The following is a 142,492-nucleotide window of genomic DNA, read 5'->3' as shown; positions in this document are numbered from 1 at the left end:
ACATTTCATTTCCCACACATTTCCCCTTGTGTTCATCTCTCTTTCCCCTCCAGCAGCAAAGTGATGCACAGTGAGTGATCTGAGTCTCCCCTCAGACGTACATTAGCAGGAGTATAATGCTCCCTCTGACCATCTCAGTTGACCGTGGTTCTGGTACATCAGCTGAGCTCAGATTCTAGACAGCCCTTCAGATAACTGATTGTCATTGAATCGCATATTGACGTTTGCTATGTATTAAACATGAGCTTCAAGTTTTCCATGTAGGCCAGCCAGACGTCCAATATTTATTTATTAGATTACCTAAAGTGGCCATGAGAAAATAATGAAATTCATATGTTACCAATGCGTTTTCCGACCCAGTTTCTGCCATAAATCCTGTCATTATGATGGACACGAGTGCTCTTGTGACTGTCGTATGAGACAATGCCCAATGGGCCAAGTTCATAGCCCATTGCAGTATGAGATGATTTACAACCTAATATACAGCCCAGTTCATGGCCTGTCATCCTGAACTTTCTTTATAGCATGCCACGTTCCACAGGGGAAACCTGTGTTCATATTGTGTGCACATCTGAACATTTCTTTTATGAATGTCTGTGGTGGAGGGGGAGCCCTTTCTTTATCGCTCCTGTTCACTCATTGGAGACTCCTTACCTCCTCTATTAATAGCAATAGGTTTCCTTTCTGGTTGAAGGGAATGCCTGCTTCTTGCTGTAAATACTCAAACAGCCAGTGGATTGTGGATATTCCACGGTGGATTTTGTTGGATTTGTAGTAAATCTTGAACACAAATGAAACAAAAGGTTATTTTTAAATCAGTATATTAGATGCGGGGATGATGTGACCGAAATAGAAGGTGGATAATAGGAGGGGTGGACTGGGAGCTGGGTTGGGTATTTTGAGTAGATGAGAAGGTGGACATACCAGTAAAGAATGTCACTGGGGAGCTCCGGCCTGTCAATGAGTTTAATGAGCTGAATTGATTTATGGGTTTGGCCCACATTCTGTCGGCTGCTGTCCATCATATACCTTTACTTACAGCAAAACACAGCACTGCAACAGTCTTCAATATTGTCTTGAAATATATTTATAGTAAAAGAAATAGCTGTTTATAGCTGTTTTTTAAAAAAAAATCATATTATTTGATTTATGGAAATGGAGTGAGGAACAGACAGTCTTTACAGCTACAGTATATGTATATATGTATGGGTATGTTTATGCATAGAGAAGTTTGCAATTCACTAAATTCTTTATTCCATCTGATCGTTGCAGTTTACTTGCAGTTGTTGTACACACACGTTCATACAGCAAATATTACAAAACATAAGAGAAAGGAGGCATTCCCCATATACATAACAGAAACCTATAGCTGTTAATCTTTTCTGCAATTTGGTTTCTTGCCCTTATGTATGAGTAGGATCTTGAGAGGCAAGAACAGGTGATTTACATACAGTTGTTTACTTAGCGCTGCAGTGAGCTTTAGAGGGAAAAAACAGTGTCAAAGATCGTGTCTTTTCAGCACGTGTGATAATGTGTGACGGAAACAAACAGCACCTTTCTCAGCTAAAGGGTATTAATAAAAAAAAGAGCAATGATTATATATCTAAAAATAATAATAAACCTTTAGCAAGTCAGCCTGGACTGACATCTGCGTTCTTTAAGGGCCTGCAGAGATGAAACTGAACCCCGTGCATGTACGTTGCTTCACAGTAAAGACAGACATGAGGGTTTCTTTACTCTCTAAGTCTAAACAGTTTATAGAATCATCTGAACGGAGGTAAACCTGCAGTCCCCTCCATCAATCAGCTGCACAAGGATCTCTAGTGGAAGGGTGAGCAGATGGAGGACCTCCTTAAAAGTTTCCACTTCACTGTCGGTCTTTATGGAACTTTCTGCTCTGACAGGTCAGCCTTGCAGGAGCCATATATTTGATTTGTATTTTCCAATTCTTTTTCCTTCTGAGCTAGAGGTGTGTTTGTGTTGAAGGCCAGAGGACGTTTAAGATCATTCTGGTTATCACAGACTTACGGCTGATGTAGAGCAGCTACAGTTGTTGACCATGGTCATACAACCTTTACATTTGTTCCATTCAATTCAATTCAATTTTATTTTATTTTATTATCAAGGCACTTTACAAAGTAAGGTCAAGACCTTAGAAATTATAGTTTATCGTCTGTGTGGAAAACATATTGGGAGTGACGGACACTAAAGAAAATAAATGCAGTATTTTATAAATCAGCTAAATTAACCAGGTTCTGGTGTTTCAGCTCAGCAGACACCAGACAGCCACACAGATGACTGATCAGTATTGATTCACATTTTGCTGTTTGACTGTAGCAAAGTTTGGATTTCACTTTATTATAAGAGCAAGGTCTGTAATTATATCTCACTTTTCTCTTCTTGTTGACCACCCCACTCTATCTCCTGATCGACAGCAGCAAACAGAGCTCAATCAGCAACCAGTGGCCTTCCAGTATTGGTGAATCCTAATTCATGAATCCACTTGCTGTTAGCCTCTCTGCCACCTAGTGTCCACCAAGAGACATGATTATATCTGCAGATGCTGAACTGGAATAAGTTGCTCACCCTCCTCGTGTGATACTGTGCAGCAGGATCTGAACCTTGATTCTGTGTTGGTCAAGAAACAAAATGAACCAAATTCATCTGCAGTAAAAGCCGAACTGTGACTGCTGCATTATACAGTTCATAATTAGTACAATGTGATATTCAAACTTTGAAAAGCTCATCTTACAATATTTCTTATTTTGCTTTTTGTAGAAAGACAATGGTTTTGGTTATTATGCTTTATTACAGTAAAAAAAGAGCCCAGAGAGCAAACATAGGACGTGTCACTACCCAAAAAAAAAAAAGTTCCCATAATGCATTCCTAAGCAGCCGGACAGGCCATTTTCTCTGATCGTAAAACGTGCTGATGAATACTAAGGATTCTTCTACTGCTCACTGAATGAGATCATGTGGGGAGGCAGGGTTGTGTGTGCGTCAGTGTGCATGAGGCTGAGTACGATAATGGTCACCTCTGTGAGGACGCAAGCAAATGATATCCACTTCCTCTCCTCCTCTCCATACCTCCACCCACTCATTTCTCACAGACATGAAATTGGGGTCTTAAAATATCTCATCCGTATAAATAATTCATGAACTCAAAAAGAAACCCACATTCTACAATCCCTTCTAGTTTCCAGTTCTATTTCCCATCTCCCCCCTGCTGGTATTATCTGTCGCTCTGCAGGTGGGTTTTTACTCCTCGGTTTTGCAGCTTCATGTTGGCTTTGTTGAATGAATGATTTTCTACCTGACTCTTGCTTGAAAATGGTAAAAAGACAGATTTGCAGATGTGCTCACACAGACACACTAGACAAACACACACACACTCTCCCCCGCAGATTTGCTCTTTGCTTTTATTCCTCTTACCTCTTAGCGTATTGATCAAGAATGCATCAGAAGTGGATTAATGGGTGGTGATTGGAGAGCATTAGCAGTCAATGGTTACTTAGCTTAAGGGTGCATTTACTTTCCCTCCCTTTGCCTGGTATCCTGTGTTCAATCCCAACCAAGGGAGAATATAACTTTTTAAAAAAAATTATTATGTTATGGCATCTTTTAATTTTATCACTAAATCTGTGATACATATAAAGTATGTAATATTGAATTACCCATTCAATCTCAACCTTTTGGATTCCCCCGTAGAGTAGAGTTCACGTAAAGTTCACGTAGAGCACCAAAGGAAAAGAAATGCAAAACGAATTTAACAGACTTACAAAAGAAAATCTTCCGGATATTCTCTTTGTTCTCGTCTCCCTCGTCATCTCTGCAGCTTTGTCTTTGAAGTTGCAAAGCCGCCGTTCTCTCTTTGGCATGTATTTTGTGACTCTAATGGGAAAGCAGAGTAGACACAGAGTGTGTTGGCAGTACAACAGCTTTTGGGAGGAATAGGAAAAACAGAGAAAATGAGAGAAGAGCGGGAGATCAGGCCTGTGTAGTGGAGGATTCCTGGAAGGAGACAGTGCAACTCATGAATATGGATGGAGGTGGAAACACAATCAGAAAACACAGAGAGAAATATGCAGACTTGTGTGGCTCCGTAAAGTGGGAAATAGCAGTGCGATTCATGGGGAGGAACAGATGTCGAGGTGAATGACTTAAAAAGTTGAGAGTATTATGTTAAAGTAGAACAGCAGTCACCTTCACCAAGGCCCAACAGTGGCCTCATGAAACCACATTTAAATCAGCCAGAGCTTGATTCTTATTTGCCAAATTGCTCACATTCATCTGCTTCAGTCCCCCAAGTCAACTGATTATTTTCATAAATATGGATGTATTATTATTATTATAACCTACTGGAACTAAGGCCTGGAGAGTGAATTTTAAAAGTGCAGTGCCACCATTAGCCTACAGAGGGAGACCTATCCATATTCTACAGTGATCTCCATGTGGCTTCTTAATGATCCAGGTTCAGGAGCATCTCAACCCCCCAGAGGGTGGATGCAGGTCCAGGGGTCAGGGGGTCAGGGGGTCAGGGTCCAGGGGAAAACTTGATGCCATTTAAAACAGCGATGATGGGAGATGAATATATAAGCAAGGCAGCGTATCGATCTTGTTCAACCACAGAGAGTTTGACCTGCACTTACTTAATAATACACAACAGATGATAAAGTGGTGCAGGTAAAACTGTCAGAAGAGGAAGGGTTGATGGCCCGCACGAGTAGAAAGTATTAATCTTAAAACCACACTTCCATTCCCACTGTGCCCACTGTGAGACTTTCTGGTTACTTAAATCGCCCCTGGCCCTGAAGTAATGTGATGGGGGGGCACAATCCACAATTCTGCACGGTTCAGCATTAAAGAAAAGTGATCATCATCCATAGGGTCTTTTAAGCAGGAACGCTATCGGTTTAACAAATCAAATTCTGTTCACAGGTCTCGGGATGCTGTCGTCATGACTGTAGCGTTTTAAGAGTTTCTGGATTTTGAGTCCACCAAACACTTTTGGAGTTTCAGGGGTACACAGCGTTGCAGCCTCCGATATGCTCCTCTGGAGCCGCGTTCGCATCTGGATCACAGCGGACATTTAGGCTAAAAACTTGGTGTAAATGACCTCGTTCTGACTCAAATTTGAATACCGGGTCTTACGGGCACTTGGGTGACACCATGAGAGCAGTATGGAGGCCTTTTATGTTTATTTCTGTTGTTTTTGGACGTTTTAAGAATCGGTCACCATTTACTCCAATTTTATTGGATTAGGCTGCAACGCTGTTTACCCTTGAAACACCAAAAGTGTTTGGTGGACTCAAACACTTCACCCACCCCTCCATCGACATAGTGGTGAGTATATAATGAGTGCATTTTCATTTTTGGGTGAACTATCCCTTTAAAATCCATATTGTTGTAAGATGGAAATTGTGAATGTGTCCTTTGAGCATTGTGATTAGAAACGAAAGGTTATAATGAAAGATAGCATCTCTCTCTCTCTCTCTCTCTCCCCTCTCCTCCCCTCCCCTCCCCTCCCTGGAGATAAACAGATATCCACAGGCTGCAGCTTTTGGTTGGAGGACGAAGAAGAAAAATAAATAAACAAACAGGGCTTTTGCCAGCGGGGAATTGGCCAAATTAAAACGTAAGCATGCAGTTGTTATATCATTGTCACATCTGGCCGGGCCACCTCCACCGCGCCTGCTGTCGGTGCGGTCAACCCGGGGGCGACAGGAAGTACGTGGGGGTCAGTGGATCCGGTGCGCACTAACCATGCCTCCGGCACGGCCCGGAGTGCACAAACTTTCGCCAGCTAAGCCCGGGCATGTGCGGGGATCGTGACGGGACTGAAGGTAAGTTCCTTTCTCCACTTCTCCTCCGTGCGTCCGTCACTGGCTCCTCATGTGCCATCCGTCACCACCACGCGCGTTTTCTTTCATTCAACCAGCTGTTGCACGGTCGCGCTACTTAAGTGTGTGGCTGGAGCAACAGAGAAATCACACCCGCCTTCTTTCACTGGAGAATAAAAGATGAAAACTTCAACTTTATAAAAACAGACCAGAGGAAATAAGGGATACTTTTTCCTTTAAAACAATTAAGGCTACTTCTTCCATCAATCTGGACAAAGCTCTTATATTTCCCCTCCCTGATTTAAGGAGGTGCTGAAAACAAATCAAACCCTCCTCAGTGAATGATTAATGGTTTAAAAAGTTCCTCAACTATAATTCAATTAAGAAAATGTATAAAGAAATGATGAATGAAACAGTATGAAGTTATTGAGTGTCATTTATGTTAGGATGTTGGCTATTGATTAATGGATAGTTGATTTGTTATATGTGATTTTTGAAAAGAAAGGAAGTCAAAAAAGTAATGAGCATATATATTTATGTTACACTCAAAAACAAATTATGCCTCTAACGTTGACTTTATGTAAGTCAATTACATGTTAAATTTCCATGTAACTTTATAACATTAGTTCAATGTAAAGTGCCACATGTTTTCTATCAGGTTGAGTTAGTGTGTTTAAATCAAATAACTTGAGAACTTCTACACAAAACATATGGAAATGTAATAAATGTAACAAATTGACATAAAGTCAACTATTAAGGCATAATTATTTTGTTATTAAGAGGATGAATAGTATTAGATTTTTTTCTTCCTGCTCCTTTTTTGTTGGTGGGATGTCTATAAGTGTGTAAGTGTAATGGTTTTATTTGTAAAATTGATTTGGATAACACTGAAATGGACGATATAAACTAAATTCACAGTAGGCTGCAGGACTGGCATATAGCTTCCTCCCCTCTGATACTGAATTAGTATCCAGCACCGTGGCTTGATTTCTTTCACAGAAACGGGCCTGCGTAAAAAGTAAAATACAGCTGTTACAGAAACAAGTAAGAAATAGTTGAATTGTCGGCTCTGTGATGGAAACCGAAAAGTGAAAAGCTCCTCTAATACCTACCTGAGATGACATGGCTCTGTAGAAATTGCAACTGCTCTCTGTTTAATGTGTGCTTGTCGAAATTAATGGAATTTACAGTAAATATCCCATTATGTTAAATAACATTGTATTTACTGTTTGCATTTACCTCGTTGTCATGTGGTGTTTCCTTTGTCTCCTCGAATAGTTTTAGTCTTCTTTAATACACATGGTGGAGCATAAACAATATATGAATCCTTTGACGACCATTTCTTCCAAAAGATCACCAATCAATAGCCATAATCTGGCCTGTTGTGTTAATTGTGTTATTGTGTATGCACATATAAGTAGACTTGTTGCTATGAGTCTGTCCCTGTCAGTAAGCTGATACTGTGAGGGAGAAAATTCGTCTTGAGGGTTCAAAAGTGTACAGCGTGTGTCATTTATAAGCAGATGTGGAGCTTCACTGTGCACCGTGTATTTTGGCATGTGTGTGTGTGTGTGTGTGTGTGTGTGTGTGTGTGTGTGTGTGTGTGTGTGTGTGTGTGTGTGTGTGTGTGTGTGTGTGTGTGTGTGTGTGTGTGTGTGTGTGTGTGTGTGTGTGTGTGTGTGTGTGCACGTACATCACTTGTTAGTATGCTACCTGGGATTAGTGACATGTGGAGAGTTAGACCAGATGGCCATATTTTCTCTGTCTGGAACTGGCACCAAAAAAGCTTCTAAAAAAACATAACGTCATATTTTTGTAAATGAGACCGGCTTAATCCTCACTGGGAGAGAGGAATGCCGGGGTGTGTATGTGTGAGAGTGACCTAGGGAAGCACTGGAAGGGATAACACTGCGTGAGTTGTCTGTACTTCATTGCTTTTGAGGTAAAATGAAATGCTCGTTTAATTTCATTCAACCTGCTGCAAAACACCTAGTGACTGTCAAATCCCCTCGGACGGACCTATGGCCTGATGTACTTTGGAATTTCATTGTGCGTTTATAATACAAAAAAGCCTGTGTGTGTTTCATTGATAACTTTGCTCTGATAGTTGCTGGCCACAGCTGCATGTGTGGCGTGTAACACTTTCATCCAGACAGACTCGCACTGGCACATCAATCTTTTTGTCAGTGCCAGTAATTGAGGGCGTCTTGACAAAGCAACAAGATCTGGCATGTCTTCCCTTTTTTATTGACCAGACACATTAACCAGCAGCGTTCAGTCTTTGTCCTTATTTAGAAGTGATGCACTTTAAATGACCTGTTCCTCCAGATTTAATACCTGCATTTAGATTTTTTTTTAAACCAGAACATCTGTCTGATTCCATCAAACTGCGTTTTTATTTATCCCTCTGCCTGAGCACATAACACAGGTCGCACCTTCAGTCTTATCAATTTCATCGCCTCCAGTTAAGTCTCTGTGCTGTTTTTAGCTGCTCCACTGGAAGTTTTTAATTCATCAGGAGGATTTTTGGCTGTACTCCGCTCATGCTGTTGTTGCCGTTGTTGTGTGCGTGCGTGCATGCGTGCGTGCATACGTGAGTGTGTGCGTTTGTGTGTGTTGTCAAAAAGCCAGGGGAGGATTTTGGTCCCAGCTGCTGTGCACTGGGACTTGGCCTGGAGCCTGCAGACACCCATGTCAGCATCAACAGCAATGAGAGTGCACGTAGACAACAAATCTGCTCCAGACAGACATATGGAGGAGGCAGGGGTGACTTGAGCAAACTTATATTAAGATGTTTTATTTTACATTTTTGGGCAGGATATTGAGTATCAGCCATGTTTAATTCAGTTTCACCACATTTAAATTGACTAGACGTGGATTTTAATTTTGATCTGCACCAACATTTTATGGTTTATTCTATGGTTTAAGTCTCTTGGAAATCTGTCAAGTAGTTTTTTTTGCGATCCTGCTAAATAACAGACAAACTAACAAACCAAGACGAAAACATAACCTCTTCTGTGGAGACAGTAAGAAGTAAGGTTACAAAGACGGTTGTAGTCGTCATCCAAAAATCTACTTTTATCCACTTGAGTCCGTGGTCCCTGGTCTATACTGTTGCACTATTTTAATGTGTTTAATGTGTGTGTGTTTGTGTGTTGCATCTACACTCGCTCTACTCTGTAATTGACCTGTTCATCAAACAGCCTCCAACACAGCATCATCAAAAGTTATTCAGCAAATTAGTGAAGCAATAGAGCACATGCTCATTTCAGGATGTAGCATCCCACGCGCACACAAACACACACACAAACACACACACACACACACACACATGCAATAAAACATAAAGTATAATGTCACCTTCTATAACTGCCACACTCTGGAGTACATCAGGGTCCATTTTGCATCTATTTTTAGCTCCATTACTGAGAAGCATTGTTGGCTCTGGTTGTGAGGGCTGCATTACCAAATGGACATTTGTAATTCATATTTCAGTAAGTGATGTAAAAGCTCAAGAGAGAGGGCTAAGGTTACGATATTCGGATAATAGATGTTTGATAATTAAAAATATATTCTAAATTACCATCTGCAATACTGGGTTTTTAACTAACAATTATTTTTAGTAAAAATTAAGTTGGTAATTATTTGCACAATTAATATTCATCAGATATGTTTGTTTGAAATGAAGCCACAATATCAACACTGATCACCGCATAATGATCGATACTTTTCTTAAATGAGTAAGATCTTTCTTCATAGCTGCATGCACTCCACTCTCTCTCTCTCTCTCTCTCTCTCTCTCTCTCTCTCTCTCTCTCTCTCTCTCTCTCTCTCTCTCTCTCTCTCTCTCTCTCTCTCTCTCGCTGACACACAGACAGCCTGACACACTCACTCAGACACACAAACATTGTCATCGGACACGTGTAAACTCAGACTGGGTGGAGATGGCTCAGTTTGGCATGGTTAAGTTGGCAGTGCGCAGCGTGAATGATAGAGACGCAGAGAGGAGCAGTAAATTACTGACAGAGCCGGTAAAATATTAAAAAAAATAACTTCATGTTCAATGTTTGAAAAGATCCAAAATGATTACTGTAAGCAGACTTAGTGGAGCTGTGCATGGCTCCCTGAGTGTGGCTTTGTGGCGCTGTGGCAGCCACTCTCGCCTGTGCAGTTGAGCTGTCTTGATTTCCTGGGTCTGTGTCCCGGCTCTGTGCACTCTCCCTCGGGCAATGGAACTGCCTGATGGCTCAGTACCACTTTTGGAGCTCTTGTGCATGAGTTATCATGGAGTGGAGCTTTAGTATCAAGGTCCTGCCCATATCTGTGCTCAACCAAAAGTCAGTCTTAGCTGTCAATCATGATGTTTCATCTTGTTTTTATAGCATCAAATAACTAATTCAAACTAAACTTACCCTTACACAAATGAACACTTTAATTTTTCTGATAAGAACTAACCTGGTTTTGATGAGAAGTGATGAATGTGAATTTTACAGCATATTAACCTATTCTGTTAGACTACCAAATTAAATTCACAAACCTTCCCAAATATGGGCCCTTTAAAATGTCACAATACTACATCCAATCTAAAAGAAAAAATGAAACTTGGCAAAAATTCTGTAAGGAAGCGACCTACTTTCAATCCCAAGCACAGTTTCCCACTATGTCGAAGCTCCACCTACTCATTCTTGTCTCATCCAATCACAACCTGACAATTAGCCAATCACTTGTTAGCTGTCAACCTTCAAGTGTTGTCTGTTTTTTCGGTTGTCATCCATCTGTCATTTCAGCACCATGAGGTTTTGTGTCTCACCTCTTCACCTCGACTGTAGATGCCTGAACTTCTACCCTCTGATCAGAAGTTTCCTCTCATGAAGTCATCAGCTCCATTCCTCATCATCCTCACCAGTGTCTATCCTCAGAGGAAGTTTTCTACATATTGAAACCATCATAGAACTTTATGACCTTTTAGTTCAAGCTCATACGTGACAAAGGAAAGAGTCAAATATGCACATTGACAAACTGGACCCAGAGAATTATTAGTATTTAAATCGAAAAAGAATCATTGAATTAATCTTTTTTTAACCAAAATATCCATTAATCAACTACTCATCACAACTAATGTAAGTGCAAGTGGTTTTAAACACTGAACCTTAACTTTAGCTTTAATATAGTTTTGTTTCTATAGATGGATTCTGAAGTTAACAAAGAATATTTGCTCGTAAATCTGCACATTTGTGTGTGTGTGCGCTCCTTTTTTGCGTTTGTGTGGCTATCTGTGATGGCTCACTATCATATCTGTGTTGATCTGACGGAAGAGATTCCTCGGCTTATGGCACTGAGCTGCCCAGCCTGCATTAATCTGCTTAATAGGGTCAAAACTCCGGTCCAGAAATATCAGCTCTACCAAACCATGCCCTCACACAGCCACAGACCACCCCCACACAGCCACAACCACCGTATCCACCAGCATGATCACAGGATCATAACAAATGCTGCAGCGCACAAGGTCAAACATACTGTATTTACTTGCCTTAATGTGAGAGTATCTCCGGTGATAGTACTATATAGTCCCTCCCCCCCCCCCCCACCACCACACACACACAGTGAGCGCACTTAACAGATACACCAACTGTTCTCAGCTGCAAACATCTGGCACACTGCAGATTTATTCTTGTGATAATGAATATTAGTCAGTAAAGTGTGTTGGAATTTGGATTTCAGTGTGTGCTGAGGGGAGTGAACCATCATTTAAAGACAGAGATAATTTTAGGTTAGTTTGTCATTTATTGCACAGGAGGCACGGGCTTTGAAACAACTGCAGCGGTAGAAGTTTCAAGTATATCTACTTACACAATATGGTATATAGTTTAACACTATTTGTGTGGAGCCACATACTGAAGTACTTAGAGGTTAAATAACTTGTCTATTAAGAGTCAAGTTTCTGTTTCAAGCTGTGACAAAAGCGGACCTGACGACCACTTAGATTAAAATGTGAAATATGCACCAGGATCAGCTGCAAGCAAAAGATCACTTGAAACTTTAATGAAGCCTCAACCCTGAGTGGAATTACTCAGGGATCTCTCTCACACACACAAACACACACACACATGAAGAAAAAAAAAGTAGAAAAACACCCCATAAAATTGTACCGGCTAACGTCAGACAGACATAATGGCCGTAATACGCTAAGCTTGATCTCCTTAAAAACCTTTCATGGCTTTAAAAGATCTGAAGTCAGCAGTCTTGATCCGCACCAAAAGCAAAATGGAGAGAATGTGTTGTCTCTTAATGAGGAGCGGGCAGAAATGTGAGATCATCCAGCTCAGTTGGAGAGAGTGAGTGTGTTGCTGTCCGTATCTTTTTCAGTGATGTGTGTTAAATTTTCATAAACGTGTCTTCACATTAAACCCGTTACTGGAAAGTAATGTAAGTTGGTGCTGCACTTGTCTCCAGTAGTTCACGTTTGCATCGGTTAATGCAGCAAATCCTCCGCTGAATTAATCAAAACAGAAAATGGTTAATTGTTACTCAGTGTAATACAATGTTGTGATGTCTGATGATGGTATTTCTTGCCGACCAGCTAGCAAAGCCTTAGCTCGCGGTTAAGCTAGATCTGCCTGAACATCTGCTCATGTTTACGCACATGTGGTAAAGTCACAAGGGCAAGCTCACTAAACTGCACAGTTGCTCAGCACTGCGTGTAAGAGCATGTTTCTGATGGAGATTCCCATGTTGGCCCACATATACAGTTCCCCCCCCCCCCCCACCCCACTGTATGTGTGCAGGGCTTTCCTGTGTTTGCTTGCATCAGAGCTTTATATGTAGAACAACTTTTCATTGTTTTGTTTTTTCACCATGTCTCCCCGTGTATTAATAGAGTGGTAAGAATAGTCATGTGTTGGCGTGGGCCCCATATGACACCTCCTTTTTTCGCTGTCCTACCGCGAGTCAAGGTCACGGTACCTCCTCGGAAGCATTTTGTCCTCACTGCTGCAATACACAGCTGCTGCTGTCTGGCAAAGGCTTGTATAATCCTGTACATGTTTATCTTAGATTTATTTATTCTTTTTTTTTATCTTGTCATTACTTTGAGCTTAAAGGGATAGTTCACCCGAAAATGAATATTCACTAATTGTCTACTCACCACTATGTCGATGGAGGTTTTTGAGTCCACAAAACACTTTAGGAGTTTCAGGGGTAAACAGCGTTGCAGCCAAATCCAATACAATTGAAGTAACTGGTGACCACTTCTTCAAACGTAGAGAAACAACAGAATAAAAACATAAAATGCCTCCATACTGCTCTTGTAGTGTCATGGAAGTGTCTGTAAGCCCCAACATTCAAATTCGACTGGAAACGGCGTCATTTACACAAGTTCTCGCGAGACAAGATCAGCGAGAATTTGGCTGCAGTAACTATAGGAGAAGGATAGCAGCGGACATTTAGGCTAAAATTATGGTATAAATGACACAGTTGAATGTTAAACTGCATATTGCTTTTATTCTCAGTACAATCAGAGTTTCTGTTTTGTTGTTTAATTCAGCCATTTTTTCCACTACACCTCCAATCCAGATTCAAGTAAAAGGTATTTTTGCCAACAGATTTTCAATGGATTCTAGAAAACGTTTTTATATCATCCCTACATTTACTCTTTCGTTGTCAGTTTAGCTTAGTTTGGTTATTCTTTTACAACTAGTACTCAGTAGGGCATAAACAATTTTTTTTTAATAGATAAATATCAGTTCCCTAAATATGCCTAATTTCTTTCTCATCCAGATCTATGAATTATTACGCAGTGTTATTGGATATGCCCTTAATGTTCTATCCTTTCACCAAGTTTCGTGGAAATCTGTGGAGTATTTTTTGCATAATCTTGCTGAGAAACAAAGAAACAGATGGGGGGGCGGGACATTATCTGCTTGCTAGAGGTAAACATGCAGCACATTTGTTGTGATTAATTGACATAAATAAAAAAAATCTGGATCAAATGTCTAAACGTTTTAGAGAAAAGAAAAATCCTGTTTCAAGAGGATAAATAAATATATAAATATCAAATACCAAAATAAATATTGATGTGATATTGAATTAGCCATAGTTTATCAGTGTTGACATGACTCTCCCCAGTCGTTGTTCACACATACTCATGGAGTGGAGTGGCAGCTTCCCTGCATGCCTGTGTGCACAAATACATTTTACACCGTGAAGACAGGGAGGTATGTCAAGAAGGCAGCTCGCTGACTCTGTCACTCTCTCATCGTTCTTTCCCTCTCAGCCATGTCAGACACGTAAATCGATTTGCTAAGCATCAATTATTAATTGTGATACTGTTAATAAATCAGATATGGTGTGTGTGTGTGTGTGTTTAAGCATGTAGAAATCGGAGGATCTTATCGCACCGTTCCACTCCATTGGGCCTTGAGCACATCACCCAGATCATGATGTGAGACAGTTTATAGGACACCTGGGCCACAGCACTCACACACAGACACATCCACAAAATGAACAGTGTTTAGCATCAGGTTCTTTTACACTGTCTGTCTTTTTTCCCCTTTGTTCCTCTGTGTGCATGCCTGTTTCAATTCATTCGTGAGTGTGCATGTGTTCACATGTGGCCTTTGCCACAGCTCTAGTTTCTACTTCAGCGTAAGGTTACCCAATGCTGTCTGTGATAGATTAGTCATTCTGATCCTGATTGTGGCCTTAGCAGAGAGCAGCCGCAGTGGCAGAACCTGTGGAGGAGCCTTTTCTCCCCCTTCTGTTTGACCTTTTTACAGAATATTGTACACACGTGGCTCGTAGGCTTCTTCATAAGTCAGGTAAGGTGTGTGCTGCTGTTTGTAGCTCTGTCTGTTACCATGTCTGGGCTGTTTGTACTGTTATTTCTATTAGTGTTTCTTTATGCAACAGAAAGAGTCTAAAGAGCAGGTTTGCAGCTGATGAAAGTAAATTCCTAAACCAGAGACTCTCAATAGATCTTGGTAGAGACCGATCGATATGTATCGGTCGGCAGATAATACTGCCCAATATCACTGACATAGCGGTATCAGCGTTTTGCGAAATGAAAACTTTTACAGAATATTCAATGCAGAAAAGTTAAAAAAGATTCAGATTTTAAGTATTCGTTGTGTTTATGTTTTCTTTTTATTTACTCCCTAATATCAGTATCGGCATCCCCCCCCCCCCCCCCCCCCCCCCAAAGTTCTCGGCCACGACTGTAATTAAACGTAAACAGCTGAATCAGTGCAAACCTCTTGATTCGTTTTAGAAACAATTTGTCTTTTCAGAGCGTCGGAGCACTCGCATTGCTTTCAATTACCTTTAGAGACAGACATTTAAGAGTGTTCAGGTCTGTCTGTTGCAATAAGCAAAATTAAACAATGATGGCCTGTTGAATTATTGAAAACAAATTAGGAATCGGACCAGCAGAGAAATATCATTGGCTAATTTCTATATTCTGATCTAAGGATAGATGTTTTGTATTTCTATTTTAAGATATGACAAAGTTCTGGTTGTTTAAAAGGTCAGATCATGTCATTCCAGTCATGTGGTTGAAGATCGGAGGAGAGAGGGGTTGGATTGATCATTTTAGCTGAGTGGTGATCTGTCATTAAAGCTGTAGGTGTTTTTCCTATTAGATACATTTGTCAGTTTTGAATCAACCTTCTTCCTGTACGGACAATCTCAGCTCTTGTTTCTCTTACCCCCTCATCGTCATCTGGTTCTTCTCTCCGTGATAAACCCTCTGTCCAGACTTGCTCTCTCATCATCCTGTCTCTCCATCCACCCACCTATCAACTCCCATTCTCTCTGACTGTCACTTTCCTTCCTCATCTCATCCCACCCACATCCGTCTTCCCAACAATTTTCACGTCATCCTCTTTATTCACTCAGCTGGACTCTCCTTCCCCCCAGCAGGATTGGTATCACTGGTGTTTTAGGTGGTGACTCATCTCTGGAGTCTTTAATTAAACATCTGCAGGCGTCAGCACTCGATCGCACACGTGTACAGTGCAAGCACAATGCACACACAGATCCACACTCAGACAAATGCATGCACACCTCACAAGTCAGCCTACAAATGATTTATTTCTTTATGTTAATGAGAGATACATTTATCAAAGACGTAAAAACAAACAGCAGAATAGAAACAGTCAAACTAATGTATTCTGAAGGTGAGAGGAAATTAAGGGGCACTGTCCAGCTTATATATGAGCCCTGGTGTCTGGAGGAAGTGAAGCCTATGCTATCGCAGCACAGCCATTTAATTATGCACTAATGTATGCACGGCCCCGGTTGTCCTGTCCTACCCTCTCCTCCTACAGCCTGATTTCAGGTTACTCTAACAAATAAGCCCTCCATTAGCTACATTTACGTCCAAATGTTTGGTCACTGTTTTGTTTAATCTTTTTTTCTTTTTCACAGTTACATGACTCATCACAGTGCCTCCACAATAACAGACTGTGGGAAAGAAGTTTCAAAGACTTCACTACTACGTCTGTCTTTCCAAACTGGTCAAATCTCCTCCTCATGCCAGTGTTACTGCTTAATCTCTTCTTTCTTTCTACCATTCTCTAGCAGCCTCAACCTCTTCTTCCTCTTTCTCCCCTCATTTCCGTATCTCCAACTCTCACTCGTCTTTCTGGTGCTGGCTGTTTCCAGAGAGATGGGTGTCTAGGAAACGAGGAGTCATGATAGTATATGTACTTCCAGACATAATATTCTTGTCAGCTGATGACAATTTTCACAAAGCAAACCCTTCACCATTGACAGGAAGACACTAACTTTCTTTCTCTCTGTGTCTCTCACTCCGCAGGTGTTAGAGGGAGGAAAGGATAGAGAAGACAGAGAATTCGTCCTGTTTAGTGTAGGTTGTGCTGACGACAGGATTCTCTGGTTCTCCGCTGCTGAATCCTGTGACTGAGCCGCCAATCTGTCCATTTGTGTGAGTGTGTGTGATTGTCTTACCCTGGGGTATCAAGGCTTGGCACTGGCTGAACTGCAGCCATGGAGGTGGCCCTGGTAGACTTTGAGAGCCTGGATGAACTTGACGGCAGCCTTGAGGATGAGGTGGACACCTATGCTGATGAGACCACAGCTCTCACGGTGGACCTACCCCCAGAGGACCACAGCTCACGCGGCAACTACCTTCTGCGAGCTTCTCAACTTTCCTCTACACCCTCCCACCACAGTACTGTGCCCTCCTGCATTTGGGAATCCACCTCATCTTCACCCATTCAACAAGCACATACACTGGTGGTGCCCCAGTCCCCTACGATACCATCCCCAAGCAGGCAGGGGCGCAGTAGCTGCGACAGCATAATCTCCAACTGGAAATTGCTGCTAAGTAGTGAGGGCACTAAGGAGAGTGAGACGATCTTCAATCGGCTTGCTAAGGAGTGCTGCGAAGATTTATTCGCCGATAAACCTGGGCTCGATGATGGAGAACAGAAAGTCATCATCAACATTGCTGGTCTCCGTTTTGAGACGCAGCTCAAAACATTGGACCAGTTTCCTGAAACTCTGCTTGGAGACCCTTTGAAGAGAATGGAGTACTTTGATCCAATGAGGAACGAGTATTTCTTTGATCGGAACAGACCCAGTTTTGACGGGATCTTGTATTACTACCAATCAGGGGGTAAGATCAGACGACCAGCTAATGTTCCCCTTGATGTGTTTGCAGATGAAATTGTGTTTTATGAGCTTGGAAATGAGGCCTTGGAGCAGTTCAGAGAAGATGAAGGATTTATAAAGGATGTTGACATACCTCTACCTTCTAATGACATGTACAAGCAATTCTGGTTACTGTTTGAGTACCCAGAGAGCTCCAATGCTGCCCGGGGTGTAGCACTTGTGTCTGTTTTTGTTATTGTCATATCCATCATTATTTTCTGCATGGAAACTCTTCCGGAATTTAGAGATGACTCTGACCCAGTTGTACCCACAGTTCTACAACCTTTCAACCAATCCAGAGGTAGCACGGCTCCACCTGGTGCCAATCCCACAACTTTCTCTGATCCCTTCTTCGTCATTGAGACCGCCTGCATCACCTGGTTTTTCTTTGAGCTCTGTCTGAGGTTTTTGGTCTGTCCCAGCAAAAAGGAATTTTTCCACAACCTCATGAACATCATTGACATTATATCCATAATCCCCTATTTTGTTACTGTGATTACAGAAATGGTCACAACGCCAGAGGAAAACTCAGGGCAGAACATGTCTTTGGCCATTCTTCGTATCATCCGCCTTGTCAGGGTGTTTCGTATATTTAAACTCTCACGTCACTCCAAGGGACTGCAAATCCTGGGACAGACTCTAAAAGCCAGTATGCGTGAGCTCGGCTTGCTCATCTTTTTCCTCTTCATTGGAGTCATCCTTTTCTCCAGTGCTATCTACTTTGCTGAGGTAGATGAGCCTAACACACAGTTTGTCAGCATACCTGATGGATTCTGGTGGGCTGTGGTTACCATGACCACTGTGGGCTATGGGGACATGTGTCCCATCACCATGGGGGGCAAGATGGTGGGCACCCTGTGTGCCATCGCAGGTGTGCTGACCATCGCTTTGCCTGTTCCTGTTATTGTCTCTAACTTCAACTACTTCTACCATAGAGAGACAGAGGCAGAGGACAAGTTGCCGTTGACAGATGCTAATGAGCAAGACATGAAGGCTGAGACAAATAACAAGCAGGGTAGCAACACCTCACTCAATATACCCAATGGCATTTGGGAGATGAACAAATAACTGAAGGACTCTGTTAAAAAGAAGAAGAAACTTCCACAAAGCAGTGTAAGAATTTTTAAGATATAGAGAATATACAGAGATTTAACCTTCATGATTTGTGTTGAAGAACGACTAAGTGAGGTATGTTGTTTGTAAACTTTAAAAATATGTTTTATAATGAAATACAGGGCATACCCTGATTGCCTCTTCAGTGTCTATTATGAGAATGACACATTGGAAATAACAGACAAGTCATGTTCAAGATGTCAACATATTACAAGCTTACTTTGTGTTAGGACAATTTGTTTGTTAAGCATAAAAGACCCTTATTGTCATATTTCAGCAGTATATATGTTTAAAGTTGTTTTTATAATTTTTGTCTTATTTGTAGTATCTTGGCCATTAATCCTAATGCTTATAACATTTTGCGCACCAGCTTGACTGCTGAGATTTTGGACACACAGACTTGAAACACAACTTTAAAAAGAGTGAAGAGTTGAAGTTTCTTCAAGGGCCATGAAAGTACAAGAGTTATACAGGTTTTAACCAGACACATTTAATGAAAATAATAGAGAGGAGTTAAATGCCACCAGCCTGCGTGTTATATGGAGCAACTTCTTGGCTCAATTTATGGGAATGACCTTTCCGCTGCTGCAATAGCTGACAAATAATGTTTATGACAGTAACATTACTGGCTTACTTCACTGATAGGTCAAGAGGTCGTGCAATAGGTCAAGTGAATCATGAGGCAAACTACTAGAACAAAAACTTAAAAATGTGCCGTATAGAGTTTCCACAATGTTACTATGACCATACTGAGAGTCAGTTTTTGATGCTTGAGACATGTATAGATGATCTATTGCACCCAAAAGATGATGCAGCTTTCTTCAGATGTGCAAAATCATCAAGTGATAGGAATGATGGCCAATCCTTCTCAAATAGGACCAAGGTTGTTTATGAAAACATTGCAAAACACAAATATCTAAAATTAAATGTTTCTGTAATGTGTATCTTGTATATAGTTTCTAGGATATAGGTCTGCTGTATTTATTTATTTATTTATTTTTAAATGTCTCACGATTTCATTGTATTTATTCATTCTCTCTGATACATATCGGGGGTAACAATACTCCACTAATTATAGTCGTCTGACTTCACACTATGTATTTAATGGAGTGCCTTAAAATACGTATTTAGGAAACTGTTGAACTCGCCATACATAATCTTACTGTAACACCCATCATCATGCATATATACTTATATACGTATTTTTTATTTCAGCTTGGTTGAAAATGTACAAGTTGTTCTCCATTCTGGCATTTGATTGTGAGAGTTATTATCCAAAATGCTGTCCAACAAAGAAATGCATTCTGACCTGAAATACAGTCTATTGTAGCCAAAGTACAGCAAAGATTGAATCTGTTTGTGAAGCGGATACCTTTTGGATCTCATGTATAAACATCATCAGTGGACATCATATTGACAGAATAAAAGTTTCAGTTACAACGTGATCAGAAAAAAACAGAAAGTAGAGAGAAGCCAAAGATAACCATGAATACAGGGTATAAAGGGAACTGTTATAGGGCTGTTGCAGGACTAATGGTAAATTATGCTGTGTTAATGCAATGTCAAAATGGTATTTTTTTATATCTTGTATTTACTGATTATAAAAGAAATGTTTGAAAGTAAGTTGCATGTTATTCTAGCTCCAGAAGGATATTATCTCAAAATAGCTTGGTCTTGTATAATGTCTGGATTTCTGGTTGAGCATAAAATCCAATTAAATTTACCACCAACCTAGAAAAAATGCTTTCATTGGTAACACACACGAGTTCTTTCAGATTAAAGTTAGCTATTGTGTAAGTTGTTAACCTTAATTTGAAGTTAAAAAACTTCAGTTGTGTGTTACCAAATAAAGTCATATTTTAAGTTGGTTCAACAATTTCTTTTTTCAGTGTTATATGCGTCTTCAAGGAGATGATACTTCAGCTTTAAGGATATAAAGATGATTACAGTGGTTATACAGTATGCCCATTTTAATGATATGAATGTCAGTCCCATGTCTGTAAAGTCCCAGTTAAGTAACTACTCAGAGGTAGACTGGCCTGAAGTTATTACCTTGTGTTGTCAGGACTACAACGTGGGTGAGGGTTTATCACAACAACATGACCATTACACTGTATTTGTATTTGTACATATCAGTATATGACTTACTGTTATGTTGATACAATATATTCTGGAATTTTAATAATGTCTCCTCATGTTTTATGTGGTCTGATGTTTTTCAAAAGGGTGTGTGTGTGTGAGCACGCTCTTGTACAGCTATCTTTGTGAGGACCACTACAACCTACGGAGTGAGGACATTTTGGGAAAGTGAGGACCTTTTGGCAGGTCCTCACTTTGTGACCCCCTTTAATGGACTGTTTGGGGGTTAAGACTCGGTTTTAGGGTTAGGGTTCGAATTAGGTTTAGGTTAGGTTAAGGGTTAGGGTTAGGCATTTAGTATGGATGGTTGGGGTAAGGGGCTAGGGACTGCATTATGCCAATGAGTGTCCTCACTAAGGCAGCTGTACAAACGTGTGTGTGTGGGTGCGCGCGTGCGCCAGGTGACAGAAGAAGAAAGTAAGAGGGGTCGGTGTTCTTGTAATTTCTCTTTATCTCAGTCGGTGTTAACCCAGAAAATGCCCCATGTTTTATACGATTTTGTCATTACTCTCAGGAGTCTGTCTCTGCTTTCACCGTTATGTTAGTGCCACACGCATACACACACTCACACACACACACACACACACACGGAAAGGTAGAGGTCACATTAAAGCAAGTGAATCAACAGTATCACTGGAGATCTTCCAGACAACAACAGGATGCCAGTCTGTGGATGACTAGGAGTAGTCTGAGCTATTAATGGTGGCCAGCTTCACCCGATACCCTTCTCTCAGGACTCACCTCAGAACCTTGTCTCGGGCTGAGGAGGCTCCTAAAACCTAAGGCTATAGATTCACTTCATAGACTTGAAGCAATAAATTGTGGAATAACTCAACGAACAGTATAACTGCTTCACAGTCACCAACAAGCTTTTTTTCTTGCTTCAAGTGTGATGCAGTGTGAAAAGCAATAGACCCCCCGACGAGGTAACGTGAATCTAATTTCTTCATACAAAATAACAATGAATAAACTGTGTCATGCATGTTCCTATGAAGTAGCTGGTGGGACAAAGTGGAAGATATGTTGTTGACAAAATGGATAAGTAATCAGCAGTCGTAAGATCGTGTCTAATATCAACATCTTTATCTGTGACTAATATTCAGAAGATACAATAAGGTGATGAGATTAATTGCTTTTGTATTACATGTTCATATTGTTGATTTTCAAGTTCTTGATTTTCAATGCCTGTAAATTTTGGGCAAACCTACAACATAGTTAATTATTGTTTCCATAAGAAAACTTGAGGAACATTTTTAAAAGCATCATATCCGGGATAGATGCATCTCTTTAGGTGGTATTATAGTGGCGGAATGAACTGAGAGACGTTAAAAAATATATTTTGATTTCAGGCTTGTTTTCCATCTTATATTGAAAAAAATACTATAAATTCAAATTGTTGATATCAGTATTGTCTTATTTTGTGCACAACAGTGTAGCAGTAGGTTTTACTCAGAGGGTTTATAAAATAAAACTGTTACAACAATGATTTGCAAGAAATGTCTAATTATCAAAGACCTACTCACAGTCAACTTTAGAGCTGATTTTATTCCGTATCTCATCACAACTGTTGTGTCATTATGCAGAGTTGGGAACATTAACACAAAAATTTTTCTGGCTCTCCGAATTCTCTCGATCCCAATATTGTTTTCCAACTGCTGCAGTAAAACAGGTTGCATTTCCTCTAACCTGATAGCAGGAACCCTAAACTATGAATGGATGTATGTCTCAGATTATGACCATGGGACATGTGGGACATCCAAGGACAAAGAGTGAAAACAGTGCCAGTGATGAAAAGAGAGAAAGGAGGGATGAATAACACTCGGGAGGAGATGGGATTTTTGAGTTCACACGTTACCTGTTGTCTGGTAATGGACTGTCAGACACACGGATAGGTTGCAAGCGGGTGTGGAAATAGCCTCCAAGTGAAATTGATATCTGCCACCCACATAAATCTGTATGTTCACACGACACATGCTCTCACACACAAAACACAACTGAGCCTGTAATTTGTGTAACTGAAGCTGCAGGTCAAAAAAAGACGTGCCATACATTTATAAGGTGTCATCTAAGATGTCAAATTGGAATAACAGAGATTCGAGAGGAGATACCTCTTGCATGCCTGCATGTTCCGGACATTTTCCTGTTGTTGTGTCTAAACTGAAAAATCTCTAGCTGAGTTCTCCATAAGTGAAACACAAAATCTAGAAAAGGAAACGATTCTAAGAATTTTCTGTTTCAATTGAGATTCAAACTCAAATTTGAAAAGGACAGAGCCAACATCCTAAATTTTAAATCCAGATATCATCCATCATATCAGCGAGGACTAAAGCAGCTTTTGATATTAATCCCAGTGTCTGTTTTTTCTGCGTGTGTGTCTGTGTGTGTGTTCGAGCGTCCCACATTCTCATGGCACTGTGAGGTTTTAACTACAGCCTGTCAATCTGACTGGCTCCTTAACAAGGTTGGGTCACAAGAGGTCACTAAAATTGTATTCCATTACAGTCACCAGATACCTCATCAAAATTGTAATTGGTAATGTAATCCAAGGGATTTCCCAAACTCTGAAATAGAGACTACCAGATTACTTTCGGTATTTCTTATGTAATCTTTGAATAAATAATGTTTAATAATTTCATTTATCAGTCAGCACAAGCAGAGACCTTTGATATTGTTGCTTCTTTCTGGTCTTAGTTGTCCAGTTAAAAGTATCTTGTTCCCCATTTAAAATTAATTTAAATTTTAGAAAGTAGAATCCATGTCCACCACCGACATGTGCTTGATCCATTCCCACAACAGAACAGCCTGCCCCTGCAGGCAGAACCAACGTGGGTGAATTTGTTTGTTCAAAGGACTCAAACTGCACAGTGGAAGATACTTGTCAAGTGCTTAAAGATGCATGAGAGTGCTCCATCATTAACGAGATGCTTTGATGGAAAGTTCCACACCGGAGTGGAATATATGGGCAGCGAGTGAGAAGACAGACAGAGGAGGCCACAGTAGGCTTAGTACAGAGAGAAAGAGAGAGAGAGTTTTTGTGACACTCAGGACACAGAGGAAAGCACTGGCACACAGTTTATTTCTGTTCAGTCTGGAGCCTAAATCTGTTTACAGTCACATTTTGGGAATTTCTTTCATTGTGGGACAAAGAGAAACATGTAACACTGAATTTGAAGGTGAAGACGTGCTTGAAGTTTAGGGAAAGGGTAAGGTTTGGGTTGGGAAAGTAATAATTATTGTTAAGGTGAGAGTATTGTTACAGGAAATGAATGTATGTCAATGTAACGTCCTGAAGTCCAATCTGATCATTTCTTATCAACATGAAAAGCATAAATACCAAGGATGCACATTTTATAACTTCATCACACAAACAGCAACTTGTCTGTGTTACCATGACAACAACTCGACCTTTCGTACAGTGTTATAATTGTGATAACTTTCACAGCTTTGGTCAACGTGACTTAGAAACTGTTACAATTAAGGACAAGAGACCCTTGTCAAAGTTTCTAAAGACCAGGCCTCATGACTGATCGTCAGGATACATCTGAGTGGCGGAAATTGAAGCAAACACCATCATTACAACCACTGATGTGTCCTTTAACAAGGCCCTTCAAGCAGCATTATGTGTCTATTTTTACATTAAAATAACATGTATGACTTATAATAAGGAAAAGGAAAAAGTTGTGGAAACATTTTCTGAAACAAAAACTTTGGACAACATTTCCTTTTCATTCATTCATTCATTTGTATTTATTATAAACATGTAAATAACAAAATAAATTGTACAAAAGTATTATTTACAACCAGTGATGAGGGAAAAAAATCAAACACCTAATGATTTAATCTACATATTCAAAAAGGAGTGAGAAGAAGTACAAACTCATTTAATCTCACCCCCTCTCCATAAGTCATTAATTTATAATTATCTTACACTTAACCAACTTCCTATGCATCTATAAATATGTTACCTGTGCTCTATATTGTATGTAATGTACAAAAATGATATGTTATAATAAATACAACATAAATATACATTTTGAAATGATATTTGGGTTTGGGTGGGGTTCAGTCATGTTGGCTGTACTATCTACTTGATTATTTTTTTTTACGATGCACGTGCCTCTAATTGGAAGAAACATCCGGCTCTGGTTGGGTTCGGAGGCCAAAAATAGAATCCCTGTTTCTCTCTCTGAATTGCACTCTTTCATTACCACTCTGTGCCTCTAACACTTGCTCTTGCACCACGTGTCTTAGGCATGAGCTGGAACAAGACATGTGTAATTCTTTACGGCTCTATGTCACACAGAGGCAGAGCTGAAGACACAAGCTCCTGCAGTGTCGACATTTTAGTGCACGGTTGTTGTGGGTTCACATGATTTCAGTCAATCTAAAGAAATGAATGCCGACTTGCAACGAGTGGACAGCTCAAGTTCTAGTTTGTGCTGAGATGATGATGTTGTTTTCTGTACATGAACTTGATTGCTAAAGCTCAACAGCATCCTGTTATTATCACTTGTGGCTGCAGAGGCCGCTGTTGCCAGTGTTTAGTCTTGTTTTAACTTTGAAATACTCCACACTGGAGCATCTGAGGCCAGCAAATAGCGGGGACTGTGTTTGTATTTTCTAGGAACGTTTTGAACTGTTAACGTGGAACAGGGGGAGCTAAGAATGACACAGGGCTGGTGGTTTGCATAATTAGAGCCAAACTCAGAACAAAACTGTGATTCACTGCCGCCAGTCATGGGATTCAATAGAGTGGTCACCTCCAATTGGTTTCATTTACATTTCAAACATAATTGTGTAACAGGCTGTTGATGATGAATCCTTCGAGTTTTCTCCGTGTTGTTGTCGTCTCTGCCTCAGAAATGACAAACATGAAAAAAGAAATTCTCCCTGATTTACAAAAACAGTTTTACAAAGTTGTGATTTTCTATACTTTTCAGTGAAATAACCACTACAGCAATGAATTATTGTAATGTTTGCATATAGACTTTTATGCTGGACTCACACTTACGTGTTGTGCCAGCATGATCACATACACAACATAGCCAGCTTTCGTCCTAAGGTGCTATGCTAGCTATCAATACAACGATAAAGAGAAGTGCACAGGAAATAAAATCCACGACAAAATAGAAGACGCAGGAAGAAAAGATTAGAAACAGAGACCTCTTAATCTTTTGCTGTTTACTCGCCACTTAGGTCACCAGGTCCGTCTGAGTTCGTCTGAGACAGCTCAAACACACACACACACACACACGGTGAGAGAGAGGCTCACTCATTAAAACGTGTTAAGTTGTTCTCCGTAGTGAAACCTGACAACATCTGTTTAAGTCTGTTGATTGAGTGGACAGAATTAATCATCCTCTCCCGATCCCTCAGATTACACATCTTCAAGACAGACAAACAACCACGAGCTGATAGTTGGTCACATAAGGCTTTGGTCTTGTTGAGACGAAGAATTTTCTCAAACTTACTTTGACATTGTCTTGTCTTACATCCAATGCAAAACTGCACAAGGTGCCAAAACGCTTGATGCAAGTGTCTTTGCTGTTTTCAGACAAATACGGTTGTCTTTCCCATCCTGTGCCAATGTTACTCAAATAGCAAATGCACCCTTGATTAAATAAGAGACCAAGCACAACCATTTTGAAATATGCGTGTGGCGCAGTAACCTTTGTCTGCTGTTGAACTTACAAAAGTGGATTCGGAGAATAGATTCACGGCTAAATTTGTGGTAAAGACGTACTCTCAAGACACACCAACAACTCCTGATTGACCCTGTGGCTTAGTGTCATGGTCATTAGCATCAGAGATTTCATAATCAGGATGAAGAATTTCCTCCTCGTCTTCCCCATGTTCTCATCTCTGTGATCATTTCATAACTGCAGCCTGGAATCACTACATTTTGACCCATTTGTGTAAAGTTGATGTTTTTTTAAATCTACTTAAATTAATGATAAATGCATAGCTTGTGCAACAGATGGTTAGTTTATGAAAGTGCACTAAAATCATTTCAGTGATTCTGTCCAAACCATTCACACACACATGCACACATTTGCTCAAGGGAACTGTGAGTGAATTTAATTTTATAACCATTCATTATATGATTGTGACTCTATTAGTTTAAATCGATATGTCACATATGTTGTTGTTGAGAAAGGAAATACAAAGAAAGTTAATAAAAAGGTCTAGAAGTGGGTTGAAACCTCCTTCGTGTCAATTTCAGTTCTGAGAATATAAAAAAATATACACCTGCACGTGTCTGGAGGATGTTTGAGATGGGAGCATATGAGTTAACTTTCGTACATGAACTGCTGTAGAGTATTTGCAGCCCTTTGTTGCGTGTCATACAGTGTTGGGATGAAATACATTTACTCTATTACTGTACTCAACTACATTTTCATGTGTCTGTACATGATTTATTTCTGGGTACTTTTCACTTTACTCTCAGCAAATATCTGTACTTTCTACTCCACTACATTTTTAAAAGGTGTCACATGTTCATTATTTTGATTGTAGTTATTATTGATTGTTTTTATTTATGTTATTATGTTATTATTATTGGCTCCCTGATCAATAAGAGTGGGTGTGTAACATTAGACTCCACCTCCTTCTACGAGAGCAAATCAGGCCTACAGCTGCAAAATTTCCTTCCCCATATGGTTTCAGGTCTTGCTGCTACATCGCATATTGTTGTTTTTGAAAAATTTCAGTTTTTTCGTGTCTTACTCATGTTATGTCAAGCATCACATACAAAATCAATGAGAGAGAGCAGTTTGGATTGTGTTTTGTGTGATTGTGTTTGGAACAGAAGAAAAGAGCGGGACAGAGTCAGATGGAGGCAGTTTCTGCATGTCATTAAGCGGTAAAGGTCAAAATTCCTCTTCATCATCTCAAATGTCATCCTCTCTTCCTCTTGGGTTTTCATCTCCATCGATCAGTAGCAGTGATGTAACACTGTAATCAACATAAAACCAGCCACACTCCCTCCGTCTCTCCTCTCACAAAAAGCAGTCCACACTATTTTTCTGAAAATTGAACATTTTACGACAAACACCCTGCAAATGTCAACGTGCTCATGTGCCATCAAATCACGTAAATACGCTCTGTTCACCCGCTTGTTAGGCGGATTAGTGAAAAGGTCATGTGCTTTTAGAGGTATCATCCTCACCAAAATGATATGATAAAAAATGGATACAAAATTCAGAGTAGAGACACTCAAACTGCCTTGTGATATTTTCTTAACCAACACAATCTGACACATCCTATCCTGAATGTATAAATCCCTACATGGCTCAGTTTTTTGTGTGTTTCCGCTCTGTCTTAACAAAGCCAGCTGGTTGCCAGCTGACTGGCTGGATCAGTGGCTGGTGTGGGACAGCAGCAGATGCGTGTCTTATCCGTGTGATGCATCCACACCCGTTACATAAGAGGATCTCTCCGCAGGTAACAGACCAGCTGTATGAAAAGGACATGGATATCAAATGGTCTGTCCCTGATCTGTGCCAACACATGTTACCATTCAGTAGTGTTTCTACTCTCAGTGATAAATACTGTCTATTATATTCTAAAGTGTGCCTGCAGTAATATTGTGGTCATCTATTATCTTTGCACAACTGATGCAACACAAAAGCAGAATGATATTTATCTTAATGCTTGATAAATGGACTTCACTTTAACTCTGGTTTAACTCTCTTAACTGTGCAATATATCATTATTATATCCATTCAAGGTACATATTCTAACACTGCACATATATTTCTTGTTTTTACACTGTATTTATTAGTTTTTATTCCATTCATATTTTCTATATATTTATATTTCCTTACATTTAAGTATTATTATCATTACACTTGGATATTGCATGTTACTTATTATTACTTACTGATTCTTATTTTTGACTGGCTGCTTGCAAATTTCCCCATTGTGGGACTAATAAAGGATTATCTTATCTTATTTTATCTTATCTTATCTTAGAGTGTGGAAAGTCAAATCAATGAGATCACATTTTGAGTTTAAATCGGAGCTGTTTTCGTGTTTGTCTGATGTGTGTTCTACAGAGGGAGACTTTTTGATGTCATGTCACATGTTTAATTCTCAGCTGCACTGTGCTCCACGCTGCTCAAAGCTCCATCTTGTGGGGATATTATGTAACAGTATGAGGGTCCTATAGGGGTTGGCTGCAGCCAATCAGGGCTGATATTGGCTGAGAGGCATGGTACACTCCTGACAGGGGGCCAGTCTATCACAGCGCTGATATATAGAGACAAACCACTATTCAAGGCCACATTCACACCTCCAGGCAATTTAAGGTCTTCGAACTGTGGGAGGAAGCCAGAGGACACACAGAAAGTGCTCACAGGCACAGGGCGAACATACACAAAGGCCCTGAATGAAGAGGGGTTTGAGCCCAGAACCTTGTTGCTGTGATTACCACTGTAGAAAGTATACACAAGCATGAACATCCAAACTTGATAAACACTAGGACAGAAGCGACGAAGACCAGAAGACTAAATATACTCTTGTGTCTTAGTGGCTTGTGCGAAAAACGTTAGCGGGGCCTAAGTTGGGTCTCAACTTGTGTGGGGACATTCATTGTTTTCTAGTGATAACCACTACACCACTGATTTACGCCTCAGTCCAGACAGTTATTGGCATATTTTACTGTTTCCACTCTGAAATCAGTTCATCCATTGCATATGGTGGACAAGATAAATCTGCTTTAAATTAATGACTGTAAGGAAATTATTAGGGTGAGAATTTAATTTCACAGAGGCAAGGCCGTCCTCATGTTTGATATTTTCCTTTAACCCTAACCTCAAGTCATAGGAAAAACTGGAATACGCACCTTGAAAATACTGCATTTCTAAATGGTAAAAATAAATAAGAATTAGAGTAAACCTGTATATTTATTGACCTAAAAGAGTTGATGTAACTAAACATCTGCATCCTGAAAGAAATGTGATACCTGACTGATTCCAAATGACAGATCAAAGCCAGCAATCATAAATAAATAAATGGCGTAATGACGTGGCTTCAAGTTTGCACCTCGAAGAAATCCGCTGCACTCTGTCAGGATCCCACTTTCAGTTTATAAGATCTGGGAACCCTTCATTGAGCATATTTTCAAAGAGAGGTGTCAGACTGAGAATTAAATGTATTGCTTGTATTTTATTACACTGTTAACTGTTTACCACTGAATGCTATTGCATTGTGCCTGATCCACCGGGACTCATTTTGGGCCTTCCTCCACTTCACCTGGTTTTTACCTCATGGACTGTGTTTCTGGCCCTCAACCCACTTCTGGGCTTTTTGGACAATACGGACTGACATCCAAGATCGTCCTTTATATTTCTTGTGACGTGGCAGCTTGTTTATTTTGTTCTTTATTGTGTTTTAATACGTCCTTTTAATTAGTGTATTGTGGTGTAAAATTTTGCAAATAAAATAAAAATAGGACATTGTACAAGTTATACAAGCGTGATTTATTCATTTGAAGTCACAAACAGGATTCCAAAAGTGATTTTTATGTTAATTACAGGAGCCAAGGGAAGTCGATGATTTGTGTGTCACAGCACACGGTTACAAATTCATTTGTCAGGATTCATAGAATTTCCTGCAGCCATTTAGGAAATAAGCTCATGCCAGAAGCTTAACAGTGGATCTGTGTGAGTGGAAAGTGAATGCTTACCACTCAAGGGGACATGGAGTGAAAGGGTGCAGTGTTCAAATAGCACGTCACAGGACTGGCTGTCATCTCTTAAGTGCAAATTAAATTAGAAACAGTAAATACGAGCCCTGCAGCGAAACCTGACTCAAAAAGTATTTTTTTTGTATGTTCCACTAAAGCAAACATAACAAATAAAACTTTTTTTAGGCCAATCATCACAACAGTGACCAAGCAATGTGAACTCAACAGGTAGAATAAAGTCTGGTTAGCAAGTCACTTTCAGACTAAACACTGGTTTACTGGTACTGAGTCTTGTGTCTTGAGTCTTGAGTCTTGGGTTTACTGGTACTAATTTGAAGGGTTTGGTTAGCTTCATGTGCTGTAATAATATCACCACATATCCAGTACAGTGTTGAGTGTAAAAGAAAAGATTACATGTGCAGCATGGCATTAGTGGAGGCCGGCTTCCCACTGATACAATAAAAAAGTATGAAACATCAGAAGCATTTTCACCAACTTAGATGAAACAAAGTAAAAAACAAAACTCAGCCTTGGATTCTTTTTCGATGTAGAACATGTGATCGATTGTACAAAGAATAAAGTTTTTATTTAGATTTTGTTTTCTTGTAATCCCGTGACGGAGTGATGAGTTGCCTGGGTGAACATCCACACTTGATATTATCTGATGGGGCGGAAGAGTTATTGCAGGTCGATGAGTGCGTCTGTCGTGCAGCCTCAAACACGGCCTTGATTTTCAGCCACCTCAACAACCAGATGACGGGCATAACCCTAAAACAAAGAAACAAATCAAGTCCAGTCGGGTTGAGGAACAGCAGAAATTTATTAAAATTGGTGGCAAAATAAGTAAACATGTATACATCGAAAACAAGTGAACAGGTTTCCAGGATAGTACTTCAATTGTTTTACCTGTCCTTGGTGTTCTTCTTGAGGCTATAAACAACTGTGTTGAAAAAGAAGAAGAAAAAATGTCTCAGGCTATGCCAGGCCCAGAAAAACAACTCTGGAGTGAAGCTGGGCAGCATCTGTAATCTAGGAGAAGACAGAAAAGACATACTCAAAACACTCAGTCAAAATCCATGAATTATTCCATGGGAAAATGGTGATAATGTCAAAGAAAGTGAAAACTGGATCCACAACCACAATTTAATTTGTTCTTCCCTGACCCATACCACCTCCTTCCACTAAGTTTTGTGGAAATCTATTCAGTTGTTTTTGACTCATCTTGCTTACGAACAAAAAAAACATACAAACCAACAAACAAATGGAAAGGTTTAAAAAAAAAAAAAAGCTAATTGCTAAAATTGTTTTTCTGCACAAGGTACAAACCAGAGCATTGATCAAATTCAACAGACTTCCCAGTGCAAAGTGTGACACGGGTCGATCAGCAGTAAATATTGTATAGATGTCTCACTGAAAACCCCTGGTGAATATAACTATGTTTCAACCTGGTTTATTTACCTGATTTTAATGTGTTATTGAACCCTTCACATATAATCAAATGAAGTTTAAGTAAGCACTATTACCTTAAAAAATATGTGCATTGAACTTAAAATATATATTTTGATTTAGATAAATGCATTTTGTTCAACCACTTGACATAATAAAATGTAGTAAATTCAACACAAATATGTGTATTACGTATATCTTGACGCAAAGCTCAGCTGCTATAGCTATAGCCCTAAATTTTCGACAAACATGTATGAGAGTGGTTTTCCCGATCCCCAAAATACTGTTCCGTTAAACGAAAGATGAAAAGTGTATAATGTTTCACCCCCTTGTCTCCCTATAAAATGTTTCAGAGCAGACAACCTCAGCCGTGAGTCCTGTCGGTGTTGTGTACAGTATATTTCAGTGTATTTATTACCTCTGCTTACTGTGGACTTTGGCAGTGCCCGTCTGTATATGTCTGTTGTCTGTAAAAGATGTCAGTGTGGCTTTATCCTGCTCCTCCTTCATCTCCTCCTCTTCCTCTGTGGTGGTTTCCAGATGCATCCACACTTTACTTTGGTTGCTGCTAAGTGGCCCCTGGGATATGTTTTTCCTCATTAAATATGGGGCAAGACCTGCACACGGGGAGAAAAAAACATGTCATTGAGAGAAATTAGGTTAAGGTTGAGTGCATGTAACAAAAAGTTTGTGTCTTGGGTCTACAATTTTTCATAGTATTTTGACCAACCATTGCGCTTAAGAAAATCAATGGTGTCTTTGTAGCCACTGTAGTAGGCTTGATCCAGCGTCTGCAGAGACAGAGACGTACAAATATAGTTAAATGTCTTTTTCTCAGTGTTATTGTTGCATAAGTGGCCTTGATCCACAATGATAAATCAGCACCGTCCACTGAGAGTGTTACATCCAGTGATAGACACCATGGGACTGACCTCTAAAGCCATGGGGTAAAGAGCGTTGATGACCCTGAAGCTGTTGGCCATGTTGCCCTTCAGCGTGGATCCGCTCACCACCATGTCCCAAATGCACGGCGTGTCCGAGGGGCAGATGTCGGTCTCTCCGGAGAACGGGGACACTGTCAACGTGTTGCTGCAGGACAGTACAGGCTGCATCCCACTGAAACCTCCATCTACATAATACTGCAAGACATGATCACATATATTACGATGTAAACCGAAAAAACTGGGCTGCAAGTGAGTCGGCGGGAAAAGCATAAAATATACTCACTTCTCCTTTGAAGGATGGGGGCAGAATTCCACAGTACCAAGGCACAAAGCAGCTACAAAGCAGGGCCTAAAGACAACATGCAAGAATTACACATGTCCATGTGTTCGTTTATACTCAGGGACCTGTAGTGCAAACTCACCTGTACTACATCCTCTTTGGACTGAAACTCAGTCATCACTATGTGCTTGCCATCACTCAGACGGGTCATAGCCACAGCGAGACGACCGCTGGCAAATTGATGTGCATCAGGGGGAAGGTACTTGTTCAAAATACTCTCCAACCAGTGGAGCACATTGATTGAGGGGTTGAATGGCCCGAGTGTAAAAGCCTTCATCTGTTTGGCAAAGTGTATTATCTCATCCCGAATGGTGACTGTAAAACACAGAGAGCTGTGAGTCTAAAGAAATGATAATCATCATGAAACAGTTTTGAAGAAATTATCAAGTCACTTACTTGGGCTCATCTCACAGACCACAGCAGCTGCCACCAGAGATCCAGCAGACGCACCGAGAACGTACGGAGCTGTGCGCAGAATCCAGGGAACATAGTTCAGGAAACACTGGGCCACCCCTAACTGGTAGGTGGCCATGAATCCAGACCCGGAGAAGGAGACGGACTGAGGAACTTCACCGTTATTGCAATTGACAACTCCTGAAGCCATTTTCTGAAGCTTTTCGACGATCCGTTTCAATTGTAGATGGTGAAAAACATTTGTGCTGTGGCACAACTTCTGCTTTAAAGAGCAGCCAGTTCCAGCAGGCTGAGATGAGTTATTCAGTGGGAAATGGCTGAGCGTTAATAAGCACATCTCAATTAGACATACCATATTGGTCATACCCACGTGGTACCAGTAATGTGCCGGTACTCAGTGGTACTTCTGATCTTTGTCCTCATGAGTACCGTTACTTCTTATTGCGTACCGCCACCTCCTGGGGAGTCTTGGTACACACATGTACACATGAGTACGCACCGTGTTGTGCCAGGGTACGTATCCTCGACAGACTTTCTGCCCTTCGATCTCACCCAAATAAATATAGAAACATGTGGATTATGTGTTTTACACATTAGATCAACAAACCTTTCTATAATCCTGAGGATGTTTTCTAACCACACCAGAGGAAAGAATGGAGATATCAAACTCAGAGGAGACATGGCACAGCTTTTAATTTTCTTTGTGCCAAAAAAGAAATTCTGCCTGAATTTGATAATCTGGGACAAGTCACTTGGTAATCTGGGACACTTGTATTAGGTTCAGGCCAACAGATATCGAATTTTCAGAAGGTTTTATGACACGCATTCAAAATACATTTGAAGTGGTATACATTACCAAAATATTCATATAAATATATCCAAGAAACATACGATGATCATGTTGTGAACTGCTGAATTATAGGGTACTGGCACCTTTTTGGTCCAATTCAGGCACTGAGTCGTACGGCATGCAGTACTGTCAATTACTGTTTTCTCTTTCTAGTCATAAAACATGATTTTGGTTTGCTTATCTCACACTGACTTCCATGTGAAGCCAATATAAACAAAACTCTCCAGACATTTGGAAATCCTGAATGAATGAACAAAAGTTCAAATCAACAACAAAAACAGACTTAAACCAGCAGCTCACTTCAGTACATTTGGTACAGACTTGCAGAGAAACATTATCTAGGATTACATAGTTTTCAAAAGGACAACTAAAGCATTTTAGTCAAAAATTATGAGCGTTGAGAATTCAACGTAATTTGCAACAGTTATTAATACATTTATTATTATTTTTTTACATTTATTTGTCTAATACTTTATCAAGGATACAAACATGAAAGTAGTCATTGGTTTTATACAATCAAATAATTATCTTGGGGGTGTACTCTCATCATCTCAGCTGCTGTTTCCTGTGCTACCACAGCACCCCCTGCAGGTAGAGAGGCCAGCTTTGACTTGGGGAGTAAGCAAGAAGTAGGCTACTGTGATTGAGTGTGTTTAGCTCACAGGTTTCCTATATTACATGAGGCTGTGTTTGCTCTTAAGTGATACAGCTAAGCAAAATGTAAATGGACCACATTGTTTTGATCTGTCTCATTTGTCTTTGTGCTTCACTGTGCTCTAAGACCCAATCCAAGACCTTTCAACACCATTAAAGTGCCAAAAGTATCATGTACCACAGTACATGATACTTTTGTGCCACAGTACATGATACTTTTGTGCATCACAACAACAAATGAATGACATATTTTACATGTAATTTCATCATTTGAAAAATGCTACATAAAATAGTTAGAAAGAATGTTCAATTATCCACATTCCATTTTAATGCAATACAACACACTACACAAAAAAATACATCTTCAAGTTACAGTCACAAACTATAGTAAAATAACATTTTCATGTTAAACCTGGCTTTTGATCTACAACACTTTTTTTGTGTGAACATGAATAATCTATTCTTCTTCGTCCAATCTGAGAAAAAGAAAAGTGGAACACCATCGCCATCTATTTAAACCACTTACCTACAAGACTTGCAGGATTTAGTGCATGAGAATCTGTGTATTAACTGTAATGCTATTATTTTGAGTGCACCTGAGAAATTTAAATTCTGGGGATTATTGCTCTGATTTCTCTCACAGTTTTCCTTATCCCTTAGTGTTCATTCTGATCACAGAAAAAAAAAACTGAAAAATAAAAAGCAATCTCACAGTGCAACAATTTCTGACAATACAACTAACAGTGCATTTTGTTAAAACTTTAAAGGGGACATAGCATGCAAATTCCACTTTGTTAGTGCTTCTACACGTTAATGTGGGTATCTGGCATGTCTACCAACCCAAAAACTCTGGGAAAAAAACACTCGCGCGTTTTGTTATGGTTCCTCTAAGTCAGAAACGTCATGCTTGAGCGACTCGATTGAGCTTCCTGGGTTTTGTGTCGTAACAAGGAACTGGAAGTCTCCCTACATGGTCTTGGCCCACCCCCCACCTCACCCCCCACCCCCCCATCACGCCGTGTTTACACCGGATGCTGCGAGGCTGCGAGGCAGCGCAGCGCCGTTCCCAAGCGGGCAGCCGCTTGGCTGTTCACACGGGACGAGCATTTCTCCGCGCTGGTCAGCCCGCGATTCACTCACATGTGGCATTTGTCTGGATCGTTGGGACTGGGAGGCTGCAGCAGTTGCTCGGGCGCGACCGCTCGCTCTCCCATGCGTGAGCTGGAATTTGTGTCAGCGCCACACAGCCAGCAGTGTGGAAGACTTCCGCAGTGTTCAGCACTACTGTAGGCCGGGTTTACACCGGACGCGGAAGCGAGGCTGCGAGGCAGCGCAGCGCCGTTCTCAAGCGCGCAGCCGCCTGGCTGTTCACACGGGACGTGCATTTCTCCGCGCTGGTCAGCCCCATAGACTGTATATATAAGGTCAGCCCGCGATTCTGCTTCCTCCGCTTGTTGTTGTACCCGTTGAATGTCGGGGTTCGGGGATAAATGATGGTCTTCATAGCCCCCCCCCCCCCCCCCCCCCCCCACCCCTCTCTTTCTCTCTCTGTCTGTCTGCTTGTGTGCTTGTAGTGGATGGGCAGAGGGGGACATTTAATTATGTGATTGGGAAAATTAAAACTCCAGGACAATAGAAGGGGAATACAAAGTATGGGATGCATATTTTATAATTTATATCATATAAAATATGTAATTTATATCGTTTAAAATCATGGGGGGAGAGGGGGAGGGGGGAGCTGGCTCATTCGCATTTAAAGGAACAGGCACTCAAAACAGGTCACTCTGTGGAGGGCTGTTTTATACAGGGTAAAAAGGGTGCTGTTTTAAATGATCCTTGTGGTATTTTGACCAAAGTATGTTCCAGACATTTCATTAAGACCCCAAGGAACCATATCAACTTGTGGTAAAATGGGCATGCTATGTCCCCTTTAACACCTGGGTTATTTTTTTCTGAAGCTGAAACCAGAAGAAATACACACCACAGTTTTATCTATCTTACAGGAGCATCAGTTAGAGGAGGCTGTGGAGACATACGATCAGGGGAAATCTCGAAATGGTCTTCACGGGTCTCGTGCGTGGGACTGCTGTATGGAAGGTTCCCGTACAGAGGTGAACTGGGTTCCGGGGACTCTGCGGGGTCGGCCTGCTTTTTCCTGATGTCGTGTGGGAGTTTCAGAAACCTGAGGGGAGCCAGACAGGAAGCAATAACTACTAATTGTCAAAGCTTTCATTGGGGGAAATATCGACAGTGAATGAGAAAGAGAAAAGGACAGAGACCTGAAGAGGAGTTTTTGACCTCGCTCCTTTTTGATGATGTTCAGCTTGTAGTAGTGCCGCAAAGCTCGGGACATTTTCTCGTAGGTCATGTTGTCTCGGTTCTGTAAAATACAGATCGCACGTCATAAAACGGGCTGCGTAACGCCTCTTACAACGATGTCCCCTGTCAGATGAACCACACAGACCGAAGTGCTCACCTTGTGGTTTCCCCAGAGACACGCCAGTCCGTTTGGGTCGACCACCCTGAACACCAGGCTGTCCCTGTCTTCCCATCGAATGTATTGTTGGTAACGGTCGTCACACAGTAGCTGATACACATAGTCCCATAGCAGTCTGCACTCTGACAGTGAATAAATAATGAAAACAAAAGCAAGACTATGAGCAATTATTGACATTTAAATCTCTATTAGGTATCTTATATGCAGTGGATTAGGGCTGGGCAATAAAAGGATTTCAATAATTATTGCAATATACTTTTGATCAATGGTAATACAACAAAGGGTCAGTATATATTGATATAATGCTTTTGCATTGTACAAGCACAGTGAGGAGATATATAACATATAATTAATCTACCTCAGATTTGTAAGATGCTCAAGTCTTCATCATTATGTGGCCATAAAGAAGAGTTTAAAACCTTCACTCAGGAGCAAAAGTCAGTCTTTAAGCTTAAACTTTTATCCTGACAATTATCAATATCTACTGATATGAATTTTTTTTATCTTGATATCATTTTTGGTCATATCGTCTTACCCCACAGGGGATACATTTTTTTAAATACAACCCAAAATCAAAGACTTGGTCATACCCAAGCATGCATGCTCTAATTATGTCAATCTTACAAAGATCATTTAAAAACTAGTGTATAAATTTACTTATTTCAACTAAACACCCAGTCTTGTGTATTTGTTCTTAAAGCCAATTTAATTCATTGTTTGAAGTTTTGTAGTTTGTGCTGTTTGCTCTGCCAAAGGCTGCGAAATGGCCAATAAAATCATATCAAGATCGAAATATTCACGATGAATGTCATGCTATTATTTCAATTATATTTTTCAGATTTTTGCTCCTGATTGAGGTTGTGGTTTCAACCTCTTCTTCATGAGCAGATAATGAAAAATCGGAAGAAGCTCAATTATGTGTGAAACCTCCTCACTGTGCTTGTACATTGCATAAACATTATATATCGATATATATATATTGAACTTTTTTTTACATTTCACGTGATAAAAACTATATAGCAGAAATCATTGATATTGTTTTATTACCCAGCTCTAGCTCTGCCTCACAAACAAAATGAAAACAGATGAACAAGGTGACAAAAGAGTAAATATGAGACCTCGTCTTGAATTGCCAAGAAAGAGCCTCGTTTTCACACGTGTTGCTCTGAGGCTTACTGATGTCTCACGTCTAAAAGCTGTGTCAGACTTATATGAGTTTTTCTACCCCCTAGTGGTCTCTCTAGACAAAATACTTCAGTTTTGTATATCTTCCAAGAGAACACTGTAGTAGAACTATTAATAAATGAACGTAGCAGTACCTGGGATGCGGCCGTTGACTTTGTGCACTGGGCTCCTCTCTCGACTGGACAGGTTGAGAGGCTCCTGGCTGATGCTCTTTGTTGGAGGAGGACACTGAGCTTTGCTGTGGGGAGATGTGGGGACAGCTGTTGATCCATGTAAGAGAGAGGGGGAGGGGGGGATTCATAGGAAAACAAAAAGAGAGAGACAGCAGATCAGACATTACAGTAAATCATTTCAACTGTGCTATAACAGTTTGATATACCCACTAGTATGTGTGAGTGGAGCAGGGTGATTGTGAAAGATCGACTGACGATCTCTGAGAGGTGACGCGGGCTCTGATTGGCTCACAGCGGTCACCACAGCTGTCGACGCTGCGCTGGTGAAAGCGAGGGAAGCTGTGTGAGAGAGAAACATGAGGAACTGTGAAAAAAAAGAGCTAAACTGAAAGCAAAAGTGATTTTTTACAGCTACTTGGACTTTTCACATCAATGTGTGTGGTGAAGGTGAGTGAATGTTTGACATGAAGAGGCCATTTTATTACTAAGATAAAGTGCAGAGAATGAAGTGATTGTTCTGAACTGTGGAGTTAATAATCATTGGTTTTACAGGTAAACGCGACACACCCACACACTGTACTTCCTCTTTGGAAAGTACCTTGCGATGGTAGGGAATGTGTGTGTTTGAGGGACAAACAAGGAAAGTGTGTGTTTGTTTTTCTCTATTAAAGAGTAAGATATTTTACTCCAGTACACATTACGCACAGATTTGAGTTACCAGTACTTTCCATTTATTGCAACTTTATAGGGAAAATGCCCCAGTTTTTGTTCCTCTACTTTTCACATACAAGACATAACATTAAAACTATGATGCACTGCGATCCTGTAAACTGCCCAGCAAGGCACTGGTCCAGTGGAGGATCTAGGATCTTTCTAAATAAGGGGTCATAAAGGGGTCACAATTAACAAAGAGGGACCAGTTACATGTCCAGAGTAAAACCAAAGCAGGAAAGAGCAGCCTGATGTTTTTCGTCTGGTTAATCAGGAAGTATTAACAACAACCTAACCAAGAAAAACAAGTTTGATTTGACAAGCCACAAATTTGGATGTGTATTTATGAGTGTGTGCAGATCACTGCCTCACACTCTGCACAGTCTGTACACGCAGTACAAAACAATCTGACATTTACAGTTCATAGTTTGTTGTATTTGATTACATTCGATTATGCTACAGATGTTCAGATGGATATCTGTGTATATGTGTTTGTCTGTGTGTCATAAGCTGAGAGGTACACATTCATGCCTTCATCGCCAGCAGAGTGGATTATTATGAGTTTTCACAGGAACCAGGGGGCAGATCCAGGATTTTGTTTTCACTTTCTTTAACATTGCGAGATACTGCATTTTTTTACATTTTCACTGAAGTAGCCATGTGTTTGAAAGCTGCGGTACAAATAAAGTTGACATATTCACTCTATGTGTCAATATACATGGCAGATTCAGATTCTCATTGATTTAGAGTATGTTCAGTAATATACTCCTTGACCTTCTGACCTTTGGTGTCATTGACTCTTGGAGGCTGAGGCTCTTGGACGCTGAGTGCGGGGACCTGGCAGCTGACTTGGCCCTGGCTGTGTACGTTTTCCGGGGTCAAGGAGGGAGGCGTATTTTGCGGATCGCAGACAGCACCCCTCCTCTGTTGTTTCACACACTGTAGGATCTCATACAGAACATCACCTGGAGAGAACCACACAAGTGCACGTGAAAACACAGGAATAAAATCAGAGGGGAGTCAGCATGATCTTGTTTTTGCACACTCATACCTGAGCTGGGGCAGCGGCGTCTGAAGTCCTCCTTGGTGAGCAGGCACAGGGCTCGACCGTTCATCTCGAATCGTCCCTTCTCTGACCGTCGCAGTGAGTACTCCCTCTGAGCCCAGTGGAGCCAGTGGGCGACGTCCTCTTTATCCCACAGAGACGGGTTTATTCCTGCAGAATAAATGCAATAAATTCAAACAAACCACACTGTGTCTGGTTGAGATTGTGCTGGTTGATGCTGCTGCAGTCGTTTTTTCAGAGCTGTCTCCTCCAGGAGCAGAAGTCAAACACAGAGAGGAGAGTTTGACTCACGTAGACGTCCAGGTAGATGCCACAGGTCCCCCTGAGGATGGTGAGCGGGGGAGTGAAGCACACTGGGAGATTTGTTGGCTTGCTCTCCATGCATTGTGGGTGACAGAGTGTTCGCTTTGTTTTCTTGCTGCAAAACATGAACACACATACATTCAGTCTTCAGTACACATACATTCACTTAACAGGAGCAGTAGAAAAGCAGAGCAGCAGGATTCTAAAACGTTTCAAACAATATTATAAACAACCAAAAATGACAACAATAATAATACTACTATTACTACTACTATTATTATAATTATTGTTACTGTTGTTGTTGTTGTTGTTGTTGTCAATATTTTAAATTGAAAAATAACACATTCACAAATAGCTTGTTCTTGAGACCTTCACTTACCTTGTCCAAAGGTGACAGGGAAACGTTCTCCATTTGAAAAAAAACCTTAAAAGAAGTAGGATTATTTCCTTGTAATCAGACATAAAACTCTTCCAAACACGAACTAAAACTCCTGGTTAGTCCTCTCAGAACTCCATTACAGACAAAGAATGAATATAACTCTCGAAGAAATAAAACTCCTATTTTCACATTCGACCCTTCCGGGAAATGAAAACGAAAGAGAACCAGATCCCTGCAGATGGGCGTGCGCCACACAGGCGGATTGGAGGAAGCGAGAAAGGACCGATCATCTCCAAACAGACGTTTATTATGGTGGGAAAGTGAAGTTCATTTTGTATATAAACAACCAGGCCAAGCCCCGGTGATGTACAATAAATAAATAAATAAAAAGATATAAACAAGATTTAAATAATGGGAAACGTGAAAAAAACTGCAGGAAAGTGAGTGGTTGGAATTTACAGGGAGGGAACTTTACTGAAGTGTTAAGAAGCGTGCGCGCTGATAGGAGAGAAATCGTCTTTGAGGCTTTTAGGCACTTCAGGCTTTCCGTACTTCTCCTCTGAGTTACAGCAAAACAAAAACACCCGAGTTAGGAGCGCGTGAAGTGAAAACACGTACAAGGACCACGGTGAGAGGCTCGTGCGTGAGAAATTTATGTTTGCGCATCTAACCTAATATCGTATCCACTACACATTTGTTCGCCAGATAACGTACGCAAATGCCGCATACGTGTCCAGTGACTCGTTTACTATGTTGTGAAATCATGTGAGATACATTGTTTCGTATAGAAATGATTCAAATCGGCTGTGACTGGTTAATATACACTGGACATGTACACTGTAGTACAGGTATTTGTAACACAGGGGTCAACATTAGATGCAATACTCATCGCATGTACCTATGTTGAGGTAAAGTCTTAAAAATATACATATTATGGACATGATCATAGCTGTTTGGCTGTAATGGTAATGATGATGCTGGTATACATCGGCCTATAGAGCAGATTTAACACAGCACAGGAAGTTTAAGGTGTTGAATTGAGCAAAGTCTAAAGCTGATTATAGATTAACCAACCCACTTTATCAAACATGTAGTTTGGTCTGGTCAGACTTTGGATTGGAAAACCTGAAGTTAGAAAAATATGCTGTATATTTTGATTTTTTGTTTGTTGTACAGTCATCACCCAAAATGTATTTCGTCCAAAATATTCAAATATAAATGTACAGTAATGAAATGGCTTAAAATAGTCATTTTGCTGGGGTTGCTGGCTGTACCAATTGGAGCCAGACCAGTTTATTTTACAGAATAAAGAATCCAGTAAAGACGTGCATTTATGTAATGAACATTAAAAAATATGTTTATTTTTATAATATAAATTCTATATATTTGGTTGTATTTGTGTTTTGGTTAAACTGTAAAATATTGAGCCTCAGTTATTTCTTTGTCATAAGGGCTCAGGCATTTAAGGAATAATAAAAATAAAGTCTGAATAATAAGGTCCCCAATGCTGATTTGCGTTGCAGTTTGTTTGATATAAATCTCTGAAGTTGTTAAATTTAGTTGTACAACCAAGTGCAAAAATGCCCTCTTGTATTTTCTGTTGTGTTTCTCAAGTGATGTGGCCTGAAAAAGTGGGACAACAGCTGCGTCGCCCAACCCGATCGGTAGCAGGGTGGCTGGTCAGTAAGTTCTTTAAAGTGTACAACCAATTCCTTGAGGAGAACGCCGTGCAGCTGTGTGGGATCCAACCTGCGGACACCGTGCTGGAAGTGGGCCATGGCCCAGGTCTGGGTCTTCAGTCAGCAGCAAAACTGCTAACAGAGCCCACAGGCCGTCTTATTGGGGTGGATTACTCGGAGTACATGCATAAGGTGAGGTATACATTCTCACAGAGGGGAATAAAGTATTGAAATTCAATGCCTATATGTTTTTGTGGCATGAGTGCATTATGTTGTGCCACATACCACATACGAAATGTAAAAACTAAGGAGATGAAGTCAGCCCATTTTAAGATTTAAAAACAAGTAAAAAGAGATTTTAAAAATCTATCATCAGTGTTACCAGAAGTGAAGTGATGCTAATACTGGTGTGATATGTTTTCTTTTCCTGGTTTTGGTTCAGACTCTAGCTGTAGAATTTTGAACAAGTTGCAGTCTGTACAAGGTTTCTGCTGGGAAAGAGATCTTAATTTCAATTTATTATGAGATTAAAAAGTCTTGATTTCTGCTTTTTGAAACCTGAAGGAGCCCTGGTTATAATAACAATATTTTACATCAAGAGACAATATTAGACTTTTTCTTTTGCTCTTCACTTACAGATGGCAGGTGAGCGACTGAAGGAACTTGTGGCGAGTGGGAAAGTGACACTGCACCACTGTAGTGTAGAAGCAATGCCTCTCGCAGACAGCACAGTGGATAAAGTATTTCACTGTAACTGCTATTACTTTTGGCCTGACCTCAGGAAGGGAGCCACTGAGATACATCGGGTAATGAAACCAGGTAGGATATGACATTGTAACGGTGAGACAGACCAATCTGACCAATCACTGCCTTTAAGTGATGCCTCTGTGAATATATGAAATCATGTTTCTCTCTCTTGAATCCTACCAGGGGGCCTGATGGTGACCACGCTGAAGCTGTCCGCTGTGTCGCAGGTGGTAGGAAAGCAGATGATTCCCGATGAGAACTGGCACCCGGATACTTACATGGTGGCTCTGAGAGACTCTGGCTTCACTGATGTCAGGATGGAAGACAAACCGTACAAAAACATCACTTTTCAGGCCATCTTCGCCACGGCCATGAAGTGAGATAGAGATTATACCCCTCATTTTGGTTTGCATTTTTCTTTTCATAATCTGATTTATCATAATGAAACAGATACATAATCAGAACTGTATCATCTATCTACTTTGTTAATTACACTCAGAAATGGGCAAATATATATAAATATATGCAAAGTCAATAATTCAACTAATGTTAAATGTAATGACGACTGTGCTACTGTTGTGTCCATTACATTAAACCAAAGTCTGCATGTGTGTAAAACAAAGACTTTAATAGTTATTAATGTTTTGTTTTTAACTACAGTTTGCATGGAGTACATTTGTAAAAAAAAACATTTAACAATTAATAACAGTATTTCTGGATGGTTAAAACTTTTTACTGACAAGCTCTGGTTCACCAGGTTTTTCTGCATGAAGGGCCCATGAGAGATTGTTTCTATATAAGTAGATAAACATACACAGTTGTGAATGTGATGTAATATGGTGCAAAGATACAAATTGCAAACACAAAAATATACAGAAAAGAAAAAGTCAAAATAAAATATACAGGTGAACTGGGTCTGAAGGTGATCCTACTGAATGTGGAAAACTGGATAAATCAATCAATCCAATTTCATTTGTATAGCCCATTTTCACATATCACAATTAGTCTCATAGGGCTTGACAAGGTGTGACATCCTCTGTCCTTAAGAGTGAGGAAAAATAACCAAAAGAAAACATTAACGGGGGAAAAACGTAGAAACTTCAAGGAGAGCCACATGTGAGGGATTCCTCTCCCAGGATGGACAGGACAACATGGAAGAGAAGCATTAGACTGGTTTTCCCAGGTGATAACTGTGAAAGCTTGATCACTGATAATGATTCAGTTTAAGCACAGTTGCTGTAATTTGACCTGGTTGTTACACATGTTTGCAGCGGTAGGTGGCGACAATGCGCCGCAGTATAACAGAAGAAGAAGAAGAAGCGGAAGAGGAAGAGGAACCTGTGGCTGTGACGTATGAGGGCAGAGTGAGAGGGAAATCTAAAAACACAAGTCTGCTCGTTTGAAAGGTGAAAACAGAAGAAGTGGACAACAAACTCTGAGGAGGGTGTAAAAGTAAGCGAGTGTGATTTAATGTCAAATACACACGTGTCATTTAAAGTCCGGCGTGGTCGTTAGACTTCAGAAGACGCTCTGTCAGTGAGGTTAATGGCGACAGGAGGCAGCTGGTTAATATTCAACCAGGTCGCCTAACTCTGGTCAATTTGAAACAACAATTGCTGGAACTGCCACAAAGAGACGAGTTCAAATTAACTTATCAGAAGAATTAGCCTCGTTAAAGCCTGTAAATGTCCGTAGCATTCAACAGAGACTTTTGTATAAACTGTAGCTTCTGTAATGATTGTGTTGTTCGTTTGTTTTGAAGACTGTGCTTTATATATTGAGGTTATATATAAGGTTTCGTCTTGTTTGGTTTCTTTGAATATTGGACAAAGACAGATTCTTACATTGTTATGATTATTGTTATTATAATGGATACGTTCCATATAAAAAAATGTAAATAGTCTGGTAGGAAACTGTGCCTTGTTGCATTCACAATTCAATTTGACATTTTACAAATCCAAAAAGCAATAGCCAAAAATATTGAAATGCTGTATATTTTATTTTACTTTTGTTTATGCCCCTAGCATTAACATGTACCTTTTAATTTTTTGGTATATTTTTATTTGTGGACAAATTTTTCTACCTTGATGTTGTTATAATCTCTATTGTGAGCTATAAAGTTTTTAAAAAATATCCAGAAAGGGGTCAGAATCCCACCTTTTGTCATCATTGTCATCTCTTTGTGATGAATAAAAGCAGATAATTAACTCCGTTCTCCATTTTGCAGAATGCAGAAGACGTCCCGTTTGAAGCGTGAACTTCAGATGCTGAGCAATGAGCCACCTCCCGGAATAACATGCTGGCAGACGGAGGAGCGGATGGACGACCTCCGGGCACGTATGTATACTCTCTGTCTCTGGATGTAAAATGACTTGAGATGCTTTTCGTGTCAGTACATTTTTCAGGCCAATTACACGATAGTTTGTCATTGAATCCACTCTGTCTGTTAAAGGTCATAGATGATATATAATGTGATACCTGATATATAGTAGACACTCAGTGACCTGTACCTGTATCGGTAAAAGACACAGACCGCCTACTATATCATGCACTCATTAACCAGTTTATTAGGTACACCTAGCTAAAATATTATGCAGTCTAATTCATCAGTCTCATGATCTTCAGTTTGACTTGCAACTGTTTGACATAGATGTTAATTGGTCATTTTAAAGGTTGCTGATTGCGTTGAATTGTGTTGCCTTATACTGATGTAGGTGGTGTCTAGTGTCTGTTAAGCGAAGCTAAATGATTCAACATTTAGAAAAAAAAATTCAAAATTTTCCCCAAATGTCACTGTTTTTGAATTTGAATTATCTCATCATAATGGCTCTTCATGAGCAGTAACCAGTTAAAATGTTTAGAAACACATACAATAAAAGAGCTATATGAAGAAAACCTCTGTAGCATTTTAATTCATGTATTATTCATTATTAATATTTACTATTTTCTGAATGTATTTCTTCTCCAGATCAAACCACATATGTCAAGCTTAATATCTGTTTTATCTGCCTCTTATATGCAGAGATAGTTGGTGGAACAGAAACTCCTTATGAAGGTGGACTCTTCTCTTTGGAGATCAAGGTCCCAGATAGGTACATTTTCACAGAGGTTAAACATTGATGAAGGAGTTCTCTGTTCTTAAACCAGTTGCATTATTAACTTGTTGTTTTCCTCTCTTAGGTACCCATTTGAGCCTCCCAAAATACGCTTCCTGACCCCCATCTACCATCCAAATATTGACAATTCCGGACGTATCTGCCACGATGCTCTCAAACTCCCGCCAAAGGTCGTTAAAGATTTCAAGCACTAAATACACTATAATTTTCACATTATCTGTTTGTTTAAATGCTGTAAGAAGAATGGCCACTTACACCTGCATATGTATAGATTTAATGTTGCCTTTTGTTTTCATCCAGGGTGCCTGGAGGCCGTCTTTAAACATCTCCACAGTCCTCTCCTCCATTCAGCTGCTCATGGCTGAGCCCAATCCAGATGACCCGCTCATGGCCGATATAGTGAGTCACATTTAATCTTGTATCAACATGTATCTTGCTGTCTTTTAGAGGAGAATAACTCTGATACAGGTTTATTTGCTTTTGTGAATAGTGTGATGTCAATACGGATATGTGACAGAAGAGCTTTCTCAAAAATGTTTTTGTGACATTACAATGTCTACAATGAGAACTAAACAACACTGTGCTCCAAATGTATACTTTGAAAAAGAATTGAACACTGAAATATATGAACACTATCTTTTAGTATAGCAGCCAGTGGTTTTCTTAATGATAAACTAACTAATAAGGAAATAAAATACACCAGCCTCTTGAAATTTCAAAATTGCAGTAGAATGCATTTCAATAATACATAGAAAAAAAGTTGTAACCTCTAGAGACCCTGACATTTTGTGAATGCAGTCATCAGAGTTCAAATACAACAAACAGCTGTTCATGGAGACGGCCAGGAAGTGGACAAAGGAACATGCCGTTCAGAAAAACACGGTAAGTCACTTGTGTGATGCTGATGCAGTTGTACAACAGTTTTCCTCTTGAAGCTTTTCAATTACCTCTGCCAAGGAGGTTTGCTTGTTTGTTTTTAAGCAGGATTATACAAAAACTACTGGACAGATTACCATCAAATTTGAAGAAACCATTACATTTTGGCGTGGATCCAGGAATTCTTTTCACTTTTTTTAACATTGTGAGATTAGGCCTTTGTCAAAATTTTCATTGATTTCTATGTGACCTATTCATGGATCCTGATGGAAAAATAATCTGATATGTTTAGGGGACTGATATTTATGAGTCTGTACAATCTGATGCAGATCCAAGTAAAAATCAGGATCTAGTGAATTTAAATGTTTCAAAAGGGGAATGTTGGGCCTTGGAATATTTATGCCCTCTACTAAGAGTCATTCTAGTTTAATTTGTACTGAACCTTTAGGTCGGCTGCATTTTTTTTGTGGGTTTCAGAATTAATTATCCTTATTTCAAAGCAATTTTCTGTTATTGTCTGTGTTGTGTGTAGGGCTTATTTTACCCAGAAGGTGGTGCTGTGCTCTCTTAATATCGTGCTGTCTACTGACTTAAATTCACCTGCAACAAATTGATGCAGCTTGATATGTATATATTCAGTTGTTACATACATTTTTTTATACTTCTCAGTTTTGCTGTGTGGATGAGCAAAGCTGTCTTTATTTAAAATAGCTTGCTTCTGTCTTTTTTTCCAGGAAGTTCAGGAGGGAAACAAAGAAAATACTCCAGATCAGAAAATTTCATCCCGCAAAAGACATCCACTCGGTGCACAACAGGAGGGAGAGGAGTCAGCAAAGAAAACCTGTAGTTAGTTTCGACCTCACAGGTCCAGAGCCACCATACATTTTACTCCTGTCTGCACTTGTGAATTACAATTTAATGTTTTATTTAGTGCTGATACCTACTTCCACCTATTATGTGTATTCCTCTTCTTAATTCAGAAATGTGTTTATTTTTTATGTTTGTGTTGCGTTATTAAAGTTTATTTAAAACTAATTGAATTGATTGATTTTCTTAAATATGTTAGACACCAGACCTTGTTTCCTATTGTGGAGGTGCTTCATGCATAAGCAGAGTGGTTCAGTAAGAAGTATATACAGTATGAAGATAATAATTTTATTCAAACATATGCTTACCAATTGTATGCAAAGTATGTACATCCTAAATAGCAAGACACCTTTCTTTACAAACTAAGCATTTATTTCTTAACATATAAAATCATATATTTGCTGTTTATCGTATAAAAAGAAAGACAAACATCATAAGGCTGTATTGAGTCAATAGCATGCTAGTTCAGAGGTAGTTACATTGTATGTACATATTGCTAGCCTGCTCTAATGTCTGTAGAAAGATAGCTACATCCCATTCAGTCTGTATGACTGCCTGCCTCCTGTTGGGCAGAGTTGCATATCTGAGATAAAATCCTGTAAACCATGTAAAACTGTATGAGTGATCCGTCTCCTGGTGCATTTTTATAACCGATACTACACAGTTGATGAGAAATATATATCCGACAGTAACATTTCAGTGAGCAAAAACATGTTAGCTTACTCTGGTAAAAATGTCCCGGCACATCGATGATGAATCCCTTTTATTTGAAACAGACTTTAGCAATAGTAAAGAACTTATATTTTAACAAAGACAAATAAGATAACTCCACTTAAAAATATAGCTGAACAGTCTGTAACCTCTAATTTGCATGTCTCGTGATCACATTTCATTATAAACATTTACACATAAAATTCTACTGGATCTACCTAAATCCCCATCCAGCCACTAAATCATTGATTTGTCTGGCGGTGAGATTTTCCATGTGGTTAACAGCTTCTATTTCTCTGTCGTGCGAGTACATGACAGTCGCAGTCCACTGAGTAGTGTCTGAAATAGTGCTTTATTTTGACAGTCACCCTGTATTGTGGTGTTTCATTTTAATAGTCTTTATTCTGAAGGGAACTTTAAGTTGCACTCTCTTATTTCAGAGGCACTTTGTTGTGTTCTCATAGACGTCTATAAAGTACTATTGTCTCTCTCTGTGAACTCACTCTTAGATGCATGAGGATTAATAACCCAGAGCTGATATTGCTGCTGCTGTTCGATTATGGTCCTTGAGTGTCCATAGTGTCCCAGCTATTCAAACAGCTAGCTTGGAGTCTCATGGATGAGAGCTGAGAGAGGGGGTCATGGTGGAGTAATACAGAGGGCGAGTGTTATGAATCCCATCTTGGTCCAAACTCCTCAGACATCCATCCTCGCTCAGGCCTCCCCATTCTGTCGCTCTGTCTCTATCTCTGGCAGCAGGAGTGGGAATCTGGCAAGGGATGAGGGGGACAGAGGAAGTAGAGGAGCAGTGGGAAAATCGTATTGGATCTAGTCTGGGCTGGAGAGAGGACCCCTCACTGTACAGAGCATCAGCATCGGAGAGTGACGTCTGTGTCGACGAGTCGGAGCAGGAGCTCTTCTCTGTCTCCACAGAAACCAGCGAATCCAGGGTGTGGTCCCGGCGTAGCTGCGGACGTGCTTTGGGGCGAGACCAGAAGAAGATCTGCGTGTGGTCCCGTGTGAAGAGTAGGAAGAGGAGGGGGTTGAGGCAGGCAGGCAGGGGCTGTAGAAGCAGGAGGGTCGATTTCAGCACCTCCTCCCCGAGAGAGAGGAGACCCAAGAGGGAGCAGAGGGAGAGGAAAGCTACCGGTACATAGAGGAGGCCATTGGTGAATATCAGCCAGGCAACATGTTTGATCATGGCGCAGTCCCACAAGCCCTCACACTCTCCCCTAAGTAACTCCCAATAAAGGCGGATGTATGAACCTGTGACTATAAGCAAGCACAGGGTGTTCATCATAATGAGCGCCAAGGGGAAGCCCAGGGAGGAGGGCAGCCGAGAGGATGGGGGTGGTAGAGGTGAGGGAAGGCAGAAAGGTGAGGACCCATATTCCCCAACTCCTACGAGTGGGAGAGAGGCCAGGGTGAGGGAAAGAGTAAGGCAGAACAGTGCACATGTGCGTACACTTCCAAGAGATGGTGACTTCCCATAGGCCCGGGCGCATGTCACACTCACGCCACACTGCACAGCCGCGAGAGTCAGCAGCAACACGCTCGCTTCAGATGCAAACACCCAGACCCATCCTGTTGCCTGACACCCCGGACCCCCCTCCCAGCGGGCACCATGGTGACCAAACTCTCCCAGGGTAAGAGCATCCACAAGGGTCAGGGTGCACGTACACACACCTGTCAGAAGATTGGAGGCGCCCATGCAGGCTACAGTGAAGCGGAGCGGCGACAGGTAGCCAGGTGAGCCAAAGAGGGACAGGAGCAGGATGGAGTTCCCCAGCAAGGACACCAGGGAGATGGACCACAAGCCCACACGGACCAGCCAGCTGCCCAACAGAGAGTCACAGGGACGGAAAGGACCTGCAAACAAACAAATCACTGAATAGTTCCTTTGACAAAACAGTCTGCAAGCTAGTTGATCACTGAAGGTGTCATTTGTAGTTACCTGGCGTGGGTGTGCATTGGACGCTGGTCTGTAGTTTGGATTCTTCTATTTCCATTTGGAACTCCTCCAGGTCAGGGTCATCTGGAAGAAAGTATCGTAAGGGTGAAAATCGACACATACACAGTATATGCATGTTAGAGTGTGTGTGGCACTGGCTGTCGGTGGTGGTTGTAATATGGGGGATGTTCTCACATTTTTTTGGACAGAAAAAAAACCATCTAGAAGATAATAAGCACTTGCATGAAATTTGATTATCGCGACTGTTTTTCTAACAATTAAAGGTGAATACATTTCAATCAATGGCATGCTATGGTTCAATCATCTTTTGTTATTGTTACTTTTTGGTTCACCCAGAAATTGTTTATTTTCAGCTTTTAATGGTGTAGGTTTTAATGGTTTTAATTTCAACCTAATTTTGGTTTATTAGTGTTTATATTTCACGCCTGCCACAGGAACGCGTTGGAAGGGTCAACACACGAGTGTAAGAGTGTGTCGGCTGCCAGGTAGCTGTGGTTTCTGCGGGGCTCTGACATGTTTCAAGACGGCTTGTGTCAATAATTCGCCTGCGCTCCCAGACATATGGGGCTCAGATTTCCATCTATGAGTTTACCCCTCGGTGTGCTCCATGCATGTTTTATTCTCTATATGCGTCCACACAGATATTGTAAGGATGTGCTTTCTTACAGTGTGTGTCAGCGTGGATTGGGTACATGGCCACAGTCCTCTTGTGTAGGTCCTCATCGGTGCTGCTTTGCTCTGTGTCCCACTGACTGGCTGGCTTGTAGGTGTCACAGGAGCCATATACACAGCACTGGTAGGCGTAAGGCATCTCTATCACCCTGTAAAAAACAGGTGAACACGGTATTTACATCAGACCAGAAAAAACAACGTCACAACAGATGTATGAAACCAAAATCCACAGCCCCTGTTCTGTGTGAAATGAGGGAACTTTCTACATTGTAAAAAACCCTGATTACAACATGTTGCTGAAGCCTCATATTATCCTCAGATAAACTGCACATGGAAATACATTAGAAATAGATATCTTTCCAACAGAAGTTATCAATACAGCAAGAAATATACTCATGTGCCTGGGAATATTGTTTTAAGACGGACTCAGAAAATGTGGACCTCTTTTTTTAAGTACATATCGCAAATCAAACTAAATTACCCATCATTTGTTGGAAAAACATCTATTTTTCTGAGGTCTGGCTCTACTGTCTTTGGTGTGGATGCTTGTACACAAACATTTGCTGTGCATGTGCAGTTTTTTTTCATGTAGTTCTCTGCCAGGAGTTCTGTTTTGGACCATGTTCTACAGTAATGCTGACATTGCCACTTGATCACCTGCCATCTTCTTTGAAACTCAATCTCCAGTTTCACTTCACTGCACCTCTCTAGGCCTTCAGGGATCAGTGTAACAAGAATTAACTTGCGACCCATGCATGCTTCCTCATTGTTAAAGTTCACGTCAGGAATGGCTTGCAGGGAAACGTTGTAATTAGTTAATTTTTGAATTTCTTAGATATTAATAGAAACGTGTAAGTGGAAACATAATTGAGGTGATGGGACGGGAAGCATTTTCCTTACAGCCACAGGATACACACCTGGGTAGGTTAATAAACTTTGATCATTTTCTGGAGAACTTTTCAAGTTCATGTCGAAGAATACACCCAGTAAGAAAGAATAAGGCATGCGTGATTGCGTGTGTTTGTGTTACCTCATACGGGGAAAATGATCAGGGCTGAAAGCGTCGTATAAATCTGTGTTGCCCCTCAGCTTGAGATGGGTGAGCCCCGCCAATCCTGCAACGGGGACTGAACTTAGACGGTTCTCTGTCAAGTCCCTGAGATAAATATAGAAAGAAATTGAGAAAGGAACAGAAGTGTCAGATCAGACCGAATGCTAGTGTTTACGATCCTGTTTTCGTTTCAGATATAGCAAAGGTTCATCCTGGGTAACAAAAAAGCGTCGGTGCCTTAGATGTTTTTAACAGGTCGGACAAGGCTCCATCAGTTTCCCTTCAGATAACACGTCCTGTCAGATGTAGTGTATGTGTTTGTTTAGCAAGACATACTTCAATCAGTCCTCACATAGTAAAGCAGTTTTTTTTTGGCATGACCTTGGATGCGTCTCCTGGCCTCGCTGAGCACTTTTCCAAACAATAAATTCATGAGTGTTCTCTGCAGACTCAGCCAAAGACAACTGTTTTCATTTTTTGTGGTACACACAATATGGAGTGTTTATGTAAGATCGAGGCTCTGACATATTGCCTAACTTTAATTAAAGATACAATAAATTTGAAAGTGACACTGCTGGAAGACCAGAAGTGACTGCAATGTGTCTGTGTTTACTCACAGTTTGATCAAAGAGTGAAGAGAGGCAAAGGCTTCCGGGTGAATCCACTCGATCATGTTCCAGCTCAGATCACTGACAAAGAAAATAATAAAGTGAACTGAAAGCAAGTGAAATTACACTTAAAATCTTGTATTACCACCAGATGACAGTAACGGGTCATAAGTATACATAGTTGATTCTTGACCAGTGATCCCCAACCTGTCATATGAGCCTCTTAAAAGCAACCAATATCTACTTGAGATCCCTGATCCCACAATAATGACTGTAAAGAGGTAATTGTAGTATTTCATATGAATAAGCAAAAATCTTTTGACCCCCGTGTTGGGAACCACTGGTATAGACAATGTGTTTTCATGAAAATGATTCATGACAGGTTGAAAAGTTGACTTACAGTGCTCTGAGAGAGGTGAGCTGCTGGAAGGTGCTCGACTCTATCCTCCTGATAAGGTTGTGCTGTAGCCCTCTGTTGAAATGTACAGGCAAACATTAATAAACATATAAATTAGGGGGGGGACACACAAACATTGATAGTGATGCTTATGTGTATGTATTGGAGTTGAATTGCTCACATCTCTTGCAGGGCGGAGCAGTGGTAAAAACTGGGCAGATCCTCTATCTGGTTGTAAGACAGCTCCCTACAACAACACACAAAGCACACAAAGCACACACACATAAACACAGTGACCAGCTGTGGATTTATAGCGTGGGAAATTATGGGGGTGACAGGATTATTTGGGTGAACACTCGGCCCTGCGAGCAAGGCGATATACATGTAGCAGGACAATGATTTTGTGGGGGGTGGTGATTGGATTTCATAGTGAAGTGACTGTACGAGTGATTGCTTGGGGGCACGGCTCTCCACAGTGGGGTTTTGTGTATCAGTTTTGCACCTCTCACCCTCTCCCACACCCCCCCCCCCTCCTGATTGTGTGCGTATGTACTCACAGCACTCTGAGGCGAGGCAGCTGCTCACATAGATCCAGAGGGAGAGCTGAGAGACCAGCCCGGGTCAGCGTCCTATAGAGAAAGAGAGAATCCTCTGATCATTGTTGAAGTTCAAGCAAGCGAAAAGGATTCCCCAGTTCTGTGAGTCTAACTTGGTCAGACAGGGAGCTGTAAAGGTTCGCCAAACCTGTCACTGGCTGGCATAACTAGCCTGCCCCTCCCTATCCCTTCTCTGAGACTTCTGCTATTTCCCTGTGTTTTCTGGAATCCTAAAACACAATTATTCTCTTTTTTTCTCCATCTTCTTATCTCTCTCCAGTCTGCCCTCAACCCTTAACCTCTGTGTCTTCTTCTCACATTCTTTGTTGTTGCATGCGCTGAACGCTCAGTCGGTGAAATAATACCATGCGTGTGTGTTGCGCTGGGTGGTGTGTGCGGGGGCATAAAGGAGACACTCACAAAATTTCCAGGCTGGTGGTTCCTTTCAGATCGGGAAACTCACGAATCTGGGTTGCCCCGTTAAGTGAACTGCAGTCAAATGGGGAGAAAATCTGTCAGAGAAACACTTTTTCTTTCTCTCTCTCCTTCACTCAATCTCACACACACACACACACACACACACACACACACACACACACACACACACACACACACACACACACACACACGCGCTCATGCTCATGCACACAGACCTTGTCTAACAGCTCATTTCAGCCATCTGACTTTTCCTCCAACATCAACACAGGCTGTTTTGGCTGTCTCACCAGACATCATAAGTCACACCATTCAACATGTTCTTACAACACACTCTCCCTTACCACATCAGCACAGAGCCCAGCGATACGCTAACACAACATCATTCAGTAGGGCATTACACATGTCCACTCAACTCTCACTGCAAGGGACCGAGGATGATTTAAACAGTGTCTGGGCTAACTCGCTGCAATGGTTTCTACTGACCGCATACTCACAGTGTGTGCAGCTTGGGTAAGAACTGGAAAGCGGATTTTCCCACAAACTGGATGGGGTTCTCGTAGAAGTGACTGCAAGAAAGAGACATTCTTCAGATTCATTTGCGTTTGTGAATGAGACGTGTTGTGCATAATGTCACGAAATGTCAAATTTGTGTTATCTAATATGTGCACACTGTAGCATCAAGAATAAGCATTGAGCTCACATGGTTTGGAGCTGAGGGTTTCCCACGAAGGCCCTCTCAGGAATGGCTTTGATATTGTTGTTATGGAAGCCCCTGCAAACATAAGAACATATCATTCGTCAGGCGGTCTATCAATATGTTTCTGATAAAACATGTGTGTGTGTGTTTGCGTGTGTGTATGTATGTGTGTGTGTATGTGTGTGTGTTTGTGTATGTGTGTGTGTTTGTGTATGTGTGTTGGCTGCAGCAACAGTGTGTTTGTGAGCGAGAGGCAAGTCATATCTCCTCGTGTTGCACCTGCCATTGCGCAGCTGAAAAACATTTTTGGACACATGAGATGTAAACACGCACACATATACGCCTGTATCTGTGACACATATGCACGCTGCTGAACATCTGCTGAAGCCGGGGGAAAACATGGTTTGTGTGTGTGCGTCTGTGTGTACGTGCAGGCCAGCCGGAGCGGGGGTGTGTAGCCAACACCTGCTCAGGGCGAGAGAGATTGTATCCGAGTGCCACATTAAAATCACTTAACGGGATTACTTGGGATAACGCAAACCATGATAGTCATGTCAGGCAGGTGTGTTTTTGTGAATGTGTGTGTGTGTGTGTGCGTGTGCATGTACACTCACAGTTCCTGAAGCTTACTGAGTGTCCTGATGGCCACAGGGAACTCCTGCAGATCGTTGTAGTTTAAATCTCTGAGAAAGAAACGGAGATAAACAAACCATGATTATGAAGTTGAAATCCAAACCATGATGAAGGATCAATGTCACTGCAGCGCCAATCATAATGCATCAATATGTGATAGTCGGTGTGTGAGAAAGTGTGTCTGATTGCACATGTATGCCATTTCCTCTCCACTTCGAGAGGCAGCTGTAGAGTGCGAAGTCTGGATGTGACCCTTGACCTCTGCTGCTCTGACCTGATTATTTAGGTCTGTCTCTGATTAGTTTCCCAGGAAACACCGTATCAAAACAACCATTGCTATAAATTGACTGCTCGTGTTCAGGTGGCAATGAGACTTTTTTTTTTTACCGTTTTTCTTGCCTGTATGTAAATGAGCGTGTGTGCACATTTGTGCTTAAATACTTTTTAGTAGTATTTAAGTATTTAAGACATATGCCCGTCCATGTGTGCTGTCTTTTAAGACCCTCAGCCATCCAGGACAAAGGATACCTAAACGGACAAAGGCATTCTCGACTGGATTTGTTTTTATTCTTTTAAAAATAGCAAAAATTCCTTTGACGAAGTCCTGATAGGTTCATGTGTTTTTCTGTGGATGTTGTGAAATGTTAGTCTGTCTGGTTCTGCTTCTCCGTCCTGTTTGCGTATGCTGCTGCTTCGTTTTCCAGCAGTCCTCTGGATGGCTTTTCGTAGTAATGATTTTATAATACACACTAGGGGTTGGGGAGAGTGCTTGTGATGCAGATGGTCTCTCGTATTTCTCATAAGCGAGGCCGCTGTGAGAGATTAACCCCTCATACCAGCGCAATCCCCACGTCAATGACACCTGTCATCTTATCCCGCTGAATCATCTGTCTCTCCCCACCGCTGACGGCCCAAACACTTTAACACACACTATTCTGGTCTCCATCCCTCTTTTTCTCATTCTCCAGTTTCCCTTCATCCCTTTACCATGGCTCCCTCTGACTTGCACACCATTCCCTCACATTTCGCTGTAAGAATAATTGCTTAAAGTTAAGTGTTAATCTGGCCATACACTTCTGAGTGCACAGGCAGAAGTACTTTCTTAGCTGCAAACAAATGCATTTACGCACACACATGCTTATAAAAAGGAACGCAGTTTTTCTTGCACTTCAACAGGTTGTTAAGCGGCATGCCAGTAACGGTGTTTCCATTGGACCACCACGAAGACACAGTTGCGCTGTCTGAATTTCTCTGGCTTTCTTTCGCCACCTCCTTCATAAGGCCGTGTCAGTTTTCTGCGGTTTCCACATCGGTGTGTGGTTAGGATCTAGTTATCGAAGCTGCGGCACGTACGCTCAAACAACTCTCCCTTAGCCACGCTGAGCCCTGTTTGACCTCAGAGCCACTTAACAATTACCTTTCACAAAACACAGAGGAACCTATTGACATTTGTTGGAGGTAATCAAAGAGGAACTTTTCATTTGCACATTCCCGTTTATTTGATGGTTGTGATTTGGCGTACATTCAAGAACCTGCTGAAATTACCAGGACATTAATCTTTACGACTCTAGTTTAGCACTACACTTAATTATTCATTGCACTTGGTATTAATTAAGATACAACTAATTACAAGTGCTCCAATAACAACCAGCAGGAAGCTTGGTTAACTTTTTGAGGTTATATTTCAGGGAGTTGTTCATATCCATCGGGGTAACGCTAAGGTTATGTGATTATTGTAAACACTACTGTACAAAATGAATGTTGATACTTTATCATCTCAAAGCCTGCGTTGCTGTTTTGGGGAAACAGTGGAGGTACTCATTTAGGCCTATGAAATGAACTTTCGATGGTGCATGCATGTAGGAGTGTGTGTGTTTGTGGGATTGTGTGTCTTATGTGTAATTTGTAATAGTGACCTAGGTTTCTAAAAGCACATATTTGTGTATCATGTGTGTGAGATACTCACAGTGTCTCTAGACTGTGTAGACCTTCAAAACACCTCGCGCCCATGCTCTGGATCTGGTTGTTATGGAGATGGCTAGAAAACGGACACATTTTTCCTTTTTAATAAAATCTGAGTAACTTTTTGAAAAACATTTCACACACTGCAATCATCACCGCCCCGTTTTTTCAAAGTCAGCAAAACAAATCATTTATCTGGTAAGCTGAGAAACCAACAAAGGAGAGTTTCACGTAAACAACTCAAGATGCCACTTACAGTACAACAAGGGCGGAGAGATTGGTGAATGCATAATCTGGGATATATGTGATCTGGTTGAGGGCCAGCGTCATGGCCTGCAGGGCGGGCAGGGAGTCCAGGGCCGTGACGGGGATCTCTGTGAGGGAGTTGTCGTCCAACCACAGATGTCTCAGGGAGCGAACCCCTCGAAAGGTCCCGGCCGGAACCTCAGACAACAGGTTAGCATCGAGACGCCTGCGGGGTGAGAGGAACTGAGATTAGCGAGATAATCACCAAGCCTAAGTACAGTATGTTTGCTTATGTGCGTGTGTATCTGTGCTTGTGTTAGTGCTTGTGTGTTGTGGCATTGAAACACTTTGGCTTACAGGAAGGTTATTATGAGAATTACACATCCTTAATCCTCCTGCTTTCATCCTCGCTGCAGCTTCTTAGAAGGATCTCATTATGATTTATTCCCATGCTAATTAAGCCATGTCTACCGTCACTAGCACAGACATGTATGAAATGTAAGATGAGAAAAACACGGACACAAACGTGTAGGAACAATTGCGATGAGGCCTGTTTTATTCTGCTTTGCCTTATTTATCTTGTGTAAAGCCTTCTTCCCTCGGCGTCTGGGAAAATGGGAAGACAGAAGAAGGGAGGAACAGTTAAAGATGCGTCTTCAGCTGTTTCTCCTTCTTTTGCTCTTTCCATTGGAGTCTCATTGTCGCGCTCAGTCCCTGGTGTTTCCATGTCTCACACACATACACATTTCAGCTGATGACACACATGCACTTTTATCTCTTTAACCATAGAAAACCTAACAAACCTTTGTCTCCCCCCCCTCACTGTGTCTTCACCCCACAGGCAATGCGTGTGGATTGTGACACACACACCACAAGTAAATGCACACATGCATACACATGGTCCAAAGTGATGAATGATCCCCTCAGGGCAGAGTTGACAAGCTGAGACCACTTCCTCCTGCTATTCTTCTTTCTTTGGCCCTTCACACTTATTCATTAATCTCCGTTTCCTCCCTCCGGCCCCCTCTCACACTCACATTTTGTTTCTTACATCTTCATTGATGCACTCCCTGCCGCTGCAAACCCCTCTGCGTCTCACTCCTTAACTCTTGTTCATCTTTCAAACATCCCCCCTTATCAATCTTCGGCTGAGGTTCTTTGATTCCCGCGCTACAGCGTACAGCTCCTCCTCAGCCTCCTCACCCCTCAGAGGCTTCGCCAAACAAACAGCATCATCAAAGTGAAATCTGAACTTGAACTCTGAACTCTGGGCTTTTCTCCCCAGGGAAATTTTCCATCAGAGGAGGCAACTGTATACACTGGCAGAAGCTCACACACAAGCACACAGAGAAACACCCTCCCGCATACGTATATAGATTCACATGAGCGTTTGCATGCGCAACCACAAACAGCTTCGAGAAAATTTCATTTCTCCACTTCCTGATCACAGATTTTGTCCTTGTGCATCATGTGCTCTCCAACTGTGGACATTGTTTGTCCCTGACCCAAATCACAGGATGAAAGCTACGGAAGACCCTTCAACTTTCTGGTTTGTTCTCCAGGGCAAAATAATAATTGCTCCTTTGGGTGGACCTGCCAGGTCTGTAGAAGGTCCAGACAGAACGCGGAATGTTCCACAGAAGCCAATAAAGCAGCAACTATTTCCTGTCCATCACATCAAAGTCTGAGGTACAATTACAGGAGAGAGAAATAGAGGCTGAAAGAGAAAGTTCTCTTGAACGATCCAGGAGATCTGTGGACCTGCTTCCACTGGTTTAATTCTCCAGATGGCTAAAGTTTTACACAACAGGGGAACTTGGAGAAGCGCGTTTCACAACATTGATTCAAATCTATAAAAAACACAGGGTAATGTTGATTTAATGTGGCTTGTGGAACTCATCAGTCGTGATTATGCTACTTAACTTGTGGGTTGGGACCCAAAACACATCTGTCTGCTTATGATGGCACAGAACTAAACAACAGAACTCTCACTGGGTCGTTGTAATTAGCCTGTTCCAAATAGTGAGACAAAAATATTGACTCAGTTTCAGTTCTCTGCCGATAAAAGGATTCTTGTCCAAGATTAAGTCATTATTTATTAGGGTTGAAAGCCTCCTTTATACATTTATACCAATCTAAAACCCCTGTGCTGACTCAGATGCTGTCTCTCTTTCTTTTTACCTGGTGTGTTTTATATCACTGAGAGGCGCCGACAAGCTTCACTCTCCAAAGCCTTTCCAGTAATCTTTCTCTGCTGGGCTTATCATTACTGTAATGACAAGGTGCGTCTCTGTTCACAGGCTGTGTGTGTGTGTGTGTGTGTGTGTGTGTGCGTGTGTGCGTGTGTGCGCGTGCGTGTGTGTGTGTGTGTTTTCATTACTTCAGAGCATCTCTATCTGAAGAAATTAAGATGAAGACCACACATAATTGCACACATACACACACACACACACACACAGCCTAAAGACAGACATAATCATAACAGAAAATTGTTAATTAAGACACACAGATAAGTACAGCCTGAGATGCAGTGCCTGTCTGGGAGTACAGCATGTGAGTGTGTGTGTGCGCAGGCTCGGTGGCTGTATTGAGGGAGAGCAGGCCTGCTTAATACCAGGCAAGGAAACGTTGTAGGTGGTAGCGGAGTTACATGTGCACACCCCTTGTTACACCTCCAACAATTTGAGTGTGTCTGTGTGATTATTGAAATGGCTTGATGGACATTTACAGAGAATTATTAATTTGGAAAGCGGGGATTTGGAGTACGTGTGTGGTACATAGTTGGGAAGAGACGGGTGGGGGGGGGGAGGAATTACAGATGAGGTGGTCCACATGCAAACTGACACACACACACACACACACACAAATGTACACTGACCCCATGAAGACCAGATGAAACAATTAAGCCACCAAACATTCTCATTAGCCAGGGGGATAGCGGTGTGGGTGGTGGGAGAAGAACGGAGGAGAGGAGCGGAGGAGGAAGAGAGGGGGAATTGATGGAAAATGGGGTTGTTTCACAGCTCATTGGAGATGCTCTCCCCGGCCTGTAGTGTCTGCTGTTTCCCTCATGGCTTCCAGATGCTACCAGGAACTGCACTGACACACTCGGGCTGTGACTCCCACCGCCAGGCAGCACAGCGCTGAATGCAGAGCTGTTGCAGCCAGCGTTGGGGTACGGTCTGTAGTATGTCAGTGGTACTCTATACCTGCACTGCGGTTAGAACTCAGATGTGTGTGGGTGGGTGGCCAGGGGATGTTTCCTTCCCTGCTGGATGCGGTAGAGTAGCATGATTAGTGTGTGTATTTGTGCGTGTGAGTGAGAGAGACTTACAAGGACAGTAGGTTGGGCAGGTCCCATGGAGCATCATCTGGAAGACTCTCCAGCTGGTTGTTTTGCAGCATTCTGAAAGGCACATGCAGATAATTGAGTTGCAGATAAAACTGCATGTCTGTAGGCGATAGAGTGTACGTGTGTGCACCAGGGCAAGTCAGGCGGAGCAAATAATTCCATAGTGAGGGAAATCTGACACAAGAAGGAAAGGGCCAGTGAAAGCTTGAAGAGAAGCAGAGAATGAAGGATAGAGGAAAAGAAAGAGAGACGCTCCTTGGGTGGGCTGCTGATGTCATTCTCAGAAGAATGGAGCAAAAAGCAGGGAGGAAGTGGGGCGCAAACAATAGCCCTCTCTTTCCCCTCCCTCCCTCTCTTTCTCTGTCTTTCTCTCTCTTTTCTTTTATGTATTTATAGCGACCAGTCATCTGACATTATCGCGTATAGTGTTCCGGTGTGTCACTGTCAGCGGCGCCATGATCGCCTTTATCGTGGCATCGTGGTGACGCAGTCAGTCTTAAATTGTAAAACCTTTTGTCACAGCAACAGTTAAACAGTTGAGATTACAGGATATATGATAAGAGCTCTGCATCTTTTTTCTTGTTGACACAATCTTGAGCCGTCTTCTGCCATGAACCAGTCAGATTTTTAATTTCTACAATTTTTATTATGCGTTCATTTATTTGGCATGAGGTGATGGTTGAAAAGTTGGCAATACAGTCCATTCTGGATGTCTCGAGGTATAAAAAGCATATCTTTTTAATATTTATTCACATAACTCATTGTGTCACATAGAGTGTTTCACAACAGCCCTCTGTGTAAGATATGATGATTGCTTCAGTGAAGAAAAAAATGTTGCTCAGGTTCGAGAGGATCAGGGGAATGTTTCCAGTGGGATCACGATGCCATGATAAATACACCAAATTGAGTCTCTTCCTGTTTTAAAGAAATTGCCCATGGGGAGCTTCGCTGTAATGCACTCTGGGTTCATAACCTTTTACTCTGTGCGTGTGTGTGTGTGTGTGTGTATGGGCGGGGACCTTGCGGTTACCCTACACAAGGTCAGCAGTCCATTTGTTCTGACTTTAGAAATATATTGAGAAAGGAAACCAATAGCTCAGCTGCTCTGAAGACAAATGGACTGTCCAAAGCTTTCCTGGGTGTTTCTGTGTGAGGCATGAATGCTCGCAGACATGTATTATGATTTCAGGATGTGTGTGTCCATCCGCAATAATGACTTAATAGCCCAGGATTCACGGCTGCTTCAATCTTTCTGTCGTGGTGAGTTTCACAACACAAGGTGAAAGAGGATCGACTTGTGCGCCTGGTAATCCCCGCTGATTCCCTCAAATTACAAACCGCAGTTCTCTAGCTGGGTTTATTTCCTGCAGCAGGGCTCCTCAAACTGTTCTCAGCCATGCTCCAAAAGGGATTGACGTCGGTTGCCAAGGCTCCTGAAAACCTCCTTAATACTCGTGTCTTGCACCCACTGGAAGTACGACCACAACTCATTAGATGCTGCACTCACAGGTCAGAAGGTGCTATGGTTTTTATGGTTGCCTCGCACTTCTTTTTGATTTAATACTTCACAGCGGCACTAACAGCTGGTGGTTGTGGATTATAAGGCCATGAACACAATATGAGAAATGGGGTGTTAAGAGGACGGGCTTGTGTGGCTTTTTCTTTGGTTAATTTGTTTGTCACTTGCTGTAATCTCAGTGGGTGGTGTGACTGGGGGGTCCCTGCATTACACCTGTGAGTGTGTGTAATTGCAACTGAAACAGGGCTTGTTTGGGAATGAAGGAGCTGCAAGCAGGGCAGGTCTCTCCCAGCCCATAAACTTTAACTGCAGTTAATGATGCGTGGCCTGTGTGTTTTATTTTAAGGCAGGAGCACAGCTTTACCCCCCTTTCCTCCCCAAAAATGCTGGAGTGGAACAACCCACCTGGGATGATGAGGATTGAACCACCAGAGTGGGATGGGGAGGGAGAGAGAGAGAGAGAGAGAGAGAGAGAGAGAGAGAGAGAGAGAGAGAGAGAGGAGGAAGAGGTTACTTACAGAACTTTGAGGTTGTGGAGACCCTGGAGAGCGTGGCCTGAGATATACCTCAGCTGGTTCCCTGAGATACGCCTAGGAGAGAAACACGTAGATCAAAATGAGAGAGAGCAAAATATAAAAGAGGAAAATGAAATATAAGCACATGCACACACAAAAAAATTTACAAGTCTCACAAGAGAACTTTTGCCTTCTGCTTTATTCTGTGCTTTTGGATTGAGCTGTGATATGACTTCATCCTTCAGTTCTTGCTGCGGGGTTACTGTAGGGGCAGTATGCAAATAACAATATTCTATTCCATTCGGTGTGGTTGCTATTGGCCCAGAGCACACCCTGAAACATTAACCAATGCTGGGAGCTCTGATGAGTGAGTAAAGACTGAATTGAATGAGACTGAGACTGGGTCAACAAGTGCAGCGTGGACGTATGTTTGCTTGTGCGTACGTGAGTGTGTTTATGTGTGCGTGTAAGGTGTACGCTGTGTATGTGTGCGGGGGCTCATGTGTGCGCAGTTGCCAACGCTTGTGCTATTTTCCATGTCCTTGAGGTAAATTGGTCTCGTTCTGAAGGGGCCTTGAGGACAGCGAAGGGAGAAAAACCACACACGTTCACACAAGCAATCCAATCAGTTTGTTTATCAAACACAGCACCTAATGGTCATTTGTGAGTGTGTATAAGATGTCCAAATAAATAACATTCAGTCCAGCGGAGTAACTCTCAAGGTCACGAGCTGGAAGCGCAGTTTAAACACAGATTTGGTCTTCACAGCTCGAGACCACCCACTTTTATTAAACACACACACACACACACACACACACACACACACACACACACACACACACACACACACACACACACACATAGTTAAACGTTCCTCACTGGCATCCTCTTCCTCGCGCCGTCGCTCTACAGGTGACATTTGCCTGACATTTCAGCTTTATGCTAAGCAGCCTGCCTCCGGCTGAGTTTTTCCATTAGTGCCAGGATACTGAAATATTGATTGAGAGCACGGTCTGCCTTTTCCAAACCACTATCATCCAGATGGTAATGGACGAGGGCTCCCAGCAAACTCCCTCTGACATGTGATACTCATGTCAACATGTCTCAGCCTTATTACTGTGCAGTGGCAGACCACATAACCCCACCTGCGCCTGCCAAATCTCACACTCAGCCCAGTTTAGAACTCTTATAGAGCTCATAACACAAAACATAAAAACACACACACATGGATGTAGACCCACATCGGCATGCTAGAATAGAAAAATGGACTGATTGTTATCCAAGCTATTATGGTGGCTTTTAGTTATGCTGCTTGAACCACAGTCAAACAGACTTCGACTGCACCACATGATGTCTCAATATATCCTTGGAAATAAAAGATGCAGTTGACAGAGGGTTGATTTGTCATTACTGCTGCACGTTGACCTCACAAATTCTAATAGTCATTCATGGTTCAAGACTTAGATCAGACTTTTTACTCATAAAGAAACCTGTATACTCTCCATCCGTTGTCCCTCTGAGAACAATAGGTCTGCTACTTCAATACCATTTCTGTTTCTGCTATTGCACAAGGCGCTCACCAGGGAGCATTTCAATAGCTACTTTTCCAGAGGTAACAGTTTCAATAGGCCTTGCTGAGGTCCTGACACCAGTAAAATGTATCTGAGCCTCTTTCTGCAGAGACCCTAAGTGCCTTCTTTTGGTCCCTGCTCAAATGCCGTGATTGCTTACAGACACACGGAAAAAAGATATAGGTAGCACCAAAGAAAAATAAATGTCTTTTTCTATGGGGGGACGAGGAGTGCCAGTAATTTTGAGTTTTAGAAAACAAACATTGTAGTTAAGGCCATGGTATGATGTGCATGTCGTACTGCCAGCCCAGCCTTTCTCTATTAGCTGCACCATTGAAGCCAAAAGAGCATTAGAGTGGAATCATGCTCCTTTTGCAGACTTCATTTGTCAAATGGATAATTATGTCGAAAGTGAAGATGGATATTGAAAAAGGAAAGAAATGTTCAGACGTTCTTGATAGACATCAACAGAACACCGGCAGTTGCCATTGACTAAGTGTTTCCATGATATCAGTGTGTGTATTTATGTGTGTACTTGTGTGTAAATGATCGTACGTATGAGTGAATGTTCCACACTTAGCCTCCTAGTTGTTCCACATCAATCTCATTCTAATGAAAGGCGCCTTGCGCTTGTCAAACCGTGGCTCCGACTGTTTTTTCTTTCGAATTGATTTGGGGATGGTTAAAATTGTTCTTGGCCCCTGGACTAAACAGATAAAAATTCCACCTCTGCATAATTCAGCTTTATTGAAGTGATTCACAGATAAAATAATAGAAGCCAGTGCAGTTCAAACGTATATGGCAGAACAGTGGGAAGGGTTCCGCTGGTAACGAAGGTGCAGACCACCCTGCTATCCAGAGCTGATCAGTCAGGGTTTTACTGAAGCATACCGACTGTTGATTATCTTATGTATCGCCATGTCCTCTTGCCTCAAAATAATAAACAAAAAGATGGATTAAAGAGCGAGACAGCAGAAACAGCATCATATTTTGGCATGCTATCTCAGGTAGTGATAGGACATCATAGTGGCAGCAGGACCAGGATGGTTGATAGGAGTCGACGATGAATCAAAGAAGATGGAGAGAATAAACAGGTTTTAACAGAGCAGGGGCAGTTCATGTGTCGGTGTATTTGTAAGTACATATGCATGTGTGACCTTTGTCACCCTGAGTCCATCAATAGAAATTTTATCCCTCCTTCTGTTCAGAGGTCCAGCCAGCAGGTCAACCACTTAACCTGGCGTTAACCTCTGAAATTACTGGAGTAAAATATAGACTTGTTGAAACAGCACGTGTGTGTGGGTGGGTGTGTATGTGGCTGCATGTTTGTGGGAGAATAAGATACAAGCAGACAAAACCCAATGTTGGCAACACTAAAAGGGAAAGTTTTAATTGCCCTAGATAGCCCCAGATGTGTTGTGCACCTGGAGTATCAAAACAGCCAATATTGTAAGCCCTTAACCCTCACCTACGTCATTCCCCTGGCCTATCAGCAGACAATCTTATCACCAAGGGGGAAGGCAAGCAGGGCAGCACTGGCCTCCACTCACCACTTCTCTCCTCTTACATTTGGATTTCATTTGTGTGATAGTTGGATAGCACTCGCACAGGGCTGGAAAAGCCCAGGCAGAATGGTTATTCCAGAGGTGGAGGATACTGCCGAAGACGAGACAGATTTATCGCAATTTCAGACTTGAGCTGATAACAGGAGCTAGCCCCGTATTCTGCGCACACTCAGATTAGGCACACATTTTCCTGTGAGGCCACGTTAAATGCTCTGATTTGAGGACGTGAGTAGTGGCTACAAGTAATGATAAGATGAGCATGACAGAGATATCCTATACGTTTGATTATGAGGAGAGTCAAAGGGAAAAGGCGAAATGTGATCTCCGGAGGTACGAACAGCACAGACTTTGATACTGATGATGGGCGGAAAACAGTCACCTTCTTAAGTATTTATCAGGAAGGGCTTCTGGGGGGGGCTTGGTCGCTCCAAGTTTTAATCTTTGATCTTAGAGCTGAACATTTGACGAGAGGTGATGTCTCTGATATATCAGGTTGATGAGTAACCAGTCTCTGTGCCTGTTGCCTTCTCATTATTCCATGGGCACGCAGTCAGTATGTGCTCCGCCTGACTGAAACTTGCGTGCCGGTTTGTGTATTTGAATTAAGGGCCGATTCACTAATCAAAGTGCTGAATGAAGGCTTAATGAGAGGGATCTGATGTCAATAGAATAAGATTTACTTAGAATTAGAAACGGCTTGAGGGTGGGACGATTAAACTTGAATCTAATTTATCAATATTAATGCCACAGTGTATCAAAGGGAGGTTTAGCCTAGTGAGATTTGCGACCGGCTTTGTGAATAAATTTAATTACCTCATTTGAGGTTCAAAAGAATTATTGTGTTTGCACGTTGATACTAAAGAGTTGAGAACAGAGTGAAGATATGAGAGACATATGATATAATTTCAAGGGCGCTTCAGAAACGTACTCATATATGTTACTAGTAATACTATATTTCCTCTCCTTCCCATTTTGTAAAACCAGATAAAAGCTGGACTTCTTGCCATAAGCACATTTGTTTTGTAAGAAAGCAGAGATTACCCAAAAGAGGGCAAAAAAAAGTGAAAAAACTTTCAAAGGCAGCGACTGCAGCCTGGAATAGCCTGCAGTAAAATGGAGATGGGGGGATATAGAAATGAATTTGAAAGGAGGGAGATAGAGTGAGGGAGGGAGGGGCAGGCAGGGAGGTAGATCCCAACATCAAACAATTTATCACTCAACCAGTCACAACATGCTCAGCCCTTTGCCTCTCTTTGCTACCAACAAGTGCTGCAGACCCACATCAAACGCTCCATCTCAAACCAACTGGGTTTGTGTTTAGAGACAGTTTTTCTAAGTGCTATAAGTTGCTGTAATTATATTGTGTTTAGCATAACTCAACACACATGATCTTTCTCAACATTCTAGACAGGGGTGAATGTCAAGAAATGTGCTCCTCCCTGTTCTTGGAACATCATCATCGCCATCCCAGCATGTCTCCAGAAATGGTCAGCAGGGCTATAAAAATTGGCTGTGGGGCAGGAACATCCTCTTTGGAAGAGGTACAAAGCAACAGAGCATATCCATAAAAGATCAGAACATGAGAGGGACGCAGAGGAAGCGAGATTGACAGGGTTGTAAAACCCTGGGTTTTTGTGTCCGGACAAACACTGCAGGTGAAGCTGCATCCAAGACGGCCAATCCCCTTCTCCCCCAACAGATGCAAATATCAACCTTGACGTTTGGCATCGCTCTGCACAGTGGATATGATAAATATGGCACCAGTTATATTTAACTTTTACCATTTCCGATCAGCAATTCAATTATTTATAAAGATCAATAATTCTCTCACTTCAATGAGTCACAAAACTTCATTCAGCTTTGCTCTACTCTTCAGATCCAGGTTTTTACTTGGATTCAGAGTCAGCCGAATGGTGATCCAGCAAACCTTTTACATTCATCATCAGCTCATGCCTCACAGGCTGCAGCTGCAAGAATTAGCAAAGAAAACAGTGGACTGTTCAAACACCCCGTGCAGACTCTCTCTCTAACACGCACACAGAACTGCAGGGCTCAGACGTAAAAGAACCAGGTGAAGGCTGCCACACACACAATCTGTAAGCCCCCGCGAATTTCCACACACTTACACACACATTCACACCCTGAGGGTAAATCTGTGGGCAGCCTTTGTCAAACCAAGACTTAGCTGAATTCTGCTGAGTGGTCGGATCAGATATCGGTGAGGTTGACCAAAGAACGTGTTCGAAAACTTTTTTGTGATTTTTCTACCTCGTGTGTTCTTTCATCAGTGCTGAGAGCATGAAACCAATACCTCGTGCTTGGTCAAGTGCTGACCAAACTGCGTTCTGTAGCACAGAGAACATGTCAAGAAATTTGGCACATGTGGCATGAGTCAAATTCTATTTCTTGTTTGCTTATTTTGAGATCAGATATTCCCGAATTCATATCATATTTTAACAGTCTTCTGGCATCGTATTGATTATTTTGTTAAATTAAAATAAAAGAATTGTGACTGTTTTAGCGTTTAGTGTCTTGGCACCTAAATGAAAACCTTTCCAATGATCACACGTAGAGCCTACTTAATGCTATAAGCAAGGAAAACATATATCTTTGCTTCTTTCATTTTCTCCAACCTTGTCCTGAAGTTCTCCTATAGTGTGTGTTTGTCTTGGCAAGCGCTTGTGTCTACGTGTCTATTGCTCCCGCGGAGCTGTCCAGCAGAAACAAAGTCAAGGAGGGCAAGAAATCATCAGCTTGGATGCTCTGCACAGATCCCACTCTCTAAAAACTTTAAGGAGCATATATATTTACTCTCTGGGTGAATATCAGGTTCCCTTTGCCTCCCTCTCGGATACAGACATCCCAAGATATACTATCACATTGCTGCAGGCAGCTTCTTGGTGGGAGAGATCAGACGCAGGCCAGCGCCATCAATTCCCATCACTGACGTCTGCACATGTCAGCGGCGAGGGGAAGGACTTTTTCTTGTCATTAGTGAGTTGTGGCCATGGAGGTTTATTAATCGAACTCAAGCTGATTGATTTTGTACTTACAGTTCTGATAGCAGGTGCAGTCGGTGGAAGGCTCTGGGCTGGATCTCGCTGATGTTATTCATGCTCAGATCCCTGGAGAGAGAAATCAGTGTCAACGTATCAATCAATGTGCAACTTATCAATGTTCCTTGAAGGTGCTCGGAACATGTAAAATTGCAGATGTTTAAATGCTTTTCACGTGGCGATCAATCATCGAGAGTGGGAGTAGTACACAGAGAGAGGTTAGAGGGTTAGGTAGAGAGGTTGGAGTACGAAAAGGGAGGAGAAGGAGATGTAGAGGAGAATTTTCCCCAATGAATCATTGTTGGGCAGCTGTAATTTCCTCCTCATCCCAGCGACTCTTTCTCTTTTCCAGATGTCTCATTCTACCTACTCTTAGATCTGACCCCTCAGTCTCCCTCTATATCTCTCTTCCTCTCCGTCTCTCTCTCTCCTCTGTTTTTTTCTCCCCCAGGTTCCTCAGGAGACCACCTCCTTTCCCCTTTGTTCAGAGCTGAAACGTAGACACACTCCATTTCTCTCCGTCTCTCTGACACACACTCCTGACGTGAGAGGGTGTGTTGGGGGGTGAGTGTTGACGCAGCTGTGTTGCGGTCAGAGAGGGTGAGGTGCAGGATGCTCGCATACATGCATGCATGCACACACATGCACACTTTCAACGCACGCATAACCTACAAGGACATCTTATGTGTCAGCCTCTGGTAGAAAACATATATAACCTTATGGCCCCAGTCATGTAAGGTCATCGCTTTGATAAACACAATGAAAGCAAGGAGGTGTTACGTCACCCCTTCTTTGCTTTCACGGCCCTTGGGGTCTCGCATGAGTCTTTAGGAGTGAGGCTTGTATGTGCGTGAGTGTCTGCATGTGTGTGTGCGTGTATGACACTAACCATTGCTCATAAAGCCAGACCACCGGGCTAGCAAGTGTAAACTGTGCTCTCAGAAGCCCTTCGCAGTTGGGAGTTTTGACACACTGGCTGTTTGTTTGTCAAGGCAGCCAAGCTGACGGGGGGCTGGATGGATCTATCTTCAGGCGGGATCTATATTCAGCTTCAGGGGAGGATGTGGAAAAAACCCACAGCAACACTCCGTTCAAAAATGTGCGTAATTGAGTTTAACTGGTGCGGCAACACTGTGTTACCTTGTCAGAGGTGACGTTTGACATCAGGCTCTGGGATGTGGTGAGAGGAGGTGTGTTCTCCACATGTGATGAGCTTGCAATCTTTACCGTGCCCTTTTCCCATGAGGTTTCAGATAATGATGCAGTCTTTTTACAGCCTCTGCTGACTTTGAATATTTTCCTTATGAAAGCATAATAATGGCATGTTAGTTTCCTTGCATGGGAATTTCCTGTTTCGGATGCCCCCCTCCTGGGAGGTCTGACTGCGGAGGAAGTGGTTCAAGGTGTAATTCAAGGACAGATATATGTAGAGGGCGGATGTTTTCAATCAGTGTTGAAGCAAAATGATTTAACAGAACAAGGGAAGTGAATTATTCTTCAAATTCCATTACTCCAATCACCTTTACTGACCTAAACTTTGATTGGCTGGTCCCTGTACCTCTGCTGGGGCACCACGGGGACAGGGGTGACATAATACACACTCACGCCAACTGTGGAAAATAGTTTTGATGAGCTTGTGCAAGGAATATGCTGTAAAAATGTAGCAACGGGCAAATAAAAGAGGAGAAGAGGGGGATTACAAGTCAAAGTAAACTATGCCAGTGGTAAATGGTATAAATCTAAGGTCTATAACCAATGTCATGTAATTCAATGTACTTTTCTTAAGAAATTCTAAATATAAAAATTTATAGCAAATCAACATATAATATAGAATGTATTACTTTTCATTAGTGACGAACCCAAACACCATTGCTGATGTGGGATGCTATCCTGGGACCTCATGTCAAGCTCTCCACTAAAGCACTGTGGTGATGTCATGTAAATTATACGCTTCATGTCTGTCCCAATTTTGGCACAGTCCGCTCAGGCTCCAGGCCGAGATTTGGGAATACATACAAGTGTGATGCACTACTGCTTGATTAAAGTCAGAGGTAAATATAAGTGATAACAAAGTTGCCATGGAAATGACATCGCGAGCAGTAACAGCAAACAAATTGACATAATCAAGACTGGGTGACATCACGTATGGCACAGGAAATACACGACCACATGCAAACCTTAATCCTGTGCATTTTATGAGTTTGCTACTGAGAAAAATATTTATTGGAACATTCACGAGTTGATCATTAAACGATAGTAACGCACGCACACACACCCACACATGCAGGCAGGCACACACACGCAGCCACGCAGGAACACACACACACACACACACACACACACACACACACACACACACACACACACACACACACACACACACACACACACACACAAAAACCCAAATCTTCTTGGGATGCGCCCATGGATGGAGACAACTCTCCATTATCTGGTCCTGATTAAAGAAGCCATAAACAAACGTTGTGTGAAGTCCATAACAGCGGCCTCACTCAGACAGAATAAACACGCAGCAATGGAGAGAGAAAATGTTTAAAAATAAAGACACACAGTGGTGAGTCATGGGGAAAGGTTGAATGCAGCTCAGCTCGGCTGTGCTCTCCAACCAACTCATTGGGAACCCGGGGAGAGAGAGAGAGACGTATCTGCTGCGCAGGCCAAGGCCTCCGCTGACAACTTGACGTATCGTTGGAAGGCTCTGCACTATGGCTTGTTTTTAAAATCAAATAACAGCTGTGGCTTTTTTAAACCATGATAATTATGATTGATGACTACCACATGTGCATTGTGTCGGCTGGCGCTGTGACGTGCAGATATTTTCAACGCAAATAAACGGCCACAAAAGAAATGGGAAAGGGAGCGTTTAAAGATTTTGCAGGCTGCTCGGCGCATGGGAGTTTCACAATTACAATCAGGGTTTTTCTGCGTCCCCGTTTTATGGGCATGAGTGTGTGTCCTGTGAGCGAGAGGGAGACTGAGTGCCAGTGTGTGTGAGTGTGTCAGTATCTGTGTCCGTGTGTGCAGTCCAATATTTCTTTCCATTTATAGGTGGCTGCGGTGTGTGTGGTAAGATGTCTGTCGCTCATTTTCACACCCCTATTGTTTTCCAGTGAGCCTGCAGATGTGGTGGGCACAGTCCCTGGTTGCGCTTTCACCACATCACACACGGACTCTGCCGGGTGCATGGAAACAGATTGCTCTGCGGTTCTGTGTGTGTGTGTGTGTGTGCACGTGTGTGTGAGGGACAGAAGCAAAGGTCATGTGGTTTGTTCTCTTTATTTTTCATGTGAGTATTCGGAGGGGAACTGTCCTGCCCTATCTTGGCCGTTGCGGCGTCAAGAAAGGAGCCTGATATTGCTCGCAGAACAACACATCTCTCAACCGACAGAGGCACACAGGCCATCTCCTCCCCTCAGATCTCCATCTCCCGTTGAATGACGAACTAAAGACTCCAGAGCAGCAATAGGAGCAGGAGATGCAGACACGGAGACCCATGTTCATCCCTCAACAAACACACTCACAAATGTGCCTCTCAACTGATCTTTTTATCCCCCTTTGCTCTGAATCTGCACAATGAGTGTCAAAGCCCCCAGTGATCTCTCTGGTTCCCTGGAGAGGAATTAGATTTTCATGTGCTCGCATGTAATTTGTGCATTTGAGCACAGTAGCTTGGGTGAAATTGATGCCAATATTTATGCAAACGCAGGAGAAAAAAAAATTTCTGTAGCAGATACACAACGTGGTCTGACAGATCTTTGTCCTTCCTCTCCAAAGTGTGTGCACGAGTGTGTGCGTTTGAGTGTAAGAGAAGAGGGTTTGGCATGGGAAGAAAGGTAAAACACTGGATATTAGACCGCTTTATGCTGTGATGAATAGAGTAAGTATGGCAAGGAGCCTGTCTTAAGGGGGGAACAGAAGCATGAAGAAGCAGAGGTACAAGTCCATTCATCAGCCGTGGCCCTTTTCTCTCCCTCTCTCTTATGCCACTCTATCGCCGACACTCACGCTTTCTCCCCATCTGTGTTTCAAATTTCAACTGGAGCGTGGAGTTACACAGTCCAGTAGTTACAATAATGTGATTCATCATATTTCCTCTTCGCCGTCAACAGAACTACTGAAGTATGTTATCGCTCCTGTGATCAAAGCCAGTGTGTGTGTGTGTGGGTGTGAATGTGCCCTCAGCTCCATTGTAGCCGATTTCAAACTGGAAGCGTTTCTGACAAGAGCTGGTGATTTAGCGCAGCAAAACAACTGGCCACATCATATGAAAAACACCCTTGTTTATGTTCACAGACACACACACACCCACGCAACATCCACCGGGACCCATACACACTCCAGGCCCCCGGGTGGCTTTTGTGAGGTGGATGATATAGACCACCCTGGTGAGTGAATACACCCTCAGACTGATGTGATCATCAGTCAGGTGTGTTTCTAGCATCGGCGCAGAAATGTGTCAGCGAGACAAAGCGGAGACAGGAGCAGCAGGAGGAGAGATGGTTTGATCCATTTCACTTCGGAGAATTCTGTTGACTTGAAGTAAAAAATATGGAAAAGTTTCTGGCATGTTGTTCAAGCATGAAATTGCATGCAGGTACCATACATAACAATGCAGGCGAAAGCATGTAAACAAACAGGCTTACATTGTTGCCCTTGAGAGGGATGTTTTTCATAACTGTCTCTCTTACATATACAGTACACACACACACACACACACACACAAAATCACTGCACAAGAGCCATGTATCCTGAGGCCTTCCTTTTCACTTCCTCCTCTGCTCTCTCTTTCTTCTGCTCCCTCCTGCCAATTCCTTTCTCCCTCGCTCAGGTGGAGACTCTTACCAAACAAACAGCCAATAATGGCAGTAAGCTCTGAGCCTTTGAAGGCAGCTTATCTGTGAGGAACATTAGAGTAATAGATCTTTAGTGGAAATCAACAACTCGAGTCTTGCCCTGAGGGCAGGAGTTCTGCATTAGCAGCGGCTGAGCCACACCTTGGCTGTCTTTTACAGTAACTATGACAGTAATGTCTTCAGTTGGATCCAGATAGATCCTCTCTGCTTAGCTCTTTGAAACAGTTAAGGCCACGATGAAAGGGGATCTTTTATGCCATACAATGCAACTGGTAGTCAATGCTCGGGCGCCGCCTTAAAGAGGGCCTAAACGGTTGTGTGTGTTTGTGTGTGTGTGAGCGACAGAGACAGAAAAAGCGTGTGTGTGTACTTTGAGTGAGGGTGAAGACTAAGTGTGTTTGCTTCTTTTTTATATCTGAATAGACTGACTTCAGTTTCTCTCGCAGTCACACATGAGGTTGCACACACACACACACACACATTCACACACACACACACACACACACACACACAGACAGACACGCACACATACACAGACACGCACACATACACACACAAAGAGTCAGGAAGGAGGGTACAATGCTGTCCTGCCCTCCTCCTTCCTCTAAAGATGTGGGGCTTTTTTTTTTCTCCCTCTCTCTCAGACTTCCTGGGAGGGGTACACTGCCCTTTGTGTCCGAAGGCACTCTCTCTTTATCTTTGCCTCTCTTATTCTCCCTTTTTTTCTCATTCACGGGGCACAAAGAGCGAGGGAGAGGGTGAGGAGAAGTCTTTCACCTGGACAAGGAGGGCCACGGAGAGGACCGGGCCACAAAAGAGCAGGGCCACAGAGAGGGAGGGAGGGAGGGAGGAAGAGAAAAGACGAGATAACAAGGCAGAAAAAGGGAGATGCGTCTATGTTTTTGTGTTCCCATGTTTTGTGCCCTTTCCTGCTCGTTGTGGTTTTGCCGAGAATGACAGGCGGATGTCTGGGTAGAGAGAGCGGCTGTTTAGTCTGAGGCCATGTCATGGGAAACATATTCATGCCCCCTGGGACTTATTCATACGCTGGTATACTGCACACACACATACACACATACATGGACACACTCTGTGTCCGTTCCTTGTCCTCCCACACACACACACCCTGTCATGAGACCAGGGGTGTGTGTGTGGGGGGGGTGAAAGGTCAAGCACTTAAGTAATGGAACAGGAAGTGTTGGAACAGTCGGCGCTACACAACATACAACTAACTCCAACATGTGGACAGGACTGACAGGCAGCTGTTGTGGGTAGCACATAGCTTTGGAAGGCAGAGAGGCATTCCTAGCCCTGCCCATTGTCACTTATCTGTTGTTCGGCATGTACGTTTTATCTGACTTTCATATGGGTTTGTCACATGACCCATTGCTTCTTCCCAAATCAGAGTAAAAAAAACCTGTCTCAAGAACACAGGACAAACACATGCCACTTATGTGCGGAACAGGGTTACAAATTTCACCACTTTTCCAAAAATCCTGAAAAGGTATCTCTTACAGAGGTGTTTTTTTTTTCCTGCACACTGATTCAAGGCAGATTCTCAGCAGTGGATACAACAGTAAATGAAACCCGATGAGTATTAGTGTCAGGCTCTATTATGACTTCATTTGGTTGAATGGCAGAAACAGGAGGACACTGGATCTAGTTAGAAGACTGCTCAAATCCGCTCCTGGCTCTCGCTCCCTCCTTAACTGCTGCACTCACAGATCTATGATCAGCTCATCTGCTCCATATATTTAACAGCATCCGCGGATAACATCTAGAACTGAACTTAGATCAGCACCCGATGAAATCTTACCCCATACCAATGAGGACATGTGGCTGCTGTTGGTTTAAAGAGATTTAGCTTGGCCCCTTGCCATGCATGTAAAAAGTCCAGATTTCCTCTTTTGCTCCTTCTCAGACATGTTATAGAGACGTGAGCGAGTCTGGTTTCAGTTGCAGAAGTGCTGCAGTGGCAGAGCTGCCTCCAGCCTCCCTTTAAAACAGATGGAAAATACACCTGTGTCCAGTCGTAGCAACAAGTAATAATATTGCCTTATAGCCTCACAGTGACCTGACTGCTGTTTCTGCATTCAGGTCAGTTAACCTAAAACTCCACAATTAAGACCTCTGAAAAAAAGATTTTATCACTCCTTCCTCTTTCCCTCCTCGTTCACCTCTTCACCTTCTGTTTTCCGCATCCCGTCTTCCACCCTCTGGACATTCCTGAGCCGTTATACCCACGTTTGGCGATGCGCTGTGTGCGTGTCCCCTGAGGTGTTTGACATTTAAGTGTGTCTGTAATAGCTTATTTGTTCTCCTCAGCTAACTCCTGTACCAGTGGTCCATTCTCCCAACCTAATCCCTTCTTGCTTTTCACTGTATCAGCACTGCTCTATGGGATGCTTTGATGCTACACAGGGAGATTGGACAGGCCATTACCCATCATTACGTTAGCATGTGTGTGTGTGTGTGTGTGTGTGTGTGTGTGTGTGTGTGTGTGTGTGTGTGTGTGTGTGTGTGTGTGTGTGTGTGTGTGTGTGTGTGTGTAGAAGAACGGATATGTGTTCATATATCCATGCTTGTGCAATGTGTTTCTTTGTGTGTAATGTGCACATGAAGGTCTTGCAGTGCGTGTGTGTGTGTGTGTGTACTGCTGGAAACAGCATTAAGTATCATTAGCTCTTACTAGTCATCACCTGCACACTGCCAACCCCACATGAGCCACTTTAGTCGGCAGGCCTGGCCAGTGATCACACAGATAGGCAGAGACAGACTCATGTTGAGCTACAGAGGGAACTTAGAGAGCTATGTCTTACACGTACTGCTATCAGCACTGTATGCATGTACATGCATTCTCATGTATTACTGTAGCACATTAATTATGCCTTGTAATAAATCTGACAAGTAAAATCTGTTTTGTTAATTAGAATTTTAAAAACAATAAAAAAATAAAAAATAAGGAAGTTAATCAGTAGCCGAGTCCTCTTTCCTTTTTAATTGACAAAAGGTAGTGGTTTCACTTTTAGCCCTTTTCAAACTGGTTGTTGTTGACTTGCTTTACATGAGGGAGAGAAGAGAAGAGACTGACAAGGTAACTTTTTTATATGTGGGGACATAAAATGATAAGTTTGGTTTAAATCAATCTGCTACTATTAAGACAGCTCATCTAACCCATGTGTTATCTAACCCACCATATACAGATACAAATGACAGCTTGAATGGGTCATGGGTGCACATGCGTATAGATGCACACATATGCATGTATGTACACCAGGACAGTTGGGGACATTTGTCGTGGCCCGGCCCAGGATAGGACAATGCCTTCTCTGTAGTGGAAATAAGAGGGCTAGTGCAAATCATGCACATACACATACACACACACACACACACACACACACACACACACACACACACTCACATTCCCATGGATTTCCAGGGTTGGAAAGGGGCTGAGTAGGAATCTGGGCCATGCAGGCGTTCTGAATCCTCTCAGTCAGAGGCAGCCCTTCACCCTTCAAACACACGTCACAGGGAGCACATTCCACAGCCCCTGTGTCGTCATGCTGCGATCACACGAAACATACAGATTCACACATTCAGTCAACGAGCACGGCTCTGACCCCAACAAATACCAACCACCGTTCTGTGGAGTCCACGTCGGCTTGTGACATGCAGGCTCATGTGCACACAGTCCAAAGACATACTCCACTTCACTTCCCTGATCCCTGTCTCCTCCACCCTAGTTCTCTCCGAGATCTCGTGTCGTGATTGCTTTCTACGTTTTTCTAAAGGACAGGATATGGAGCGGTGGAGCACACTATGGCCTCTGCCTGCCGCTCCTAAGGGAATTTTCATTGTTTCCATTGTTGTCGACCTACCTGCCTACCTGCCGTCTGTCCCTGAGCGACATTTAAAAGCCTCCCAGGTTGCTCTCGGGAAACCACAAACCACTGCACTGCGACGCTAACTGCCTATCCCTTCTCCCCAACACCCTTCTGGCATAAATATCACTTTTGTTGCAGGCGGAAGTGGCTTTTTCTTCTGTTCACTGCAGGGCCTCCAGGGAGTTTAGGAGAGACACGTTGAGGCAAACACTTCAACCTTGCTGGGAGGAAGTCGGCAACAAAAGAGTGAATGAAGGGCTGGAAAAAAAAGATTGAAGGAAATGAGAAAGGAAAACATTTGTGCATCTTTATCCAACTGTGATCGCATGTGTCCAACTTCCTCTGTATATTCTGAGGTCCAACTCTCTTCTCCAACTCTGATCACAGCTGGCAGTTCGTCGGCTTAGATCCAACACACCTCCTCATACACACACCTTGAAAACATTTACACCATTTGGCTTGGGTACACATCCTTCCCTTTTCCAGCCCGCTGCCCTGAGCTATATGCACTCATTTTGAATTTCTGAGGAGCACATTGCACATCAGTGATCATACATTTGCACTTAGCGCTGTATGAGCAGCTTCAACACCTGCTCTGAAGAAATACACACACACACACGCACACACACTCAAGCTCTTAATGTATGGATTCTTCTTCTAACTAAAGGGGGGCCAGAGGGAACAGGTGAGGAAAGCAGAATAGGTTGGGGGAGACGGATAGACAGAGAGAGGGAGAGAGGGAAGTGTAGTTGAGGTGGGGGGCTACCATAGACGCCTGGAGCCAGGACACTGATGCTGGAGCTGATAGCGGCTGTATAGAGGACCCTCCATTGACAACACACACACACACACACACACACACACACACACACACAGTTCTCTTTTCTCTCTGCAATTTTCTTATTTTTGTTCATTCATTCCCCTCAACTCTTCCTCCCCCCTCCATCCCTCACAACATCTCCCTCTTTTCATGTGTGTGTGTCTCACTCTCTCAGACATGCTGTTTACAGTATGACCCCCGGTTGCTCATGATAGGAATCGTTCCATCAACATAATGGCTAAATGACACGCACACGACTGTTACAGTCTCGGCCACCACAAAGAGGCAGGATGTTTTCTCCTGCATGTGTACGTAAAGTATGCGCATGTGTTTTTGCATGCTTGTGTGTGAGTGGGCGCGCTCTCCTGCTTAAACTTGACCTAAGTCTTCAAAAATCTTCCTATTCATATTTTTCTGTCACGATTTTGAATCCTTCGCCCTTCGCGTTGTCAGTTTCTATCACTTTTTCTTCATCTTGCCTCCTTCAATTTTTCATGCTTCACCTCCACTGACTAAAAAAACCCTCAGCAGTCTGGGTGGTCTTTACACACACACACATATGAATGCGTTTGCACACTCCATGATTTTCCTCTGTCTAGTAATGCGTTCGTCGTGGTTTTCTGGCCTTGGTTAAAACACAGTTAGACATTCGCCGCACTCACCACTACCACAAAGCATCACCTAATCGGTGCTCAACTCCAGCCTCAGACTCACAAGCGAATGCACACACACTCCATCCCTCTCACACACCTGTGTGCACACAGTGAACACTGCTGAGAGAAACGTGAGATGTGTAAACATAAGCACCTGACAACCTTCCAAAACTGACTTTTTATGTACAGGATATCACAGCAGCCAGAGCATGAACTTATAACTTACTTTCATCACAATTAAATTCTTTCCTAAATAGGTGTAAATCTATTAGGGGTCAGCTGACTAATTCTCTTGCACCTCGGCCAACAGTTGTGATAGACAGCCTACTTATCGTGTCACTGTGGAGCCATCTCTTATGTTACTTTGCTTGCAGCTACACATAAAACAGCACCAAACCCCGATGCACATAGTGTTCTCCAACTCATCACACATCAACACACATGCACGCACATCACCCCGAACAGACACACACCCTCGGGCAGTGTTTTTCCTCTCTAATCTGATATCAAAGAGAAGTACTTTCAAAGCGTTTCATATGACAGCTCATTTTATGCGTTGCCCACGGAAACGATTATTGCCATAAATCTCTACCCACTTTGTTATGAGTTGCTTGAAGCATCTTTGCCTTCGAAGAGTTGAATTCCTTTGCAGAGTAAACCTGCATTCACCTCACTATTTTGTTATAATAGTTTTTTTTCTCTGATGATAATTTAATTATGTTTCTACCTTTATGGATTGGAGTCGTCCAAGAAAATGGAGAGAAGCATTCATAGCCTGGATTGCCCCCTTTGGTTTCTATAGCACGTACAGTTGCGCTCACTTTGAAGAGCTCTCCAATGACATGGGTGGATGATGTCATATACTTTCACAGCGTTATGTGGATGTGGTTTGTAATGTGGACTGTTCCCAAGCAAATCTCTGTGACCTCGGCAGCCTACAGTATGTGCCGGAAGGCTAATCCAGCCTCCATTGCACAGTGGGGCGTGCTGGACGGTTTGACAGATCCTGGTGGGGACTGGACCGGCTCTCCGCTGTTGTAACCTTTTATACTCCAGGATGAAATGAGAAACTTTGGCCTGCTGTGCAATGTTCTGGGTTATGTGTGTGTGTGTGTGCATGTGGGCAGGGTTAGGGAGGGGATGTTGTTTTGTTTGCGTTTGATGATTTTTATCAGCAAGGCAAACGAGAAATCTGCGACTCTTGTGTGCGGTATCTTAATTTGTTGCGGCATCTCTCCTGCTGCCCTACATTCCCTCCTTCTCTCGTCTGCAGTAATGTGTGTTTGCATGTGTGTGGGCATGTGCGGTTGGTCGCTGAGTTTATTTATCTTATTCTAAATCAGCCCTCAAACTCACTAATTGGTCCAGTTCCATCGTTAGGTAACGACGGGAAATGAACAATTACTCGTGTGTGTGTGTGTGTGAGGAAGAGAGAGAGAGAGAGAGAGAGAGAGAGAGAGAGAGAGCGTGTGTGTGTGTGGTTGTGCGCGCATGTGCATGTGTGGGTGTGTGCGTGGCTATAGTGGTTCATTTAAGAGCAGAGTAGATTTCCAAAGAGGGAGTTTCAGGTCATCACTGTTTTTATATTAGAGGAGGACTAAGAGGCTCGACACTCTTCCTCTTTGAGTCACTTCCAGTGTGTGTGTGTGTGTGTGTGTGTGTGTGTGTGTGTGTGTGTGTGTGTGTGTGTGTGTGTGTGTGTGTTGGCGTATGCGTGTGTGTGTGCATGTGTATGTGCTGGCCTAGTTGTGTGGCATGCCCTTTGTGATTCCTGGATGAGGTTAGCAACACCATAAACTCTACATGTGTTTTAACGTTCAAATGGCCACAGTGATATCTGGAGTCCCAGGCTCACATGACAGCTGCAGAGTTGGGCATCAGTCAAGTGGAGTTGTCTTTCCTTTATGTCCCTCTTTAAAAGTCGTTAGCAACATAAACTGTTGATCTCTCCTCACTCCCTCTGACTTGTATCCCTCCACTCCTGTAATACTTGCAGAGCCCCTAGTGAGCAACTGCTCTATCACACCCTGTTTCCTGGATTCGACTTCTATCACTTCAATATCAGTTATCACAGAGTGCCTATAATCTATCCTCAGAGCCTTACGCAGTGAGGCAATTTGAAAGATCTGGCTGTAGGCCACAGCAGGGTGGTGTTTTGGAAGTGGGCTTGATTTCCCCAACTTTTTATAGTAAAATAAAAAAAATATTGATGAATAATGTTAATAATCATGTTTTAATGGTACTTACAGTATGTTTAGTAATCTGCCAGGTGCTCCAATTGAGCTTTCAAGCATAACTAATCACTAATCATATTTTAAAATTGAGCTGTCAGCTTTTGCAAATTAAGTCCCACAAATAAACAATTTTGTCAATTTATCAATCAAAATAAAGAATTAAGAGTTTCCTTGGTAAAATGCCAACAATTCTCACCTTTTTAGTTATTGAGTTTTAGTATTACAAAACAGTAAGTTGCATGTATGTAGACTAAAACAGATCATCAAAGGGTGGAGTAAGCGATTCTAATTCAATATTGATTCTGTGTATTCTGATAAAAATCTGGTGTTCCTACACAACCTTGGCTCTGTAAATGGGAGATATGGCAGCCGACTTGAAAGACCACAGAGATTTCTCCCATGAGTCTTAAACTGCTTTCAGACATTCTCTGAACTCTGCAGTTCCTCCATATTTTCTCTGGAGGACGTGCATGTGTGAACACAAATGTCCAAGTGAGACGCTCCACAGTTTCTACGGACTTTATCTGCCTGGCTTCCTAGTATAATGTCTGTAGAAATCCTTGAGAATTTGATATGTGAACACATCAGGGGATCCAAGCTGGATTCACCGCAAGTGAATGGGGGGTTGATGATGATGAGACGCAAAAAGAAAAAAAAGAAAAACAAATATCTCCTTGTGAAAAAGCGGTGCCATACGCGTAGAAGACGCCGACGAAGATGTCAAGAGAGTTTGTGGTGATAAGAGACGACGACAGTGACGGGATCCTGTAACCACATGATCTACGCAGCGAAGTTAATTCGTCACTTTCTGCCTCTGTCTTCTGCACCTGGCTGCTCCACCTCTCGCCTGAATAACGCACGTGAAAGGCAAACTGCGGATAAAGTCAGCAGCCAATTCTCCGGATTTCACCCAGAGGTCATGTCATAAAACGGCTTTTATGGATTATGGTGGAGAGATCTCAGTGAGTAGAAAGGCATAAAGACATTTGCAGAGGTTGTTTCTGCTTAATAGGTGGGTTACCGTTTGTTAATGCGATAGCCACCTCACCAGCTGGTTAGCTAATTACTGGGTTAACTAGCAAGCAGGTACAGGTGCCAAATCTGTGTGCCAGGTAATGTTAAAGTTCTTGCCCAAGGATATTTCTAGTTTGCCAAGTTGTTGGTATGATGTTACCTATAGTACCAGGAGTTTTGTGAGTATTGCTATCAGTATCATCGTGCTCCTTCACATGTTCTGTGCATGCTAACTTTGAAACGGCAATTGTGACAACTGTTTGCTTATCTTGTTATTTGCTCCATATCATCATATGTGATAGGTTTTAAAGCCACAAGGTCTAAATATAAAAGTTTATTTGTTGGATGCATAATTCAAAATGTTGTGGCAGGTTACGTTACCTTCTTGGTTAGCTGAGCTACAAACCAATGATTCAGCTTTGTAAAAAAATAAATAATAATATCTAAACAACACATTTTACTCCATTAGGTTTTGCATTTTTTAAGTGTTTTATTTGATGACATTTTTACCTCTAAGTTTTTGCTTTAGCCGACAGTATCCACTTCCAGGCCATATAAAACATTTAGTATTTCACCATTGTGTCGTTGTCTTATCGATGCACATCCATGAATTTGGGGGGCGGGGCTACTGCAGGAGCACTGATGGGGGGGGTGCATTTATTTTGCTGTTGAGTTCAAATATTAAAAGTCTTTCTCCTGAATTTCTTACTCCACCTTTAATCCCAAACATATTTAGACATCTTTGCACAAACTCTTCCTCACACACACACACAAACACATGCTTGTCATGTGCTTGCAACTTATGCCTACTCATATATAATATACTGAATATGTAAATTCAGTCTGTTATATATTTATATATATATACAAGTATGTTTACTGTATATTCAGGATATTGAAAAGTATCTAGAAGAAGACATACACAGACACACAAGCACAAGCACTCATGCATACATGTACACAAAGGCACACACATGCTCATGTACACACACACTCTCACGCTGGGTCTCCAGTTGGCGCTCGGAAACCTGACACTGAACGAAGTGGTCAAGTAATTTTGCTATAGTGGTCCGCACACGAACATTCTCACACACACACACATGTTCCCACTTGGCCCCAGTCCGTTTTTATCTACGCACTGTTTCCTGGTAACACATCCAACTGACTGTTGCCCACTGCTCTATTTTTAAAATCCCAGATGCAATGTATAGTGATTCTAATCTTACTTGGCAAGGTATTTTCATTTCCAAATTAATGTTTAAGTTGGGACTCACTATTGGCAGTCAAGTTTTCATTTTTTCATATCAGATGAGTTGGTACCACAATGCATGATAGGAGGTTTAGGGATCAAGTAGAAGGTTTCAGGATGACACACAAAGTGGAAACACAAGGCAAGAATGGCAAAAGGTCAAGGAAATGCAGGACACAGTCAGAGGCCTGCATGTGGAAAGGTGAAGATGAAACAGGACAAGATCAAGCACCCTAACTCAACAGTAGCATGTGTTACTCACAGGTAAGTGGTGAGGGGGCTGAGGTTGGCTGGCACAGATGATAGTCCCAACTCTGAGCAGTCCGCCATGACGAATATCCCATCTTCCTCACACTGACATGGAGACGGGCAAAGTGATGCCGGCGGCCCCTGTCTGTCCTGGACCCGTCCGTACCCCCACACTCCAGGGGAGGAACCCCAAACTCCTCCAGCCACGCAGAGAAGCAGAAGCACAGGCAACATGTCTGACTGTCCACCTGTCTGCATCTACACCAGCAGGGTCTCCTGTCTTGTTGCACTCTCTCTTGTCCTCTCTAATGTCCTAAGAGATAGCTGTGATAAGATGAGGAGGTTCCACTGATTCTTCTCTGTCCTAAATCTGCTGTCTCCCTTTGGAAGCCCCTCACTGATCTTTTCCTCCTGTGCAGGTTGTCCTCACTGAAAGTCTGTCCCTGTCATAAGTTCTACCTCTTCATCTCTTCATCTCTTCATTCTCTTCACCGCTTCATTCCCAGGGGTTAACTCTGCTGTAACTTCCTTCCCCACTTTCCTGTCTTCCCTCTCACCCTGCCCTCTCCTTTCTCACTGTCCTTCTCCCCCAAACACAGTCACTCTTTCTCCCTCCCTTTCTCTCTCTATCTCTCTCTCTCTCACTCTCTCCTTGTAAATGTCTCTTCCTCTCTCTGTCTCTCTCTCCTTACCTATTGTAGAAGGACTGCATGAGTTGTGAATGAGCCACCCTCATTGGCCCACAATTTAGGGATGGGCTGGAGCATCTCCGAAAAGTAGGAGGGGCCCGTGATTCTCAAACTCTTCCCTCTCTTTCTCTCCCTTTCTTCCTTTTGCCTGTTTTACTTTGCCTCTCTGTGAAGGGAGTGAGTGAGTGTTTAGTTTGAAAGGAAGGGGAAAGGGGTGAAGGAGAGAGGAGGGGGTGGCAACGCAGTACAGTGGTGTGGGACACGATTTCTCCTTGTGGGACCTTATGAATGGAACTGAGAGAAAATGAGACAGTGTTTACAGCTGAAAGAGAGGAAAGAGGGGGAAAAAAGCAAGCTCCAGAGGATAAGAATGAAGGCAGCAGAGTGTGTTTGGCTGTGTGAGAGAGATGCAGAGGGTCAGAGTGTGTGACTGGGAGTGACAGTTTTTTCGGAAATTGGAATTCTGACACTTCAGCACCCCTCGGTCCCCAGAAAGAGCAGAATCCAGTGTCTTGTGAGTCCCACCTTCTCAGGTTTCTGCTGCTGGAATGTCACGATTGCACACACACACACACACACACACACACACACACACACACACACACACACACACATAGAAAAGAAAAGATTATGAGTGACCGGCGCAAAGTAGTCCTCATATCTGTTTCACATGCACACACTCTAGTATACAGAGAGAAGATTGTGGATTTGTGAAAACGTGCCTTGGGATAAAGCCTGTATATTTCACAGTTTATCTGCAAGCACTTGTGTTTTTCCACATAATCGTTAAAATGTTCTCATCAAACTGCCCTTTTTATAATTACAGCACATAAGTCCTGCTGGCGTAGACCTAATATTAAAAATGAAAACTGAGCTTTTCAATAAGGAGCCTATAAATGACAGGATGCGATTCATGTAAGAACAGGATGTTACATGAGACCCTAATGATGCATTTTGTAATTATAACAATTCAAAGCAAGAAAAACTGGATTTCCATTCAGCAAGCAATAATGCATAAACAAAAATGTTGCAGTTGGGAGGAGCGATAATGACTTTTTTCCACTAAAAGAAAACATTTTAAAACACGATACCAACCGATGATCACAATGCACTTGAGCAACGGGTTTAGCATTTAATCGCACCTAATAACTCCAGTTTTTGTGACTTTCATGTTTTATTAGAGGGATTACATAGTCCTTGGCGAATTGATAAAATCTTACAACCACTCTGGCTCGTAAAATCTTTTCAAGCTCCAGTGGATTAACAGAAAAATGCATTTCTCAATTCCTGGAAATCTGAGGCTTGGGGAAATTAGGATTTAATTCAGCAGCAGCAGCACATTTATGCGCACGCAAATGCACACATGCAAAGCCAAAGTAAATTTATGATTACATTCATTACTAAATGTCTCTAAACCCAGTTTGAGTTGTTTTTTTTTACAGCTCCATTCGTCCTGTATGTTGCTCTGTCTCTCTCCTTCTCTGTCGTTCTTTCTCCACAATTCTCTGTAGGCTGAATAGTTTCTCATTAATTAATTAACATTCCTGTGCCACTGTGTTTTCTGAGGGGCCTTTGTTATGGCCCCACAAAAACTCTTTCAGAGCTGTTCTCTCTTGCTCTCTCTCTTCTCTTTTTTCCTCCTCTTTGTAGCTGTGTGTCTGTTATTGCTTCTTCTGTCCATTGTCAGTTGTGCAAATTGTTTTCAAGTGATGTTTTATGATAAATCTTTCTTTCCCTTTTCAATACTTCAGTTGCACACAGGCAGATATGTATGAACTCTTCACAGGAAAACCGCGAGCACACTCAATCCCATGGGCACATACGAAAACATGCACATGCACCTCATGCACCTGCAAACTTCTTCCACTCCCCGGGCTCTCCACCTCTCCCCTTCTTGCGCACCGAGCTCTGTCATCTTTTTAAATGCTCTTTAATTGTCTGGCCCCGGGGGAGCCCTAAAACACACATACTGTAATAACCTGCATGTCTGGTCTCCTGCCTGTCTCTGTCTGTCTCCCGCTCTCCTCTCCTTTTTTGTCATCCTCCTCCCCTTCAATCACAAATACGCACACAACCAAGCACAGCGCTCCTTACTGGTACAAAAATAACGTACGTGTTTGTTTTCATTGCACCTGTTCTGACGCCGTTTTGATGGATGTGTGCAGGTTTATATGCGAGAGACTGTAAACCACTCATATGCAATCAGAAGGAATGCAAATTATGATATATAGCTTCCACTGCTTCTATCAATGCTGTAAATAAGCTAGAGTTAGTTGTCATCTGTTACCCTATAGACAAGTCAACCTGAATAAAGTAAAATGACCTAAATTATTACAAATACCTATGGAAAATTCCTGTGCACTATACAGACCACCCAAACTAACTGTACAACAAACCAATGGGAAAACCACCACACCCAATAAAACAAGCAAATCAGTAAAATACATTATTAAAATCAAACAATACACTGCAACAATCCAGAAATACGTAGGATAGGTAGGATAAACCCATTTATCTCCTTAGTCCATTTATTTAAGGGTTAAGTAGCAGCTCCACTCACTAAACTGTATTGACTTTCTAGATGTATTCAGTTTCTTCTTGATTGACAAGCTTCCTGTTCACCTTTGCCCTCGACAAAAAACAGTATTGACAGTATAATTATGTTTAGAGGTTAAGTTTAGTTTTTGTGTGTCTCAAATTATGTTAATACTGGTCTATTTTGTACTAAACCTGGGGCATTGAAGTGCATTTCCCTACCTTATGAGCCAAGCTGCTACTGATGCCAAGGCGTCAGCAGTTCAACTTTTTGAGGTGGAAAAGTTCAAATCAAACTAAAGGTTTGGTTGACTAATTGTTTCTGAAACTCTTCAGCCTAATTGTTGAAACGCTCTTAATGTCGGTGTCTGTGGCCCTCGCAGGACGGTAATAAACACTGAAGCCATAGGTTAGTGAGCGAGTCACTGAAAGGTCGGCTTCTAGCAGTTGTCAGTCAGTTTGCGTTCATTTGTTTCGGAGAGGGGACGGGACGTATCACCTGCAATTGTATGTACCCTGCACTTGCCAACCCAACTTTTAAACTGGACAAGGTCTTGTCACCTCCAGGGTCTTGGGTTAAGACTTTTTGCTGACACAGCAATCATAACTACTCTAATGTGCTTGCTGTTTGAGGTAGTTAATACTTGTGTGGCCTGTCAGCAGAAATCAAAGGATGCAGTCTGACATTGGGATTATGGGTGTTGTTGATGTTGTGGTTTTGTCTGGTGCTTCTCAGGACACGCTCATGTGTGTCATCATGTAGCTTGATGTTCACCATTAGCGGATTGGAATCACTTGCTTTTCACTAAACTAAGTTGCTTCTTCCAGTAGCGTTAAGGGCGACACGCACCAACAACATCGGAAAATGTGTACCACAATATGTCAGTGTTCTATTTCCCTGCATGTCCTCACATCACTTTGTAAGAAAAACAGCAGTTTGATCACATTTGCTCCTTGGTACTGCTTCTTGCTCTGTGATGCGTCTGGTTTGCAATAAATGCTTCAAGTGACATGCGGCATTTGATGTGAGCCTCCTCTGCTTGTTGCCCCAAAGAGGCTTGGCCCGGCCCTGCATTAAATGAATGGCTCAAACTCACAGTTTTTAGGTGAGTGTGCAGAATCCAACATGCCACGGATAAAGAATGCATGCACTTATATTCCTTCTCTCCCTCCCTCCCTCTTTCTCACACTCACCCCTCTCACTCACCTACACGCTATCAAACAGTCTGCATCAGATCAAAGCCGGTGCTGTCTCCCCTCTACTCCCCCATCATCCCCCCCTCTCCACCGTGCTCCCTGGGCTGTAAACACTATCCAAGCAACGGCAGCCTTGAAGACACAAAGACAAGTAGCTACCTGACACCTGACACTAACTTGAGAGCACTCACCGTGGTCTACCTGGGAATAAAACACACACACACACACACACACACACACACACACAAGGCTATGCAAGCTCCTTGCAGTAAGAGAAAGTAGCCGTGCAATCAACCCCCCCAATACACACACTCCATCCAACCTCACCTCCGCACCCACCCCTCGCCCACCAACACCCACCACTCCGCACACACCCAAAATGTCTTCCCCACCCCTCCCCCAACACCCACAAGCACCTTTCCAATCTAAACTTGCCAAGAGTCGGCATAAGTGTGTGTGTGTGTATCTGTGCACACCTGTATGTGCATGTCGACAGATGAGTGCGCTCTCAAATGTGCCTGTGTCTGTATTTGTGCATGCCTGAGCTGTGCAGCGATTGAAGGCCAACTCAGGTATACTCAGCGGAAGTAAGTGAGACGCAGTGGCCGGTGGCGTCAACCAAGGTGTGTGCTCTGGCTTTTCATGTGAAACCACCTGAAAGCCAACAAAAGGTCCCTCTCCTTCACTCCATCCCTCCCCCCGTCCCTCTCTTCCTCTCTGCATCTCACAGTACAAAGGAAAGGAATGAATGAAAGAAAAAGCAGCAGAGGAAGGGGGATGAGGTAAGGTAGTGAGGATGCAAGGGTGGGGCATGCGAGAGTTGTAGAGGAGGGGTTGCTGGCAAGTGGGCAGTTATATCAGTTATATCCCTGTGTGTTTCTGTGGGTCATGGAGTTCAGCAAAGCACTGCATCTGGAGGCTGGAGAGATAGAGCATCAGAGGTTTGTGTCCAAATTAGAAAATATGCATTTCTGTCACCTGTATCCCCCTCCTGATTGGCTCGTGAGTCACAACTACAGGTGGTGGATGCAAAACATTGCAAATGTTCCTTCCAAGACTTAAAACAAACAAAAAAAGGAAATCCCTGCATGCGTTTACTTATCACCGTTGCTGTATCTCATTTGTAGTATGGCTTCCTGTTTCCACTGGCATGTGCATGTCTGTTGGTCATATGATCTGCATTTTCAGGTGAGCTAGTATGGATGAAGATTACTTTTGATACGAAGATAAAACGCTAGTTTCAGTTTTAGTTAAGTGTGGATGTAGCCTTATGAACTGCAAAGTGTTGTGGTCTTGATCAGGAGATGCAGCTCAGGTATCGCAGTATTGGCAGGACATCAGTAAACAGGAAGCCACGCCCAGCCAGCAGCACACATGGTCAGTCACAGGGATTGAATGGGGATGAAGAGGAAACAAGGTTGTGAAGACAGAAGCAGCAAAAACAACAGAGTCTATTTATTCCTCCCATATTGTGTCTTTAATAAAAATTCAGATGAACTCATGATTACGTCACACTTTTTCCTTATTTAAACTTTAAAATAGAAACTGACAGAAATTTGGTTTTCTGGCAAAACAATACTAAAATGTTAATGGTTGGCTCTATGTGAAAATAATCTTAGGCGGATAATAGAGAAACACATTTTTCGAGTGAAATTGAGTGAAATGCTGAACAGATTGGAGGTACCATCAATTTCATTGAAAGTTTAATAATTTTTAAGCTCCTTAAAATATTGAGTTTTTCTATCGTAAAAACCCAATGCAACGCATTAGTCAAGGTTTTATTGAAAATACAATAAAAGACATTAAAATACTATGTCAGAACTGATTTTGAAGATTTTGAATTTTGGGTGATTATAAAGAAAGAGGAAACCAAAGACAAAATGGTCCACAGCATGAACATGAGCCAGCAACAGTTGAGTGATGCAGCGTCGCCTCTCGTACAGAAAGCAAATCAAAACATTCTTACCTCATAAATTCAAAAGCATCACTCTACCAACTGTGAAACAATGAGTCAGTTTGGCCTAAATTAAAAGCATTTAAGAAAGGAGAATAACTTATTTAATTGCAGTCAAACTGGTTTATATACAGTATATTCAATGATAGTGGAAAATGTTTCAGGGTAAATGAAAGTTATTTTTTTTACCTAAGTCAAACTTAGGCTGAAAAGAGGGGGCCTTTAGTAAAAAACGAAGCGGTGACGTGAAACACCATGAAGAAAACATGGCAGTTATTTTCTTTGTCATGAATCCAGTGGTGATCGTGCCCGGACAAGTTGAGTGAATTCGCCAATTAGAAGCTGACAAGGTTCTGCAGTGAGGAAGAGGTTGTGGTCCAGGATGGTCTCAGTCACACTGTGGCACCAAGACAAAGCTTTATTGTGTTTTGATCTGTGAACTGCTTGTTTTCTCTGCAGTGACACTAGATATATGCAGATATACGAGGGTAAATATGGTGAAATAGGCTGACTGAAGCCGACAGGTCTGCGCCTGTAGGATACCGAAGACAGAGATGCTCCTCTCTGTTTGATGCTCTTCTAAATGACGCCATTGGCACTGCAATCACGTGTGTGTGTGTGTGTGTGTGTGTGTGTGTGTGTGTGTGTGTGTGTGTGTGTGTGTGTGTGTGTGTGTGTGTGCGTGCGTGCGCGTGCGTGCGTGCGTGCGTGCGTGCATGCGTGCGTGCGTGTTTGCGTGCTTTGCAGTGGGTTTGCAGGTGTGCTTGTTTGGTTGTGTGACTTTTATACCTGCATGCTAAATGCTCTCTATTAAAAGTTTATTGACCTAAAAATACAGCAATTATCTAAAGCCTCTAATCATGGCTCTTTGTGTGTGCCTTTATGTGTGCCTCATTTTGTAATTAAGGGCAAATATATTCCTGATTAATTAAGGTTAGTGATAAGGTGTGAAGTTAAGGTAAGGGTGAGTCATGAATTGGTCATGGTTAACGTTAGGAATACGGTTCTCATCCCTGTCCATGAGTGGAAGTCAACGTACATTCCTAATGAGGATTGCTGTGCAAACGTGTGTTCCTGTATCTTTGTGAGGACCATTTTAGGCATAGACCCTACAGAGTGAGGACATTTTTGGAAAGTGAGGACATTTTGACCGGTCCTCACTTTTTCAGTGGACTGTTTAAGGGTTAAGACTTGGTTTAGGTTAGGGTTCAGCATTTAGTTTGGATGGTTAAGGTTAGGGGCTAGGGAATGCATTATGTCACTGAGTGTCCTCACTAAGATAGAAGTTCAAACATGCGTGTGTGTGTGCGTGTGTGTGTTTTCACGTGCACTTGTGAGTGCATGTGTGTGAGTGATGAATGCTTGTGTGTCTTTGTAGTCATACCCAGTTCTGCGTGATAGCATCAGCAGTGTCGGTGTGGAGGGAGACTGATGTGGAATGTTAACAGTGACTCAAAGTATTGGACTGTCTCCACACAGTCTCATCCATGCAGAACCCAGATAGGACTGGCAGGAGACTCAACACAATGTAGTGCGAGATGACGAGAGGAGCCTCATTATTGTCTGTTTCACGCCGGCCTCTGAGAATCCCAGTCATCTGTAAAGTACACAGCAGCAGTTGACAGATTACATCTATTAAAAGGAAAAATGAGGCACCTGTGAGGTATGAAACGTGTCATCACTGACAGCATGATTACAATAATCTTATTAAATCATACCATTATGCTTTGTGATCTCGTCTTTATGGGAGCCACAGTTGAATTCCCAAATAGGTGATGAAATGGCGCCATCTTCAGCCAAAAGACAGAACAGCATCAGTGCAACAGGTCAGGAACTAAACATCCAGCTAATGGCAACAGGTCTCTTGACTCATTGAAAGATCCTAATGCACTGATCTATTAAATATATAAACATGAAACAGTCACTTTGTACAGTGATACCTAGTGGGTGGGTTGGATTTTATTAATTTTAGTAATCTATTTAATGTGTTAAATACACATATGCTATATTACATTATGCATGACTATAACATGTCTCCTCTCATTTCCTTTCAAGCATATTATCTCCTGCAGTGTGTTAGTTAGAAAATAATCCAAAGAAAAGTACAGTGTTTTAAAACATTATTAAAAATATTTTTTATATCACAATTAAAATCTGAAAAATAATAAATAGATAATGGTTTAATTTTAATGTTTTAAATCCAGTGATGAAACCCCCTTTTTTGAACATTGTATATGCAATTATCAATAATATATTTATAAATAACATTTATGATGGACTGCCTTATCCTGAAGGTTTCAAAATGCTGCACAGTATTGATTATCACAGGCTCCACTCAGTCACACACATGTTTTCCAGCCAGCAAAAAGTTTCACTGAGACATTAACATCTAATCTGATGATGTGAGACGTTTGTTAGAAAACCTAGAGGCTTTTTTCATTATTTACATTGTGAGTTTTTAGAGGAGGAATAAATAAATAATAAAATCAGTGATGGCTGAATTACATTTGAGCTGCTTCATTTTATGGTCATGTTCTTGTCACGACTTATGGGGACACTTGACTAAAACAGAAACAGCTGATGTTATTCATAATACCTGTGCTTTTCATATAGTAACAAATACATATTGCTTCTTTTCATTTATAAGTTCAGACTGACTGTATTTTACAGTCAGTCTGAACTTTTTACAGACCTCATCTAATAAATCATCAGAGCCAATCTTCCGCATTTTAGGAGCTTGACGATGAGTAACCAAACACTACAGCACAAATCTGTCTCCATTACATAATGCAAGTTTGTTCTTCAACCCACTCAGGACATATCTGTCTCTCAGTTTAAGGGATCCTCATCAAAAATGTTGTTTATATTACACATTTATGTGAAAAAACTGTATACATATACATGCATATTACTTAAACAAATATCAATAGTGGTGTCTCCCTAAAACAATCCTTATTGAGCCTGGTTATTTATTACTGTAGAACGGAAAATAAAATGTTGGCGTTTTTGGATAATTGAAGTGTAGAAATGCTTTTTGTAAAGCGTAACTTTACAATAATACTACCACTTCAATCAGCTGCTGTTTTAAAAACAACTAAGTCTACTCTTTTACAAAGAATTTCTAAGCCTGATTTCTGTCCTCCATTATTATTAGTTATTTGCCTTTCATCAGAATTCTTCTTCCATATGTTTTCTCTTATTAGGAGGCATTTTAATGTCCTGGGTTTTTATCACCATCATACACAGAAGTTGATTGTTGATTGTCCCATTCACATTCCATTTAGATTGCAGTGGGTATTGTGAAATAGTTGACTGTCCAACTTCAAGTGTTTTTAACTCAAATTTTTCATATTAATCACAACTTTTTAAATCCCTGTGATTCAGCGTTAGAAAACAATAAAACACAACAAAGCCCATGGGGAGTTACCGTGTTTTATCAGCACACTGAAGTTACTTCTGGTTTTGATGTTCAGCAAAAACTCAAATCACAAGGGCTCACATTCCCATGAGCCCCAACTGCATTGTCCTTCATTCTGTGGTTTATATTGTGGCCTGTGAAGACTGCAGCAAAGGAGAAGTGATAAATATCCAATAGCCACCACTCAGACAATGACTTGGCCTTCTGTGGAAAGAGGAAGCAACTTCCCTGCCATAATGTCACAAGCTCTCTTTCTAGAGCGGTCAGGCTAACCATAAAGTCCTGCACACATGCTGACACAGGTATTATAACTCCGCTGGAGACTCCTAAATGTGTAGAAATCACTGCACAAAACCCCCAGGTGGATGTAGTTTCCAGGAGTGCAACACTGATCAAATACAACTATTGAGTGTATTATTGAGATACGTCTCTTTTGGAATTTTTCCTTTCCTTTCTGATGTACGTTTTGCAAGATGAGATTTTTCTTTTTCAATGTTGACCTCATATCGCAAAGACGTGAACTTATGTCAGACTTAAGATGTGAATTTGAGGACATGTTGACTTTATCTTAGAGCTCCAGGCAGTTTGGTGTCTTAATACAGCCTCACAGAGCTGCTATGGCTGTAGACTCTGAAAGCATTTTCACATCTACCTTGTTTGGTCCAGACCTTCTTCTTTTCAGTTAAGTCTGAACCACAATAACAGAAGTGAAAGGTGCCTCAGACGAGTCCAGACCAACAGTCCAACATTTACCAAAATTTAGATGGTTTCAGTTTGGATTAAACTAAACTGTGGTTCAATTCATTTGCAGTGTGAAAACCCTTTTTGGGATGGTTCGGACTTGAGGACAGATTGCAGGAAGTGAAGACAGGATTAAAGAATAGGAGAAGAAAAAGAAGCAATGACGTTCATTTTGCTATTGAACCAGTTCATGTCTACAAACCAATCGAAAATAAGTAGACGAGTGTCACATAGTTGATGCTGACAGGACGTACGTATGTCAGACAATAGTCTTTAGTCTGCTCCCTAAATTGCAACGTGAAACCAAAACTAACTGGATCAGTTGTAGATGCATTAACAAAGACATGAACCTTGGTTTGAACCATGGTCTGGACTTTCAGGTGTGAAAGTACCCTGAGTCTTATTTGTTGTTGAACAAAAAAATATGTCAAATTCCATGTTGTGGGAATCTGCAGAGCAAGTTTTTGTTCTTTGTTTGGTTTTTCTATACCCATCACAGCTTTCCATGAGTTCTAGTAAAGAAAAGGGTTGCAGACATAATAATTATATAGGCTTGATAGCATTTCTCTGTTGGGAAATGATGGCGTCCTTGAGTCTCTTGAAAGGGGCTATATAAATTCAAGCTATTATTATTATCATGGATTCATAGGGTCAAGATAAAGACCAACTTGCGTCAATGACTTAACGAGTGCTATCAGTATAGTTTACTACAGAAAGGGCAGGGGACAGCAAAACATTTGGTTCTGTACTGTTAACATCATAGTTCACCCTCTGACAGAGTCGTGTAAAGCAGGACAACACACAGATGTTACATGTGACTTTGTTGCTAATGAGGCAACAAAGTTCAGATGTGGGAGGCCGACATAAAAGCAGGCTATTGTTTTCGTCCAGCCTCCCTTCATCACAACAGATGTGGAGTGGAGGTGTGGGCCCTCAGCAGGAGGATACACTGTGATTCTTGTCAAGCTGCACACAGAAATATGCTTCGCTGTGTGTGTGTGTGTGTGTGTGTGTGTGTGTGTGTGTGTGTGTGTGTGTGTGTGTGTGTGTGTGTGTGTGTGTCTGTGAGTGTGAGTGTGAGTGTGTGAGTGTGAGTGTGTGGGCTTTCCTCTGTGCAACAGGGGCTGATTTCAAAATAACTCATCAAACACCCACAGGCCCTTTATTGTGTTCTTTGGACACAAGAGGGAAAATCTCATGGAGATGTTTTATTTTCTCCTCAGTGCAGATAAAACATCACTCTTTCTCCACTCCTCTTTGTCTGTGCTTATCTTGCTGTGAAAACAGATGATATATGTACAGTCTTCGCACTCAAGTTTATGTTATTCCGATAAGGCCCATGGGTTTCTCTGCATGTCTGTGTGGTTTATGAGTGTTTATTGAGACCATAATTGCAGGACTGCCCACTGGAGGACACATGCAGTCTTTCGTGGGAATGCAAAGTCCCACCAGTTCCCAATCCGGCTCCTTATCTCCAGTATTCCCATATGAGTGATGTATATTATCCTGCTGAATCACAACCAGTTGACCGCTGCACCATTTGCAAATGACTTGTGGAAAGGTAAAGATGAGTTAGAATAAAAATCTTGAAAAATTATTAAAACTCTGCAAAGTAAAGTGCCTATAATAAATCCACTGCAATTTGCAAATACATAAATATAACTAAGGTGATGGTGCAAGAAATGAGAACTTGGAACCAAAAATATAAAATTATTGAATAAACCAGGTTTGATTTTTTCTTTTTTCTGTGGGAATTCTGGAGAAAAAGACAGACCGACGTGTGTGAGAGCGACAGAGAGGCAGCGGAGCTGATGTTTGAGGTCAACCTCAGGTTTTGCATACTTGCTTGTGTCTCTGAAACACGGTACGTATGCCAGCACCCTGGCACGTTCAACTGTCTCACCTGCCAGAGTGTTCGCCTGACTCACCTGCCCCCCCCACCGGGGCCCTGCCCATGGGTGTGAACATCAAACACTGCCTCTGCTCACAAACATTCAAATCATCACCACGTTTCCCACCAGATGAATACTGTCCATTCGCTAACTGCGATAACACACTGACACGTAATGAAGAAATGACTGTATTTACCTTTGCAATGCAGCTTGATTCAATTTGTGATTTATATGTGAAATAATAATAAAATCAAAATATTACTCAGTCCAGTTATTCCTCTGTATATATGTCATATAGTTTAAGCACTTATCCTTTGACTCACACACAAACATGCACACACACCCAAACACAAACACAGGCGTTGGGGAAATTCCCTGTAACCTGCATGTGTACTGGTGATTTGCGTATGTTCACTAATCTTGGGGGTTAGGCTATAACTGTAAACCCACTACACCTGGACACACACATGCTCGCACACACACAGCACATTACCCATCACTAACTGATGTGTTGATAAGCCACACGAGTGGTGCAACACCTCACACACTGATGGTCAGCGGTGTTTGTTTGCGTTTGTGTTGCAAGTCGGTTTTTCAATTCACCTGCCAGTCTGTGACCGTTAAACATCACAAGTCACTCAGACGCACAACAGGTAGGCAGCTGGTCAAATGTCTCTCTCTCTCTCTTTCTCGCTCTCTCTCTCTTACATACACACACAAAGACGCTGTTAGACATGCTCTGGATTTTAGCATGTAGATGTCAAGAGGTTAATACAGGGAAATAATTTACTAGCACAATAAATATTGTTATATAAGTGATGTTATACCCTAATACTTATTGTGTATATACTACAGTAAGTAGTGTGATATAAGAGTGATTATATTATGTATTAGTGTGGATAATCTCACCCTCCCCTCTGTGTCACCTATCACTCCTTTATTTTTAGACGCAAACTCGTATTTTTAGCTCAGACTTCCCCTCTCGTCCCTGATAAAAGGAGAATGGACAACAAAGTCAGGGCCAAAAAACACAAATCAGATAAGTGCAAAGCCTGCCTGGCGTGGTAAGGCGGCAGTTCTCCACCATCAACGCCTATCTCTCCCTCTGTGTTTCTGTCTCTGTGGCCTTATCACCTTGTCTCAAAGCTCCAGGTGCAAGCCGAGTTATTGGAATTCTAACTGTCACCTTTTTTCAGTGAGCGCTGAGGGTTTTTCCAAACACGTTAAACAAGTGTTTTTATAAACCTCTTGACAAGTGTCTTTATGTTTTGACAACAAACTTCTACTACTGCTCCTTCAACTTCTACTGTTACATTACTGCAACATACATTTCAAGTTCTGACACCATCGCCCCTAAAAATACTACTGTTGTGTACTGCTACCCCTGCTGCTGCTACTACTACTACTGCGGATTGAGCAGATAGATTTACAGATTGATCAAATTTGCCTTTTGCTTCCACTGCAACATTTGCTGCCCCCCTTTTTTATTACATGTAATCCTTGAGATGGGATTACCACCCAGATTTTTACACCACAAGCAGCAATTTAGCCAAAACAGGAATCTCCTGGCCAACAACTAATCTCCAATACTGTGGAACATCATTCTTACACTATTGTACATTGATTGATTGATTTGTTTCTATTTTCCTTAACATTTCTAATGGTACCATGTTGTATGGTATGGGAGTGGATTAGAATTAAGGTTTATGAGATATAAGAATAAAATATTATTTAGCTATAATATGATCAAGACAAAGATAAGAGAATTTAAAAAATGCTAATATGTTAATAAGCTAATAACTCTTTGCAGGCTAATTGTTGTTTGACAACGATGTGGGCTTATGGTTTTGTTGTATACAGTGTATTCATACTGTACGTGTACATGTGTGTCAAGAAAGTTAGACCTACAAAATCTATTTGGCACTGCTGTGTTTGCGTCACTGACTCCACACCGGAAACCCTAAGATATTATCATGGGGTGTGGTAAACTCTCCACTTGTGGAAATATTTCTTAAAAATGTTGCTGTGTAAGCAAATATTAGGCATAGTTAACTATGTTTGACCGTAACATAAGGGTTATATATAGCCTTCTCTTTTGTATGATTTGCAACCTATGGATTTGTTTTCATCTGCTTTACATACAGTAAAATATATACAGTTCGGATCCTGAGAGTTTAAAAAAACCCGTCTGTATGACATCAAGTACGGGAAACGCTCCCGGTGCTTCACGGAAGCCTTGTTTCACCTCGCTCAACAGGTTTACAAACCAGAGTTCGATGGAAATTCACATTAGCAAACAATTGCAGTTCAAGATCAGACCAAAACAATTGTGCAGAGAAGATTCTAATAAATGTGCTATTGAAGCATGTACTTTTCCAGATGGTCAGCCTGTCACACTGGAGAAAACGAATCACTGACACTCTTGGCTCAGCTGCTGCTGTTTGATTGAGCACCCCCACAATTACATGTACATGTGTACTAATTTTTAAAGCACCAGAAAGAAAAAGCAGTGGATAATACTGGAATGGTACAAAAACCTGTAAAGAAAAAAAGTAATTGCTGGTAAACTTTGATATGTTGACCTCCCTTGACCCTCCATATATCCTTTTGTGCCCTGAGAGGTTTACAGTGTAGGAGCCTGTAGTGATATTTCAGTGTGATGAATTGCTACACTAAAACTTGACTATTTGTGAAGTTAGTATTGCCATTCCTGTTAGGTTTAAGATTTTATCATGTTGAGATGACAGCCCAGGAATAAAACCCAGGTTGTAAATATCGGCCACCTCTCCATTATATATGCTTCATATATCACCCGTTTCCGAGGAGGTCACAGGCTACTGGCACTGCTTTTGGATTCATAATGACACTGATCATCAGGCCATAAACACTTGGTGTTTTTTATTAGTGATGTTTACAGCTTTTTTGTTTTATTTATTGAGTCAACATGTTTCTTCCCAGCATGCCCTGCAGGCAAACGCTCTGGTCACTGTCCATGGAAACTTCTGCCCCGCAGGGAAAACTCGTTACTCTCCCTCAGACTGTTTACATGCTTTTTTTTTTATTTGCTACTGGATTCAAATAAAATATGTCGCTGGTTTAAATAAAAATGTCATGGTTATTTTGCAACATTTCACACGTTCATGTATGAGTTGATTCGCTTCCTCCATTTGTAAAGCATTCAGGAATTTGTTTTTAGAGGGGTCCTTAATACACTGCGGTTGAAGGGGTGTTTGAAGGCCCAATTGACAGTTCCAGACATCAGCTTTTATTGTTTTACTGACAACAATATGTTTTCATCTGGTGGAAATAGCTGAAATGACAGGTTTGACTAGAAAGCACATTCAGCCGCTGACAAACCTTTGCCTCAGGCCTGTAGTCATTCATGGTTTGGTGATTGAATGTGACCTTTGTTTGGAGCACTTAGGACTTTTATCGGAACTTCAGATTGAATTAGTGCCTCATTTGACTCTTGTGTTCATCGCATGTCTGACGTCTGTATCAGTTTAACTCCTACAAACTCTGGTTAAACAGTGTGGGTGGATGTGTCACGTGTCATTTTATACTCCAGCATCTCTGCCACTTCACTTTTAGTGTCTTTGTGTCTCAGCCTCAGACCAGTTTGGGGAAATCCCTCAGCCACACACACCCTGTGAGAAAGCGACACATCCTGCACTGCCAGTTGTGTACTGGAATCTACGTCTACCATAATAACACACGCAACATCAACAAACAGGAACACGCTCGCTCACAGGACGCAAGCTTGTATCGAAAGTGAACAATGACTGACATCATGTCCTGGGGTGTGATGAAATACCTGACACTGTGCTATTCCACTGTGTTTTGTGAAGAAGGGTGTCATTTAATGTGGCAGCCCTCAGTTTAATTAGGAAGTTGATTAAAACGTACGTAGCTGCAGTTACAGAATTGACCCTGGAAAGTTTCAGAAGGGAAACTTACACATGCTAACTCGGCCATTCTCCAAATTTTTCTATGAGGATAATCTGAAGTCAGACGATTATATGGCTGTTGCCAATACTTGATGATGAATACGCTTCCTATACTGTCGGCACAGCTGGAGGGAAAAAAACAATGCAGGAGCTATAGACGTAACCTTGTAAATACAGTGTGTCACATTTATATGCACATATATACATTGAATAGGTTGTTTATTAATGGTCTGTAATGTAGTTGTAAGCAAATATAGCAAAGTATACTGATGTAGCTTTTAACTACTTTACCTCCTGTGAAGCATTCATTTCTAGACTTAGTTGAAATCATACAAAATATATTTTAATGGGAGAAGAATACTGTGCATTAAATAAACACCTAAAATCTCCTTATATCTGCTTACAATTACATTATAATGTGTTATTATACATACAGCTTATGATAAATAGACAGGATAACATAGTTAATATATTACTGTTAGAAGTTTAAACGTCACAAATGGCATTACATTTTCCTCATTTGATTTAATGGAACATTTACTTACTAAAATGTAAGGAATTATATCTCGGCCCTGGTGCGCTGGCAACCTGCGTCCAGGGCGTATCCCGCCTCTCGTCCGTTATCAGATGGGATTGGCTCCAGCTCGCCTCAAAATCCCCAAAAGATAAGACGGATGGATGGATGAGTTTTATATTTTGAGGTGTTACACACCAATTTGTCAGCATAAATTTGAGAAAATGGGAATATTCACAGTAAATCTAATGTGTGAGTGTGTGGGTGTAGAGGAAAATATGTCAATATATATTTCAGATATCACTGCATATTCCTTTAAACCATAAAGTATATCAGATAAGTACTGCACTATTCTGTGTTTCTTCAAAAGTTGTACATGTTTTAAATCTTTCACTGTACATGAGCCCTTTGTAAAATAATAAAACAGTATATTATATTTAAAACAATACAAGACAAAAGACAAAATTAGCCTTTTATCTTTTAAACCACTCCCACTCTGCTAATCCTCGTGCTCAGAAGAGGGTTGGCCAAACGTGTTCAGAGGCTATAAGAGCAGTGACGTGGAGGTGCGGCGTCACACAGGTGAGCGTTCACATTCTCATGCCTCCACTCTCAGCTGCCTGAGGACACTGCTTCACTGCAGACGCAGGAGTTCACCTCAGACGGTAAAAGGTACAGTTCTTCCCTTACACTGTGCTCATTCATTCATTTGACTGTAAGTTAGAGAAACGTGTGTGACAGCATCTTTCACTTCTCTGTTCATGTCGTGAATTTTGATTCTGGTGTCTCATCACAGTGTTCTCTCTTCACAGATTATCCTCAAAATACTTTGACAGAGATGGAGATGGTGAGTCATTGTGTTTTTTAAGTTTTTAGAGTTTTTTAGGGGTGGCTGGTGTATTTGTGTTGATTTTCTTCAAGTCAGCCCATGAATATTATTTAGAAACAATAATTGAACAGTGTATTTCACTTGTACTCTGCTCTGAACATATGATCTTGTTAAAGGAATAGTTTTTAATATCTATTAACCAGTATGCCGATGGAGTTTCGGACTTTCAGGGGTAAACAGCGTTGCAGCCAAATCCAATACAATTGAAGTAAATGGTGACCGATTCTTCAAACGTTAAAAACAACAGAAAAAAACATAGAATGCCTCCATACTGCTCCTGTGGTTTCATCCAAGTGTCTGTAAGCCCTGGCATTCAAATCCAGTTCAAAACTGCATCATTTACACCATGTTTTTAGCCTAAATGTCCACTGTGATCCACGCACCAACGCGGCTCTAGAGGAGGATCACATTGGACATTTAGGCTAACAACACAGTGTAAATGACGCCGTTTTGAGTCAAATTTGAATGCCGGGGCTTACGGACACTTGGATGACACCACAGGAGCAGTAAGGAGGCATTAGTAGGTGTTTTTCTGTTGTTTTTATACATTTGAAGAGTCGGTCACCATTTACTTCAATTCTATTGGATTTGGCTGCAGCGCCGTAATACCCCTGAAAGTCCAAAAGTGTTTTGTGGACTTAAACACATCACCCACCCCTCCATTGGCATAGTGGTGGGAAAGGTTAATTGTAGCCGCTAAAAGCCACAAAACATTGTCACCTGAATGTTGCATGAGCTGCTTAATGCAAACAGACTTGCATAAATTTGCCAGTCAAACTAAAATACACGGTCGCAGTGTTGTTGCTTGGCTCATTTCCAACACACAAACAATACAACACACAGTTAGGATCAGGTTCAGTTTCATTGCAGCATGAGTGTGCGTGTGTGTGTGTGTCTTTTGGAAAAAAATTCATTAATTTTATCAGCATTGCAAAGTACGTCTGATGCATCACTGTGCTGAGCCCAATAACAACAGCAGATGTGTGGCCTAATAATAACAACACCTCAGGCTGTTATTGATGGGACATAAATGCCAAACATTACACCAAATATGCCTGGCTGCTCACATCGCACAACATACAACAAAAATCCCTGTGTGTGTGATTTCTGATTCAGTTGTTGTCCTGCTCTGTTTCTCTCAGATGGCCTATGTGACTGAGATCCGGCTGAGTGGAGGTTGGAGCGGAGTGGCTCCCTCCTCCTGCCCCGAGGTGGAGCTGGAGGTCATCGAGGAGTACCTGCAGGAGCATTCACTGGAGATCCAACCTGCACACATGCCCGCCTCACCTCAGAGTACCACGGGGCAACAACCGCACACACTCCTCCACCAGGGCGGCAGGATCATCGGTAAGCGGTGGTGGTGATGATTACAAAGAGGATGCTGGTCCCTGTGTGTTTGTGTGTCTTTTATCTGACGGCCTTTTCCTCCACAGAGAACAGCTGGTCGGGTCAGCATGCTTATGAGTGGCACTGTGGCTCAAACACTCCATATGAGGAGTATGAAGAGCAAGTCCCGCCTCCAGCCTGGCCTTGTCCCCATGACAACCAATGGGTGAGTCCAGGGACCTCAAACTCATTGCAAAATAAAGCGTAATTAATTAGTTTCAATTGATTGGATTTATCCACGATCCATGAAGATTGTGACACTGGTGAATTATAAATATGTTTTGTATGTGTTCAGGACCACATCACGTATTCCTACGAGGCACCTGCATACATTGACTCAGACTCGCAGTCCAGTTGCTCTCAGTACCAGGAATACCAAGACTCACCCTCTCCGTCGTCGGACAGGGGGAGCGGGAAGGACAGAGACTCCCTGACTCTTGCACCATTTTCAGGTATAAACACATTTAACACAAAACTCTCAGCCATGGCTGTCGAATATCCTGATATCACCCCTTTCGGTATTAGTATTCTATTGGTAGTATTTTTGAATTATTTTAGCATAATTGATTGGCCGAAAATGAGAAAAAACACATAATAAACAAAGTTACAAATGACATCAAGGTAAAAATTGATTGCGTATTATTTCCGTTTACTGAAACTGTGACCTTGTGACAACCCTACTCTGAACAGTCCTTAACTCGAACACCACCAACAAACAAAAGACTTGTTCCCACCTCTACGAGCCTGTATGAATCATGGTAACCTCATAATTTGAATTTACATCCCTTTACTTCTCAGCAGGAAAGAGGAAGGAGCGGTTGTTCCAGTTCCTGTTTGAGATGCTCCAGACGACGTCCATGCGCAGCTGCATCTGGTGGGTCCAGTCCTCCTCGGGCACCTTTCAGTTCTCCTCCCAAAACAAGGAGCGCCTGGCGCAGCTGTGGGGCCGACGCAAGGGGAACCGCAAGACCATGACCTACCAGAAGATGGCACGGGCGCTGAGGAACTACTCCCGCACCGGCGAGATTCAGAAGGTGAAGAGGAAGCTCACGTATCAGTTCAACGAGAAGACACTGAGAGGCCTGCGAGGAGACTCGAACAGAGCGTAGGAAGCATGATGGCGAGCCCAGAGAGAGAAGAAGCACAGTGGATATTCATAAACAAAACCTCTGTGGATGTCCCTTTAATGTACTTTCTTCTGATTCATGTCTAAACAAATGAATACTGAGTATTTGAAAAGCCAGTCAGAGTCAGTCAGAGCTTTCTATAGATACAGAACCATTTAGGAATAGGTTCATATGAGGACTGGAAATTATGATACTGGCACAATGATGCAAATCTATGTAAATCTAAAAGGTTGTAACGTCATATCTACTTTATAAGTAGAACTTAAATAAAATACAATAAACTTAAAAAAAATATAAACCGTTTTTTGTGCTTTTCTGATGATTTTTTGGATGTAAGATCATACAAATTAAGGTTCTGTAAACATCATGTTTGGTTTAAATTATCTTTTTTAAGATGACTAAAATCAGAAAAATATTTTCTGATGATGCGATATATATTTTGTCAATCCATCCATCTGTAGTTATCTGTCTGTCCCTCTAAAGAACAAAGGCATCCTGTGTAGTGCATATCAGCCGAGCAAATACAGATGTGCTTGTAAACTGAAGCAAGGACACACACGCACACACACACACACACATACAACCAAAATTGTATGCAAAGTAAGCATGCACTGAAAAAACCGCCACCAACAAAGACCTGTTAATCAGTAACATCAGAAAAGTCCCTTCACACAAAAACAGTAAACACACTGAACATATATGAAATGGAGAGGTCCTACAGACAATGACACATATTACACATTACTAAACATTAAACACACATGGACTGAGATCCTCACTATATATCCTGATATATTTCAAGGCAGGACTTTTATAATTTTGGTGATTATATATTATATTATATTATAAATAATGTAATATTGGTAATCAAACAATTGTTCTAATATTATGTATTTGCAATAATGAGAAGTGGAAAGCAGAAGTGATTTTGTACTTTTCTCGAGTATTTCTATTTAACCCTGATGCTTTTTCAACAGGTCAGTCCAGGTCAGGTCGCCTGGGCGAGGGTGTCTGTAGTTGAAAGAGCAGGTGAAACACCTGATGACCCCAGGTACTACCACTGAAAATGGAGATTTTACATTTTAAACATGTGATCCATTTATAAATATATATGATGATCTCATAGATCAAAATATCCCCCGTAAATGAATAAAGGTATTTTAAATTAGCAGAAACTATTAGAACTATGAAATCCTGCTCACACATGAATGCATCAATGACCAAAATTCTATTTTGTAAGACTTTGGATGAGACTTTTTACTTTTGATTCGGTTAATACAGTACATCTGGCTGATAATGTATCAATCTATAGAGTTATACTTGGAGTCTAGTTCTAAATGGTGGTATAACTTCTTTAGGTCAGCTACTTTAATCAATAGATCTCAGTAGGTCCTTCACCACTGGCGCTGCATCAGTCCTCTTCTCTATAAGGCCACTGAGTCACAACTGATCAGTGGGAACCAGATTTTCACTCCCTGATTGAATACAGATGGTGTCTCCATGGAGTGCACGCCTGTTCTGGGTGCATGTTTGCATATAAAAAGCATCTGCTCAATGCTTTTTATGGTCATTTGAAGCCAAGAGCTGAAAGCAGAAAAAGGCTGTCTGGACAAACTCGGGATTATGTTGGATTTCACTCTGGAATTTGCTGCATCTGTCCACGACCCGAGAGGAAACCTGCTTTATCAAACTTCGTAGCTTCTCAGTCTTCCCCGCTCTCCATCCTCAGTGATGGCTGAGTGGAGCTGGGTGGTTTACACGGTAGTTGAAGGACTGATTTCCGTGGCCTGTTGCTTGGGCAACATGTTGGTGGTGTGTGCGGTGTGTGTTGGCCTGCGGGATTCCCTACGGGAGCCGACATTCTGCTTCCTGGTCTCCTTGGCAGTGGCTGACTTCCTGGTGGGTGTGGCTGCTGTGCCCCTGGCCGTAATATTGGACGGCTGGGTGAGTTTGACCCCGGACCTGTGCCTGCTCCTCAGCTGTGTCGTGCTCGTGCTGACGCAGGCCTCGGTGCTGTCATTGCTTGCTATCGCTGTGGACCGATACCTGCGGTTACACATACCACTCAGGTGAGGTATGAAACACTGTTTTACAAGTAAAACAGCTTTATGGATCACATGCTTGCTCAGTGATTGGTTAAAATAATCATCTCTTTCATTATTTCCTTTTTGCCTGATCCCTCAGATACAAATCCCTGGCCACACAGAGGCGCACGTGGTTGGCCGTGTCTATGTGCTGGATACTTTCCTGTCTACTGGGGTTCACCCCTCTGTTTGGCTGGAACAACTACTCCCCCCTGATGTCTGATTCCACCAATGCATCTTCCTCTTCCCCCATCTCGCCACCATGCACCTTCCTCTCTGTAATTTCTCTCCCCTTCATGGTCTACTACAACTTCTTAGGATGTGTAATGGCACCCCTGCTGGTCATGACGCTCCTCTACATTCGAATATTCTGGAGCCTTCAGGGCCGTCTGAAGGACAGCTGTCCCCAGGCCCGGGCCTCTCTGCTCAGGGAGAAGAGGCTGGCCTGCTCTCTGGCTCTGGTTCTCATTTTGTTTGCCAGCTGCTGGATTCCTCTGCACCTGATGAACTGTCTGCTGCTGTTCCACGGCCCGCAAGCTGTCACGCGGGGGGCGCTCTATACAGGCAGGTGACAGTCCATCCACTTCCTCCATAGTCCTGAGTAGTTTTTATTAATATACCATTTTATCACAGATCACAATATACTTACCAGATGAAATATCCATTTTCCCAGGTATCCTCTTGTCTCATGCCAACTCAGCCATCAACCCTGTGGTCTACGCCTACCGCATCCCAAAGATCCAGCAGGCCTACAGTCAAATATGGAGGCGATTTCTCTTGAGGCTCAACTGTTGCCATGGGGACAAGCAGGTTCCTCGATCAATAACAAGCAGCCTGACCAATCACACAGAGAAGTGTGGTTCAGGAGGGAAAACCACACCCTGAGAAAGAACTGCAGGGCCGTTCTGAGTACAGTATGTTTGAGGATGTAGTTTGTGGCTCACACTCAAGACAACAGGTTTATCACAGAAACATATTGGGTGAGGAAATGCAGGCAGCTCGTGATTGTTTGCATTTCTAGAACAAATGGAACCCTGCATGTTCCGGTCGGCCATGACATTCATTTTTCTTTCCCTAATCTGCAAACTTTATTCTAGTCAGAGCTATCTCCTATGACTCCACTAGAGGGTGGTCTACACTAACAAACTTGAGAGCTGTTGTTGTACACAAACCATGACACCATCACGACACAGTGTCTGACAAACAGACCAGTTAAAAGCCTCATTCACTGACATTTGGACAACTGTTTTGAAGCAAGTATAACTTTTATTGAGATGTACATATATTTTAAGAAAGCCACATGACATGTTCAAATCCATTTAACACTAATCCTTTGCAGCACATGTGTACCTGATCCTTTTTTATTTCATATGGACAAATAAACGTGATACCCGGGCCGTGTTGAGAGTGTGTTGAATATTGATGAGTGTTCAGCGAACTCCTCAGGGAAGGCAATAGACTGTATAGTTATCACCTGAGCAGGGTGTAATCCCACCCACCAAACTATACAACCTACTACCTCACCCTGACAGAGCCCAAATCGAGGACACCACACGGTCTCCTGTCGGTGGAACATGACACCTAATTTACCTGCTCAAGCAAAAAAAAACAAAAAAACAATGCCTGTCACGATGCATTATTTTATTTGCCGCGATTGTTTGGACAGGGTAATTGCCCATCTGGAGATGACAGTCGGCGAGTGGCTGACTCAGCTGTCTCCTTGGGAAAGACAGTAGATTGTATAGTTATCTCAAAAAGAGGTTACAGAACCCCACAACTATTCAATCTACTACCTCAGCCCCAAGGACAGCATCCGTGTTCCTCCAGCAGCGAAGATCCTCGAAGGTAAAACTCCTGCAGTAGCACAGTGAGAAAGAGACAGAGAGGATTATCTTAATTAAGTCGTATTTTCTGTGAAACACATGCAAGATAAAGCAGGGTAGGATTCTTACTTAGAAGGGGAATTTTACGGAACATTCGTAATCTTGTTTTTTTTCCGTTTTTTATCTCTGTGTCTGACTCTTTGTTTTCATTTCAATCGGTTCATGGAAATGATTCAAAAATCACCACTCATGGCGAAAACCTGCTCGTGTTTCGTGACAAGTCTTCAACTGCCAAGAATCGTTTATCACTCCACAACAAAAGAAGACCCTCGCAGATTTTGCATATTGGCACATCCTCACCAATCAACCGAGCCTCCTTTTATTTCTTGTTGCTGCAGAGCCGAATGTCTCTAAATTCTAATCCGTCCCATTAAAATGAATCAAGACAAATAATTTAACGGTAAGCAGACATCGGAAAGTGAGAGCACTAATGTGTGAAAGCCCACCAAACAACTCACTGGCTTCCTTAGACTCTGGCATGTGATCGAAAGAGAGAAAGAGAGGGAGAGAAAAAAAAAAACGGCACTGATCGACTCTGTGCCAGGAATTCGTTTCCGTTTTTGCCAAAAACTGAGCTCATTCCAGTGGGCTATCCCTGTGTAGGCTGGCTGCTGCATCTCAGACGGAGGTACGCACACAGATGCCTGCAAATATGGCTTCCACCAGCTGCCTCTGATTGAATACAAGGATGAGATTCTGCCACCCCCCCACCCCCACCAAAACACAAAATGGCGTCTCGTACTTCGGCCATTTTAGGTCTACTTAAAAACACTATAAGGTCTACCTGTCAGGTTTTTGTCCTGAGCATGTTGTCTCATGAAGAAAGTGCCGCTCCTCTGTGATGGACAATCAGCCAAACACTGAGCCGACAGACCCAGACGACACACTGTATCACGGGCACTGAGCGAGAGTGAAACGTTTCTAATAAGACAGCTGGAAAGTTAACAGTTTAACTTTTCAAATTTGGGTCCAATCAAAAATTCATCACTACGGCACCCTCGCCGAACAAGTAGATTCTATTTTTGTTGTTTAAATTTCGTCATTAAAACTGTTGCTATTCCTCAAAGACCCTGTATGAGGCAGAGGTCGGGATGGGTTAGCAGGTTAACATGGCAGCGAGTAAAGGGTTAACGAGTGGCAGACTAAATGCCAGCGCTGGGCCTCAGATAGACGGAGAAGGTACACTGCTAGCATAAATTAGCATACGGCCACAACCCCTGAGACTTTGGTCCAGACCGGCCCATAGTTAGCATGCAGTAGACCCTGCTAGTCTGATTACAGAAGACCAGACAGACAGAAGGGGGGTGGGGGTGGTGTTGGCGTGACGCCCAACTCTGCCACCATGCCAGCGACAGATCTACGAGCTCTGTTTGGTCGCCAAGAAACACCCCCCTGACTGGAGCTGCGTACGGAGGACGAGGGGTACAGTCTAATAATGATATGACACGATGCACTTGGGGGGGGGGGGGGGTTGAATTAATAAAGATTTAACAGGACATCCGAGAGGGGCCTCGAATTAAAATGAAAAAAAAAAAAAAAAACATTTAGAAATTAAATTGTCGGGGGGGAATTCTGTGCTTTTGGGTTAATTACAAAAAGACATTTCCAGCCCATTCCCTAAACAACTCCCGACTGTTTTGGAAACACTGAAACCAGACTCGGTCAGTCATGTGAGCTCCACTGGGTGCTGTTGTCTGCGATCGTGGACTTTGTCTGTGGCACATAAAAGGGGCACTCATGGCTCTGCTGGGGCAAATCATTTTCTCTGTCAACAGCTCCAAAATAAATCGACCCGAGCCGCAGTGTGGGCCAGCTGAGAGGATCTTAAAGAAAAGGTGGAAATGTGGCCTATTGAGTTAATCTCGTCTGCCTATCAGACGGTCTGTCTGTGCATCTGTCGCAGAATTGTGCCTGAATGGTAGTAAATTCACATGAGCAGTATTCTAAGTAAGCCAAGAGATGTGGACCTTGTCCTCTCTTGTCCTCTGATAACGCTGCTCTGCCGTGACCGACCAGGATATGTATTTCTAAAGACAATTTCCTGCTTGAGTATGTTAATCTTTCTTTGGAAGACAGTTGCACGTGTTTCTTTTGGGTTTTCCAAGAACTCTAGTCAGTTACAGCGCTGGGAATTTGTATCTTTTTCAATGAATTTAGAGCAGATGTTTTACATTTCATACGTTGTGTCTATAAAGTCAAACCTGACACTTTATATCAAAACATTTTTCAGGAAATGTATGTATTTTCTATAAAAAAAAGTTATGATGTGATAACTAATTCTTGTCTTTTGCAGGATAAGTTAAAAGAAAATCTAATCAAAATGGATGCCAAACAGAATTATCAGATGTATGAGACATGTTTAACAAACTTCCAACATCAACCTAAACCTGCTGTACTTTCTAAGCATATACAAAATTAAAGTGGTCTCTACTGCAACACCTTAAACAAATAAAACACATGCCAGAATTAATTTGAAAAATATCGTGTAAACAATAGGCCCAGGCTTCCTCTCCTCCACTGAGAAAGGACGCAGGATTCATTGGATTTACTCCTTGCCCAACGCAAAAGACATAAACACACAAATTAATTAGCCAATCCCCAAACACACACACACACTCACACAGCACACTGAGATGCCAACTAAACTCCTCAGGATTGGAGCCGATTTTTTCACAGGAAGCAGAGACAGGGAAATACCTATTGGATTGCCTGGTCCCCTCGGTCCACGAGACAGGATGAATGCTTGGCACAGACACAACGGAGGGGGCACCAGACGATTGGTACAGGTTCTTGTGTGTTTCTCTCTCTCTCTCTCTCTCTCTCTCTCTCTCTCTCTCTCTCTCTCTCTCTCTCCCTGAGCTTTGTGCCAAGAATGGGCAGTGTCTGTGTGCCAGGCAGAATTTCAATGAGGGAGGAAGGAGGTGGTGATGGTGGGCAAAGAGGAGGAGCGGCGGGGGAGCTGGAGTTGGCAGAGGAAGTATGCCGCACAATAAATGGCAGGATGAAGAATTCCCACACTTAAAAAAATAGTAAACGGCCTATTGCCTAACCCATGTCTTACTCATGTCCAGACTTACCCCAGAGAAAAATCGTGTGCAGGCATCTGGCAAATTCAAGAATCAGGACTGATCGTCAATAGAGCGCCGCGGCTATTTTATGGTACCTTCTTTTCACCTTCCCCTTCTCCCCGAGGAATGCATGATTCCTACATTAAAGGATGGAGGACAAGGAGCGCCGCGCCCTCTCCGTGCCCACTTGGCTTGGTGCCCGCTCTGATGTTCTGTATATCCTCATTAACCAGACGCAGGCACACAGGGGCTCATGCTCACATGTACAGTATGCTGAAATATGCTGCCATATGCATGTACTTACACACAACCCCACACTGGTAGACGCAACAGCACGGTTGTTCGGCCTGTGAACATGAATTGAGCTTAGCCCGTCTTATCCTGATTTACCGAGAAGAAATCAAATGAAAATACTCGCAGTCCTCCGCCATCAACTTCTGTTTTGCAAGATAGAAGGCTGAACACACAAATGTCGGCCTCAGGCATGAGAGCAAGGTAAACATGCCGGGCAACGCGTCTGATGAAACGATAGTATGACCCAGATAAGGCAGGAGTATAAGGGAGCCATTGTGTTGACTATTACAGTGGCTAACAATCACTTCAGCCTTAGATACACTCAGAGAAAAGTGGAGCATAGTTAAATAATCAATATCAAAAATCCAATTTTAGATTTAGACAGAGGCTAGTTTGTCGCCAAATTAAAAATGGATTATTTCATTTACTGTGTGTGTATTAGTTCCTTCAACAGAATGACTTATTACTTGATAAAAAAGACAACAATTTCTGAACATCAGTGGTGTATTAGTTACACCCACCAACCACCCAGATGGCCGGTAACCTGAATGCAGAAATTACGTATATCAAAGGTGTCTTTCCTCCTCTTCATCTCCTCTCTCTCTGTCCCCTCTCCTCTTTCTACTTATCTATGCTTTTGCTAATGTGCTGATGAGATGTGTGGTTACCATGGTTTCAAATGTTTCCGACAGCTCAGATGCCTGGCCTGGCATGTTGCTACACGCCCACGTTATATCATTCACTAATGCCACACGGAGCAGGCCCTACACACACTAGCAAGCAAACACACACAGATAAAGCACAAACAAATGGACGGGTATGCTGGTTCAAAGTGGCTGTGCGTGCATATTTGTGTGCATGTATACAAAGCGTATGTGTGTGAGAGTGCAGACACGGTGTATACGAGGACGAGGCAGCTGCAGCTTCCTGCATGAGATGAGAAACTTCCTGTTGCCTCGCTGCAAACGGCGGCCGGTCAGCCAAGATATCAACCAATCAGCTATGCTGAGGCTGAATGCAGGAAGTTAGCCTGACTGCCTCTAGGAGAAAAACTCAGAAACATTATGAGGCAACACGATAAGTTCATCTGAGGATAAGAGAGGGGCGGGGACAGAGCTCTCCCACTCCTGCCTCTCTTTCTGTCTCTGTAACCCTTGTTCTCTCTATTTTTCTCCTGCTTCTTCTTTCTCAACATTTTCCTCTCATCGCTGTCACATGTTTCTATCTTAAAAATAGGTCACTTTGGTTCTGTCGTTATTTGTATGAATTAAATCATCGTTTTAATGCCAAAGCTCAGTTATCTGAATGAGAGAGGCTGATGCAGACGAATTAGGAGTAGTTTACCCACGAATTGTGAGGGGTATGTTGAAAGGGTCTGCCCATATTCACTGTTTCTTAAACACGTGGCACGAAGACGCCATCTTACCACCAACCCTTGTTTAGATCAGGATACAGTGCTGGCTATGAGCAGTCCACTCAGATTCCTAATAGCACAAACAATTAGTGGATATTTCATGTAATTTAATCGGTATTAAATGTCCCCTCTAAAGGTTTGTTTGAATGATCGAATGAGTTGTCGGTTAATCTCCATAATTCGCGAGCACAATATGGATACTTAGTTTTTACTTGATGGTATCCTGGCTTCACCTATGAGGCTGTGATGAAAATATGCAGTGTAATCTGATTAACATGTTGTTTTTTTTCGCTTGCAGCTGACTTAGTTACACATCGATCAGATAAAGGCTATTTGTTCACGTTTAATTTTTTTCGGTGCTTTTTTGAGCGCAGGTCAGCCTCGAGGTGAAAAATCAACAGCTTTGCGGATAAATATGAAAGTGCGACGGAGGAACAGCAACACTGAACTGCGATTTTTGCTCGACAATCGGTTTCCTCATAGCGTTGTGTGTGTCTGTGAACTAACACGGCCAATTTCTGTGTCTTCCTCAACAGTGAAGTATCATATCCTACAGTAGCCTGTGCCGCAGTGTGTCAAGACAAACACTACAGTCGCCACCTGTTAACAAAGTGTCACACCTCTCGATCAGGGAAAGGTAACGTCTAACGCACAGACACACATATGTTTCTGTGACACAGCAAAACGAGCTTTCATGGCGTGTAAACAGTGAGTAGAGGGAAACAGCAACAGAGTAAATATTGCCCTCACATTACCTATCATAGCGGCTCTAGATGATAAGAGACCTGCCAGGAGCCTCACTTGTCCTGTGGGTGCAGCTTTTCAACACTGGTTAGCAGCTAAGCTTACACTCACCTGAACGTTGCAGCAGCTCTCTGGCTCGGGAGACGCTCTGAGGTCAGAAAGTAACCGAGGAGGCCTGTCCTTCCTCCTGCCCGTCCACAAAGAGACACCTGTTCAGTAGGAAAAGCCACAGAAAGACTGTTTACCACCCTGTTCGACCCTGCTGTCCTAGAGCAGAGAGAGAGAGCGAGAGGGGAGGAAGAAGAGAACAGGGAAGGATATAAAGGGAGGAGCAGAAAGGAGATGGTCAGCAGGGAGTCATGGAGTCCCTCTGAGCTCTCGAAAAGTTTCTCCTGTTATGTCCATCGAGCCAAAATGGCGGCGAGCGGAGTGCGGCGTGGCACCCGAGGACGGTAGACACGTTTACAGGAGGAAAACCATGATGAAGGACAGAGAAAAGGGCGAGAGGGACTGCAGGAGAAAGATTACAGGGCAGTGAAAGAGATGCGAAGAGGTGTCGCAGGATAAAAAAAGAAAAATACCTGGAGCCTGTATGTGAGCGGCGGGCTGGGCCAGAGGACTGGAGGAGAAGAGGGCCGTGATGGCGGGAAGAAGGGAAAAGAGAGGAGCATAGCACACCCTCTGAGAGCTACACCCCCTTCCCACAATCCCCTCCTACTGGCGTTAGTGCGTCTGTCCATACACAGGGTGACAGAGGGACGTCTGCTCACACACACGCACGCACACACACACACACACACACACACACACACACACACACACACACACACACACACACACACACACACACACACACACAAACACACACAAGCCACAGTGTCAAACACACTGTGGACAAGAAAAAGAGATCAGCTCCAAAACAGACTCACAATAGACTCACGGTAACACACACACTTACAGTTGCGTATGATCACAACGGAGACAAACGGACAAACGCACGGACTCAGGACAGTTCAAAACACAAACACACACAGAATCAGTTCGCCAGCCTTTGTATCGCCCTCTGCTCTGCCCTGTGCTGTGTTTGCCTCGGTCCGCCTGCCCACTTTGGCACTGCTGCCAAGAGGGAAGGAGAGAAAAAGGAGGGGAGGAGGGAGGTGTAGAGACACAGAAAGAGGAAGGGAGGGACATGGTGTAGCAAGAGAGGGGGAACAGAAAGAGGAGGAGTCAGAGAAAAAGAGTTAAGAAAGACAGTGAGAGACAGAAAGACAAGAAAAAGAAAGAGAAGAGGCATAAACTGTCCCAGGCAGAAACGGGACACTGAACCGTGGGACGGCCGCTGGGTCCACTCTGAGAATCTGTATCTTAATCATCCAGCATCCAAAATACACATCTCGCCTTGTACTCAACATTACAATCCTGCAGCAACAGACAGATGGCGAGAGAGACAAGCAGATCCTGACACTTCTGCCATTTTGTTCCATCCCACCATCTTTTTTTTTTTTTACAAACGATACATTAAGAAAACCCCAAAAAGCTTGATTCTAACTCCAAACTGTTGGAAAATTGTTGTCAAGTTCTCTCGACCCGAAAGAGGAGTACGGGGAGACTTACTGTCTTTTCCGACATCTTTATTCAGCCTGCTCTTTCTCCATCCTTCTCTCAATTCGTCCACTCCCTCCATCTGGGATAATATCAGCCCTCCTCAATGGGAGGGGTTTGCGAGAGTTCAGCTAAATGAATCAATGAGTGAGGAGGGTGGATATTTCACAGAATGTCACTTTTTTTTTCCATCTCTTGGCATCTTTCCCAGGTCTCCCTCTGATTTCTCACACCAGCGAGCGAGTCGAACACCAGCGCTGATTTTGGATCAGCGAGCTGTCGCCTCTAGATGACCTCAAACATTAGGAGAGAAAACATAAATCCATCTGTTCATAAATGGCCAACGTTCTCTATAGCCCGCTTGTGGACCAATCACTGGCTTTTGAGCGGGTATCCCAAGCTGAGCCAACCAACCAGAGCTCATGTCTGAGCTGACGTCATTTTTGAAAATGTTGAGTGAATTTTTAAAAAACAGGGATAAGTTTTACCATTAACATGCAAACAGATCTCCTAATGTAAAACTCACATCGCTCACTTGAAAGTAGAGACACAAACCTTTGTCTGCAAATCAAGCAGTTAATTCTCTGTCGCAGCTGCTGTAATACCTGAGTTTCGATCAAGAGTTTCGAGTCCTCAAACTCACCAAACACACACTCAGCACACACACACTCTGGCAGGGTGCTCCCAGTCCTCAAACACTCACCGCGGAGACAAAACAGACCACAATAGTCCAGCTTCTCTGCTTAAACTCCACATGAGCCTTTTCTCGAAGATGGGACAATGGACACACACACACACACACACACACATTCATACTGTACGCAGACGCACACACGGACACACATGTGGTGCAAACAATCCGGTTCTTCCATGGAGGCTCAGATTCAGCCAGCAGGTTGGACAGCCCCTCAACCTGACGTCACGTCTCCTTTGTTGTTTATGAATTTATTTCTCTCCTCAGCTGAACTCTCTGAACCCAAAGTCCTCCCCACCCTCTCCTCCCCTCCCGCCCTGTCCTCCAGCCCCACACTTACCCCCTGCCAACGAAGGCGGGCAAATACAGTATGGCTTTAACAAGGAATAAGAAAAGAAAGAGAGACAGACAGGCAGACACAGAGGGGGAGAGAGACAGGGAGAGGGAGAGAAAGGAGCTCAGATGTCTATCTCACTTTTTCTTTTTGCTCCTTTTCTTCTTCGATCGTTGCCTGTGTCTCTTCCTGCTTGGCTTGTAAAAGTTTCAGCTGCATGGCGGGGCCGGCCTCTTTTGGCAGCCGTCCAACTCTTGACTCTCCTGTCCCCTTGCACGAGAGAGAGAGAAGGAGGGGAGGACAAATATAGTCACAGCCAGACTGTTCTGTACAGTTGCAGAGGCAGATGTACTCTGAATGCATGGCAGCTATTTTCATTTCACACTGCCCCACACAGGCAGAGTCTGTGACGGTGGGTTTGTTTCAGTCCTGCGCCATTTCTCAGAGGAGCAGTGGATGATGATGTGTAAAATACAAGCTAATCATTGGCCGGGACATCATGCAGAGTTTCAAAAGGCTGTGCCACACTTGTGTTGTTTGAGCGCCTGTAACTGAGTGTGACAACTGAATCTGATAACCGTGCGGTTTATTGCTCACGCCCAGTTCACACAGGGACATACTGATTTTGTCATTTCTCCTGGTCTCGATAACACGAGCAGCTTGGCTGATTGTAAACACAGATATAGAACAAATGGACACAAGATTTAAAATGCCATATGCTGTTGAACTTTTAGACTTTTGGAGCCACAGCTTCAGACAAATGGTAATCATATCTATTCGCTGTAAATTTGACTAATTACAGTATTTATTATACCATTATAACTTTAGATGAATAAATAACTGGTTGGGCTTTATGACACAGGGACTTTTTACACAGCAAGTATCTGCATTTTTCTGAAGCACCAATATGCTACCCTTACGTAAAAGCAAAATAATAACCAGATATTACCTGAAAATATCTTCTACAAGTGACATGTGGACATGTGCCGATTGGCTAATCGTACTAGCTCGTCCAATCTGAAGAACTTTACCAGATCTGCTTACCGACTTAGAAATAAAAAGTTTTTGACACGCTTAAAATGTAAAACTCTAATGTAAACTAACCTTAAGCCAAATAACATCCAGATATAACCTGATAATATCGATAAGTGATATGTGCCAAATAGCTAATGGTACTAGCTCATCCAATTGAATCATTTTACCAGATATCTTTACCAACTCTAACATAAAGCACCTTTAAGCAAAAATAATAACCAGATATATTAATTGACATTATCTTCTACAAGTGATCTGGATGCTTGTTAGGTAGCTAATCGTTGGCTAGCTCGTCAAATTTGAATAATTTTACAAGGTTTGTTTAGCAACTTGAAAATAAATGGTTAATTGAAAGACCTTTGACAATGTAAAAGTCTCCAGTAAAATAACCAAATAAGCAACAATAATAACCAGATAATATCCTCCACCAGTGATGTGGATGCAGCTTAGTAGCCTAGCTAATAGCACCTGCTTGTCCAGTTACAAGAATTTTAGCAAGGATGTTTCCCATCTTGCAAAAATGTCTTTGACAAACTTTTTAAAAATGTCAAACTCTGAGGAAAACCAACACTAAGAAAAACAATTGCGAGACCTGAAAAATCTTCTACAAGAGAAGTGGTCACTTCCCAAATAGCTAATAGATAGGCTTGTTAGCTAAATGCTACTAGCTGGTCTGATTTGTAGAATCACAACCAGATCTGTTTACTTAACTTGGAAATAAAAAGGTTTATTAAAAGACCTTTGAAAATTTTAAAGTCTGAAATATAACCACCAGGAGAATAAACATTTCCAATCTTTCCATTAGCAGTAAAGTGTGTACTCACCTGGCTGGGACATGCAATGCAGCTCTGAAGGAAATCTCCAGTGTGTAGAAATATCTAGATCATAAATGAGTTTGGCCTGTGTCAGTGACATGACTGTTAGATCTGAATAGTAAGAGTACGTTTTACCACACGTGTTTAACAGGTGGATTTACACAGTGGGTGTGTTGACTGGAGTGGCTGATGGACAAGAGCAGGGTGGCTGTTTCTGTGCCTGTCTTAAAATTCAGGTAACAATTGTATTAAAGGCCTCAGAGGTTTTAAAACTAGGATCGGTCAATCAGTCTGTTCTGGCTTGCAAATAATTTTGTTCCACTTGTTGAGATACATGTTTTGGGACGTGAATGCACCATTTATAAGGTTGTAGCCTGTTGAATTGTTAAAATTTCATATACATTTTTACACATTTGTCCGTCTATTCAAATAAGTTTTTTTATTTGCCAGGTTGTGGAAAGTCTTAGATTTTAAGATACATATATGAATTATAAATGTTAATGAAAGGGCCCTGGGTTTCTCAACGTTTCATAGGTCGTTAGCAACCATTAGTCAGTCAACAACCACAAATATTAATATGATATTTTAATTTGTTCTACAATACATCATGTCTGCAGCTATCAACATCAATAAGCTGTTTTAAATCTTGATCTTGTTCCAGATGTCCTGCAGCTCTTGTACAGAGGCATTCAAACAGTCCATGGGTCCTGACAAGTTGAAGAGCTACATAAAAAGACAAGTGTCATGCGGTAAGATGATTTTCCACAACCTGGCAACCCAAACATTGTTCTTATACAAGGCATATAACCGATCTGTACAGTGTTAGTCAATTATGAATTATTATTAGTGAATCTACTGATTATAGCTTATATACCAATATAAAAATACTGCAGTCTTACAATGTGATAGATCATCTGCTCAAAAACACAAACTGTTTATTATTCATTATTTCTCCACTGTTGCAGCCTCTGGTTAAACTACCATCATGTAAAGTTTTGTCTGTAGACAGATGCGGTGCGCCATCTAGTGGCAATCTTGTATATATAAATGCAGTTGGTGGGACCCCGTTTTCTGCCCATGCTGTTAAACGTGTTCTACTTGTTATTTTGTGTGGATTACTTTTATATGAGAAAAACAAATGTTTAGCTCAGATTGACAAATTGCCAGCTTGAGAAAAAAAAAATCCTACACTTTAGTACGTTATCATGTGTTTGTAGGAAAGTCGTGGTTCCATTGTATTAAATGATCAAATTGTCAAACATTACAATAACTTTGCCCACGACAAGTCAGACAAAAGTGATGAGAACAGCCCAGAAGTGGGAAATAAAAAGAAGAAGAAATGGAGCTCTGGAATGAAGATGAGGAGCAGCCTAATCACTCTGGAGAATTAAAGAAATAATCCAAAAATATTTGCACTGTAGCCAGTGGAAAGTATTGATAGTTTAATGGGAAAGGACCTTTTTAAAATCAATGCCAATATGATTTATACCAATGCTAATCAGTTAATGAGTGAGTCCAAGTGAAAGTTTGACCTTTTAAATAAGTTCATCTTTGAGTCAAAGTTGAGTCAAAATAGATGACATTTTCTCGAGCTGATCTTAAGGTATCACATTCAAGAAAATCATAAACATATTTTGTGAGGCCACTGTGACCTTGACCTTTGACGGACGTACCTACTTACGAGCAAACGGACAACCTGAAAACATGATGCCTCCGGCCACAGGCTTTGCCGGTTCAGAGGCATAAAAAGCTTTCTCTTTAGTTGTAGGTGTCAGACTTTTTTCTTCATCAGTGTCATATGTCAATAATAGCCTACGAGGTGTCTGAAATGTCCATTACTGTGGTAATACTGCCCTCTAGTGGCCCTATGCAAGGACAACATCAGCCCAATAGAATGTTGAGCTTTTGACATTTTACAATTGTACAACTAGTACGACTTTTTCCACTATTTCACTGTTACATTCAATCAAATTTTAATCAATCGTTTCAGAATGTTAATAAAGAAATCCAGTTGGAGGAGACAGGGAGGATCAGTAGCACTGGTGCACCACAGGGGACTGGGCTCTCTCCTGTCTCGTTCACCCTCTACACCTCTGAGTTCAAGCACCACTCTGAGTCATGCCACATGCAGAAGTACTGAGGTGACACTGTGATCGTGGGGTGTATCAGGGATGGACATGAAGGAGAGGAGTCTGGTGGAGGACTTTGTGAAATGGTGCAGGTCGAACCATCTACAGCTGAACAGCTCCAAGACCAAAGAAAATGGTTGTGGACTCCCGGAGGACCGGGCCACATCTGCAGCCAGTTTCCATCGAGGGAGCTGGTGTTGAGGTGGTCAGGACCTACAAAACATCCAGCTGCAGTCCGACAGAGACTGACAGAGAGGCGTCTCTATTTCCTGAGGAAATTTGACTCGAAACAAGTTCATATACACCATGTTTTTAGCCTAAATATCCAACAGAAGTAGGGATGCTATCGGAACTTGCAATGCTACTGCGTTCCCCGCACGTACCCTTGGGCGAGAGCTCTCGTGCAATGTGTGCGAACGTGAATGCAGCTCCAGAAGAAGGATATCAGATAACATGGTGTAACCGAGTCGAATTAGAATGTCGGGGCTTGCGGACACTTGGATGACACCACAGGAGCAGTATGGAGGCATTTTACTTCAGTTACTTCAATTGTATTGGATTCAGCTGCAACCCTGTTCTTCCTGAAACTCCAAAAGTGTTTTGTGGACTCAAACACTTCACCCACCCCTCCATCAGCATAGTGGAAGATAATGACTGAATCTTAATTTTTTGGTGAACTATCCCTTTAACATCTGCAGGAAATCACTGCTGATGTTTTACCAGTCAGTTGTTGTGAGTGCCCTCTTTTATGCTGTGGTGTGGTGGGGAGGCAGCATGAAGAAGAGAGATGCTGCAAGGCTGGACAGACTGGTGAGGAGAGCTGGCTCTGTGGTGGGCACATAGCTGGAATCCCTCATATCAGTTGCAGAAAGAAGGACCCTAAACAAACTGTTGGACATGGACAACACTCAACACCCCCTGTACAGCACACTGACCAGGCAGAGGAGCACATTCAGTGGCAGACTGCTGTCTCAGTCCTGCTCCACAGACAGACCGGGGAGGTCATTTATCCCCAAGGCCATACGACTGTAACTCCTCTTAGATATGGCTAAATGAGAGGGATTAAATGCACTAATCATGTTACTAGGCTGCCAGACTGTCCCCATTACTGCCAGTGTTTATCTATATATTTTTTTATATCTCTAGTTTTATATTCTACATTTTTTTCTTGCACTGTCTTCATCTGCTGTACCATAATTTACAGGCTATGTTAGTCTAATGCACAACTTTGTATTGTTTCAATTATTTATTTGGTATCAGTACTTGGCTCGGTTACTTGTTTTACGTTACTTTACTTCTCTCACCTCAAATTTTCCATCGTCTTATACTTGTCAATATCTCAATGAGCACATACTTCTTCACAGTGACAGCTTTGTAGTAGTTCTGGTGGCTACAGACTTTCATCTCACTACAGATTAAGTGAACATATTCTTGACTTTTTATTATTCTTATGCTCTTGTGTTTGACTGCTTTGTGAGTTACTGGATGCCTACATTTCCCTCGGGATCAATATATCTATCTCTGTAATGTTGAGAGTTCTGCATCAAACCTCACAGATCTGACTCTAACTGTTGAAAACAAGTGTAAGTGTGTGTTGCAGAATTCAAGTTCAGGTATAAGCCTTTAATCTGTACCACTAAACAGGAGCTTATTCTCAGCAGCTGAGGGGCATGTTGAGAATAACAGAATTTAAGTCTCTATGTCTGTCAGGTGACCTTTTGTCGACAGACCATTTCATATATACTTTAATGCCAGAGTACCTTCTGCATGTGGGTTACACAAGTAGAATACTCTCACCCTGTCCATATGGGGAAGTAGGTGCAGTAAATGGTCAATCAGGGCTGACCAAAGCATATGTGGGTCTCTGAGCTGTATTTGATGACCCCTTCTCTAGTCTCTCTCTATCAATTTTAAAATTTCACAATGTTGTGTGATGTACAAAAGCAGCAGTGGGGCCTTCATCACAGAAAGTACAGAAATAAACAAGTCGGTCAAATCAGCTGAAAACAATGGAATGTAAAGAATGTGACTCTAAAAACACAGTCATAGAAATCATATAGGATCTTTATGCAGTAGCAAAAATGAACCTAAACACTAGAGACACAGTATCTTGATATGTGTGTGTATATTTGTATAGATATCTTTGGGGGTAACATTTTGAGTCTACAACCTACAGAGTGAGGACATTTTGGCTTTCAATGGGCTGTTTGAGGGTTAAGACTTGGTTTCGGGGGAAGGGTAAGAATTAGGTTTAGTTTCGGGTATAAGGATTAGGGTTCGGCATTTAGTTTTGATGGTTAAGTTTAACCCAAAAGATGTTCTTATTAATATATAACTTAAATTAAATTGTCCAACTTAATTTAAAAAGCATTAGCAGATAATATATCTATCATTAGTAAATACATTACAATGACGGATAGTTATGTAGGACTGGACCACTATGCAGTAAAGAACACAGTCTCCTCCTATACTACATGGAAACTTTCACTGTTTTAGTGCTATTTCTGTTTCCAGGACATTAAATATAATTTTAATGTTTACATGAAAAACATGGTGAAATAAATTGTATTATAAAGCAAATATATAATGTGCCAAAAACTTGCGAAATTAAGATACATGATTGAAAACATAAAAAAAAATATATACTGTATATTTGAAACACTACATGGCATTTGTTACCTGTCCCTGCTCTCTAACACTATACACTTTACCATGAAATATAATGATAGAAATACAATTCCAGACCTCATCTATGCTGTCTATTTTTATGGGAACAATAAGATAGATCTCACCACCTGCCCTCTGCCTGTCTCCTATATGTTTTTTTTCTGTTTACCTTAAGTACATATCTATATTTTAGTACATAGGCTATATTTAACTTATTTTTCCTTCTAAATGAAAACAATAAAATTAACATCATCACCTCTTTTCTTTTAGCATATTTTAGTACAAATATTTATTTGTTATTTTACTGTATTATGAGAAGAATACGATGAACATCACGCCCTCTCCTCTCCTCTCTTATATATTTTTTCTTAGTATAAACATTTTACCTGTTGATTTACCTTATAACAAGAATAAGAAGAATATCACCCCCTCTAGCCTCTTGTGGCGCTCTCTTATATATTTTTTATTCTAATATATTTTAGTACAAATCTTTTACTTGTTGCTTTAACTGTATTATAATAAGAATACGATGAAAATCAACCCCTCTCCTCTCTTCTCCTGTGGCCCTCTTTTATATATTTATATTTTTGTATATTTAAGTACAAATCTTTTACTTGTTATCTTGTACTGTATTATAATAAGAATAAGATGAATATCACCCCCTCTCCTCTCTTCTCCTTATATGTTTTTTATTTTTGTATAAACATTTTACCTGTTGATTTACCTTATAACAAGAATAAGACGAATACCACCCCCACTCCCCTCGTGTGGCCCTCTCTTATATATTTTTTATTTTAATATATTTTTGTACGAATCTTTTACTTGTTATTTGTTATTATAATAAGAATAAGATGGAAATCAACCCCCTTCTCTCTTATATATATTTTTTATTTTATTTTAGTATATATAAGTCGAACTCTTTTACTTGTTGACTGTACAATAGGAATAGGCTGAACCTCCCCACCTCTCCTCTCCCACCAGGAGTCTGATGTCATGGGAGGAGTTTGCGTGGTTGGGATCCACAAAACTTTTGCGTGTGCTCGCTCTCGACGCCACGCCTCTGTGCGTTTTCCTCCGCGCGTTAATTCCACACGAAAACTCATAGTTGGCATTCCGCCGTTTTTTCTCCCCCCTGTCACAAACACGATCATCTTTTGTTGTCGCCGGTGAATCGCGGAGGCTTCTGCGGTGGGAACGACCCGCGGAGGAGGTCGGTGTGTGTCCGGAGGAGCGGGGCAGGGGAGCCGTTGTGAGGTGAGTGCGCTCTCGGCTACTTCTTTGTTGTGTGCACCAACTTTCACGCTGCAGCTGCTGCTCCGTGTGCGCCTGAAGTTTTGGGATTTTTCACATATTTCGCATTTCCCCGCCGCCGCTTCGATGATTCCGAGCCTCGCGTGTCGAGCAGGGACTCCCCCGCTCCGACGTACCCGCTCCCCGGGGCCGTTGTCGGGCTGACTTTCTTGTCGTGTGTCGGACTTAGTTTGGAGCTTGTTTTTTTCGGGGGTAGTATTAGCCCGCAAGCTAACTAACTAGCATGTCAGCTCGAGTGTGTTAGCACTGGCTCGTCTGAAACTTCCAGAGAAGGAAAGAGACTTAAATCCCTTATTAACACTGTTAAATCTTTGTTTGGTGTTTTTCACTACTATTCCACTTCGGTATATAAAAGTTTTTCGCGGTTTTGCCTTTGATTCAAAGGCTTTTTTCTTGCCAACTCACAGTTCAGCTAAACGTCTCCCAGCAGCCGCTGAATGTGATTTCATGCCCCCCCCACCCCTTCCACCTCTACGTGCTAGCCGCAGCTGGGATTCATTTCTTGTTGTTGTGAAAGTTTCACCAACATGTGAGACTGGTTTCAACAGAAGTCCACGATGAAGCATCACAATAACACCTTTGTTCACCACCAGCACTGATGGTTATGACCAGTATGATTGAGTTCGTGTTGAGTTAAAGTTGGAGCTTGGTAACTTCAGCTCCGCAGCAGTAGTGATAGGCAGCTGCAGGGTAGAAATCTTTAAAAGTGCTGCGATGAAGTTAGGCTGAGTTTATCAATAACGTCACTGCTATTTCCCATCGCAGCAGATGGCAGCCTGTGTAATGTGCATGTGTCTTGTCAGTGTTTGCTGAGCTCATAGCTTTATTTAGTTCAGTGCTCCACTGGCTCCTCTCTGCACAGGAACACCTGACCTTTTGGCCACTGGGATCTATCTATGTTGGAAATGGCAGAGCTACATCTGACTTCAGTGAATTTTCATGTGGTAACTCTGCATCATCATCAGTCTGGTACATAAAAACAGCTAAAAGGTTGTTGCATGATTTCCTATATCTTAGTCTCCATGTGCACACTTCTGAGCCACACCAATGAAGATGAGTGTTCAGGTTTGGTTAAAACTTCCTTAAAGTTAATTTTACCGTGTGTTTATTATTGAGGTCATAGTCTGGTTATGTGTGCTGTAATATTATAAAATGTGTTTGTGAATGAGGTTTGGAAAAACATTCAACAGATCTGCTATTGTGATGTAGTATGTCAAGACCACTGCAAACTACAACCGTTGTCATAAACATGTAGTTAAATTAAATACCAGTGTCGATCCCAAAAAAAGTTTATTATCCTTGTAAAGAAGATGGGATTTATGGCTCAGCTGTTGTATTGGGTTGCCTTAGATTTTTACACTTGCGCCTCATGAAGTGGACATTGAGTGCACAGTAGTACACTATTTACAGTCAATAATGTATATCAGCTGGATCAGTGTCAGAAGTGATTTAATCAAAGTTAACGTGTGTGTTGTGTTGACATTGGATTTACTTCCTTGTTTTGTTGGGGTCCCATGGACGTCACTCCAACATGTGTAGAAATTATTGTAAAAATCAACCAACTTTCCCTTTTTATAAGTACTGTTTCTTACCATATTCAAACATTATCTGCAACAAAGTACTGAAAAGACAACGCTTTCATTTGCCAATAACTGAACTTTTATATTTGAGTAGGGTGACAAAATGCAGAAATTTATATAAAGCATTATCACATCCGACAAGGACATATGTGGTGTTATCTGAACAAGTTTAAATATCTTTGATTTGCCAAAAATCTAACCACAGTTAAAGAAATACACAACACATTTTCCTATACAACAGCTATGCCCAAAGGTGTAGGCATATAAACCGCAAAATACAAACAATATATACCAACAGTATATTCAATAATTATACATTTTTATCATTGATTAACCTACAGACATTTTTTGTTTAGTGTGTTTAATGTAGATCAACAGTTTCCCTTAGATGAAGGTGGCATTCATAAATAATTCATAAATCTACTGTCTGAACAACAGTCTTAATTCAACTCATCATGTTGGATTAAGAAAAGCATCAAATCCTTATATTTTAGAAAGAACCAACAGCATATGTTTAGTAACAGTCCCCAAAATTTCTGTCCTGGTTGATTTGGCGACACCTGTAGTTACTGGTTGTAACAGCAATTGAGGTTTAATACAAGTCACCAAATTCTTGGGGCTGATAAACAAACTTTTATTGTTTGAATTTGGGCGAATCTTCCCATCACCCTGTTAGCAAGTGCTTTTATGCTGCACATGGCCTGAATCTATGGACAGTAGGGCACAGTGAGAGTAGCTGGTTTACCTCTGAGATGTTGGAGGTGTGTAGCTCTTCATCTCACAGGTCACTGTGGCTGCTACTCCTTGTTCCATTACTCCCTGTAAAACTAATCTGCTGTCAAAGAATACCAAAACGGATCTTGTTCTATAGACACAATTTTGACTGGAGCTGTGTGTGCTTAGTTAGTGGACAGACACATTTCCTGTGACTACTTCATAATAAAGGTTTTTCTTGTGCCTCTCATGTTAAATCCTTTGAGTATGTTGCTTTATATGGTTATTTTTATTTAGAAATTTGTCTAAATAGAAATCTTTGCGATTTAAAAACATGACTAATCTTATTATTTAATTATGAAAATAAGTTATATAAACAAAGTTCCTGACTCATTGTCCATTGACTGACTCATCAATTTATCTACAAACCATTGTACCCATTGTCTGGACATGAGATTCAAGGTTCATCCAAAGTAGAGTATTTATTTCCTTAGAAATATCTTTCAATGCCCGAAGAGGTCAAAGTATCGAATATCCCCTCTTAGAATAATTGAAATGTTCTAAAACCTCCATTTAAGTATTATCATCAAATTAGGCACCACTACAAAGTATCAGCCAGGTTAGAGCAGTGTTAATGTTTTTTTTGAGCTGTTAAGAGGACCCTGGGGTGTCTATGACCTTTCACCCTGACAGAACATGAAGGTTAATCAGATCCAGTCAGAACAAGAGTTCTCACTCCGTAAAACTTTCAAGACCCCTGAAACGTCTAAATGTTCTTTCAGGCTTTGCCCTCTCCTAACCATCTCACCAGGGACTGTCTGATCTCTATGGCAACAGCACAGTCCCGTCAGCAGTGATTGAAACTGGGAAGGCCCTGTTGCCGTGTGGGTCCAATAAGCCCACCACAGCAGGGAAGCGCAGCAACCACGCTGATCTTCTGCGGTTCTCCTGTGGCAGGGACCATGTTAGCCACACTCTGGAAAACATTACACTCCGGGCAGCACTCGTGTTGTATATGTGTGCGTGTGTTTGAGGAGACTTGGAGCATCTTCAACAATAACAAAAGAATGTGTAATTTCCTCATGCGGCCCCGGCAGGCAAGATTGCAAGCTTCTGGGAAAATCATATGGCTTTGAGTATTATCTTTTGAGCAAGTTTCTCTGGGACAATTAGCTCATAAAAGCTATTAACTCATCTCGCCATTCTAGCTAATCAGTTTGTCATCTATCATATTCCATCTTGTTTTTGTATCTTAATACCAACTGTCAGTGCTTTCATTGACCTTGGCCAGTGACTTCAGAAATTGACATGCTTTTAATGTTTTTCCATTTTGTTTGCCGGGTCTTTAACCCCAGATGCCAGGGCTATTAATACACCCTGTACCCATGGAAGCTGTAAACAACTTGAGACGAATCTGATCTCGTCTTGGTGAAGTGCGGTGACATTTGGACTGCAAGAAATCTTTCACCATTCTCAGCAGCCGTAAGTCAATCCTGGTCCTGTCCATCAATCAGTCTACGTGACATTCAAGACCACTTCTTGAGTGTCTTGAACTCCCATTGGCAGTCATTGGGCCTCGTTCATAAAACTCTGTGGGATACATTGTCTCATTGCCTCACCTCAGTGGCCCCAGTCACTAACAAAGCCAGTTCTCACTTGTACTTGGAAAACCCCTCGTCTCCAGGCCCTAATACGTTGCCATGATTTGCTTCTAGTTCTAAATCAAACCATATTTTAAAACCTCATCCCATGTGTGGTTCTGTGGTGCTGAGACAGCATACAGCTCTGCTTGGTTGCCCGGTTCTGCTCAGAGCCTATTTCTCCACCTCTCACATTGCAAAATAATATATTTCACAAGATGTCCAGTAGGTTAAGAGTTTCAGTTTAATACCGACAATCATTTTCATATGGATACCAATAGAAAGGGTTTTTCAGGAATGGAATTCTGCATTTTAATTTTTTTCCTTCGTAATTAATTTAAGAAACGATAGATATAGATTGTTGGGGGTGTGTACTGGGGGACTTCAGCATTTGGAAAGTACATTTCACCAAACACAAGATGATGTATTATTGCCAGTTCACAGACTATACACTTTCGGGTTTGTGTATGTTGCTTTTACGGGTGATTTAAAGCTATGCTGTGTTTTCAAAGCCTCCAGCAGACGGCTAATTTCTTGAACCTTGCTGATTGGGATGCATTTTTGTCGAACTTCATCAGATGTCAAAACAAATGTTGCTCTCTGCTCGTACATTGTGGTTGATAATTTGGTCTAATGTTTTTATAATGTGGATGAAAACCTGTTTTGAAACCCTTCAAATGTGATACAGCACCACATTATTAGTAATGTATTTTACCATTTGTTCAAGGTGTGTTGTGGCCGGAGCCGTCATCATTGCGTCGGAGTGGAGTTGCCGTGGCAGCCCTGACGGGGCGCAGGAGGAGGGTGCCGATGGAGAGGGACTGCCTGATGGGGCAGACCGTGCATTGGACGGCGACCCTGAGGGAGTATGGAGTCCAGACATCGAGCAGAGCTTTCAGGAAGCTCTGGCCATCTACCCTCCCTGCGGCAGGAGGAAGATCATACTGTCAGATGAGGGGAAGATGTATGGTGAGGACTACAACACTTTTGTCATCCTAAAGTGACAGGTTTTCATCCTATTAACTATCAGGAGTAGAATATCCCAACTGATTCACTGCTCAGTTTGCAGACATAAACTTTTGTACTGCAGGTTCTTCTGTTTAGTAAAATGATGCCTAGCTCCCTTTTGAATTTACATGATAGAGTTAGGTCAAGTAGACTGAGATCACTATATGTACATGGTCTCAGACTTTTGATTCTCAGGAAACATACACCATTTCGTCAGTTTTCATAGGAACCTAGCTTTGTATGGTCATCTACAGTGTGTAAAGGCATTTACTATGGTAAACAAACCCTGTTTACACCATGGACTGGATTGGTTATTTGATGCTATGAAAACAGGGTGAAACATCATGATTGACAGCCGAGACTGACTCGGCCGTGTGCGCTTTGGAAGCCAGTGGTTCATTGATTCTTCTTGAAAAGACTTCTTATTTTTACCCAGGTGATGTGCTTGCAGGAATTTTGGGAGAGGGCTATTTAGCTTTGAGGTTAAAGTGCAGCCAGCAGGGACAGAGGTCAAAGGGCCGAGCCGGCTGACATTTCAGGTCAGGTTAGGATTAACATATGCAGAAGTTGACTGATTGCTCATTCCCTCGGGTCACTAATTACTTACTGACTGGTTTATTGGACTACATATCATGTAGTGCATGCACACATGCAGTGTGAGTTTTGTTTGTGTCTTGTAGAATCTGTGCCGGATGCTGCGAGTGGAGCAGTATTTTGACCATTTCTTCCTACTTTATGGGAGACCTTGGCTAAAACCCAACATTCCTGGCATTTTAATTTTTTTGGCTGAGAGTTGGCATTCACGCCTGCAGCAGTCTGTGTTTTGCATTTGTGTATGTGTGTGTCTGTTGTGAGGGGGAACAGGATATGTGATCCCATGCGACAGAAGGGGAAAGTTTGTTTCAGCATAGCGGCATTTTCTCCTTTTGTGGAAATGTGGGCCCACTGTGTTGACCACCCCCACTTCTCCCAAAGCAAACAAGAAAAGTCCTGCTGGTACACGCTTTCACACATTGTAAAGCTAAACTGACACCTAGAACATAAAACCCACGCTAGGTATGACACGATGTGGAAATTTCTCTGCTGCTGCACTAAGGAAAAGTCTCTAAATGTAGCATCCAAGTATTAACAGAAAGTGGATGATAATCTGATGGTACCACCGATGCACAAAAATCTGCCAAATTGGTTTTATGTCTATAGAAAAGGAAATGGATAGTGGGGCCAGTGGGCAAGTTATGTAGTTGGCGTGTGCCTGAACACCATGTCACACTGGTAACACAGACTACAGAGACAACTCTAACCCACGCACCCACTGGTCTCCCATCTTCAAACCAGTATTTTTGACCACCACCCACAAAATTAAAATAAATCAAATATCGCTGGATGCAAAAGCGGAGCCATACACGTAGCAGACACCGATGAAGATGTCAAGAGAGTTTTGGGTGATATGAGCTGAACAGTGTCGATGTGATGGAAACAAACACGTGATCACAGCAGAATTTATACGCTACGTGCTGCCTCTTCCTGCTGCCACACCCCCCCATGAATCCTCCGGAAGATTTATTGCTGTTGTGTACACGTCTGAGCGGAGAACCTCCCGCTACATTGTTTATGTGTGAAAGGAAAACTCTGGAGAAAGCCCAGACCCAATTCTCTGGTCATGTCTAAAAACGGCTTAAGTATTCTCCATTCAGTGCTGGTAGTCGAGTCCCACCTCATATGAACTCACCCCTCATCCCTTCACTCAATGTTTTCCTAATCTGTCCTGTAGTTTTTGTGTTTCCTGCTCACTAACAAACTGAGATGGAAACATAACCTCATAACCTAATAATAACTAATGGAAGAAAATTATGAAGTTTTGTTGGCCCACTGGCCCACTCTGTATTTTTCACTGTCTTTTTTTCCCCAATCTTTTTTGGTGGGGGGGTTAAAATGTCATCTGTCACTTCAACAAGAAAACAAATTGGCAAACACTTTATTTATGTGGCAGAAGAGGGTGAGAAACAGAGGGGAATTACAGGATTTTGGAATCCACATTCCACATTCCACATCCTGTAATACAATGTTTTCTGAGTTCCAACCTCCCTGATGTGTTCTCATGTTAAAGTGTAAATTATTTAATCAGGGCATGCAGCAAGGTCTGATGAAAAAGCATTTGGCCTTATGTGGAGTAGTGGTAGACTGCAGGAAACGGCATGTGTCCTGTTTGGGGAATTGGAGCAGACTGCTGTGTCTGAGTCAGCCCCCTTTTTGTAGATCTTATGGAATTCTGTGTTCTGTTAACTTCATGGAGCTGATGTGACTCAGCCTGATGTGACCTAAGTCCCAACAGCATCACCCCACTTCCCAGAAAGAAGGCTGGTGATGTAGATGATGATAACAGTACATGTGTGTATGTGATTAGATGATTGCAACAGTGGAATCATCATTTAATAGCCTTTACCTTAAACTCGAGACTTTCTGACCTCTGCAGTAGAGAGAACCGAGGGTTGGTCATCAGTTACAATCAGAGACAAGTCAATCGTTTGATGTGGGTTGGAGCCGCGGGAGGCAGAGAATGAAAGAACTGAGCTGGCAGTTATTAGTGACCACATTTAGGGCGTCTCTTGACTGTATGATAACCTCTCCTCTCTCTTTTTCCCCTCCGTTTCCATTATTTGGCCATCTGCTAAGAAGCTCAGCCAGCAGGCAAGACCAAATCTGACCTTAAATGAACACAGGCTGTCCTAAATATCACACAACCACAGAAATCAATGTGTATGAGTGTGCAAATACCTTCTTTTCCTCATACCAAATAAACTGTGAATTCAGTCCAACCTAATCATCCATTGACAATCCTCAGTGTCACTGTGATTCTGAGGCTGAAAAACATGCTGGAGTCATGATCTTAGCAGATTTGTTAGGATTGCACTTGAGGAGATTAGCATTGTAAGATACAGACCGAAAAAGAGACTGTGTTGTAACATTGAGATCAAGCACTGATTAAGTTTGGATTAATGTTTATGAATTGGAGCTCATTCTTGTCATTGCTGCCGATTAGAGGAGCTTGGTTGCACCAGTAGTTGTATGAGTGTGGTGTATTTAAAAGCATGCAGGTCTGTTTAGTGAAGGTGGGACTTTTCTTCATTTATTTGATATATGAACACTGTCATACATCAGCAGCAAGCATCATTAAACTGGGTCCAACATTATGGCTCATCATGATTTTCACCAACTATTTTCTGTTGTAGTAGGAAGTACTTCTTATAATCACTCATAATGCTGTTATTTGTTATATTGGGGATAGCATGCTGTAATATGAGAACCATTTCTCTGTCTCCTCTATTAAAGGAGATATGAACTGACAGAGTCCCACTAAAAAAAGTTCAAACTTTGTTAGACTGTATCTCCTTTAGTTGGGACCTGAGAAGCATGACATGTTAGTTCCGTGTGTTTCTCATATGACCAAATCAGCGTGCCAAAATCTCATTAAGATCTGTTACAGTGCAGAACAAAAGTGTGATGATTCCACACGGAATGACCAAATATAACAGCTTGTACCAGCTCCAGCTTCTCTTTCTCTCCGTCATCATAGCAAAGCACATTTGTTTTGTGTTTAGCTAAACTATGTGTATTTAAATGCTCCTGTCTGATTTTATCTTTTTTCTCTCCATTCTAGGTCGAAATGAGCTGATAGCTCGTTATATTAAGCTACGAACAGGGAAGACACGCACACGCAAACAGGTTTGCACAGATGTTATTGAAGACATCAGTATTTACATGTTATCTTATATAATATGATTTCCTAGTTGCAGCATACCTTCACATATGTTTTTTTATTTAATTATAGATACTCTTTCTACCTTGTTAAAATGATTATTTATAGACCATGATTGTTTAAAATTGCAGAAATCACCCTGTGAATGTGTGTGTTTTTATGGGGCTCACTTTAGGTGTCTAGTCACATTCAGGTTCTGGCACGCAAGAGGGTACGAGAATACCAGGCGAGCATCAAGGTGGGTGCCCGCTGAATCAATTCTCCCCTCCCTCTGTAGTCACATCCGCTCCTCTTTTCCTTTTCCCCCCTTTTCCTTCATCCTGTCTTTCTTCAGGTCTCTAGTCACCTGCAAGTTTTGGCCAAGAGAAAGTCTCGTGAGATTCAGTCTAAGCTGAAGGTACACATGCTCACTGACTCTGCTTTGCTCTGCATGTGGCCCACATCCAACTTAATCAATGAAGCAGTAGGTTTATACTTCTCTGTCAGGGTGTTGCAATACATACCTTGGAGGCTCTGTAAAAGTTAAGGTGTCTCCTGAAAAATATAACAATATGACGGGGTGCAGGGATAATGTGGAGAAACAAGAACTGTAAATGGTCAAATTAGGCTAGTTAACCATCTTCACCTACATTTTCACTGCCAGGGCAGCTCCAGAAAAATAACAGTAATTACTATCTATTTTAATGAATATATGTCCAAATCTACATGATTATACATGTTACGATGACATGTTCTTTAATATTTTTTTATTCAAATAGATTATTGAATTCAGTTATTTCAATCCTTTTAAACCTATCATTGAATCTCATAAAATGTACTTCCACATTTCAATAAACTCTGGACTACAATAAACGCCAAAATAACAGAATCAGCATTAGAATCGTGTTTTTTTTTTTTTGCCAAGTAGGTTTACACAAACAAGGAATTTGCTTTGGTGTGTTTGTGCAAGTATAAATATAAAGAAATATAAAAAAAATAGGAAACAAAATTAAATATATAAAAATCATAAACACCAGAGACAGGATTGAGCAGATTTGAGGTGTGAAAGATGCCTCAGACCACAGTCCAGAACGACAGACCAAAATCTAGTCCGACCAAGAGGTGCTCTCTTGAGTGCGCTTCCTAAATTCAAACATGAAACCAAAACTAACCAGATCAAAAGTAATCAGTGTTACAATGACATGAACTTTGGATCAGACTTCGGGACGTTCATGTGTGAAAATGCCTCAAGGCGGAGCAGCTTGAACACCTTGATGGAGAAGAGAAGAAATTCAACTTATGAAGAGTTTGGTACTTGATCCTTGATCCTATCATTAGGATGGTTCTATGGGTGTGGGAACATGGTGTGGCCAGCTCAGGCTTCGCAAACTCATTTCGTCAGATATTTTATTCGGTTGCTTTTATGCTTTAAAGGTCTCATTTACTGCTTTACATCCATATTAGACAGTTGTTTGTTGTTGCTGAGGGAAAAAGCGAGGGTCTTATTTTATTTTTTGCATGGCAATGAGGTTGAGTACAGTGTTAGAAAGGTTTGACCTTTGACAGATAGTTGCATGAGATCAGTAGCTTAGCTGGCATGGTTGTTCTTAGCATGTACATGGCATCTAGTAAGACACATGGAGACCTGCATACACACAAGGGAGGTTTTATTGCGCCCCTAGCATGCGTTCAGACTTGCAGAATTTCTCCTTCGATACATTTCTGATCTCTACGTTCTCACTTCTCACCATTTCCCTCAGTTCTTTTTGCCTTTCCTGTCATAGCCCTTTTTCCTGTGGTTTTATCATCCCCCTCTTTGTGATTTAATTTGCTGCACTTTTATACACGTTTAGGTCAGTATATTTCCTGTTGTAAATGTCAGCACAGGTTAGTAGGATGTAGCATGTACTGTCAATGTAAGATGAATGTTAGCTTAAAGCTTAGAATGTGGGTTGAGTTAGGTTTGTAATATAGATTTGTATGAAGTTAGCAAGTTGTATTCCCTCATTGCCCTAACAGTGATTCTGTGACCTGCTTTCATACTGAATGTACTGAAGTTAATTGATATCGTGTCTTTTTTGCTATAGGCCATGAACTTGGTAAGTTTTGGTCATACAACTCCAGTTTTCTCCTTCAGGCTTTGTGCTCCTTGGTTGGCATTACATTACCGCTTGTCTACAAAGTGCAGTTCTTCTGCCAGGCTCAAAAATCCTCATTACTCTTGTTTTTAGTGGCTTTAGTTCAATACTGGTGATGGCTCCAGTTAGCTCTTCTAGCCTGCTAGCGTGGTGCCCCTCCTGCTTTGGCATCCCCCCCCCTGTATCTGCTTTGCACTCTGTCCTGTCTCCCCTCATTACTGCATCATGTTAAAGTAAGTTGGCTGGCTTGTTGTCTAAGGTGGCCTTTAAGTTTCGCTCACTCTGTAATGACCAGCATTTTGATAGAAGGAGCATTTTTCATCGTGTGTCACTGTTGTTTTCCTGTTCAGGACCAGGTTTCCAAAGACAAGGCTCTGCAGACAGTAGCCAACCTCTCATCAGCTCAGATTGTGTCTGCGAGTGTAATGAAACCCCAGACTCCCTTTCCTCCACCAGTCAGAGTGAGACACACACACAGACACACACACATCTGTTCTTTTTTACCTTCTTGGTGGAAGTCTGAGTAATCCTATCTCCCCCGTTTCCCTTCTTTCCTTTGTGTAGTTTTGGCCCGGCCCTATGCCAGGACAGCCTGGACATTCTCAGGAGTAAGTATCACTGTCAGATGAGTAGGTTTTGTTTGTTTAAATTGGAGAAAGTACAATTAATAATTGGGTAAAGTTACACATTTTTGATTCCCCACTCATCTGGTTTTTACTTATTTAACAGCATTAAGCCCTTTGCACAGCCGCCATACACTACACTACCAGCCCCTGTCCCAGCTCCAATCAGTAAGTGTGGACATGAACTGACTGATTTGATTAATCATCGTGATTATCGCCGTGTTAATCGTTTTTGCTTGGTTCAAGGTTATGAGCCCCTACCGCCACATCGCCCTGCAGCTATAGCAGCGCCTGTATGGCAAGACAGAACCATCGCCTCTGCAAAACTACGGCTACTGGAGTTCTCTGCTTTTATGGAGACGCAGAGAGACAGAGAGGCGGTAAGGACATCCGGGCGTTTTTAATGTAAAGCCAACAACAACAAAAATGTCCTCTGACCTCTCACATCTCTCTTTTCCAACAGTATAAACACCTTTTCGTGCACATTGGCCCATCGAACCCGAGCTACAACGACCCTGTGTTGGAGTCCATAGACGTGAGGCAGATTTACGACAAGTTCTCTGAGAAGAAGGGCGGCCTAAAGGAGCTGTATGAAAAAGGGCCGCACAATGCGTTCTTCCTCGTCAAGTTCTGGGTCAGTACATAAAACTAGAGGTACCTTTTGAGATGACAAGAGTTTGGTAAAAAATCTGGAAGTTTGAGATTCATGTTTGAGACAAGGAATTCAGTCAAATTATCACAAGGCAGGGAATCATTAGGGAATTGGGGAATAGTGCAAATTAGACAATGACTTGCTAGTTTAGCATTACATTTTACGCTAAACCACATAGGCGACAGCAATAACCGGAAATAACCTATAAGAAGTATTTTATTAACTGATTCATATTTCAAGAGGGGGTCTCCCACAGAAGGAATACACTCATAAATGGATGTTTGAAATAAGTGCATTAGACTTTCTGACTTTCCTCTGCTCTTTTCACACTCACTTTCTGTCCATCTTTTTTCTGATTTTTTTTTTTTTTCCAGGCGGATCTGAGCAGTGACATCGAGGAGGGCTCTAGTGCTTTCTACGGTGTGAGCAGTCAGTACAGCGGAACAGAAAACATCACTATCAGCGTCTCGACAAAGGTCTGCTCCTTTGGTAAACAGGTGGTGGAGAAGGTTGAGGTGAGAAAATCAGCCCAGTATGTGGAAAAGTTTAATATCAAACCATATCAAAATGTGTTTTTAATCCTGATGCATGTTGCGTTCCCATTCAGACGGAATATGCACATCTGGAAGGAGGAAAGTACGTGTTCCGCATCCATCGGTCGCCCATGTGTGAATACATGATCAACTTCATCCATAAACTCAAACACCTGCCGGAGAAATACATGATGAACAGTGTACTGGAGAACTTCACCATCCTACAGGTGTGTGTGTATAACTGTGCTAAGCTGAGTTACCTTTACTGTACAGGACAGTGTTTCCCCTTAATTATCTATAATGTAGCAGGCCACTATATTCCAATTGGTCATGCCACAGTTTCATAATGAACCAAAAGTTGTCTTACACCTCTCATAAGCACATAAAAACATAACCTGCTCGCTCATGCTAATGCGGGTTTGTGCAATGTTCCATTATGTTTTGCACTTCCACGCAGTCAGACCTCATAGTTTCAACCACAGTTGTGCATGTTCCTGCCAGTGTTTTGCAATGCAGTTCTCGCTCTCTTTCATGCGAGAACTTCTCCTTTGTCTCTGTACCTCTCTCTCGGAATTCGTTGGCCTTGGTTCACGTGCACACAGTAGATTTGATGAATTCTGTGGGAAAGAAACGCTGCAGGACAACATTCACTACAGCATACAAATATTGAGGATAACATCTTAATAATGCACAAAAATGTCATAGTTGTAGAACCTAAACAAATAATGCGTCAAATTCAAGTGTCAGATCATATAATCACATGATTAATTACAAGTAATATATATGTAATCTTCAGGGTAATCTGCAAGGATTTGAAAACATTGCTTTATCCATTCTTGGTTAGCAAAGATAATATTCAAAATTGTTCTCGAGAAACGTTTCTAGAGAAGGTTTCTAGGGTTTTCCCCAATGTTTTGCTGAAAGTTATCACTGTGCAAGCTCTCCAGCTTAGTTCTGTTAATTCTGTCGTTTTCTTCATCACTATTTCTTGACTGCTGTTTTTCCCCATATTATTCATCATTAAATCCTGACCCTCTCACAATATCTCCCTCTTTTCTTGTCTCTTGCTAGGTGGTGTCCAACAGAGAAACACAGGAGACTCTGCTGTGCATCGCCTTTGTGTTTGAAGTGTCCACCAGTGAACATGGAGCGCAGTACCATGTTTATAGACTAGTTAACGACTAGCAGCACGTCTCGTGCATGCAGAGACTCTCCACAGACTTTTTTAATTACATAGAGTATAAACACTATTTCCAGCTCAAACACACAGAAACCCCACTCCTCTACTCTAAACACAGACCAACAGTCCCACTGTAGTCACACCTGTTGTTCAATGTAAATGTATTTCCATCTCCCTTCAGTATCCCATGACTTAAAGGTCCCATATTGTAGCAAGTGACATTTTCATGATAGTTTTTATTATGAAGCTGGTTGGAGTGCTGTATAAATACTGTGAAAGTATCAAAGCACTCAGGTCATGGAGAAATGTGCACAGCCTGTGTTCTGAAAACTGCCTTAAAATAAGCCGTCAGGACTCCTGTAACTTTATAATGTCACAACGACATAAACCACTCCTCTCAGCCTTGCCCCCAGCACCAGTTTAGTCTGGTTTAGATGGCTTGTTGGGTTCATTTACATTTTACCTGTAAGTCTTACCAAGCGTTGGCAATAGGCTGCAAAGACCATCTGTGAGTCACCGAGCTGTTGTTGGTGCTCCAGAGGGGAGCGGGAGAGAAGAGATTTTAAACTACATTAAGACGGTTTCTGATATATCTTCTTATGGAAATCATAACTAAAAGTATTGTGTAAAGTAAGTATAACATATGGGACCTTTCAAACAATTGATTATTTGTGGATTTCAAAACAAAACCTTTTCTTTATCATGAAGCATTTTATTGTTATCCAGTGTAATTATTTAATCACAGAAACCTCTGTGCACAACGTCAGGTTCAAAATATCACAGTTTTTAATGACAAGTTTAAGTCACTAAAAACAAACACTAATATGGCACTCCGTAGAGTGTATACCGCAGCCACGGTCAAATAGTCCTATGTCTAGCTCTTATAATAGAGGAATAAGAGAAAATACGACGTAGTCTGGTCATCTGCACCAAAATGTACCGATTTCCTGGCCTGTCCTCCATCCCTCCACCAAGTTTTGTGCAAATGAGTTCAATGCTTTTTGCGGAATCCTGCTAACAAATAAACACACACCTGTAAACACTAGAATGGAACTCAGTAGAATGCTGCTAAAGCTCATTAATCCTCTTAAATTCAATCAAGCCGCATAGATATCAGTTCTCTAAATATGTCAGATTTTATTTCATCAAGATCCGTTAATTATTCCCTCGGAAATCTATGAAAAAAATAACAAAACACCTATCTCCAGCCAAGTTTCCTGGAAGTCAGTTGAGTAGTTTGTTGCATAATCCTGCTGACGGACAGGGGTGACAACATAACCTCCTTGATGGAGGCGCAGAAACCAGCAAACTATATGAAATCAAGTTTAATATGGGATATCCTGAAATTGTATACAATCAGTATGTACCTGTGACCTTTTTCATGCACATGCATTTACGTCATGGGTGTGACAGATGTGAGACCAGTTTGAATATAGGTTGTGCAAATCATGTAGCCAGTGTTAATGTAAACTATGCCACAGTGACTTTCTTCTACTGTTCATATCGTCTCTGTACAGTAGGAAATGATTGAGCCTATAATGGTGCATCTTCTATCACTGCTTATAGTGGAGTCGTGATCTTCAGTTTGTATAATCAAAGGGTCACATGACACAAAGTAAGAGTGTGCCTCTTAGGATATAATGCACTACACAAGTCGTATTTATATTAAAACACAGTGTCGGAGTGTGAAGAGGGCGTTTAAAAGGTTTCCAGTGGTACTCGGTGTGGAGGGAAAGATTGTGATCAAATGTAAAGGAGGTGTTTTTAAAGTTCGGCTCACTTGTCTTTTTGGAAAAGTTCACAAACTGTTTCAGATTCAGTTCACACTTGGGTGTCAGCTGCACTTTGAATGACAGAATCGACCCTTACTGTTCACGGACCCGACACTGGTTTCTCCGGCTGTGTGGGCTCGCTGCAGTATTTCTACCTCCACGTGAGTTGGGATGAGAATGTGCTTTGGTTTCATATAAAGCCTTAACCAGAGGAGCACTGATGTATAGGATGTGTACACTACATTTGTAATGGTACTGTTTTATAAGCCAAAACACGGTAAATAGACTTGTTTTTGTAAAGATGAACTGCCGTTGTTTTTTTTTTTACCAGCACAGCTAGAAGTGTTAAACTTAACATCATGATGGGTGTTTCAGTTTTTTTTCTCTTTTTTATTTTGGATGTATGCAAAATGATGTCTGGAACACACTAAGGTTATCTACGGTGCACTGGGGTTTTTGCCTGTTAACACTAACAAACTATCCAGCTGACACTTTTTTTTTTCTTTTGTTCTATGTAATATTTTCGATATTCTTTTTTTTTGGTACACGACTACCAGCAATTTTTATTTTGTTGTGAATCTTATTTGACACTTTCACGCCCCCTCCTGACAGGATCATGTTTATCCATGTATGATTTGACTCTGTATCACGAAACTAAGATTCAGTTTTAAGCAAGATCATCTAACATTCACTGTGTGGTCGGCCAAACGTGTTTTTATGTTTTAGGAGTTGTATTTCTTTCCTGTCTGTGTATTTTGGTTGGCCGTGCCTCATCACTCCTTTGGTCAAGTCTGCTCAGTGAATGAAATCTGTGCCTTTATGCTGTACCAATAAAATCACATGGTGTTTGCAGAATTGTGCAGCCTCTACAGTCTGGATAGAAGCATTACAACAGCTGCTTGAGAGAGAGCAACTCACTAATAAGTAGAGTTAGACTCCGAGTGCATATCTCTGCCAACGTGCAACAGTCCCCTTGTTGAAAACACATTTAAATTCACTAGGTCCAGATCTTATTTGCATCAAATTTCACACACTCATAAATGTCAGTCCCTTAAATAGGCCAGTTTTTTTTTTTTAAATCAAGATCCATGAACCATTTTTTGAGAAATGGGGCTAATTTTTTTTTTTACATTGTTGCTTATGTCGCAATGTTTAACAGTGGAAAAAACATTCCTGGATCTGCCCCCTGATCCGCACCAAGATTTAATAGGTTCATTCTGACCAATTTTTCATCCTCTTCAAGTTTTGTGGTTATCCCTCCAGTAGTTTTTGTATAATACTTTCAAAGTCAGATGAAAACATAACCTCCATGGCTGAG

General features: G+C 41.9%; 9 protein-coding genes across 19 annotated transcripts; 6 read left to right on the top strand and 3 right to left on the bottom strand.

Moving 5' to 3' along the window:
* Positions 1 to 5,575: 5,575 nt before the first annotated feature.
* On the top strand, positions 5,576 to 18,590 carry LOC117764005 (potassium voltage-gated channel subfamily A member 10). Of its 2 annotated transcripts, XM_034589391.1 has the most exons (4): positions 14,244 to 14,280; positions 15,756 to 15,760; positions 16,686 to 16,704; positions 16,820 to 18,590. In XM_034589391.1, the coding sequence occupies exon 4, from the start codon at positions 16,845 to 16,847 to the stop codon at positions 18,576 to 18,578; it is 1,734 nt and encodes a 577-aa protein (XP_034445282.1). In that variant the 5' UTR covers positions 14,244 to 14,280; positions 15,756 to 15,760; positions 16,686 to 16,704; positions 16,820 to 16,844; the 3' UTR covers positions 18,579 to 18,590. The 2 variants fall into 2 exon arrangements, with proteins under 2 accessions (XP_034445281.1, XP_034445282.1); XM_034589390.1 differs by lacking the exon at positions 14,244 to 14,280 and adding an exon at positions 5,576 to 5,843 and having other exon boundaries at positions 16,686 to 18,590.
* Positions 18,591 to 30,763: 12,173 nt separating this feature from the next.
* On the bottom strand, positions 30,764 to 34,241 carry LOC117764010 (patatin-like phospholipase domain-containing protein 2). Of its 2 annotated transcripts, none has more exons than XM_034589405.1 (8): positions 33,577 to 34,241; positions 33,263 to 33,495; positions 33,124 to 33,189; positions 32,829 to 33,035; positions 32,627 to 32,687; positions 32,315 to 32,513; positions 31,357 to 31,479; positions 30,764 to 31,218 (listed from the first exon to the last, which is right to left on the bottom strand). In XM_034589405.1, exons 1-8 carry the CDS (start codon positions 33,956 to 33,958, stop codon positions 31,035 to 31,037), a joined length of 1,455 nt encoding a protein of 484 aa, XP_034445296.1. In that variant the 5' UTR covers positions 33,959 to 34,241; the 3' UTR covers positions 30,764 to 31,034. The 2 variants fall into 2 exon arrangements, with proteins under 2 accessions (XP_034445296.1, XP_034445297.1); XM_034589406.1 differs by having other exon boundaries at positions 31,357 to 31,481; positions 32,320 to 32,513.
* A 1,324-nt stretch (positions 34,242 to 35,565) lies between these two features.
* On the bottom strand, positions 35,566 to 41,665 carry etv7 (ETS variant transcription factor 7). Of its 3 annotated transcripts, none has more exons than XM_034589413.1 (10): positions 41,413 to 41,665; positions 41,022 to 41,148; positions 40,716 to 40,880; positions 40,447 to 40,629; positions 39,164 to 39,268; positions 38,915 to 39,040; positions 37,575 to 37,717; positions 37,378 to 37,478; positions 37,033 to 37,280; positions 35,566 to 35,863 (listed from the first exon to the last, which is right to left on the bottom strand). In XM_034589413.1, exons 1-9 carry the CDS (start codon positions 41,443 to 41,445, stop codon positions 37,091 to 37,093), a joined length of 1,173 nt encoding a protein of 390 aa, XP_034445304.1. In that variant the 5' UTR covers positions 41,446 to 41,665; the 3' UTR covers positions 35,566 to 35,863; positions 37,033 to 37,090. The 3 variants fall into 3 exon arrangements, with proteins under 3 accessions (XP_034445304.1, XP_034445303.1, XP_034445305.1); XM_034589412.1 differs by having other exon boundaries at positions 39,164 to 39,292; positions 41,413 to 41,663; XM_034589414.1 differs by lacking the exon at positions 39,164 to 39,268 and having other exon boundaries at positions 41,413 to 41,663.
* A 262-nt stretch (positions 41,666 to 41,927) lies between these two features.
* Positions 41,928 to 44,684, top strand: zgc:194242 (uncharacterized protein LOC100005854 homolog). 3 transcript variants are annotated; one of them, XM_034589439.1, is made up of 4 exons: positions 41,928 to 42,040; positions 43,027 to 43,283; positions 43,730 to 43,910; positions 44,022 to 44,684. In XM_034589439.1, exons 2-4 carry the CDS (start codon positions 43,029 to 43,031, stop codon positions 44,216 to 44,218), a joined length of 633 nt encoding a protein of 210 aa, XP_034445330.1. In that variant the 5' UTR covers positions 41,928 to 42,040; positions 43,027 to 43,028; the 3' UTR covers positions 44,219 to 44,684. The 3 variants fall into 3 exon arrangements, with proteins under 3 accessions (XP_034445330.1, XP_034445331.1, XP_034445332.1); XM_034589440.1 differs by having other exon boundaries at positions 41,984 to 42,122; XM_034589441.1 differs by having other exon boundaries at positions 41,999 to 42,035; positions 43,022 to 43,283.
* Positions 44,685 to 45,128: 444 nt separating this feature from the next.
* ube2t (ubiquitin-conjugating enzyme E2T (putative)) lies at positions 45,129 to 49,320 on the top strand. 2 transcript variants are annotated; one of them, XM_034589442.1, is made up of 7 exons: positions 45,129 to 45,290; positions 46,066 to 46,175; positions 46,861 to 46,930; positions 47,019 to 47,124; positions 47,255 to 47,353; positions 47,753 to 47,836; positions 48,565 to 49,320. In XM_034589442.1, exons 2-7 carry the CDS (start codon positions 46,067 to 46,069, stop codon positions 48,679 to 48,681), a joined length of 585 nt encoding a protein of 194 aa, XP_034445333.1. In that variant the 5' UTR covers positions 45,129 to 45,290; position 46,066; the 3' UTR covers positions 48,682 to 49,320. The 2 variants fall into 2 exon arrangements, with proteins under 2 accessions (XP_034445333.1, XP_034445334.1); XM_034589443.1 differs by having other exon boundaries at positions 48,574 to 48,861.
* On the bottom strand, positions 48,965 to 86,731 carry LOC117764001 (leucine-rich repeat-containing G-protein coupled receptor 6). Its single transcript, XM_034589385.1, has 18 exons — positions 85,249 to 86,731; positions 70,256 to 70,327; positions 64,070 to 64,141; positions 62,015 to 62,086; positions 58,691 to 58,906; positions 58,439 to 58,510; positions 56,454 to 56,522; positions 55,843 to 55,914; positions 55,637 to 55,708; positions 55,125 to 55,193; positions 54,666 to 54,737; positions 54,290 to 54,355; positions 54,112 to 54,183; positions 53,721 to 53,792; positions 53,083 to 53,208; positions 52,047 to 52,201; positions 51,363 to 51,443; positions 48,965 to 51,277 (listed from the first exon to the last, which is right to left on the bottom strand). Exons 1-18 carry the CDS (start codon positions 85,491 to 85,493, stop codon positions 50,022 to 50,024), a joined length of 2,931 nt encoding a protein of 976 aa, XP_034445276.1. The 5' UTR covers positions 85,494 to 86,731; the 3' UTR covers positions 48,965 to 50,021.
* Positions 86,732 to 102,631: 15,900 nt separating this feature from the next.
* On the top strand, positions 102,632 to 106,489 carry LOC117764037 (transcription factor Spi-B-like). Its single transcript, XM_034589451.1, has 7 exons — positions 102,632 to 102,794; positions 102,935 to 102,969; positions 104,154 to 104,358; positions 104,445 to 104,563; positions 104,693 to 104,849; positions 105,196 to 105,897; positions 105,933 to 106,489. The coding sequence occupies exons 2-6, from the start codon at positions 102,961 to 102,963 to the stop codon at positions 105,504 to 105,506; spliced, it is 801 nt and encodes a 266-aa protein (XP_034445342.1). The 5' UTR covers positions 102,632 to 102,794; positions 102,935 to 102,960; the 3' UTR covers positions 105,507 to 105,897; positions 105,933 to 106,489.
* A 91-nt stretch (positions 106,490 to 106,580) lies between these two features.
* LOC117764020 (adenosine receptor A1-like) lies at positions 106,581 to 109,005 on the top strand. The gene is made up of 3 exons (XM_034589423.1): positions 106,581 to 107,593; positions 107,709 to 108,172; positions 108,282 to 109,005. Exons 1-3 carry the CDS (start codon positions 107,256 to 107,258, stop codon positions 108,491 to 108,493), a joined length of 1,014 nt encoding a protein of 337 aa, XP_034445314.1. The 5' UTR covers positions 106,581 to 107,255; the 3' UTR covers positions 108,494 to 109,005.
* Positions 109,006 to 125,278: 16,273 nt separating this feature from the next.
* Positions 125,279 to 142,029, top strand: tead3a (TEA domain family member 3 a). 4 transcript variants are annotated; one of them, XM_034589418.1, is made up of 14 exons: positions 125,279 to 125,541; positions 130,260 to 130,501; positions 134,199 to 134,263; positions 134,473 to 134,535; positions 134,632 to 134,694; positions 136,364 to 136,375; positions 136,765 to 136,875; positions 136,979 to 137,022; positions 137,144 to 137,205; positions 137,284 to 137,417; positions 137,501 to 137,671; positions 138,064 to 138,204; positions 138,297 to 138,449; positions 139,294 to 142,026. In XM_034589418.1, exons 2-14 carry the CDS (start codon positions 130,495 to 130,497, stop codon positions 139,405 to 139,407), a joined length of 1,140 nt encoding a protein of 379 aa, XP_034445309.1. In that variant the 5' UTR covers positions 125,279 to 125,541; positions 130,260 to 130,494; the 3' UTR covers positions 139,408 to 142,026. The 4 variants fall into 4 exon arrangements, with proteins under 4 accessions (XP_034445309.1, XP_034445313.1, XP_034445312.1 ...); XM_034589421.1 differs by lacking the exon at positions 134,473 to 134,535 and having other exon boundaries at positions 125,280 to 125,541; XM_034589420.1 differs by lacking the exon at positions 134,632 to 134,694 and having other exon boundaries at positions 125,285 to 125,541.
* The last annotated feature ends 463 nt before the right edge of the window (positions 142,030 to 142,492 follow it).

The sequence above is a fragment of the Hippoglossus hippoglossus genome, chromosome 7, assembly GCF_009819705.1.
Source record: "Hippoglossus hippoglossus isolate fHipHip1 chromosome 7, fHipHip1.pri, whole genome shotgun sequence".
NCBI lineage: Eukaryota > Metazoa > Chordata > Actinopteri > Pleuronectiformes > Pleuronectidae > Hippoglossus > Hippoglossus hippoglossus.
The sequence above is the reverse complement of the archived record's forward strand: the minus strand, read 5'-3'. Positions and strand labels throughout refer to the sequence as shown.

Bases quoted from the DNA above. Each gene is read 5' to 3' on its own strand.
- LOC117764005 (XM_034589390.1), top strand. From the start codon at position 16,845: ATGGAGGTGGCCCTGGTAGACTTTGAGAGCCTGGATGAACTTGACGGC.
- LOC117764010 (XM_034589405.1), bottom strand. From the start codon at position 33,958: ATGACCAATATGGTATGTCTAATTGAGATGTGCTTATTAACGCTCAGC. The intron at 32,688-32,828 runs GTCAGTCCCATG...CTGTCTCTGCAG, and splicing joins TTTACCCCATGGCTTTAGAG to ACGCTGGATCAAGCCTACTA. The intron at 31,219-31,356 runs GTAAAACAATTG...TCTTTGTTTTAG, and splicing joins AAGAAGAACACCAAGGACAG to GGTTATGCCCGTCATCTGGT.
- etv7 (XM_034589412.1), bottom strand. From the start codon at position 41,445: ATGGAGAACGTTTCCCTGTCACCTTTGGACAAG. The intron at 40,881-41,021 runs GTGAGTCAAACT...TTTATTCTGCAG, and splicing joins GCATCTACCTGGACGTCTAC to GAATAAACCCGTCTCTGTGG. The intron at 37,718-38,914 runs GTACTGCTACGT...ATTCACTGTCAG, and splicing joins AGTCAACGGCCGCATCCCAG to AGTGCAGACTGCTATGGGAC.
- zgc:194242 (XM_034589439.1), top strand. From the start codon at position 43,029: ATGTGGCCTGAAAAAGTGGGACAACAGCTGCGTCGCCCAACCCGATCG. The intron at 43,284-43,729 runs GTGAGGTATACA...CTTCACTTACAG, and splicing joins ACTCGGAGTACATGCATAAG to ATGGCAGGTGAGCGACTGAA. The intron at 43,911-44,021 runs GTAGGATATGAC...GAATCCTACCAG, and splicing joins ACATCGGGTAATGAAACCAG to GGGGCCTGATGGTGACCACG.
- ube2t (XM_034589442.1), top strand. From the start codon at position 46,067: ATGCAGAAGACGTCCCGTTTGAAGCGTGAACTTCAGATGCTGAGCAAT. The intron at 47,354-47,752 runs GTGAGTCACATT...TTGTGAATGCAG, and splicing joins ACCCGCTCATGGCCGATATA to TCATCAGAGTTCAAATACAA. The intron at 47,837-48,564 runs GTAAGTCACTTG...CTTTTTTTCCAG, and splicing joins ATGCCGTTCAGAAAAACACG to GAAGTTCAGGAGGGAAACAA.
- LOC117764001 (XM_034589385.1), bottom strand. From the start codon at position 85,493: ATGCAGACAGGTGGACAGTCAGACATGTTGCCTGTGCTTCTGCTTCTC. The intron at 62,087-64,069 runs GTAAGTAACCTC...TGTGCCTTTCAG, and splicing joins CTCCACAACCTCAAAGTTCT to AATGCTGCAAAACAACCAGC. The intron at 51,278-51,362 runs GTAACTACAAAT...GTTTGTTTGCAG, and splicing joins CCAATGCACACCCACGCCAG to GTCCTTTCCGTCCCTGTGAC.
- LOC117764037 (XM_034589451.1), top strand. The intron at 104,564-104,692 runs GTGAGTCCAGGG...GTATGTGTTCAG, and splicing joins GTCCCCATGACAACCAATGG to GACCACATCACGTATTCCTA. The intron at 104,850-105,195 runs GTATAAACACAT...TTTACTTCTCAG, and splicing joins GACTCTTGCACCATTTTCAG to CAGGAAAGAGGAAGGAGCGG.
- LOC117764020 (XM_034589423.1), top strand. From the start codon at position 107,256: ATGGCTGAGTGGAGCTGGGTGGTTTACACGGTAGTTGAAGGACTGATT. The intron at 107,594-107,708 runs GTGAGGTATGAA...CTGATCCCTCAG, and splicing joins CGGTTACACATACCACTCAG to ATACAAATCCCTGGCCACAC. The intron at 108,173-108,281 runs GCAGGTGACAGT...CCATTTTCCCAG, and splicing joins GCGGGGGGCGCTCTATACAG to GTATCCTCTTGTCTCATGCC.
- tead3a (XM_034589418.1), top strand. The intron at 137,418-137,500 runs GTAAGGACATCC...CTTTTCCAACAG, and splicing joins CGCAGAGAGACAGAGAGGCG to TATAAACACCTTTTCGTGCA. The intron at 138,205-138,296 runs GTGAGAAAATCA...GTTCCCATTCAG, and splicing joins AGGTGGTGGAGAAGGTTGAG to ACGGAATATGCACATCTGGA.